The sequence below is a fragment of the Euleptes europaea genome, chromosome 1, assembly GCF_029931775.1.
Source record: "Euleptes europaea isolate rEulEur1 chromosome 1, rEulEur1.hap1, whole genome shotgun sequence".
In the NCBI taxonomy this organism is placed as follows: Eukaryota; Metazoa; Chordata; class Lepidosauria; order Squamata; family Sphaerodactylidae; genus Euleptes; species Euleptes europaea.
The window spans coordinates 179,753,558-179,883,514 of NC_079312.1; the positions used below are offsets into that span (position 1 = coordinate 179,753,558).

Below are 129,957 nucleotides of genomic sequence, written 5' to 3' on the forward strand. Positions count from 1 at the left end.
GTGGAATCGGCTGCCAAGGGAGGTGGTGAGCCTCCCCCTTGCTGGCAGTCTTTAAGCAGAGGCTGGACAAGCACATGTCAGGGATGCTGTAGGCTGATCCTGCACTGAGCAGGGGGTGGGACTAGATGGCCTCTATGGCCCCTTCCAACTCTATGGTGCTATGAAACATGTATACGATAGGGTTGTCAATGCCAAGTTGGGAAATTCCTGGGGATTTGAGGGTGGAGCCTGAGAAGGGGAGGGACCTCCGTGGGGTTTAATGCCATAGAGTCTGCCCTTCAAATATGCCATTTTCTCTAGGGGAATGGATTTCTGTTGTCTGGGGATCAATTGAGATTCCGGGAGATCTCCAGGCCCCCAATAGGAGGTTGGCAACCCTATCAGAAACCCAAAGGTAGCCAGGCTGTCCGAAGGTCGACTTGGGAACTGCAAAATGAGCTAGAGCTTTCCGGCATGCAGTTTCCGCTCCGTCCCCATCTGCGCCACTTGACCTCTCTCCCTTTCTCCCCGCAGAGTGCACAGGCGGCTCATCCACCTCTTTGCCCGGGGCATCGAGCGGGCGGACTGCACGCCCTGGGAACCTCCGCGAGGAACTAACGGCTGAAGAGCAGCGCCGAAGCGTGAGCACTGCCTCAGGATCTGTGAGGCTACAGATGTTGGAGAGCTACTGCAGGAATAGTTCCCAGCCACCCCCCCCTGGCGCGGCCCTTCCTGGGGGCTATGGGCGACATCCCAGCTCCAAAGTAGAGTGTAGGAGAGGCCCAGCCACGCTCCACCCCCCAAAAAACACACCTGCTGTGCAGGTCACAAACCCGACCGTCACCCACGTGGCCCAGCTATGGTCATGCCACTTTGTGCCTCTTTCGCCACACTGAAGACCTGCTCCTTCCTGCTCCAAAGCGGACTGAGGACTCCTGAGGTTTACAAATACCCCTAAAATAAGAAAGTGTCAGAATGTGTCACTGGCCACCAAGATCAAGTTCATTCATGCCATCGTATTCCCTATTACTATGTGAGGTGTGAAAGCTGGATATTGAAGAAAGCCGATAGGAAGAAAGTAGATTCCTTTGAAATGTGGAGTTGGAGGAGAGTGTTACGGATACCCTGGACTGCCCAAAAAAACAAATCAGTGGGTTATAGATCAAATCAAGCCTGAACTGACCCTAGAAGCTAAAATGACTAAACTGAGGCTATCGTATTTTGGTCACATCATGAGAAGACAAGAGTCACTGGAAAAGACAGTCCTGCTAGGAAAAGTTGAGGGCAGCAGGAAAAGAGGAAGACCCAACAGGAGATGGATGGACTCCATAAAGGAAGCCACGGCCCTCAATTTGTAAGACCTGAGCAGGGCTGTTAAGGATAAGACGTTTTGGAGGACATTGATTGATAGGGTCGCCATGAGTCGGAAGTGACTGGACAGCACTTAAGACACACACGCAAAAGAAGAAAAGACGAGGACCACAGGCGCCTTCTAATAATCGTCTCAATTTACGGAAAAAGCTTCACAGACAAGCCCACAGAGCGGCCTGGACAGGAATGTAACAAGTTAACGCAGCAAAAGCAGAGCTAGTGCAATTGACAGAGCAGCATGTACAGGTGGGAGGGGACCCCCTCCTTCCCGGCAGCCTCTTCCTTGCGTAGCAAAAAAGGGGGCCGCACAGATACAAAATGGGGGCAAAAAGCAACGATTTGTGCGAGGGAAAAATGTCATAAATAAAGTACCCCTACGTGTTTCGCACGAGCTTCCTCGGGGGGATCTATTCTCTGCTCAAGCGTCCGAGCAGAGAATAGATCCCCCCCAGGAAGCTCGTGCGAAACACGTAGGGGTACTTCATTTATGACATTTTTCCTTCGGGCCAATTGTTGTTTTTTGTCTCCTTCTTCCTTGCACGGGCAAGGTCTACCCTCAGAGAGGTGCCGAGGCGGGAATAGGAAAACTGGAAACCATATTTGAGGGCAGCGCTGGATATGGAGCCTGATCTAAGGTGGTGGCAACTGCCACGCAAAGCCAACGGTGCGGGCCGTGGAGAAGCGGCCGCCTTGTCTCCTGGAGTCTAGGTACCACAGAAGGGGAGTGCACCAGTACCTACACCGAACAAAGCAACTGCGAGAGGCGCCCCCTCCCTACACTTCCTCTACGGTCTTCTGGGGAGGGGGGGAGGCGAAAGGGCTAGCGCAAGCCCCGCAGTCAGCCTGGCCAGCTCCGCGTCTGCAGGGAGGAGTGGTCCGGGCGCTCACAGCTTGTGAGGGTTGACCCAGCGGTAGGTGCCTTCATACTGGAAGCCGACCTTTTTCATCAGCTCATCCGCCTCGGGAGGGCCGCGGCTGGGAAAAAAAGAATCGAAAGTCAGAGCGGCTCCTCGGTGGAACAGGCTTCCTTGGGAGGTGGCGGGCTCTCCTTCCCTGGAGGTTTTGAAGCAGAGGCTAGATGGCCATCTGTCAGCAATGCTGATTCTGTGAACATAGGCAGATCACGAGAGGGAGGGCAGGAAGGGTTGCGTCAGTGTTTGGCTCTCATGGCCCTTTCTTAGTAATGCCAATTGCCACTTTGGGGTCAGGAAGCAATTTTCCCCCAGGCCAGATTGGTCAGGGATCGTGAAGGATTTTTTTTTTTTTTGGGCCATCTTCTGGGCATGTAGTGGGAGTCACTCGGGGTGTGGGGGTAGTTGTGATTTTCCTGCATTGTGCGGGGGGTTGGACTAGATGACCCTGGTGGTTTCTTCCAACTCATACCTATTCTTTTACAATCCTGTTTAAGATTGTAATTGCTTAGTTTGTTTTGGCAAAAGCTGAAAATAAATTATTCATTCCCTTCCAAATCTATGATTCTATGAAAGTCTCTGGCTTAGCGCTTCTGTGAGTTTAGGCCTAGGACAGGGGTCCCCAAACTTTCTGAGCGCAGGCATCTTGGGAATTTGGACGCAGTAAGGTGGGCGCAGACACAAAATGGCTTCCGCAGAAGGCAGAACTGGCCACAAAGCTATCGCTGCACTTGTCTTCAGGTACACAGTGAAGAGTTGTGTGCTGTGGTGGCAAACGCTGCCAAAGCAACATTTTTAAAAAAATCTGCCCAGCCAATCAAATCTCCAATGGCCACCCAGAAGCTATGCTGGGCTAAAGCCCCACTTGCCCCACCCCATTTTCTAAAAACACTTGGTGGGCACCAGGAAAGGTGTTGCTGGGGAACCCTGGCCTTGGACATAGCGAGAGTCTCTTACACAGATGGTTGCCTCTCTCTCTCTTAAGCAAGGCTGGTCCCTTCATGGTTGCTGCTGCCCTCTAACCCAGAGGTCTGCAGGTGTGTGGCAGATCTTCACCTGCTGAGTTACTAATATTGGGGGGGTTTACAAAGTGCTTGGTAAACTGCTTTGTGCAACAAGGAAAAGCGGTACAGAAAAAATAAAATAAATTAAAAGTTTACCATGCGGCTGTTTTCTTTTAAAACTTCCAATAAATTTGGAGACGATTATGTTCGACTTCAGCTAAGCTGCTACAGAGCAACCGGTTTGAAAGGGCAGGAAAAAGCAATCCCTACATAGTATTATAAGAGCCACGTGGCGCAGAGGGGTAAGCTGCAGTACTGCAGTCCAAGCTCTGCTCACGACCTGAGTTCGATCCTGATGGACGTTGGTTTCAGGTAGCCGGCTCAAGGTTGACTCAGCCTTCCATCCGAGGTCGGTAAAATGAGGACCCGGCTTGCTGGGGGTAAAGGAAGGCACTGGGGAAGGCACTGGCAAACCACTCAGTAAACAAAGTCTGCCTAGTAAACGTCGGGCTGTGATGTCACCCCATGGGTCAGGAATGACCCGGTGCTTGCACAGGGGACTACTTTTACCTTTTTTTTACATAGTATTAAGAACTCAAAACTGAATCCCAAGGGTTTGACTGCCCTGCTGGCTGGTTTTCATAGAGACTGTTCCTGAGCGTGCGTACACAGTACAAACCATGTCTGTGGATTTAAAAGAAAAAAACCCACTCACAAATGCTCTTCTTCCCAACTCACCTTCCGTAGCGATAGGGAATAGGCGGGGTCTTCTCAGCCTCGATCTTGTGGAGCAATGGAGTGAAGATACGCCAGGCCTCACGCAGTTCATCACTGCAGGGAAAAGGACAACATTAGCCTGGCTTGCAGAGAGGTCTGCTGGAACAAGCTCAGAGGTGGGCTGCTGAAATTTCAAATTATTTAATTGTGCATTTACGTTATTTATAGTCCGCCTGCCTCCCTGGGACTCAAGGCGGAATCACAAAAGTGATTCCAACTAGTTCTTTCCATGCCTCTTTCCCAGAAAGAGCAACTCCCAGTGCAGTCCTAAAGACACTTTCCTGTAATGTTTCAGAAACATTACAGAAGAAAATATTACAGCAGAAAAGAGCCAGAGTCCAGTAGCGCCTTAAAGACCTACAAAAATTCTGGCAGGGTGTGAGCTTTCTGACGAAGCGAGCTGTGAATCACGAAAGCTCATACACCCTGCCAGAAATTTTGTAGGTCTTTAAGCCGCTACTGGACTCGGGCACTTTTCTACTGCTGCAGACAGACTAACACGGCTACCCGTCGAGATATATTACAGTTGTGTGCAGCAAACAACAGAAGCCTTGCGGCAGAAGACTGTCGCCTACGTTATCAGATGAATGAAGTGTGTCCTTAGTTGGCAGATAAGATATACACTGGCGTTTCACTCACAACACACGGGGTTACCTCACTTGTATTCCCAGCGATGTATTAAGAGTTTGAAAATGTTATAAAAAATACTGTTCGCACTTTCTGTGTATTCCCACCGATGTATTAAGAGTTTGAAAACGTTATAAAAAATACTGTTTGCACTTTGTTTAGCCCCTTTAGCTGTGAAGACGTCTTCCAACCATTTATAAGCCGTGGTATCCAAAAACCATTTTAAAGCGATGTTTTTTTATAACATTTTCAAACTCTTAATATATCGCTGGGAATACAAAGTGCGGTAACCCCCACAGACACACACTCGTTCTTGTCAGTTCGTGCTCCGAGGTCCTGAGCCACGTACCTGCGAACAAAGTGCATTTGGCTCCCGCAGAAGACATCCAGGATGAGGCGCTCATAGGCATCTGGGAGCTTCACATCCTGCAGAGAGAAGGGAAAGAGAGCCATCAGGTGGGCTGTAGGCCTCCTTCGCAACCATCACTCGAAGGGAAGAACTTGGGTCAAAAATACACATGAAGCTGCCTTCTACTGAATCAGGCCCTCGGTCCATCAAAGTCAGTATTGTCTACCCAGACTGGCAGCGGGTCTCCAGGGTCTCAGGAAGAAGCCTTTCCCATCACCTACCTATTTAGTCCCTTTTAACTGGAGATTCCGGGGATTGAACCTGGGACCTGCTGCATGGCAAGCAGATGTTCTACCACTGAGCCACAGCCCCTCTCTGCAGTATAGGTCACTGCCTGGGATTGCATATAGGGAGTCAAGAATACCTGAGAGTCTAAGTTATCGTTCACATACATGCATGTCCTTTACTTGACGCGGACAAAAATGAGGCCAGGACTTTGCAAGCGTCAAGGTCTATCAGAAATCAAACGCTACAGACAGAACATCTGAAGTCAGTTCAGCAAAATGGGGCAAAGTAAGAGGGACATCTTTCACTACCCGTCTCTTTAAGCTTCTCATATTAGCCCCAAATGAAGAGGTCAGATTGAATCAGAAATGCAGCACCAGATGAGAGGGAATTAATCATTTCCAGCGTGGTGTAGTGGTCTAAGAGCGGTGGTTTGGAGTGGTGGACTCTAATCTGGAGACCCGGGCTTGATTCCCCACTCCTCCACATGAGCAGTAGGTGGGGCCGAGAGAGCTCTAAGAGAACTGTGACTAGCCCAAGATCACCCAGCTGGCTTCGTGTGTAGGAGCAGGGAAACAAATCCAGTTCACCAGATTAGCCTCCGCCGCTCATGTGGAAGAGTGGGGAATCCAACCCGGTTCTCCAGATCAGAGTCCACTGCTCCAAACCACCGCTCTTAACCACTATACCACGCTGGATCTTAGAGTGCTTTCACGCGTGCTGAATAATGCACTTTCCATCCACTTTCAATGCACTATAACGATTGTTTGCAAGTGGATCTTGCCATTTCACATAGTAAAATCCACCTGCAAAGCGCTTCGAAAGTGGACTGAAAGTGCATTATTCAGCATGTGCGAAAGTGCCCTTAGCCTGTTACGAGGGTGAGACTCCCTTAGCGCAGGGCCAACCGCTCCCTCGGGCAACGAGGGGAAGCCGTCTTCGCACCTTGTAGCGGTTGCCATAAGTGAGGTCAAGCTCCGACTCCTCCGGGTTGAAGAACATGCCAGGCTTCTTGGTCATCATCTTGGTGTAGACGGCCTCGTTGGGCTGCACACGGATCACCAGCTCGTTGCGCTTGCACTGCCGCTGGAAGATGTCGCCCGGCACATCCCGGAACTGCAACCGCACCTCCGCCTTGCGCTCGTTCAGGGCTTTGCCGCAGCGCAAGACAAACGGCACGCCTAGAAGAAGAAGAAGAGTTGGTTTTTATATGACGACTTTCTTTACCTTTTAAGGGAGAATCAAACCGGCTCACAATCGCCTTCCCTTCCCCTCCCCACAACAGACACCCTGTCAGATAGGTGGGGCTGAGAGAACTGTGACTAGCCCAAGGTCACCCAGCTAGCTTCGTGTGGAGGAGTGGGGAAAGAAATCCCGTTCACCAGATTAGCCTCCGCTGCTCATGTGGAGGAGTGGGGAATCGAACCCGGCTCTCCAGATCAGAGTCTACCGCTCCAAACCACCGCTCTTAACCACTACACCATGCTGGCTCTTGACCACTACGCTCTTAACCACTACACCACGCTGGCTCTCTAGATGCAGAGCAGGGATCAGAAAGAGAGAGACAGAGAAAGAGAGGGTCCCTCCCACCTCACCCACCACAGCAGCCATGCCTGGGTGTTGTTCTCCCCTCCCCCCTCTCGCAGTGCTCACCATCCCATCTTTCATTGTCCACATAGACCACAGCTGCGGCGAAGGTGGGGGTGGTGGAGCCGGGTGGGACTGTCGGGTCATCCAGGTAGCCCTTCCGAGCTTCCCCTTGGCCTGCTGGATCCCCCACGTATTGACCGAGCACCACGTTCTCAGGCTTTACCTCCGAGATACACTTGAGCACCTTTACCTGGGTGGGACAAGTGGACATAAGAACCTAAGGAAAGCCCTGCTGGATCAGACCCAGGCCCATCAAGTCCAGCAGTCTGTTCACACAGGGGCCAACCAGGTGCCTATAGGAAGCCCACAAACAAGACAACTGCAGCAGCATTATTCTGCCTGTGCTCCACATCACCTAATATAATAGGCATGCTCCTCTGATACTGGAGAGAATAGGCATGAACATAAGAAAAGCCCTGCTGGATCAGACCCAGGCCCATCAAGTCCAGTCGTCTGTTCACACAGGGGCCAACCAGGTGCCTCTAAGCTACTCGTTACCATTGCAGAGCTGGGAAATTCAGGATCCGAAGTGATCACTTGACTAAGAAATTTAGAAAAGATGTAGACAAGCTGGAACGTGTCCAGAGGAGGGGAACAAAGATGGTGTGGGGTCTGGAGACCAAGTCCTATGAGGAAAGGTTGAAGGAGCTGGGTATGTTTAGCCTGGAGAGGAGAAGACTGAGAGGGGATACAATCACCATCTTCAAGTACTTGAAGGGCTGTCATATGGAGGAGGGTGCCGAGTTGTTTTCTGTTGCCTCACGAGGTTGAACCAGAACCAACGGGTTGAAATTAAATCAAAAGAGTTTCCCTCTAGACATTAGGAAGAATTTTCTAACAGAGCGGTTCCTCAGTGGAACAGGCTTCCTTGGGAGGTGGTAAGCTCTTCTTCCCTGGAGGTTTTTAAGAAGAGGCTAGATGGCCATCTGTCAGCAATGCTGATTCTATGACCTTAGGCAGATCGTGAGAGGGAGGGAATCTTGGCCATCTTCTGGGCATGGAGTGGGAGTCACTGGGTGTGTGTGTGTGGGGGAGGTAGTGGTGAATTTCCTGCATTGTGCAGGGGGTTGGACTAGATGACCCTGGTGGTCCCTTCCAACTCTATGATTCTAAGCCAGTATTTGAACCCAGCTCTCCCAGGTCGGTGAGACACTGATCCAGAAACCACTCCTACCTTCTCATCTCGCACATCATCGGAGTTGGTCGAGGCTGGCTTCTCCATGGCCACCAAGCAGAGCATCTGAAGAAGGTGGTTTTGCATCACATCCCTGCAAAGAGACAGAATGGATCCTTGTCAGGCAAGGCAGCGAGACGCTAGTGATCGGTCATGTCAGCTCTTCTAGGCCGTCGCTGTCAGGAACCATCAGGTTCCACCTGGACTTTCTGCGGCCAGTGTAACACCTGTGCGGACAACCCTCTGTGCTGGTGGTATGGGATGTTGAGAATGGCTGGGTAGGAAAAATGCAGCTGGATTCAGGTGGGTAGAGAAAAGCACCTGGGAGAGGAAGAAAGGCCAAAGAAGCCACAGAAAACTGCTGCTGACTAAGGTTAATTTTGGGTCAGGTCGGTTTATATACTTGCCTGTTAAGTGCTATCGTAGCTCTTTAACCAGCTGTTTAAATCTGAACTATAAAGAAATACTGTTAAAACAGACCGATGGCCTCTCCTAAAATATAACTGCAGACAGTGTCAGAGAAGCATCAGGAAATGCACCGGGGGGGGGGGGCACCCTGGTTCCCACGTCGGTGATCCCTGCCCTAGCGTACAGGACCTTAAGAATCTCCTTAAAAAAGGCAACAACACGGAAACAAGAAGAAACACCGGAAATAGAAAGATGGCAGGAGAAAACGGCTGGCTATGCCGTGATGGCCAGACGGACAAATTTACTGAGCAAAATATCAAAGGAAGAGTTTGAAAGACAATGGAAATTCTATTATGATTATTGTGAATATGTAAAGCTTCTGTAGCCTTTTTCCTTTATTGAATCGTAGCAGGTGTAGTTGATAAGATCATGATCTGGAGAAATTGTATGTAATATGTTGACAGTGAGTTAATCATATACATCTTTAAGATAAATAATATTATAATAAGTAACGAGATAAACGTAATAATAATATTTAGAAGTAGTACCAATAGTAAAATACAGACGTTTACGATAGATATGAAACACTACGAAAGCTCCTTACATGATAAGAGAAATACAAATAGTATGAGTTAATGTTAATTGCATAATTAAGAAAATAGGAAACTAAGTTGAATAGATGGTAGAGATAATAATCTGACAGCTGACCCAGGTCAGAGCAAAGTACACAATGTAAAGTTTTATGTGTGTTATGTGTTTGGTAGAATATATGTGTTATGTTATGTCTCTCTAAACACAAGCTTAAAAAAGCAAGCTAAACGTCCAGCGGGAGGAAGGGGGGAAGAAGAAGCTGAAATAAAATGGCGGGTGCAACAAACCGAAACTAAGCAGAAATCTAAACAGCATTAACAGAACAATTCCACCTGGCAGAGCTGCAGGAGGGGAGTGTGTAGACCAAGCATCAGGGAAGTGGAGGAGTGGGATCTGTTGGGAGAGCCCCCGAAGCCCCTGAAAGTAACAGAAGGCAGCGGGAGCAGACCCCGCGGTAGAACGGCTATTTGAGTGTTAAGATACCAATGAGATTGGACAAACTTTTTGATTTAAACTATAAAGAAGTATGGGGGAAGATTGAAGAAGATCTACAAAGATGGAAAAGACTTCAAATCTCATGGTTGGGTCTAATAGCAGTATTGAAAATGAATGTTATGCCAGGACTCAACTTTCTTTTTAAACAATTCCAATTGACAAAAGCCCAATGGTAATGACTAAATGGCAGAGAAGAATGAATACATTTATTTGGAATGGTAAGAAACCTAGAGTAAGATTTGCAGTGCTGCAAGACGAGAAAAGTAGAGGAGGATTGAATCTACCAAATCTCAAATTATATCACCAAGTAACCACACTGGTTGCACTGTCAGACTGGATTATCCGCCCTGAAGACAGAATGATAAGATTAGAAAAAGCTGATCTTGGACATGGATTTCATCAACTACTTTGGACCAAAAAAGTTGTAACTAAACTCAAGAATGCAAACACAGAGAATTTACCAATACAGATGATGAAAGTATGGAATTTACTTAAAAGATTTCTGTCCCTCACCACCAGGAATGATGCCTCCTATTGAAGCATACACAGACTTTGCAAGCAGGATCAAAAATGGTTTACTCACTTATAACGACCTAGTTAAGAAAGATGGACAAATAAAATCATGGCAAGAACTTCAGGAAGAAAATGTAAAAATTTCTTGGTTTACATATTACCAAATAATTCACGCATTAAGAAAGGACTATCTACAAGGATCCAAGCAAAGAAAATTGACGGAATATGAAACTTTGATTACGAAAAACCAGGATCACCTTTTGTCAAATATATATAAAATATTGTTGGCTATAGACACCGCATCAGAACAAGTAAAGACATGTATGGTGAAGTGGATGCAAAACTCTGGGGGAGACGATTCCAATGCAAATTTGGGAAAAACTGTGGAAAACAGAAATTAAATTCTCAAGATCCTGGGCCAGTCATAGACACTAAGCCTAACCTACCTCACAGGGGTGTTGTGAAGCTAAAATGAATGAGTGCAGGAAGGGTAGGGTTACAAATAAATTGTGGGGGGGGGTGCAGGGAGAGAGCTCCTACAGTCTTTGGCCAATGAGCTCCCATGTTGTGGTCATGGGATAGAGGTGTTGGATGAGAACCGGACTAGAATTTTAATTCCCAATTTCTCCTGAAGTTAACCTCCTGTCTTTGGAGGTCTTTAATCAGAGGCTGGATGGCCATCTGTCAGGAGTGCTTTGATTGTGGGATCCTGCATGGTGGGGGGAGGTTTGGGGTCACTGGGCATGTGGGGGGGGGAGGTAGTTGTTAATTTCCTGCATTGGGCAGGGGGTTGGACTAGATGATCCTGGTGGTCCCTTCCAACTCTATGATTCTATGAAGATCACAAGCAGTAAGAGAGAATTGGTACAAAATGTTTTTTAGATGGCATTATGCTCCGAAAGACCTGCAGAAGATGTACAAAGCAAACCAGGTTAACTGTTGGAAGTGTTTAGAAACAGAAGGAACATATTTCCATCAATGGTGGACATGTAAAAAATTCAAACGTTTTGGAAAGTCATACACAAAGAAATACAAGAGATGCTGAAAACGAGCTTTCAGTTGGAAGCTAAATATTTTTTTATTGGGAATAATTCCAACTCAAATACCTGTAAAGTATAAAGAACTTTATCAATATGCAATGGCGACTACGAGACTGTTTAGCACAGAAATGGAAGGACAAGGAGACACCTGACATAAAGTTGAGGATTACAAAAATGCATGAATATGCAATGATGGCAAGACTTTCGGCCATATTGCATTATGAGATGACCGAAGAACACACGCAAAGGTGGCGGCCTTTTTATGAAATATACTGATGTTCAGAAATATGTTTATTAGACAGAGTTATTAAGAACAAGAATTGATGTAGTATAAGAAAATCGTATTAGATTTAGGAAATAAGGCCATTAATAGATTAGAGAGACCTTCTATGTAGATGATGAAACAGTCCGTGCGCCAGTGAAAAACAGCAAATGTAATTCTATTTTCCTTTCCCTAATTTCCCCCCTTTTTTTTGTATTTTGAAAAACATAATAAAAATTATTTTTAAAAAAGAAACTAAGTTGAATAGATGGTAGAGATAATAATCCGACAGCTGACCCAGGTCAGAGCAAAGTACACAATGTAAAGTTTTATGTGTGTTATGTGTTTGGTAGAATATATGTGTTATGTTTTATTTTGTTTGTTGTGTATATTTGTAAGTTTTAAGTCTAACACACACACACGGATTTCCTTAAAAAGGCAAGGGGGTGGCACACCTAAAAAAGGATATTACAGAGCTTGAGAAGGTGCAGAAAAGAGCAACCAAAATGATTAGGGGACTAGAGCAACTGTCCTATGGGGAGTGGTTAAGACGCTTAGGGCTGTTTAGCTTGGAAAGAAAGCAGCTGAGGGGAGACATGATAGAGGTCTATAAAATTATGCATGGTTTGGAGAGAGTGGACAGGGAGAAGTTTTTCTCCCTCTCCCATAATACTAGAACACGGGGTCATCTGCTAAAGCTCGAGAGATTCAAAACAGCTAAAAGGAAGTATTTTTTCACACAACACATAGTTAAATTGTGGAACTCCCTGCCCCAGGATGTAGTGATGGCTGCCAGCTTGGAGGGCTTTAAGAGGGGAGTGGACATATTCATGGAGGAGAGGGGTATTCATGGCTGTTAGTTAGAATGGATACTAGTCATGCTGCATACCTATTCTCTCTAGTATCAGAGGAGCATGCCCATTGTATCAGGTGCTGTGGAACACAGGCAGGACAATGCTGCTGCAGTCGTCTTGTTTGTGGGCTTCCTGGAGGCACCTGGTTGGCCACTGTGTGAACAGACTGCTGGACTTGATGGGCCTTGGTCTGATCCAGCAGGGCCTTTCTTATGTTCTTATGAGGAAGCAGGCACTTGGAACAGAGGTGCCACCAGTACCCCATTCTTAACGGCCATGTTTCCTGGCCTGTGTCCACTGGTACCCCAATCCCACAGCTATGGTTCCCGGCACTGGTAAAGCTCTAATGATTTTTACACCCTGCCCCCCAAGAAGCAGCCACTCTCCTCCCCCAGCCACCTCTCACCGGATAATGCCAAACTCATCGAAGTAGCCGCCACGGCCCTCTGTGCCAAACGGCTCTTTGAAGGTCAGTATGACACAGGCCACGTTGTCCCTATTCCAGACGGGGCCAAAGATCCGGTTCCCGAACCTGCAAAGGAAGCATGAAGGCCTGAGTCAGACACTGCAGGTGCGGTAACTGGAGAGTAAAACCAAAGGATCCCTGTTTTGTTTTCAATTGATCGTGCCCCACCCAACAATGCTCCTGCCAAGACTACGCCCTGTCCTGCACTCAATTGAAATGGACATGGACAGAATCAAGCAGGTATGGAGGAGAGTGATGAGGATGATCAAGGGCCTGGAGGCCAAGCCCTACAAGGAAAGGCTAAGGGAGTTGGGAATGTTTAGTCTAGAGAAGAGGTGGTTTGGGGGGACATGATTGCTCTTTTTAAGTATTTGAAGGGCTGTCAGAGGAGGGCAGGGAGCTGTTCCAGTTGGCAGCAGAGGAGAGGACTCGCAATAATGGGCTTCAATTGTGGGCGGAAAGGACCAGCTGGATATTAGGAAAATGTTTTTTACAGTAAGAGTTGTTCGACAGTTTAATCGGCTATCTAGGGAGGTGGTGAGCTCCTCCTCACTGGCAATCTTTAAGCAGAGGCCAGACAAGCAATTGTCAGGGATGCTCTAGGCTGATACTGTATTAAGCAGGGGGGTTGGCCCGGATGGCCTCTATGGCCCCTTCCAACTCTATGATTCTACGAAAGCGAGTCCTCTTGGCACTACCCAAGTTCCCCGTCATACCTGAGCACCATCAGGTTCTGCACCATCTCCTTGCCAAGGTAGTGGTCAATGCGGTAGATCTGGTCTTCTCTAAAAAGCGCCGAAATGTGGTCCGACAGCCTGTTGGAACTCTCCAAGTCCTTGCCAAAAGGCTTCTCCACGATGACACGATTCCAGCCGCTGGAGACAGGTCAGGGGGAGGGAGCAAGCATCAGTCTTTAAGTGGCCGTTACAATCCAGGGGACGCAAAGCCAAGCGAGAACTGCAGCCCTCTCACACACACATTCCGGACTCCAGGAAGTTAAACCGGGAGAAGCAGATTCTCTCAAGTTTACTTTACAAAGTTTATTCTGGTTCTCAAGGAACTACATAGGGCACTGAAACCCCACTCCCCAATCGCCATAAGCCTTGCTCAGTTCTTCTCTTCCTTCTACATTCACTAGGCATTGCTGGCAGGGTTTTAAGAAGAAGAGTTTGTTTTTACATACCGACTGTCTCTGCCACTTAAGGGAGACTCAAACCGGTTTACAATCTCCTTCCCTTCCCCTCCCCACAACAGACACCCTGTGAGGTAGGTGGGGCGGAGAGAGCTCTAAGAGAGTTGTGACTAGCCCAGGGTCACCCAGCTGGCTTCATGTGGAGGAGTGGGGGATCAAACCTGGTTCACCAGATTAGCCTCCACAGCTCATGTGGAGGCGTGGGGAATCAAACCTGGTTCTCTAGATCAGAGTCACAGCTCCAAACCACCGCTCTTAACCACTACACCGCACTCTTAACCATTACACCACACTTAAGAGACAAAGGAAAAACAAATGGTGCATCAGGAAGTCAGTTTTATTCCATTATGTTAATAACCCGCTACGCATTTCTCATTGAGCATCCTCAGGGGGATCTGTGAAATATACAAGCAGTGACCCACTGGTTCCCCTTGAGGAAGCTCAGTGCAAAACGCGTAGGGGTTATTAACATAATGGAATAAAATTGTCTTCCCACTGTGCCATGTTTTTTTCTTAAGTCTCTTTGTTCCATTTGGTTCGGCCCTTCATTCTGGCAGGTTTTTAGCCACAGGGGCTAATGCATACAAATAAATGCAGACTCCAAAAATCGCTGCAGGACAGTGGCAAAAATAAGACTGTGCCCTAAAACAGTGCATTCTAGACGATGAGGATGGGGATGATGATAATTATAATAATGATAATAATTATAATGATAATAACAAGCTTTTATTTTTACCCCAGCCAAGCCTGGCTCAGGGTGGCTACCAACATAATTATACATTGCTTGCTTAAAATGTAAAAAATTAAGAATTCTGACACATTTTAAAACACTTTAAAGCTTAATAAAACATTTTAACACGCTGTAGTTCCACAAAGAAGAAGAGTTGGTTTTTATATGCCGACTTGCTCTACCACTTAAGGGAGAATCAAACTGGCTTACAATTGCCTTCCCTTCCCCACAACAGACACCCTGTGACGTAGGTGGGGCTGAGAGAGCTGTGATTAGCCCAAGGTCACCCAGCTGGCTTCATGTGGAGGAGAGGGGAAACAAATTCAGTTCTCCAGATCAGAGTCCACCGCTCCAAACCACTGCTCTTAACCACTACACCATGCTGGCTCTCCAAGAGATGAACTCACATGGCCTGAAGCAAACAATACTAAACCCTCTAGCTGAGGCTAACACCATCCTAACTTACAGGGTTGGCTGCAAGATTTGCACCAGGATGAAGTATGTGAAGAACTTTGAATATTCTGAAGCACTATACCAATCCTATTTTCATATCAGGGAGATCCTCGGGAAGCTGAGTTCCATCCCAGATAACATCTCATATTTGCTCAATGCATACGATGGAAGACTCAGAGCTCACTCAGTCCCGCAGCCGCTACCCAAAGAGGCTTACTTGATTAATAAGCAGATCACGATGGGTAGCCGTGTTAGTCTGTCTGTAGCACTAGAAAAGAGACAGATCCAGTGGCACCTTAAAGACTAACAACATTTCTGGCAGGGTATCAGCTTTTGTGAGCCACAGCTCACTTCTTGATTAAAAGGTGTAAAAAGTTATGTCAATATCAACTCATTTTAGTGGGCTGTTGGTGTCAGCCAGTGTGCTGTGAGAGATGAAGAAGAAGATGGTTTTTATATGCCAACTATCTCTACCACTTAAGGGAGAATCAAACCAGCTTACAATCACCTTCCCCTCCCCACAACAGACACCCTGTGAAATAGGTGAGGCTGAGAGAGCTGTGACTAGCCCAAGGTCACCCAACTGGCCTTATGTGTAGGAGTGGGGAAACCAAACAGGTTCACCAGATTAGCGTCTGCCTCTCATGTGGAGAAGTGGGGAATCAAACCCGGTTCTCCAGATTAGAATCCACCACTACAAACCACCATAAAAACATAAGAAAGGCCCTGCTGGATCAGACCAAGGCCCATCCAGTCCAGCAGTCTGTTCACACAATGGCCAACCAGGGGCCTCTAAGAAGCCCACAAACAAGACGACTGCAGCAGCACCATCCTGCCTGTGTTCCACAGCACCTAATATAATAGGCATGCTCCTCTGATACTAGAGAGAATAGGTATGCAGCATGACCAGTATCCATTTTAACTAATAGCCATGAATACCCCTTTCCTCCATGAACATGTCCACTCCCCTCTTAAAGCCTTCCAAATTGGCAGCCATCACCACATCCTGGGGCAGGGAGTTCCACAATTTAGCTTCAACAGATGACCTCGCGTTCTAGAATTATGGGAGAGGGAGAAAAACGTCTCCCTGCCCACTCTCTCCAAACCATGCATAATTTTATAGACCTCTATCATGTCTCCCCTTAGCCACCTTCTTTCCAAGCTAAATAGCCCTAAGCGTCTTAACCGCTCCTCATAGGACAGTTGCTCTAGTCCCACTCTTAACCACTACGCCACGCTGGTGTAGTAGGTGCCCCCACCTTCCTCAAAGGACACCTCCACGAGCAAGACTCAATCTCAGAAACCACTGCTGCTACTTCAAGGAGTGAGCTTCTTCCATATTATACTGCTTGAGTGGACAGGTTACGTATTACTGGTTGATATAACAGTAGAAAAGAGTAAGAGTCCAGTAGCACCTTAAAGACTAAACATTTTGGACAGAGTAGGAGCTTTTGTGAGCCACAGCTCACTTCTTCAGAAGTGAGCTGTGACTCACAAAAGCTCGTACCCTGCAGAAATGTTGTTAGTCTTTAAGGTGCTACCTGACTCTTGCCCTTTTCTACTGCTACAGACAGACTGACACGGCTACCCATTGTGGTTGACGTAGGAAAGTAGAAGAACTGATCCATAATGTATGAATTGGCTCCAAGACACTCCACATCCAGAGAATGAGCCACCTGAGCCTGTTTTGAGTGTAATTAGCGCAAAAGGGGAAAGAAACAAAAAATAAGGAAGCTCAACTGGCACACACTTGCTATTGGCCCACGCCCAGGAGGAAAGCAGATTAAAAGGAAAAGGGAAGGAAATGAAGCCACGGAGACCCAGGGCCTGCTTAGGAAAGAATCGCAAGGCATTAAAAGAACAACTGCTTGCAGACAATCACCGCTGACTGATGCTCATGCAGCTAAGGCGGGATGCACTGACTGAAGCTGTGAAGAAATGGGACTTGGAGGTTTTAAAATGCTAGAAGGGGCTCCAGGAAGAAAGTTTCTGGAGGTTCCAGGAAAAACTAGGTTGACCTAGTCAGTGGGCGGAGACAGAAAAGGATTAAAACTGCTGAGAGGGAGCAGAGAGCGCTCTTTTGGCTGGGACACTCAGGGAAGACAGAGCTCATCTGAGGCCTGGAGGCAGCCATTTTTGACAATGTGCTGGCCCCAGGCACTGATGAAGACTTCTAGGTAATGGAATCTAGATAGAGATGTACAGTACCCTAAGCTTAAGAGCCTGTCCTATATTCCAACATCTGGTAGGGCATGTATAGAGAGAGGGACAGAGGAACTGCGTTTCTCCCAGTTCTTTTGAATCCCTTGCTCAATCTGTTGCTGTGCTAGCAGTATCCTTGGAAATGTTTTACTTTGAATAAATACTTTTAACTTTGAATGCTGACCATAGTTTCTCTGTACTACATAGTCCTCCACCAGCTTGGAACATGCTATTGGAAAACAGGGGGGCCCCTATTAGGGAGGAAGGCTGGCAGTTGGCAAGCAGCTATTTCTCCAGTGGCAACCCCAGGCAGTATCGTGTCTCCGTGGTGCCCAGAAGTGGGGCAAGAAGGAGACACCGAGGCCTCAGGGTTTGAGAGGGACGCCGGGGGGGGGATCCTGACCCCCACCCCAGTGGGCAAGTCCTACAACGGTCAGGTGGTGGCAGCAATTACCTGAAAGGAGAAAAAGGCAACCCCTCCCAGGGGGGGTTGAGAATCCCTGGGAGAGGGCAGGAGTGGAATAGGGCCTGAGAACCTGAGCCAGGCCTGTTCCGCCACAGAAGGTATGGCAGGAGGATTCACACACTAACTCCTGGACCAAACACAAACATAGCGGAGCCAGGAAAGACTCGCTCCTCTCCTTGTATGACCTCTCTGCACATCTTCATTAAGGCCCGCTTCATCCTCCAGCACTTCACACGTTACAGGGGGCAAGCCCGGGTTTTTGCTGCAGTACACGGTCAACCAGGGCCAACCCTGGTTCCCCGACAAGTATACTTGTTTGATAACAGCCTTTACAGACCTGCATGTACAATGTAGAACTAAGCATGGAACATGTGGCGGTGCTCTTGGCTTGCAGTAAAGACGAGGAGATGCACAGTGGAAGTAGAGGATTCCGGATGCATTAATGTCATCCGGCACAGGCAGAGGAAGGGGGAACAGGGAGAATTCCTGGACCTGCTTTAATTGATTTTGTAATTCCTTCACCTTTCTATTCCTTCTTACATACACTCCCCCTCCTTTTCTGTTTTTGCTGATTGGCTCAAGAGCACATGCCCAGTGAGATGACTGTGAGAGCAGGGGAAGACCTAGGCCCACGTTTCCCAAACTGTGGGTCGGGACCCAAAAGTGGGGAGGGGCCGTGGCACAGTGGTAGAGCATCGGCTTGGCACGCAGAAGGTCCCAGGTTCAATCCCCGGCATCTCCAGTTAAAGGGACTAGGCAGGTAGGTGATGTGAAAGACCTCTCTCTGCCTGAGACCCTGGAGAGACGCTGCCGGTCTGAGTAGACAATACTGACTTTGATGGACCGAGGGTCTGATTCAGTAGAAGGCAGTCTGAGAACCTGTTCATGTTTGGGGAGGGGCCACGGCTCAGTGGTAGAGCATCTGCTTGACAATTGAGTTCGACACCCTTGATGTATACGCTCCTTTGGCTCAGCACATGTATATGGACACTTACTGTTCACTGCCAATTCTCAAACATACCCTCCCCCCGACCCCACCCCCGAGCCAAACACTTACACTGTACTCATGCAGGTTTCCCGGATGTTCTGGGTGACGTCCTCGTAGACACTAGGTGGCAAAGCCAGGTAGAAGAGCCGGTTGGCTTTCTCGCCATTGTGCAGAGAGTTCAGGTGAGCGTTGAGCTGTTCGAAGGAGGCCCGGTCGTCGTACTTCCCTTGGACGTAGGAGTTGCGAGCAAAGAACGCATCCAGCTTCTTTTGTTCCTCGGGGGTGGCCTGGAACAGTTTTGGTATTTATTACCTTACAAGAGGAAGGCCTAGAGTCGGAAGGGACCACCAGGGCCATCTAGCCCAACCCCCTGCACAAGGCAGGAAATTCACAACTGCCTCCCCCTGCCACACCCCCTGTGACCCCTACTCCATGCCCAGAAGACGGCCAAGATGCATCTTCTTTTACCATCCTCTGCACGAGTATGCACATCTCCTGCTAAGACAGCAGTTGCTTTCTACCCCACCATCAGCCAGGCAGAGAGAATCAGCTGCGCTACCGGCTTCTTGTCGGGGGATACATTGCAGAAAGCTCAAGGGCCCTGAGCAGCGTCTACAGGTCACCATCAAGACAGAAGGACCATTTTGAACAGTTGCTACCTTTGCTTCGTCCATTTTGTCTCCCTTTTAGATGCAGCGTTCAGCAACTTTCCATTCATACACTGACTGCTTCTCTCACAACACCAGCTGCAGCCCTTACCATCAACAAGGCCTCGCTCATCAAGGTCACTCGCTCACACCACTCTTACTTAACTCAGAGAAAACATCTGTATGAGATGGGAGGGGTGAGATTGCTCCTTTCCCTGAGAACATTAATTCCGGTTCAATCCAGCCCGAAGCACCTCCCCAAAAGTCATCCTGATTGGGAGCTTATGGTCACCTATTCTTAGTTCACTTTCACATAAATTTGAGTAGGCCCAAATGCCACCGCTCCTTGTTCAACCTCACTTGTTAGCAGGTCGCTTTGTCACTCTGAATAATGCTTAGCTGAACAAGACCTATAGCTTTAACATCCAGCATTATGATGTTTTAACCTAGTAAGTATGAAGTTAGATAGACTTCTTTGTTTTATCTTGCAGTTGCCGCTGACTATGTAACTTGTAATCTTATACCTTTTTGTGAATACTTTTCTATCAATTAAGCTCTTTAAACTATTATTGTGAGTTTACAGAACTAACCCAGGACTGATCATAGGTTTGCCATTACAACTGATCTCCAGCTGATAGAGATCAGTTCCCCTGGAGAAAAGGGCCGCTTTGGCAATTGGACTCTATGGCACTTAAGTCCCTCCCCTCCCCAAACCCCGTCCTCCTCAGGCTCTGCCCCAAAAAGCTCCAGCCGGTGATGAAGAGGGACCTGGCAACCCTATCCGCTCACAATAGGTAGCCGTGTTAGTCTGTCACTAGCAGCAAAAAAGGTAGGAGTCCGGTAGCACCTTAAAAACTAAAAAAAATTCTGGCAGGGTATGAGCTTTCATGAGCCACAGCTCACTTCTGGCTCACGAAAGCTCATACCCTGCCAGAAATTTTGTTAGTCTTTAAGGTGCTACCGGACTCTTGCTCTTTTCTACTGCCAGGACTGCTCCGTTTATGTTACCAGCACGACGGCAGGGTCTCTGTCTTCAAAGTCATCATGAATTGGTCCCGGGTTATAAGTGAAGTCTCACCTTTAGGTATGGCTGGCTTTGCTTGCGGATGTCAGCGACCGTGAGCCGGGACCGGGCATAACCCACCACGTGGGTGTCATCTGGAAGCAGCCCATCTCGGAACAGCCACCTGCGCAGGAGATCAGAAGAAGAAGAAGAGCTGGTTTTTATATGCTGACTTTCTCTACCACTGAAGGAAGACTCAAACTGGCTTAAAATCACCTTCCCTACCCCGCCCAACAGGCACCCTGTGAGGTAGGTGGGGCTGAGAGTGTGTGACTGGCCCAAGGTCACACAGCTGGCTTCGTGTGTAGGAGTGGGGAAACAAATCAAGTTGACCAGATTAGCCTCCGCCGCTCATGTGGAGGAGTGAGGAATCAACCCGGTTCTCCAGATTAGAAGAAGAGTTGGTTTTTATATGCCGACTTTTCTCTACCACTTAAGGGAGACTCAAACTGGCTTACAATCACTTCCCCTTCCCCTTCCCACAACAGGAACCCTGTGAGGTAGGCAGGGCTAAGACAGCTCTAAGAGAACTGTGACTGGCCCAAGGTTATCCAGCAGGCTTTATGTGGAGGAGTGGGGAAACTAATCCAGTTCACCAGATTAGCCTCTGCCGCTCATGTGGAGGAGTGGGGAAACCAACCCAGTTCACCAGATTAGCCTCCGCCGCTCATGTGGAGGAGTAGGGAATCAAACCCGGTTCTCCAGATCAGGGTCCGCCGCTCCAAACCATCGCTCTTAACCACTTCACCATGCTACACCACAGACTGGCTGTGATGCGAGGAACAGGCAAAGGAGAGGGAGAGGGAATCCTCATGGACAGCAAAACAGGACTTACCAGGTGGTTGGATAGATCTTCTTCTTGGCTAGATCACCCTGAAATTGAGGAGGGGTGGGGAGAAGAAACATTCTATCACTGCTAGAAAAGAAAAATGAGAGGCAAAGGCTGGGCCCCGCATTTCATGGGGGCTGGAATTCAGATGACCCAAGACAGCAGTCCTGACATTCCTATGCCCACAAGACATAGGATTATCAGGATTACACTCAGAAGGGCTCAGGAGAGTGAAAAGAGCCTTCTGTTCCAGACCCAAATGCATTATCACAGGTCTAACAGAATTATATGATCATCTGCTGATCATGATAGTACTCAATTCAATTCAATCTATTTAGAGTCAAAGACCAGCAAAATCTGATATAATAAAATAAAAGGATTAAAACTATCAGATATTATTACTACAATAAAATGATAACTCCCTGATCTAAAATGATAAATCTCGGATCTAAATACATGGCTACTAAGTGCTACTCCAACATTACAGGCATAAACATATCCACATACATACCTACTTACCTACAAAAATACATATATATACACATACACACATATACTGGATATTAACAAAGATACATTTAAATACACATAAATCTCTATACAGGGAGTGCAATTAATAAAAAGATAAACGTAACCATTAATAATACTTAGGCTACCTTCTTCGGCCTTATTAGACATGCTAATGCACAAAATTTTGCCACCTTAAGGGTAGTTTCACTGAATCAGTCTGCAAGAAGGGCAGTGTAAAAAGAATTTGGTCTGTATAAAAAGCATAAGGCAGCTTCATGCGTTCCTGTGACTAGATGGGCCTTTGGTCTGATCCACTGTGGCTCTACTTGTGTTCTTAAGGTCTGGCCATGCTTTGCGCACCCAGACGTTTGGAGACCTTGGAGAAGATGTGAGACTTATACCAGTGTGCCAGTGTAGTGTAGTGGTTAAGAGTGCTGGACTGGGAGACCCAGGTGTGAATCCCCACTTGTGCCATGGAAGCTCACTGGGGGACCTGTGGCCAGTCACATTCGATCAGCCTAACCCTCCTCACAGGGTGGTTGTGAGAATAAAATGAAGGAGAGGAGAACACTGTAAGCCGCTCTGGGTCCCCATTGAGGAGAAAGGCAGGATACAAACAAATTCAATAAATAAAAATGCCGTACAAAAGTTCCGGCTGAGTTCTGCTCCCTCGTTCATGCAAATGAGACCTGTGTGTGTGTTAAGTGCCGTCAAGTCGCTTCCGACTCATGGCGACCCTATGAATCAACGTCCTCCAAAATGTCTTATCTTTGACAGCCTTGCTCAAATCTTGCAAATTGAGGGCTGTGGCTTCCTTTACAGAGTCAATCCATCTCTTGTTGGGTCTTCCTCTTTTCCTGCTGCCCTCGACTTTTCCTAGCATGATTGTCTTTTCTAGTGACTCTTGTCTTCTCATAATGTGACCATATACGATAGCCTCAGTTTTGTCATTTTAGCTTCTAGGGTCAGTTCAGGCTTGATTTGATCTAGAACTCACTGATTTGTGGTTTTTGGCAGTCCACGGTATCCGTAACACTCTCCTCCCAACACCACATTTCAAAGGAATCTACTTTCTTCCCATCAGCTTTCTTCAATGTCCAGCTTTCACACCCATACATAGTAATAGGGAATACGATGGCATGAATTAACTTGATCTTGGTGGCCAGCGACACATCCTTACACTTCAGGATCTTTTCTAGCTCCTTCATGGCTGCCCTTCCCAGTCTCAATCTCCTTCTGATTTCTGAGACCTAGGCCAAGTCAGTTTATTTGAACTGGAGAGGACCCTGCATTCTGCTGCCCAGCCCTTCTGTGACACAGCGCTTTTCTTCTCGCAACCGGTGCCAGGCAGTGCTATTCTTTGTACACTCGCCTGTTCCCCTTCCAAAGGGCAGCAGGCAGGAACTTTGCTACCACCCATGGCTACGCCTCAACGGCAAACACGCCTAGTCATGCTGCTTAAACTCAGCTGGCAGCCGCACCTGTGGGCTCCCGGCCCAGCCCTTCACACCACCGGGGCGAGCGACAGTCAGCCGCGGATCAGCTGCCTGGTTACTAAGCAGCAGGGCAGGCTGCATTGATCAGGAGGAGGAGGAGGAGGGAAACCCTGTCTGGCCCTGTTCTGACAGGGTCGAGTGAGGCCAAACACAACATTTCAAAGGAAGACACAGCCTTCACAAACATCATTTGGAAGGGGGGGGGGACTTCTGGGCTGGGGAGACAACGAAGAAAGAAGGGGGGAAATCATTTGAGATTTGAGCCCCAGAGAGCGTCTTGCCTTCTTAAAGATTGCTTACTGTCATTTCTCTATCACAGAACACTTGGTGTGCTGCTACATTACATTAAAACTTTATTACGGTCCACGACCAGCACAAAAACAAGTACAGTTAATGTTAAAGATTGCCATCTAACAGAGCGGTTCCTCAGTAGAACAGGCTCCCTCGGGAGGTGGTAAGGTCTCCTTCCCTGGAGGTTTTTAAGGTTAGATGGCCATCTGTCAGCAATGCTGATTCTATGACCTTAGGCAGACGATGAGAGGGAGGGCATCTTGGCCATCTTCTGGGCATGGAGTAGGGGCCACTGGGGGGAGGTAGTTGTGAATTTCCTGCCTTGTGCAGGGGGTTGGACTAGATGACCCTGGTGGTACCTTCCAACTCTGATTCTATGATCTCTCTCTCTCCCTTCTGCAAAGGCATTGCCTTAACCCTCTTAGGGTGTGACACGGGGTCTCCAGATTTATTTAAATTTCCTGGTATATACCCCCGAAGGACATTACAATTGTCTGACGAGAACTTGCTGGTGGCCCCGGGCCCTAAGACTGTGCGGCTGTCCTCAACGAGAGCCAGGGCCTTTTCGTCCCTGGCTCCGGCCTGGTGGAATGCTCTGCTTGGTAACATCAGGGCCCTGCGGGACCTTAAGGAGTACCGCAGGGCCTGTAAGACAGAGCCTACAACTGAGGATAGCTGCATGTGCCAACTTTACTGGCCTCCCTACCCTTCCCCCTTCCCATATGTGAAATGTGGCTCTCAGAGTTGAGAGCCATCTTTGGTTACGGGGCTTTAGGATGTAATTTTATTGTTGATTTCATTGTTGCCACCGTGTTGCGGTATGGTTTTAAAGATGTTACCTGCCCTGGGCCGGCTTTGCTGGGGAGGACGGGCCACAAATGTGAAAAACCAACCAACAAATAAATAAATATAAAAGCATCTGGGGTAAAGAAGAATATCAATCGGGGACACAATGCTAGGGCGGAGAGGGCTATTCCTTCCCCACCCCTGAGATAAGACTCCACCCCAAGCTGCTATTAGTGCGGGGAGGGAGCAGGGGGAGAAAGGCTGCCTGTCTTTGTGCTCTTGTGCCTCTACCAGAGCTGATGGCAGCCCAATTTCTTTTGGAGAATTAGGGTTGCCAACTCAGGACTGGGAAATTCCTGGAGATGGGAGAGGGGGATGCTTGCGGAAAGACTTCTATCCCTCCTAGACTCCATGGTATATCACAGAGTCCACCCTCCAAAGCTGCCATTTTCTCCAGAGAAAACTGATCTCTGTAGTCTGGAGATCAGTTAAACATATGATGCTGCCTTCTACTGAATCAGACCCTTGGCCCATCAAAGCCAGTATTGTCTACACAGACCGGCAGCGGCTCTCCAGGGTCTCAGGTAGAGGTCTTTCCCATGACCGACTTGCCTAGTGCCTTTAACATGAGATGCCAGGGATTGAACCTGGGGCCTTCTGCATGCCAAGCAGATGCTCTACCGCTGATTCATAGCCCCTCCCCAGTTGTAATTCCAGGAGATCTCCAGGCCCCACCTGGAGGTTGGCAATCCAACAGGAAAGTAATAACCACTCCTGTTCTGGCACTAAATGGCCTCAATCCCTGTGTAAGCGTCCACGTGCTCATACTCTAATGACTAAGCTACCATAATTTAATTGCTTATTTTTAAATATAGGGTCACCAGTGAACATGGCACTTTACAGAGCAGTAAAAACAAGACTGAGACCTGCCTTGAGATATTTACAGTCTGGATTGTTTTGGTTAACCTGGCAGGAAAGGTGGAGACAAGGGTAACAGCGGATGACTGTGAGCAATTACGGATGCTTAGGGTTTGCCGTGGCTGGGGACTAAAGGTTCAACTAGATGAGCTGCTGGCAGTCTATGACAATATGTCTTTAATTTTCTTTAAAAGCAGTCACCGGAGAGGGAGGGGGTTTCAATTCTTCAATTCACAGTTCTGGTTCTTACCTTTAAAGCCCTCTCCAACCCTGGAGACCCAAATATCTGGCACTCTGCCTCTCCCTATATGAACCCGCTTGTCATCTGTGTTGAGTGTTCATGGCGCCACCAAAAAGGAAAATGTGTTCCTCTTCAGAGCAGGCACGATAGCTCAAGCCCCTAACTTTCAAAACAAGGACATAAAACACTCTTGCTCTAACTGATATGCCTCTTACACAACCAACATCTTCATGAGGGGCTCTGGCATGACTCCTCAACATCCACCCATAAGGCAAGTATTAATCTTGGGAGGGAAAGCACTGGATTCCTCTACAGAAGTCCCGATTATTACCATGCTCTTGAACAGCTCCTGATCATTTTGAGGGGGTCATGCACTGGAGTGAACAGACCCCCCCCCCACAAGCCAGATCTGTCCTTGTCCGTCAGTCTTCCATTCTGCTGTACATAATGATTCCCAAAATCCATCATTTGGTGTGGCTATCTCACCTTCCATGAAGTACAGGTTGAGTATCCCTTATCCGGACTGCTTGGGACCTGAAGTGGTCCATATTTCAGTTCTTTCTGTATTTTGGAATATTTGTATACATGAGATACCTAGGGGATGGGACCCCAGTCTAAACATGAAATTCATTCATGTTTTATATATACTGGATGGTCCAGGCTAGCCTGATCTCGTCAGATCTCAGAAGCTAAGCAGGGTCAGCCCTGGTTAGTATTTGGATGGAAGACCTCCAAGGAATACCAGGGTTGCTGTGCAGAGGAAGGCACTGGCAAACCACCTCTGTTAGTCTCTTGCCATGAAAACCCGAAAAAGGGGGGTCGCCATAAGTCAGCTGCAACTTGACGGCACTTTACACACACACACACACACACACACACACTGAATGTAATTCTAAACAATATTTTTTAACAGTTTTGTGTACATTGAACCATCAGAAAGCAAACTGGCGTGCTGCTGAGGGCCTGTGAGTAACGCCTACATGCCGGCTCAAATGTTCTGGTTTTCGGGTAGGTCTGGATATCGGATATCGGGATAAGGGATACTCAACCTGTACTATCTTCCTTAGGTCAACCTCCGGAGCAGAAAGGGACTCTCAGAACACATCCAAAGAATAGCCTCCTGTTACCACGGTCAGACCTGAGGCACATAATTGGGAATTTGTAGACCACACGGAAAATCATCGCAGCGGTGCCCTGGTCGGCATCAACTACTGGTCAAAGCATCCCACACTACTGGATAGCAGGGATCTGAAGCGATGGAAAAGCCAGTCAGATGCCCAGTACTATAATGATCTGGTTGTGCCTTCAGGATTAACCTGTCCAGTGTTATCGAATCACAGAGTTGGAAGGGACCACCAGGGCCATCTAGTCCAACCCCCTGCCCAATGCAGGACATTCACAACTACCTCCTCCTCACACCCCCAATGACCCCTGCTCCATGCCCAGAAGATGGCCAAGATGCCCTCCCTCTCATAATCTGCTTAAGGTCACAGTGTCAGCATTGCTGACAGATGGCCATCTAGCCTCATCTTTAAAAAACTCCAGGGAAGGAGAGCTCACCACCTCCCGGGTAAGCCTGTTCTACTCAGGAACAGCTCTAACTGTTAGAAGGTTCTTCCTGATATCTAGACGGAAACTCTTTTGATTTAATTTCAACCCGTTGGTTATGGTCCGACCTTCTGGAGCAACAGAAAACAACTCGGCACCATCCTCCATATGAAAGCCCTTCAAGTACTTGAAGATGGTTATCATATCCCTTCTCAGTCTTCTACTCTCCAGGCTAAACATACTCGTCTCCTTCAACCTTTCCTCATAGGACTTGGTCTCCAGACCCCTCACCATCTTTGTTGCCCTCCTCTGGACAGGTTCCAGCTATGTCCGGCAACACCTGATCTTCTGGCTCTTGCAAGAGCTTTGCTTTATACTTTGCTTTATAGTATATACACACTTGGTGCCTTCCCTGCAGTTATAGCAGAAACTCTCCTTCAAAATGGCGAAAGTCTTCTGCCTAACATTCTGGCACATATAGCTGTGAATAATGCCTGAGAAACAGAGATTCCTGGCTTACTGTTCAGCCTTTCCTCTTCTTCCCCAACACAAAATCCCTTCCCTTCATGACCTATTTAACCTGCCTTTCTCAGCACAGACTACAGGCAGGATACAATGTCATTTACAATACAAACCAAAATACTCAAGAACCACAGGACGTTAAAAACGAATTCACACAGTCAAGAGATCATACACTTTATCTGTAAAAAGTACTGATCTGCCCCTGGCAATGGCACCAGAATGCCAACAACGTGGGTGCCTTCCTGATACAGTTTGGGTCCACGTGGTTTTTGCATTTGTCTACAAATAGCAACCGTGCCCTGCTGCCCTCATTGGAGGTGGAGTGACCTGTGGAAACTGCCAGCTCTCCAGCTCCCCGCCAGGGCTGGAAGCTTTTTATCTAATGCAAACATTGACAAATCAGGTACCCTGTAGTGAACTGGTCCAAAAAGGTGTGAAGCATCCAGGGCACATGAGGCTTGCAGCTGGATGAGGTGTGCATTCCTTTCTTTCTAGGTGCACTTGCTACCTACGCAGAAGATCAGGATCTCTAATTCCTTCACAGAGAATCTCACGGATAAACTCCAGCATCTGTGACATTGCTTCCAGGTTAAAAAATAAATAAAGGCTGTTCCTGAAATACAAGAGCTGATGACTAGGATTATAAGCTTTAATTGGTATAGTTTCTTTAATCAATTAACAGGGGCTACAAGCTGAGGGCAGACTGTTTGGGAGTGTTAAACTAGTTTGGTTATTATGAACCAGTGTGGCGTACGGTTAGAATGCTGGACCAGGGACCCCGGTTCAAATCCCTTCTCTGCCATGAAATCCACTGGACTAGTCACTCTCTGTCAGTCCGAACTACCTCACAGGGTTGTTGTGAGGAGTAAATGGAGGAAGGGCGAAAACCATGTATTTTGCCTTGAGCTCCTTGAAGGGTGGTTGGGACAAAAATGTATTAGGGATGGAAGTGCAGAAGAGGTGGGGGGGAACTTCCTGTCTCTTTCATTTCTATCCTTAATACGGGACTCTCTCTTTTCCTTGATATTTCAACCCCCCCACCCGCAAAAAATATCACACTCAGAGCTGGTGCGATGGTTAAATTGTCAGACTAGGATTTGGGAAATCCAGGTTCAAATCCCCACTCTGTCACTGAAGCTTGCTTGGGTGACCTTGGGCCAGTTTGGACTCGAACCTGACTGTCCTTGGGCCAGTCATACACTCTCAGCCTAACCCACCTCACAGGGTGTTGTGAGCATAACACGGAGGAGAAGAGAATGAAGTTAGCCACTTTGGGTCCTCATTGGGGAGAAAGATGGGGTATAAATAAAAAAGGTGCAAGCACCAGGTCACTACTGACCCATGGGGTGACGTCCCATCCTGACGTTTACTAGGCAGACTGTGTTTACGGGGTGGTTTGCCATTGCCTTCCCCGATCATCTACACTTTACCCCCAGCATTCTGGATCCTCATTTTACCGACTTCGGAAGGATGTTAGGCTGAGTCAACCTTGAGCCGGCTACCCGAAACTGACTTCCGTCGGGATCGAACTCAGGCCGTTGCTGCTTACCACTCTATTTATGCACTACAACCGAAAGCTGGAAACCTATTCATAAGCTAGGGATAAACAGAGGAAGGCTGGGTTTTTCCCTCCATCACCAGAACGCTCACTTCCCTCTTTTGCCAGAGAAGAGAACTACGCTTGTGACTCATCAAAAGCCGGCGCTGCCCTTTAGCTAAAGCACGAGCGCTCAGTAACCTCCTCCTTCTCCTATGAAAAGAGCCAGACTGCACATCAGGCGGTTCCATCCAGCCCTGGGCCACCTCACCTTACAGGAGACAGTCCCCAAGCAAAGACTGGATGCAAAAAAGCAATCAAGATCAAAGGAAACACAAGCCTCGGTTCTGACCGCATCGGGTGATTTGCCAACGTTTAAGGGACAACTCATAGAGGGAGGGGGAGGAATATCTTGCGGAAAGCTGGGCCTTTGCTCCAAAGACAAATTTCTATGGCACCACCATGAAGATGGTTTCAGAGGGTCACCTTGGTCTGCAGTAGAAGAACAAAATTCAAGTCCAATGGCATCTGACAGACCCCGTGAGATTTTCGGGGTGTGAGCTTTCGAGAGTCAAACCTCCCTTCAGTAGGAATGGATATCTCCAAGCCCTGACATCCCAGTCAGAAGACGCTCATTCTACCTTTGCAACCAGCCTCCAGGCTTCTGACGGGGATGTCAGATATCTGACATCGTTGTCAGATATCTGAGAAAGGGAGCTTTGACTCTCGAAAGCTCACACCCTGAAAATCTCATTAGTCTTCAAGGTGCTACTAGACTTGAATCTACCTGTTCTACTGCAGACCAACATGGGCTACCCTCTGAAGCTATCAAAAAAGAGAGAGATGCAGCAAATGACTCCAAGTACACCCTACAATGGCTTACTTTTTTGAATGTGCTAGGTTGTTGTTACTTTTGCTGAAATTGCTCTCCCACCCAAACAAAACACTTTACACTGAGTAAATTTTGCAACTACACGTAGGAGAAGCAGCAGAAAACAAACCTCCGCAAGGAGCCAGTGTCGTAGGCTAATCTTGACTGGCACCAGATTACCAACGGCATTGCTAAATCCAAGATTCACTGGGATTAGCCACTTTACCCTCCCCCTCGAGCATGCTCTCAAGCACTGCCACCCCCCACCAAGAGGGATGTTGATTACACACCATGCGGTCATCAGTGTGTTACACAACTGCACACCCCAGCTGAAGGGGAAAGCTTACACAAGTAGCAAGAACACAAGTCGCTGTCTGTTGCAGGGCAACCTGGCTGCTCCACCTGTCTTCGGTATTCGGGCCACGCAATCATCCCATCAGATCAGATTAATACGGCAAAGCCATTAAAATATTCATATCAATTACAGAGTAGAATTAAAAGATACAGTATCCAAAAGTATGGGGTATATAATTCTTAAATAAATAAATAAATTAGCTAAAAACCTCAGATTAATATAACACTTTCCATTTTAGGTTAAATTGCCACGCCCCTGCTTTGCCTGACAAATCTTGTATATTGAAGCACAGAATTTAGCTACTTGTTTCATCGTCTGGGCTGACCCTTCCCATAGGAGATTCCTCAACCTCCCTTTCTCAGAGCTGTCCTTTGTTAGATTAGGGAGAGGGGAAGGGGAGAGGGGAATTTAGCTTAAGTCCCATCATCCGACACAGATCTGTTATCGTCCCGAGCCCCACCACTGGGCGGAAGTTGCTAGGCAGGGCATCACGCTGAGGAAAGGGATGCTTGGGCAGGACAAAAGGGGTCTTGACAAAGGAACTGCAGTACCAAACGAACAACTTTTTGAGCTCAGTTCTAGTGTTATTAACTGCCACAGAGTTCAATCTCTGGAATTATAGGCTGGGTGAGCTATACGAAAAAGGAACGCTTGTCACTCCACTGCAAGTCCCCTGCAGTCATAATTTCCATCAGGACAGGAATGTTATGTAGGATACAGGAATGAGGCTGAAAAGAGCGCCTCGATGTCAGGGGCCGTGGCTCAGTGGAAGAGCCTCTGCTTGGCACGCAGAAGGTCCCAGGTTCAATCCCCGGCATCTTTGGTTAACCGTTAAAGGGACTAGGCAAGTAGGTGATGGGAAAGACCTCTGCCTGAGACCCTGGAGAGCCGCTGCCGGTCTGAGTAGACAATACTGACATTGATGGACCAAGGGCCTGATTCAGTATAACATAGCTTCATGTGTTAAGGTCTCCCCTCTCCTCCATAATATTTGCCTGTTATCACTGGATCGTCATGTATGCCAAGCCAACCCCGTTTCTTCACCATACAACATGATGATGTCACAATAGGAGGATGTTACAGGGGAATGACAGAGAAGTCAACATGGCGGCATATCGTGACCCTGAGTAGTTCTCAATTGCCTGCATAGTACGTCCAGCCCCTTCCTATAGCCAGAAGGAGCAAATAAGCTATTTATCCCAGTAATCATGTGTAAAACAGTTTTCGTTCCCATCTCTACAAGTAACAATTACAAAGCAAGCGAGACATGTCTGTTCGAAACACAGCGCGCAAACTTTCAGGGCATACAGAATTCCTCCCCAGGCTGGCTGACTAAGAGGTGTGGGGAGGAAAAAGCAGGAAGGCAGTACATGCCCTTACGTTCAGTCATTGTGATTTAATCGCTTGCATCCTGATTTTAAATGCTAGTTACTCTGTTGACATTTTCCGCAATTTTATCACTTTTATTATTATTTTTTAGGCAGGCAACTTTGTCTGCCCACCCCTTTCTAGAGTTATTGCACTGTTATTGTTGTTCCTTCATGAGTGCATATTGTTTTCATTTCTGACTTTATGGAATACAATTCACCATTAATGTTAGAAAAAGAAAAGAAGAAGGAAGGAAGGAAGAAGAGTTGGTTTTTACATGCCGACTTTCTCTACCACTGAAGGAGGAATCAAACCGGCTTACAATCACCTTCCCTTCCTCTCCCCACAACAGATACCCTGTGAGGCAAATGGGGCTGAGAGTGTGCTAAGAGAGCTGTGACTAGCCCAAGGTCACCCAGATGGCTTCATGTGGAGGAGTGGGGAAACAAATTCAGTTCACCAGATTGGCCTCTGCCGCTCATGTGGAGGAGTGGGGAATCAAACCCGGTTCTCCAGATTAGAGTCCACTGCTCCAAACCACCGCTCTTAACCACCACGCTGGCTCTCAAGAAGATGAACGACTAAAATCCAAATAATGTCACCTACCACCAAACCCCGCAGTCTTTTTTTTTGCCGTCTCACACAGAATGCCTGTACCTTCACCACCAGTCCTATAAGCATCCCCACCCCAAAGTATCCACTGCAATACCTCTCTGACATTCAAGCCCTCCCCCAGCTAGGTTAGGTGTGCCACTTTGAGAAACATCTTGTTTCGCTTAAGCTGGGTTTTATTATTATTGTTGCACAAAAAAGTCACATCTGGACACCCCCTATCTCCAGCCCAGGTTATCTATATCCCAGCCTGGCCTAGAGGGGGAAAAAAACTCACCGAAGCCCCTAAGATGATGAAGATGTGGGTATCTGACTGGAGAAAGTCATTCCCCTGGCACAGTTCTTGTCGTAGCATCCCACAGACGTCCTCAAGACTGAGCGCCTCCTGTACAAGGTGACGGCTCATCATGGCAGCGTTGTTCCCTGAGGCGAAAAGGAGTCTGTCAGGTGAGGCTATGTGGGCAGAAACCTGTCTCCTCCCCCCTCCTTTTGCCCTCCCCTCCCCGTAGCAAATGATGCCCGGGTTAGCAGCTCTTTCAATTCCTTCCATGGCACAAACCACGTCGGTAGGTACACTGGATTGATCCCTTGGACACAAGTCTGGGCTTGCTGCACAGTCGTTCAGCTCAGCTCACGCCACATAGTTCTGACAGCAAGTCCTGTCCGGTCTGCAGGATCTACTATGCAAGTATTGACAAATTATCTCCTAGAGCTCTCTGGAGTCAGGGCTGCCAGACTTCACTTACTCAGATTCTCTAATGCTAGATGGGTCCAAAACGATAGAAAAAGCAGGTTGAAGGTGAGGAACGCCTCAGTGAGAGAGAGAACCAAGAAAAGTGACCTTCTGTGTGTGTTTGTGGCTTACTGAAAACCTACTGCCAGACCTGGGGATCCCAGAGAACGGGGGAGTGTGTGGGGAGTTCACAGAATCCAGTCTCAGGGCCTGCAATTTAAACACGAAGACCAACACAGAAGAAGCGGGGAAATTAAACTTTGTGCTTTCATGTTGCTTTCCCATCAACAACTGCTGCTCTTACTTCCTGCTGTTACCCTGCAACAGCTCAGATAGAGAAAGTCAGCATATAAAAACCAACTCTTCTTCTTCTACCACTTAAGGAAGAATCAAACCGGCTTACAAATCATCATAGGCTGGGTTTGTGTGTGTGTGATCATGATAGGGTTGATTACAGCAGCAAATCAATACAAGAGAGGGAAAGTTTAACCCCCCCCCCCAATGCTGGTCTCCCTTCCCTTCTCCCCTTCTGTTCCTTTTCTTTAAACTTGTGAGTTTCTTGGTGGCTGTTGGTTCCCCTGTTTATCATCCTCGGACCAACCTCTTCTGTTACGGACAGCTTACCGATGTGAGCTGGTTCTGTAGTCCAGGGCACCTTCTTGCAATTTTAGAATAGGATTTATGGTTTTACATTTATATGTTTTAATGTTATAATGTTAATATTATATTGTATTTATTGTTGAGCCTGGCTATGCTGGGAGAGGGCTGGGTATAAGTCAACTAAACTAAAGCTGCATAAAAGGTAAAGGTAGTCCCCTGTGCAAGCACCGGGTCATTCCTGACCCATGGGGTAACGTCACATCCCGACGTTTACAAGGCAGAAGATGTTTACGGGGTGGTTTGCCAGTGCCTTCCCCAGTCATCTACACTTTACTCCCAGCAGACATCTTTTTTTGTGGGGGGGGGGGGAGTGGGGAAGAGATTTGTAGATTGCTATTTTATTTTTTGGTTTTAACTGAATGTTTTAAACTATTATTGCAAGCTGCCTTAAACCATGAGAAAAGGCAGGATATACTTGTTTTAATAAATACATACATAAATTGTGGGGGTGGGGGGGGTTGGGGGGGGGAAATTACAGGGTTACAAAGAAGCAAAACTGTCCTCAAAAGCGAAACCGGTATCTTTAATGGGGCAGTTCTGGGGGACATACAAAGTTCAAGCTACATGCCGTTCTTCTTAATGCACGGTGTGTGGCAAGAGAGAGAGAGAGAGAAGGAGTTGTCAAAGAGCAGCAAAATCTCACACAGTCAACTCCTCTGGAAAAGGGTCAGGCCAGCAAGCCATGTGTTGGGGGACGGACAAAGGCCCCTGGAACAAGGCAGCGTCTGCCCACATGGTCCCTGGAGCAGTCTGGCAGCTGAGCTGCCTTGAGCAGAGGAGGAAGCTCAGCCTAGTGGGCAGAACCAGGAAAGAAGTCAGGCTCTCCGTGGGAGGGCACAGCCACAACGGAGAAAGGGGGAGAAGAAAACAGAGACCTCCGTGCCCAGTCTCTGCTGCCTCCCTCCCTCTCCCGACTCTGGAAGCTCTGTGTGGCCCACCCCATGTCCTCCTCTGGACCACCACCCCCCAAGCCAGTCCTGAAAGTCTAGGTCTGTGTCAGTGGGAAGGGGGGGGACATACCTTAGTATTCAAGGGGTCGGAGGGAGGAACGAGGGCCACATTATAACCCCGTGATCTCAACTCTCAAAACCCTCACTACCCCCTAGACCCCTTTCCCTTTTGGCCCCCCAACAACCCCATCTTCCTTTTTTTCCCCCAACCCACAGGACACCCCACCTCCCCCCACCCCTTTCCTCAGCCCGCCCCACTCCACCTCACACATACCCCCTTCCTCCCAACATATAACCCCTTTCTCAGCCCCACTGACCCTGTCCCTGCCCCCCTTCCACCCCACACATACCCCCTTCCTCTGACCTACTCAGCCTGACCCTGGCCCCCCTTCCACCCCACACATACCCTTTCTCAGCCCCACTCACCCTCTCCCTGCCCCACTTACACCCAACATATGTCCCCTTTCTCAGCCTGACCCTGGCCCCACTTCCACCCCACACATGTCCCCCTCCTTGACCCACCCCCTTCCTCTGCCTCACTCAGCGTGTCCCTGCCCCCTTCCACCCCATACATACCCTTTCTCAGCCCCACTCAGCGTGCCCCATTCCACCTCACACATACCCCCTTCCTCCCCACATATACCCTCTTCCTCTGCCCCACTCAGCCTGACCCTGGCCCCCCTTACACCCCATACATACCCTTTCTCAGCCCCACTCACCATCACCCTGCCCCATTCCACCCCACACATACCACCCTTTCTCAGCCTGACCCAACCTCCACCCCACCTCCACTCTTTGACCCACCCCCCTTTCTCAGCCCCACTCAGCCTGACCCTGGCCCTCCTTCCACCCCACACATACCCCCTTTCTCAGCCCCACTCACCCTGGCCCTCCTTCCACCCCACACATACCCCCTTTCTCAGCCCCACTCACCCTGGCCCTCCTCCCACCCCACACATACCCCCTTTCTCAGCCTCAGCCGGACCCCCCTTCCACCCCACGCATACCCCTTTCCTCACCCCACTCAGCCTGCCCCACTTCTACCCCACACATTACCCCTCCTTGACCCACCCCCTTCCTCAGCCCCACTCCCCCTGCCCCACTTCCACCTCACACATCCCCCCTTCCTCCCCATAGACCCTCCCCCCTTCCCCAGCTCCACTCAGCCTGGCCCCGCACCCCCTCCCACCCCACAACCGATCCCCTCAGCGGCCCACCCGCGGCCCCCCTACCGGGCATGGCGCTCCCGCTCGCCTGGCTGCTCCCCGCGGCGCTCCTCCGCCGGCACTCCCGCCGCTCCCCCATCGGCCCCCGCGGCGCTGACAGCCGCCACGCCCCCCCCGCCGCCAGGCCAATCGCGGCGGCCGGAGAGGGCGGGGCAACGTGGAGCCAATGGGAGGCAGGCCAGGCCGCCTTTCCCCGCCCACCCCCCGGCGATGTTTTCAACCGCCGTTCCAGGCGAGCCGCCGCGAGGGAAGGCGGGAAAATCAAGAGCCGCGCAATAAACAAACAAACAAACAATCAGAGCCGTGATAACGAACAGATAAACACGCCTTTGTCACTCTCCCCCCCTGCATACCACATATCCCGCCTTTAAAAAGCATTCCACCCCCCCTCACATACACAGGCAGAGATTCAACGGGTGAAGCTCCCCCCCCCGTGGGGAAAAAAGCCACCCCTGTTGTGTAATGCCTGAAATCATTATATGCGATGGGATGATGGGAATTTTACCCTTGTTAGAGGAAATGGATCGTTGAATATTAATGGAATCAGTGGCAGAAGCTAATTAAGGTTGCACGCCCACAAAGAAAGTAATTTCTCTTAGTAAAAATCACCTTTACTTACTAACTTCAGGGAAGGGTAACTTGGATATAAAGTATTGGAAATGTATTATTTGATTTGAAATATATTCTTCGTACTCAATAAAGTACATCTGCACTCATGAACACGCCACGCTCAGCATATCAGAGGTGGCTTGTAGAGTTACACCAAGCCCTTGCACAGGTTACAGGCCTCAAGTATAAGAGGCCCACTGTTGCTCCTTAGTTAGAAGCTAATTAAAGACTCCATAGATGGCTTTAGTAGGCTTGATTAAGCTGGTTTTCCAGAGGTAAGAACCAGCTGGGAACCCTCTTAGTCAGCCTTGGCAGCGGCCAGGGTCCAAGATAAGAAGAACTGCAGCAATTTAGGATCAAATAGAAAAACACCTGATCGTGAGGGTCTTCACTGCTCATTAGTGAGAATGAGATCACCATTTCTATGTGATTCGCCTCCAAATCTCTAATAGGGTATTCAAATCCTTAAATATCTATTATTATTAAATATCTATTATTAAATATCTATTATTGGTTCTATGTATTGACGCCGTGCATTTCGTCTTTTGTACCTCCCATTACCAAAGATGATATCCGTGCTTGCACTCCTTTGATGTGTGTGTGAATTGTCCTGCGCATTTGGGGCAATTTTTCACCCGGTGTGTACATTGGGCCTAATAAACAAACTGCTTTGAACTCTCAGCCTCCTAGTGTGTTATTGTCATTGGGAATTGATACAATAATACAGGCATATCCGTTGGATTTCTGCCTGTCGCGCCCACGGCTTTCCGGGCCGCGGGTTCAAAGGCGAGTCCCGTGAAGCAACTCGCCCCCCTCTCTTTCCAAATAATAGACACAGGCGGAGGGCAAATGTCATCTAGGCTCCGCTTTGGGCCTGGAACCTGCGCGCCTCCCTGAGCCCAAATATGGCTCGGTGGGTGTCCAAAAGGAATATCCCCGCGCCTGATTTCCTGCCGGAAGCGACCGCCTGCTGAACCCAGGCCAAGTTACATAATGGCATTTAAAAAATAAATTAACAATTGCCCTGTAATGGTTGCAGCGCATAAAGGCGTGCATCTCGGATAACCATGAGGGAGCAACTGTTGCTGAACCGGGCGTGGGCGGAGGCCCAAACTTTTCATTTCCAAGCATAAAAATATGTGCAAACGTGCAAACGGAACAGAAGAAAACTACATGCAAGACTGAATGGGATGAATGACGCCACCCCCGTGACGGTCGTTCTCGTTGCAAACGCTGTCCTGATTGCAATAAAGTAAATTGAACCAAAAGAAAAAGCATCTTTAACTTTCTCAAAACCATTCCCCCCCCTTTTTTTTTTGTTATTTTCGAAAGATTAAACGAGTGAACGTAACAGAAAACAGATGGGGGAAATAATAATGCGTCTAAAATATTGCATCTACTATTCAATTATATAGAAGAAAAAGTATATACACTGTGGCTCAATGGTAGAGCATCTGCTTGGCATGCAGAAGATCCCAGGTTCAATCCCTGGCATCTCCAGTTAAAGGGACCAGGCAAGTAGGTGTTGGGAAAGACCTTTATCTGCCTGAGACCCTGGAGATCTACTGCCGGCCTGAGTAGACAATACTGACTGATGGACCAAGAGTCTGATTCAGTATAAGGCAGCTTCATGTGTTCATGGGTCAGAATATAGCTTTTATTTAGGGTTGCCAGCCTCCAGGCACTAGCTGGAGATCTCCTGCTATTACAACTGATCTCCAGCCGATAGAGATCAGTTCACCTGGAGAAAAGGGCCGCTTTGGCAATTGGACTCTATGGCATTGACGTCCCTCCCCTCCCTAAACCCCATTCTCCTCAGGCTCCGCCGTAAAAACTTCCTGCCAGTGGTGAAAAGGGACCTGGCAACCCTACTTTTATCACAATTTAACCTCTAACATTCCAAAATGTGATATATTTTTCTCTATTTCTATATATCTGTTATACTAAACAAAAATACCTTTAAAAACATATTTTAATATTATCCATATTGAACTGATAACATATGCTGTTTGCATATAAGCATAAGAAAGCCTCCAGTTTAGAAACAATTCTTTTCTAGGTCTTTTGTATCCTAAATTAGTTTCGCCATGACAGCATATTATTCCGCCAGTTTATGCTTCTATGTTGAGACCTTCCTCCGATTTCCATTTCAAAACCATTCTTGTGGCTTAGGACAGAGCAGTGACTTTCAATATTTTACTAACCTAATCGTGTTGCAGTAATCATATATAAAAGAGGCTTCAAACTTTTTTAAGGACTGGGGGAAGGAAGAAGGTGGGGGAAGGAGGGAGGGAAGTCTGAAAAGAGGATTAAGTTACCCGCTTGAGGAAATGTCCAGGAGAAAAGGCGATTTGCATGCAAAGCTGCACTGACCTGTTAAGATAAGAATCAAATCCTGCAGCTTCCTTGTCCCGCTGGGCTGAACTGAATTACTTCTCAAAAATGCAAAGACACATTCTGAGATTCAGAGTTTTTCAAGGCTGTGTTTACTTACTTTACTTTATTTACAGTCCACCTTTCTCCCCAGCGGGGACCCAAAGCGGGTTATGTTGTTCTCCTCTCCTCCGTTTTATCCTCACAATGACCCTGTGAGGTAGGCTAGGCTGAGAGTGTGCGACCCAGCCCAAGGTCACCCAGCAAGCCTCCATGGCAGTGAGGGGATTCGAACCAGGTTTTCCCAGATCCTAGTCTGAAACTATCCGGGGGAGTCAAACTCATTTGTTCGGGCCGGATAGGACATAAATGTCACTTGGTCGGGCTGGGCAATGCCTCACCAGCCCAGATCGAGAGTGGGGGGTGGCTGGCTGGCTCACGGGCTGAATTAGAGCTCTCAAGGGGCCGTATGTTTGACACCCCTGCTCTAACCACTACACCACACTCCACAGAGCTCCTTGCGGTTTCATTTTGGCCCGAACTCCAGAGCAGCAAAATTAGATTGGACTGTTTGTTACCAGATAAGAACTCTCAGACATCGAACCAAGTTGCCAGATTTTGCATTTTGATACGTAGGATCCGGAAAATTACAGTTGTGGCAGATTTTAAATGGGATATTTATTTTTGTAAGCCGCTCTGAGCCCAGTTTTGGCTCAGACCTTTGGTCCATCAAAGTCAGTATTGTCTACTCAGACCGGTAGCAGCTCTCCAGGGTCTCAGGCAGAGGTCTTTCCCATCACCTACTGCCTGATCCTTTTAACTGGAGATGCCGGGGATTGAACCTGGGACCTTCTGCATGCCAAGCAGATGCTCTGCCACGGAGTCATAGCCCCTCCCCTACTGAATCAGACCCTTAGTCCATCAAAGTCAGTATTGTCTACTCAGACCAGCAGCAGCCCTCCAGGGTCTCAGGCGGAGGTCTTTCCCATCACCTACTTGCCTGGTCCCTTTAACTGGAGGTGCCGGGGATTGAACCTGGGACCTTCTGCAAGCCAAGCAGATGCTCTGCCACTGAGCCACAGCCCCTCCCCTGGATACCATGTTGAGGACTCCTGCTCCGGCGCCCGCTGTTCCCAGCTCTCCTTTCCTCCTCCTCATATGATTCACCCATATATGATTCTCCCTCCGCTCATTGCTAAATAATGTCAGCTCTTTCGCAATTTGGAGAAGTAAAATCGGACTCATTTCCGACCGCATTCGGACTGCAGATATTGCATCTCACTGTACCTTGTGATCAGCAGCTAGGTTTACGGAGCCAGTTAACGCCCTTCTCATTGAAACCAATGGGCTTAGAAGGGCGTAACCATTTGGGATTGCACTGTAAGAGACCGATGCATAGATAGCTTCAGAGTGGGCAGTGGGGAGCAGCGACGGACCTATATTTTTGGGGCCCTGAGAGTTGGTTTTTATATGCCGGCTTTCTCTGCCACTTAAGGGAGACTCAAACCGGCTTATAATCACCTTCCCTTCCCCTCCCCACAACAGACACCCTGGGAGGTAGGTGGGGCTGAGAGAGCTCTAAGAGAGCTGTCACTTGCCCAAGGTCACCCAGCTGGCTTCATGTGGAGGAGTGGGGAAACCAACCCGGTTCACCAGATTAGCCTCCGCCGCTCCTGTGGAGGAGTGGGGAATCAAACCCAGTTGTCCAGATTAGTGTCCGCTGCTCACGTGGAGGAGTGGGGAATCAAACCCGGTTCTCCAGACCAGAGTCCACCGTTCCAAACCACCGCTCTTAACCACTAGACCACGCTGAAGCTTGAACTGTTTTCGGGGGCCCTTCGCAACCAGCAACGGGGTCTGGGTAACCACGGTTATCTTCTTCGGTGGGGTTGTTCCATGGCAGATGTATTGGTTCCTTTAATAGAGAGGCAGAAGGTCATCAGAGGGGGCGCGTTAGGATAAAGAGGTGAAAATCTGGTTTTTGGTGTTAAAATGCACAAGCGAGCGCAGCCTGAATCGAGAATTCAGATGTCTTTTTATGGTTCCGATTGCCTCTAGCCTAAGGGCTGACCTATAGAACTATTAAGCCGTAGATTAATGTGAGAGTACAAAGAGAACCCTTATTTTATTAGGAATTCCACAAAACAACATAGGTAAATATGACAGGGTTATCTGTCAATACAGTTTTGCCGCTGCAAGAATAGTAATAGCTAGAGTATGGAAGCAAGTGAATAAACCTTCAATTCGGGACTGGAGAAATTATGGATTTATACGAGGATGGCCAAACTGACGGAATTCCTACATGGAAAGGATTTGGAAGAATTTAAAAAAACCTGGAGTAAGGCCGCCACATATTGGGACAAACTGGCAGAAAATGGGTTTTACTATTTTACTTAGAGAGTTATAGAAACTAGATTTAATAATTTTATATTTTATAGTTAATAATATCTTTAAAACTGTTAAGACACGTCTACGGAAGTCGGGTGATGGGTCACTTTTTTAAGGTGGGTGGAGGGTCAAAGGGGTATCTTAGTTTTTCCAATTTTATATACTCTGTAATCGTAAATGTATTGATAAGTTTATACAGATACTCTTTTGTATTTTCTTTTTTTAATGTTTTGTATTATTATTATTGTGTTTGTTTTTATTTTATGTTATAAAAATAAAAAAATTATATATAAAAAAAGAACTATTAAGCCGTGCACCAATGAAGGATTCAAGGATCCAGCTGCCAAAATGTAGGCTATGAATAGATTCTGGCAAGGCCATACATCTGGGGGTTCAAGTGCTGCAACACCCAGAGAAAACTTTGAAACTAGACCAATTACAGGGACATTTCGAGGCAGTATGAAATGGGTATTAGAGCATATTCTAAGGTCAATATTAAGTACTCCAACCCATTGGCTTATCACTAAAATAGCCTTATTTTAATAACAAACACTTCTAAAAAAACTCCAATGAGTTTTGTTTAAAAATTCACTCATTATAGAAAAAAAAGTTGCTTCTGGGCCCCTCCGGGATTAGGGGCCCCTGCAGTTTAAGCTTCATAAATTTCATAGCAGATCCACCACTGGTGGGGAGAGCGAATTTGAGAAGAAACCACATTATATATCAGCTAGATTCGAACGCAGGAGCCCTAACCCTTAGAGACCAACAGGGAGTATCTGACCAAGGGAGCTTTGACTCTCCAAAGCTGATACCCCCCCGCCCTGCAAACCCTGTTGGTCTGTAAAATGCTACTGGACTCAAATCTGGCTGTTCTACTGCAAACCAGTATGGCCACCCTCTGACCCAGGAGTCCCCACAAAATGACACAAAATGAGGTGGGTGGGGCTGAGAGAGTTCGGAGACAGCTGTGACTAGCCCTAGGTCACCCAGCAGGCTTCATGCGTAGGAGTGGGGGAAACCAACCCAGTTCACCAGATTAGCCTCCGCTGCTCATGGGGAGGAGTGGGGAATCGAACCCGGATCTCCACATTAAGTCCACCACTCCAAAACCGCCGTTCTTAAGCACTGCACCACGCCGGTTGTTGGCAGGCACCCCATTGTGGGATCCCTGCTCTGACACCTTATTTATATATCATTGGTATGTATAAAGGCCATTAAGCAAGCCTTTTGCACACATTGCCTGGTATGTGGACTAACAAGCAGGCAGCAGCTCTCGGGTCCCTCTCTGTTCCCTTTCACAACTATCTGGACAATCTTGTCGAACCGCCTCTTCGTCTTTCCCCGTTTGGAACGGGGCTTGAGCCCTGAGCAGAGAAAGGCAAGTCGTCCTGCAACTCCGATTGATTTTCGTGGAGGTTTGCCCCAGGAAACCTACCTCACAGGGTGTTTGTTGTGGGGAGGAGAAGGGAAGGCGATTGTAAGCCGGTCTGATTCTTCCTTAAGCAGTAGAGAAAGTCGGCATATAAAAAACCAACTCTTCTTCTTCTGTTGTGATTGTTACGTAAAGAGCATGGGGGTAAGGGTTATACAGGGAACTTCCTTTAGATCAGTGGTTCCCAACCTTTTTTTGACCAGGGACCACTAGGACTTTTTTGTTCGGTGCAGGGACCCCATGGTTCAAAATAAAAATTCAGAGAATTTGAAAATAAACTTTAATCGTAACTGTTAGTGAATCATTAAACTTAGAATAATATTTGAATATATATATTTATAATAGAGAACTTTTATTTGAAAATATTAATTTATTATGGGTTCATAACTTTGTTTCGCGGACCTTAATTTAGTTCTCGCGGACCTTAATTTAGTTCTCGCGGACCCCTGGGGGTCCACGGACCCCTGGTTGGGAACCAGTGCTTTAGATCACTGGTTCCCAACCGGGGGTCCGCGGACCCCCAGGGGTCCGTGAGAACTAAATTAAGGTCCGTAAAACAAAGTTATAAACCCATAATAAATTAATATTTTCAATTAAAAGTTCTCTATTATAAAAATATATTCAAATATTATTCTAAGTTTAATGTTTAACTAACAGTTACGACTAAAGTTTATTTTCAAATTCTCGGAATTTTTATTTTGAACCTTGGGGTCCCTGCACCGAACAAAAAAGTCCTAGTGGTCCCTGGTCAAAAAAAGGTTGGGAACCAGTGCTTTAGATGGTGGTGTATTCTTCAAATGCGAAGTACAGATGGGACATTCAGCAAGTGGGCTTTACTCCGTCGCCTAGGGTTGCCAGCTTTGGGTTGGGAAATAGCTGGAGATTTTGGGGGGCGGAGCCTGTGGAGGGCGGGATTTGGGGAGGGACTTCAGTGCCATAGAGTCCAATTGCCAAGATGCCCATTTTCTCCAGGGGAACTGATCGCTATTGGCTGGAGATCAGTTGTAATAGCCGGAGATCTCCAGCCGCCACCTGGAGGTTGGCAACCCCACAGTCACCCCAAAACAGTGCCACACCAGGTTCTTTCACATCCTGCACTCTGCAATTTCCTTCTTTGGTTTGTGATCGCCGCCTTTGTATCTGCTGAGAAAATTCAGCCTCAGTCTTGCAAACCGCAGGCGACCGGTTTTGATGTGCTTGCTGTGTTTCAGCGGGCTGGGCTTGGGTAGTAGGGCTGCCGACTCTGGGTTGGGAAATTCCTGACGATTTGGGGTGGAGCCTGGGGAGGGCCAGGTTTGGGGAGAGGAGGGGACCTCAGTAGGGTATAATGCCATAGAGTCCACCCTCCAGAGAAGAAATCTCTGCCGTTTGGAGATCAGTTGTAATTTGGGATATCTCCAGGCCCACCTGGAGGTTGGCAAGCCAGAGTGGTGTAGTGGTGAAGAGTGGTGGTCTGGAGTGGTGGACTCTGATATGGAGAACCGGGTTGGATTCCCCACTCCTCCACATGAGTGGCGGAGGCTAATCTGGTGAGCTGGATTTATTTCCCCATTCCTCCATGTGAAGCCAGCTTGTTTGCAGGCACTAAAAATAACCATAATACACCAATAAGAAGAGGGCACCTTTGGTCTTTGGGATCCTATCAACAGGGGAAGTACTAGGGAATCCAAAAGCAGAACTTTTTTTTTCTTGCTGTCAAGACTTATAGTAGTCAAAAAGGGCAAGAGTCCAGTAGCAAAGACTAACAAAAATATTTGCTGGTAGGGTATGAGCTTTCGTGAGCCACAGCTCACTTCTTCAGATACAGCTAGAATGTGAATCTGAAGAAGTGAGCTGTGGCTCACGAAAGCTCATACCCTACCAGCAAAGACTTATAGTGACTCTGTAGGGTTTTCAGGGCAAGAGGCATTCAGAGGCGGTTTTGCCACTGCCTTCTTCTGCGACCCTGGACTTCCTGGGTGGTCTCCCATCCAAATAGTAACCAGGGCCGATCCTCCTTAGCAGCCAAGATCTGACGAGATCAGGCTAACCTGGGCTACCCAGGTCAGGGCAGAACAAATTTATCAGCGCTCCAAAGTGAAAAGACACCCTCCACCACATCTGGAAACAACCCCACCCCAGCCGAGAGCTCTTCTTCTCTCCTCAAATGAGATTTGGCTCACATCGTTCTCCTCCCTTTGAACCTCACAACAACCCTGTGAAGTAGGTTAGGCTGAGAGAGGCCACCCAGCAAGCTTCCATGACACAAGTGGGGAATTGAACCTGGGACTTCCAGATTCTTGTCTGGAATGGCTTGCAAAGGCTTCTGGCAAGAGAAGAAATAAACTCATCAATTAAACTGCTGTGGGAAGAGACGGTTGCCAATTCTGAGCTGGAAAATTCCTGGAGATTTGGGGGTGGAGCCTGAGGGAGGGGAGGTGTTTGGGGAGGGAATAAGGTTGCCAACCTCCAGGTGGTGGCTGGAGATCTCCCGCTATTACAACTGATCTCCATGTGAAAGGGATCCGTTCTCCTGGAGAAACATGGCAGCTTGGGCAATTGGGCTCTATGGCATTGAAGTCCCTCCCCTCCGCAAACCCCACCCTCCTCAGGCTCCACCCCCAAAATCTCCAGGCATTTCCCAACCTGGAGCTGGCAGCCTCAGAAGGGAAGGAACCTCAGTGGGGTATAATGTCTCAAGAGCCCATCCTCCAAAGCTGCATTTTCTCCAGGGGAACAGATCTCCAGAGATCAACTGTAACTCCAGGAGGCCTCCAGGCCCCACCTGGAGGTTGGCAACCCCACCCTGAGAGAGTGCTCCCCAGTCCTCCTGCAAGGAGGCCCGCCCCTCTGATGGCGGGGAGGGCTGCGGCTGCTTGGCATGCAGAAGACCCCCAACTTCGACCCAGCCCTTCGTCTGAATGCAGAATTGGTGCGCCCTGCGGACACGCGGTTGCTTTTTCTGCCAGTTTACGGGAAACTGCAAATCGAAGCGGAAGCCGGAGCTATTGCATATTGCTCCAGCCGTTTCCCCCCCTACCTCTAGATCCAGAGCCGGGGTTTCTCTTCCTATTGCTGCGGTGGAGGCAATGACGCCTTAGACCCACACAGCTCCTTTGCGCGCAGACCAGATTTCCTGGTTATTTTTGACACCGCTTTCCATTCGTACTCTCTCAGCCTAACCTACTTCACAGGGTTGTCGTGAGGATCAAGTCGAGGAGAATGGTGTAAGCCGCTTTGGGTTTTCATTGGGGGAAAAAGAGGGGTATACATGAATTAATTTTTTTTTTCAAAAGGACGACTTGCAAAGGGTATAAATGAATTAAATAAAACTCATTCCGGACGATTTGCAAAGAGGTGTAATTGACTTAAATAAAAACGGCTCGCAAAGGGTATAAACGAATGAAATAAAACACATTCTGGACGATTTGTGAAGGGGTAGAAATGAATTAAATAAAAACGGCTCGCAAAGTGTATAAACGAATTAAACAAAACACATTCTGGACGATTTGCAAAGGGGTATAAATGAATTAAATAAAGACGGCTTGCAAAGTATAAACGAATGAAATAAAACACATTCCGGACTGTTGCAAAGAGGTATAAATGAATTAAATAAAAACGGCTTGCAAATGGTATAAATGAATGAAATAAAACACATTCCGGACGATGTGCGAAGGGGTATAAATGAATGAAATGAAAAATGCAGGACGTTTTGGAAGGGGTATACATGAATTCAATTTTTGAAAACTCAGGACGCTTCGCAAGCTGCTTCTCCCACCCCCCTAAAAAGACCAGCGCCGGCAAAGACCTTCCACGCTTTTCCAAACTCAGGTGCCGTTTTCTGGCGTGTAAAAAGGATGATTATTTAGATTTTTCCCCCCATCAAAAGCTCTGGGGGGAATAAGATCGCCCCCACCACCCACCCGCAGGAGACGGCGGCTGGGAGATAATCCAGGTTGGGCAAAGCCCCCGCAGTAGGGAACCCTCCTCTTGCAAGCAGAGATGCAAAAGGGCAGGCGGAGAAAGGAAGCCCTGCAATGCAAACCAGCGCAGACAGGAGAGTGTCCCTGAACCGTGCACGACACCCCTGCAAAGTAGGCCACCCCCAGGTCTCTTCTCCCCCGCAAGCAGAGGAGCAAAAAAGGGCAGGCGGAGAAAGGAAGCCGCGCAATGCAAACCAGCGCAGACAGGAGAGTGTCTCTGAACTGTGCACGACACCCCTGCAAAATAGGCCACCCCCAGGTCTCTTCTCCCCCGCAAGCAGAGGAGCAAAATGGGCAGGCGGAGAAAGGAAGCCGCGCAATGCAAACCCCCCCCCCTTTGCAATGCGACCCAGCGCAGACAGGAGAGTCTCTCTGAACCGTGCACGACACCCCTGCAAGGTAGGCCACCCCCAGGTCTCTTCTTCCCTGCAAGCAGAGGAGCAAAAAGGGCAGGCGGAGAAAGGAAGCCGCGCAATGCAAAACCCCCCCCCTTTGCAATGCGACCCAGCACAGACAGGAGAGTCTCTCTGAACCGTGCACGACACCCCTGCAAAGTAGGCCACCCCCAGGTCTCTTCTCCCCCGCAAGCAGAGGAGCAAAAAAGGGCAGGCGGAGAAAGGAAGCCGCGCAATGCAACCCCCCCCCCCACACCCTTTGCAATGCGACCCAGCGCAGACAGGAGAGTCTCTCTGAATTGTGCACGACACCCCTGCAAAGTAGGCCACCCCCAGGTCTCTTCTCCCCCGCAAGCGGAGGAGCAAAAAGGGCAGGCGGAGAAAGGAAGCCGCGCAATGCAACCCCCCGCCCCTTTGCAATGCGACCCAGCGCAGACAGGACCGTGCACGACACCCCTGCAAGGTAGGAACCCCCCTGGCGCCCTTCTCCTCCCCCGCACCCACGACTCTTGCCGTCACATCCGCTCCTTTCGTTTCCCCCCCCCCCAGTCGCTTTCTCTTTCTGGATGTCATTTCCGGATCGCACCAAAACAACCAACGAGGAAGGAGGAAGGAGGCGAAAAGGTGACTTGATCCCCCCTTTCCCTGCTTGCAATCTTAAGGTTCTGCGTGTTTTTTTTTTTGGGGGGGTTTGTTGTTTTAGGGATGGGACCCAGGCGTCCGACCCTCCCCCGCTGTCCGGCACGTGTGCATCCCTCCAGCCCCCCCACCCCTTTGCAATAAGACCCGGGCATTCCTCTTTCCCCCGCAGCGGGCTTTGGTACGAAAGAAGAGCCCTGCAAGGTAGACCAGCAGACCCCCCATTGGAGCAGGGCGCGTGCGCAATAGCCCTTCTCCCACCCACCCCCCACTTCTCCTTTCCCCAATTCCTGGTATCTTCCCAACTCAAAGTAGCAAATAACTTATCCTGCAAACTTTTTAAATAGGTGGCTCCCTTTTCTAGAATAGGGGGAGGGGGCATCACGACATCAACGGGGTCCACAAAACTATGGCACGATTTGGGTTTATTAAATTCCGATTTGGGTTTATTCAGTTTTCTGTAAAAAGCGCCGATGGATAATATCAGAACAAAGGGTAATATTGGAACGTATTTCGGAACCAGGTGTTGAAATAGGCCTGGACCGTACAATGATGCTTAACGTACTGATGTTGTGTTTTTATTCTTCTTGTTGTCATTAGAAACTGAACTCAAAACAAAGAGTTTAAAAAAAAAGATCTTGGTCCGAGACCCTGGAGAGCTGCTGCCAATCAAACCTTGACGGACCAAGGCTGACCCTGATAGATCAGTGCTCACCTGTAAGGCTGCCAGCCTCCAGGTGGAACCTGGAGATCCCCCCTCCCCCACCGGGGATTACAAGTGATCTCCAGGTGACAGAGATCAGTTCAAAATACGGTCAGAGTTCATTGGTTCTTGTACGTTATCTGGGCTGTGTAACCGTGGTCTTGGAAGTTCCCTTGGAGGAAATGTTTGCTTTGGAGGGTGGGCGCTGTGGCGTCCCCTCTTGGCTGAACTCTTGCCCCCTCCCCAAACTCCCAAGCGCTCCCCCCCAAAAAAAATATATATATATATATCCAGGAATTTCTTAGGACAGAGTTGGCAATAGTTTGAGCATACTGCCTTTGACCACGGAGGTTCCATTCCCCTCCTAAGAACTGCTTTGAGAGATGAGACCAAAGGTTGGTCTAGTCCCATAAAGGCCAACCGGATGCTTCTGGGCGTAGCGGTTAAGAGCCGTGGACTCTAATCTGCTGAGCCGGGTTCGATTCCCCGCTCCTCCCCTTGAAGCCAGCTGGGGTGGTCTTGGGTTAGTCACAGTTCTCTCAGCCCCACCTCCCTCACAGGGTGTCCGTTGTGGGGAGGGGAAGGGGATTGTAAGCCGGTTTGATTCTCCCTGAAGTGGCAGAGAAAGTCGGCATATAAAAACCAACTCTTCTTCGTCGGGGAAGCTCACAGGCAAGCCATGGAGACAGACAACAATTCTCTTTTGCTTCTCTCCACTCCCTGCATATTCAGTGGTATGTTGCTGCCGAACCAGGAGGTTCTATTTAGCAAAATACCTGCAGGTTTGGGGGCAGAGGCTGAGGAGGACGGGGTTTGGGGACTTCAATGCTATAGAGTCCAATTGGCAAAGTGGCCATTTTTCTCCAGGGGAACTGATCTCTATCAGCTGGAGATCAGTTGTAATAGCAGATCTCCTTCTACCACACTAGACTCTAGAGGTTGCCCACCCTATTGATCTCCCTCTAGGTTTAGCTGTTCTTGTGGAGGATGGGGCTAGCCGTGGCTACAAGTCCAAATGGATACTAGTCATGATGCACCCCTATTCTCTCCAGGATCCGAGGAGCATGCCTGTTATATTAGGTGCTGCAGAGGAACCCAGGCAGAATGGTGCTGCTGGAGTCGTCTTGCTTGTGGGCTTCCTGGAGGCACCTGGCTGGCCACTGTGTGAACAGACGGCTGGACTTGATAGGCCTGGGTCTGATCCAGCAGGGCTTTCCTTATGTTCTCTGCTGTGCTGTAACATTTCAGAGACCAGGTAGAGGCACACATGGTAGAATCCTCCTCCATTCAACAGCAAAATATCCACACACTTAGAAATCTAGTAACTCAGGGAGAAGGCTTCCACACCTTGGCTTTCTTCCCAAAATGTTTCCCATGTGCCAGGGATTTTTTTTTTTTAGACTTTGAGATATGTAAGTCTCCACTGGCGGTATGTAGTGGGCATGTGAATGCACGATTGAATGGATTTGTTTGTGGGTTTTTCAGCGTGGTGTAGCGTTTAAGAGCTGTGGTTTGGAGCAGTGGACTCTCTTCTGGAGAACCGGGTTCGATTCCCCCACTCCCCCCCACGAGCGGCGGAGGCTAATCCGGTGAACTGGATTTGTTTCCCCGCTCCTCCACATGAAGCCAGCTGGGGTGACCTTGGGGTAGTCACAGCTCTCTCAGCCCCACCTACCTCACAGGGTGTCTGTTGTAAGGAGGGGAAGGGAAAGTGATTGTAACCCCTTTTGATTGTTCCTTCAGTGGTAGAGAAAGTCGGCATATAAAAACGAACTCTTCTCCTTCTTCCTCCTTTTTCTATTCCCAGGGCCTGGCTAGATGCTGGCAGCTCCGAAGGGCTGGAGCAGCAACATGGTGCAACCAGGAAGCAGCGATTGTAGCATGATGGGGGAAGATTCTTCTCTGGGCAGAGGGGCCACCCCTCAGCTGCCGCCTGAGCTGGCAGGACAAGAGGTGATTCAGCACTTCTTGGCTGAGAACAGGGACCTCAAAGGTGAGTGGGTTACGGAGCGAAGCCCTGGGCCGTGGCTCAGTGGTAGAGCATCTGCTTGGCATGCAGAAGGTGCCAGGTTCAATCCCCGGCATCTCCAGCTTAAAGGACAAAGAAGCAGGTGATGAGAAAGACCTTTGTCTTTCTGATTGCCTCGTACTGGAAAAAAATTAAAGATGCCTTCTACTGGGCAGTGGTATGAGGAGGTGTGGAAGCTTTTAAATTCAGACAAGGTATCTTCACAACTCAAAGTAGCAAATAACTTACCTTATTCTACAAACTTTTTAAATAGATGGCTCCCTTTTCTAGAATATGTGGAGGGGGCGGGGGCATCACGACAAAAACGGTGTCCACAAAACTATTGTATGATTTGGATTTATTAAGTTCTGCTGAGTGGTATGTTTTCTGTAAAAAGCACTGATGTATAATATCAGAACAAAGTGTAATATTGGAACATATTTTGGAACCAAGTGTTGAAGTATGTCTTGACTGTACAATGATGTTTAACGTACTGATGTTGTATTTTTATTCTTGTTGTTGTCATTATAAACTAAACTCAAAACAAAGAGTTTAAAAAAAGATCTTTGTCTGAGACCCTGGAGAGCTGCTGCCAGTCAAACCTTGATGGACCAAGGCTGACCCTGATAGATCAATGGTCTGACTCAGTAGAAGGGGCTGTGGCTCAGTGGCAGAGCATCTGCTTGGCATGCAGAAGGTCCCAGGTTCAATCCCCGGCGTCTCCAGCTGAAAGGACCAGGCGGTCGGTGATGTGGAAGACCTCAGACTGGGACTGTAGATGATACGGACCTTGATGGACTGATGGTCTGACTCCGTTTAAGGCAGCTTATGTTTGGCAAACGGCCGTGGCTCAGTTAAAAGAATCCGGCAGTAGGTGATGGGGAAAGATACCTCCCCGGGATCCTAGAAAGCTACTGCCAATCTGGGGGCACCGCTGGAATTCTGACACCATGCAGTGGGCACAAACCACAAAATGCCGTCCGCGGGAGGTGGGGCCAGTCACAATATGGCTGCCACAACTCACCTTCAGTCAGACCGTGAAGAGCCTTAGGCTGATCCCAAAGCAATAAAAAAAAATACCTGCAAAGCCAATCAAATCTCTCAGAAGCCTTACCATGAAAAGCCCCCCGCCCAGCCCATTTTTTAAAAGCACTTGGTGGGCAACAGAAAAGGTGTTGGTGGGTGCCCCTGCAATAAAACATTATCAAGAACTAGAGCAGTAGGAAACGGCAGTAAAAGATAGCGAGACAGCAACGATCAACGTGTAAACTCTAAAAAAAAAGAACGGCAGATAAAAAAACCAGTTTTAGCAGCCCTCTGGCATAGATAAAGTCTTTCATTTTCTCTTTTTATCACTCTCAGGGCAACAGTTTGCAGAGCTAATGGAAAGTGGGCCCAGCACCCTCCCCTGTCTAAATTATAATGGTTCAGAGAGGTTATAATTCAAGGCTTAGTTGGTCTGCATAGCTTGTTCTCTTCTGCGCCCTGCTTGCGGGAGGGGCCAGTGGATTATGGAATTGTTATGGACTAGCAGGCGCCTCCTTTTGCGATTCAAATAATTTGAGCCTAGGCCTGTTTTCCTTTTGCTAGACATCAGTGGGATTCAGTTCTCAGTAAGCGCACGTAGGATTGCGGCCTCCTGTAAGGAAGACTAATTTTATTTATCTAGCTGCATTTCTTCCTCACAGAGCTCTCCAGGCGGCTTACAATATAAATAAATGACATAAAATAAAGTACATCAAAAATACAGCCTTACCCAAGGTTTGAAAACATCTTGTGTCAAGTTGCTGTTCACAACGTTGTTGATCTGTAGTTCTTCAAGCAGTATTGCATCAGCCCAGTCGAAGTACAGTTGTAGAATTACCTAAATAAAACTACATTGTGTCTGGTTGAAGTGAGAGCCAGTGTGGTGTAGTGGTTAAGAGCGGTGGTTTGGAGCGGTGGACTCTGATCTGGAGAACCGGGTTTGATTCCCCACTCCTCCGCGTGAGCGGCAGACGCTAATCTGGTGAACTGGGTTGATTTCCACACTCCTCCACATGATCAGCTGGGTGACCTTGGGCTAGTCACACTCTCTCAGACCCACCTACATCACAGGGTGTTTGTGGTGGGGAGGGGGAGGGAAAGTGATTGTAAGCTGGTTAGATTCTTCCTTAAGTGGTGGAGAAAGTCGGCAGATAAAAACCAACTCCTTCTACTCCTTCTACCAGCATTCCCTTTTTTTTCTGCTGTAGAGACTTGTGTGTAGCAGCTCATCACTTGTAAAAATATTTTTAACAATAAATATCTCCTCTTCCATCCCAAATAAAATTAAAAAACAAATAAAACCAAAAAAATTAAAATTGCAAGAAGCAATTAATAGGTGAATAATAATGAAGAAGAAGAAGAGTTGGTTCTTATATGCCAACTTTCTCTCCCACTTAAGGGTGAATCAAACCGGCTTCCAATCACCTTCTCTTCCCCTCCCACAACAGACACCCTGTGAGGGAGGTGGGGCTGAGAGAACTGTGACTAGCCCAAGGTCACCCAGCTGGCTTCATTTGGAGGAGTGGGGAAAACTGTGTATATGACGAATTAATAATATATATTAAAATAATTTATTATTTATAATAAGTGAATAATAAGTTATTTTGCCTCTTGGAGAAATAGATTCTCAAAGCAGGATGGTGCAATCTTCTTGCAGAGTAAAGAGAGGATTTGGCTAGGTATTGTTACGTGGGTGTTCATGCTGGCTCATAAAGCAATGGCACGTGAGGACTCTTGTCTTCTGTGGAGACCCAGGCCCATTGCTCGACACCCCCCCTCCCGAATCTGTTCTCTGGGTAGAAGCCATCCGGCAGAGTAACCACATGCTACGGGAGCGCTACCGGGAGTTCCTACAGTTCCATGATTCCCACAAGGAGGAGAAGGACTTCCTCATGCGCAAGTTCCAGGAGGCCCGGGCCGTTGTGGCAAGCCTGCAGTTGGAACGGGAAGAACTGAGAAGGCGGCTGGAGCAGGCAGTTGGAGAGCTGAAGCCACTGAAGAGCCAACAGGTGACCAGGCGGAAGCTGCCCTGCAGTTCTCCTCTCCCTTACTCCTAGGGTCGCCCATCTCCAGGTACTAGCTGGAGATCTCCCGCTATTACGACTGGTCTCCAGCCGATAGAGATCCGTTCCCCTGGAAAAAATGGCCACTTTGGCCATTGGACTCTATGGCATTGAAGTCCCTCCCCAAACCCTGCCCTCTTCAGGCTCCGCCCCCAAAACCTCCCGCTGGTGGCGAAGAAGGACCTGGCAACCCTACTTACTCCTCCGTAGGTGTTAAAGACCTCTCCCCCTTGAACAAAGGGGTTATGTCTTGGAATCAAGAACATGGGGCTATCAGAGAATGATTGGCGTGTGTTGTTTTGCTTTCCTTTGAGAGCCAGCGTGGTGTAGAGGTTAAGAGCAGTGGTTTGGAGCGGTAGACTCTAATCTGGAGAACCGGGTTTGATTCCCCACTCCTCCGCATGAGCGGTGGAGGCTAATCTGGTGAACTGGGTTGGTTTCCCCACTCTTACACACAAAGCCAGCTGGGTGACCTTGAGCAAGTCACATTCTCTCAGCCCATGTACTTCTTAGGGTGTCTGTTGTGGGGAGAGGAAGGGAAGGTGGTTGTAAGCCGGTTTGAGTCTTCCTTAAGTGGTAGAGGAAGTTGGCATTAAACACCAACTCTTCTTCCTTCTTCTTCCTTCCTGTCCGCAGGCTGCTTCTCCGCCATCTTCTCCAGAGAAGGGGACCTCTGGAGCACAGGAAGAGCCAGATGCTGTGACCCTTACTCAAGAAGAGGCCATACTTGTCAAGGTAAGACTTTGTGTCTCCATCTAGTGGATAAGTAAAATGTGAGTCTCATGTAGGCCTGGGGGAATAGCTCAGACTGCCACCTTCCCCAGGGAGCCATTCAGATTTGGGTGCAGTTGAGGTTCAGATTCATTGGTACATTTGGATTCTCTGGTCTGGTTCAGCCACTCATTTTTTTAAAACCCGGTTCGGAAACCTGCTTCAAAAACTCATCCATTTATTTGAAATAGATCAACGGGGGACTTTCATGGTTATGGTCCCAATTAGAGCTCTGAAAAGAAAAAATATCAGTATTTTTTGGAGAAGGCCCGCAGCACAGATCTACATTAATTCCACACCACCCCGATTCTCTGGAGCCCAGGTAATGGGGGGTGGCGTGAAATTGCTTTAGATTTGTGCTGCGGGTCTTCCCCGGGCCCGAGAAAGCATGTAGCACAGATCTACAGTAATTCCATGCCGCTCCAGAGTCAAGGCGGCATGAAATTGATTCAGAGGCAGGTAAGTAAGAGGAGAGGTGGGGGGCAGAAATGGCGGCGGGGCCAAAGTGGATGCTCTTGCCTGTTTCTGTAGGGATGCAGGCCGTTCCATACCGCTCAGGAGCGGGCGGTTATTGAAACGCTTATTTTGAACCCAGCGCTATTGCAGACAGAATTCAGTTCAAGTTAAGTTGCAGGACAACCTGAGAAAGTTTAGGACTCCGTTCTGGTTAACGGACGAGCCCTCTGTCTGAACTGGATTCCGATTCCATTTGATTCCCCGGTTCTCAAAGTCGCCATCTGTCACAAATTCTGGTTCTGACGTTTTAAAATGAGTTCCCAAATTGCAAGTGCTGGTCAGAGGGGGTTAGACGTTGAGATCCAGTGAGGTTTTCTTGTTCTAAACCTGCTGCCCCCAGTTACGCACTTTCTTTTCCCCTTCCTTGCGCCTCGCCAGGTCCCTGAAATACCAACCCAGCAGAAAGAGGGGCTGAAGGGAGATCTGAAGGCGCTCCAAGAAGCCAACGAGGCCCTGGAGAAGGAGAAGCTGGCCTTGCAAGCTGTGATCTGCACACTGCAACAAGCGGCAAAGGGCTCAAGGCCCTCAGAAGAGTCTCAAGTGAAGATTAAAGTAAGAGTTTGGGGCAGAACTTGGCGCGGAGTGGTCAGCTGCAGAACTGCAGTCAAAAGCTCTGCTCGCGACCTGAGTTCGATCCCGACGGAAGTTGGGTTCAGGTAGCCGCCTCGAGGTTGACTTAGTTTTCCATCCGTCCGAGGTTGGTAAAATGAGTACCCAGCTTGTTGGGGGTAAAGGGAAGATGACCGGGGAAGGCGATGGTAAACCACCCCGTAAACATAGTCTGCCTAGTAAACATCATGATGTGACGTCACCCCATGGGTCAGTAATGACCTGGTGCTTGCACAGGGGACGACCTTTACCTTTGGGACAGAAGGGGAGCAGTGCAGGCTGGGTCAAGGATTAGCGATAGGGATGAAACTTTGATGGAGTTCTGGAAAGTCCTCTAGTTAAGGGTGAGAGCAGCTGGAGCCGGGAGGGAGGAGCTGATGATGTTGTACAACTTCCTTGCCAGGAGAACGGTCTTCCGGCAGAGCGCCCTCTGGAGATGGAGTCTTTCCAGGGTTCGGGGGGTGACAGGTAAGGTCAAGCCAGGCTTACGTGTGTTTATAAGCCTGCTGTTGTGAGAATGTCTCATTGTTCAGTCCAGGGTGCTTTTAGGTATGCATTACTTATGCATTACTGTTACATAAAATAATAACTCAGTGCAGAGGACAGGAATAAGTCTAGCCCAGGAGAGCCAGCGTGGTGTAGTGGTTAAGAGCTGTGGTTTGGAGCGGTGGACTCTGATCCGGAGAACCGGGTTTGATTCCCCACTCCACCACATGAGCGGTGGAAGCACTGTTTTAAATTTTTTTTGTAAAAGTCTTGGTGATCTAGGGGAGAAGGGGTGGTCTTTTCTGGGGGATTAGGGAAGGGGAAACCTGCCTTGGGGAAGCCCCGTTGCCGCTGGCTATACCCGCAGCCAAGTCGGCAACAGGAAGACCCAACAAAATCCCATCCCCGTGTGGAAGCCGCCTTAATGTCGTTGAAATGTTTTGTAAATGTATCCCCTATGAATAGTTAACCTGGAAAAAGGAAGTTAAAACTATTCACTTTGGTGTTGTAGCCATATGTTCTGCTACCAGTTATTTATTACAAAACAATTCATTTTTGCAAATGGAGTTATTGGACCGGGGCAGGAGTTGGTAGTGGAATTTGTCGGGCGCGGTGGTGGTGGTGGTTAGGCTGCCTTACTAAGATAGATAGATTATTTATTTACGGCCTTAGCCAGATAAAACAAGATAAAACAGAAAACATGGACTAATAAATTCTTGCAAACAAAGAATTACAGTCCGAGTCTTATAACACTTAAAAAGAAAATTACAGCTGGGACACATCTGTCAATTGCGCTAAGAGGCTATTCTATGGCGTAGAATTTTCATTGCTGCCATGCAAAATTTCACAACCTGAAGAGTGATTGAAGGATTATCCCCTTGTAGGAGCATCTCAGTCCTTTCTCCTGCCCTGTCAGGTCCCATTCTCGATAAGCGGGGCTCAATAAACTTTGAACGGGGTAATGTATAAAAATTGCAGTTCAGGAGGGCATGCTCAACAGTTTCTAAGTCCCCTGATTTGCAAGGGCAGAATCTCTCCTCCCAGGGTGTCTTCTTAAATTTCTCCTCTAGCGTAGCAGAAGGTAAGGCTGCATATCTGGCCAGGGTAAAGGCCCTTCTATAATTATTTATCTCTAAATAGTGGAGATAGGCTGCTGGTGCTAGGATGTATTTAGAATGGAGGGGTGCCACGAATAGAGGCGCCCTTGCTAAATCTTACTAAGTATCAAAACAAGACCTGGCCTACAGGTTTTTCAGTTGCTGGAGGCAGAGGCAGGAGTGGGAACCGCAAAGCAGATTGTAGGAAATTTTACACGGCCGCAATTCGTTTTCTCTTTGCAGGAGGGGTTCTGGTGGGGAACGGGCAGAGCAGCTGGGACAGAAGCTGAAGGAGTCGGAGGAGGAGTAAGTTGGTACTAATAGGCCCCCTGCTAGGCCTCGTAGAGTGTACTCTGCCTTATTTGGGGGGGGTGCGTCCCTCGACAGTTCCACCTTATTTTTGCCAACGGGCCACGAGACCTGGAGGAAGGGCTGAGGGACTTGGGAATGTTCTGTTTGGAGAAGAGGAGGTTCGGGGGGGGGGGACACAATTGCCAGCGTGACGTCGGGGTTAAGAATGGTGGATGCCAGCGGTGGAGCTGGAGAACCAGGTTTGATTCCCCGCTCTTCCACATGAGCGGCGGGCTCTAACCTGGTGAACCAGATGTGACCCAGCAGGTTAGTAATCGGCCTGGTTTGGGTGTCGTGATTGGCTAGTAGAGCTTGTAGCGGGCATGTCGTCATTTGCCGCTGACACTCGTTCCATAACTACAGGAAAGCAGCTCTTCGCCAACAGCTGGCTTTGGCCCAGGAGGAGTCGACCCGCTTAGCGGCCCGGCAGCAAGAGACCCAGCAGCAGTTGCAGGTAAACGCTGCGGCCGCTCCCCCGAGTCCGGGAAGCGAAAAGAGGCAGGGCTTCTGTCCGTTCCCCGCCTCAGAGCCAGCGTGGTGTCGGGAGCTAGTGTGGTGTAGTGGTTAAGAGCAGCGGTTTGGAGCAGTGGGTTCTGATCTGGAGAACTGGGGTCGATTCCCCACTCCTCTACATGAGCAGTGGACTCTGATCTGGAGAACAGGGATTGATTCCCCCACTCCTCTACATGACCGGCAGAGGCTAATCTGGTGAACTGGGTTGGTTTCTCCACTCCTACACGTGAAGCCAGCTGGGTGACCTTGGGCAAGTCACTCTCTCTCAGCCCCACCTACCTCACCGGGTGTGGAAGGGAAGGTGATTGTAAGCCGGTTTGAGTCTCCCTTAAAGGTAAAGGTCCCCTGTGCAATCACCTGGTCATTCCTGACCCGTGGCGTGACGTCACATCCCGATGTTTACGAGGCAGACTTTTGTTTACGGGGTGGTTTGCCAGTGCCTTCCCCCGTCATCTTCCCTTTACCCCCAGCAGCAAGCTGGGTGCTCATTTTACCGACCTCGGAAGGATGGAAGGCTGAGTCAACCTTGAGCCGGCTACCTGAAACCGACTGCCGTCGGGATCGAACTCAGGTCGTGAGCAGAGCTTGGACTGCAGGACTGCAGCTTTACCACTCTGTGCCATAGGGCTCCTTGGGTCTCCCTTCAGTGGTAGAGAAAGTCGGCATATAAAACCCAACTCTTCTTCTTCTGACCTGTGACGCTTTCCCCTTCCACAGCAGGTTGGGGAGGACAAGGTCTCCTTGAAAGCCCAGGTCACCTCGCTGCTGGGGGAACTGCGGGAGAGCCAGAGCCGGCTGGAGACCAGCATGCAGGAGAAGAAGGAGCTGGAGGAAAGGTGAGGGGCCCGGCCGGAGGCTCGTGGGGGTTTGGCTCTCGCGTATGCTGGCCCCTGGCTGGCAGGCCCTCCCTGCCTGCCCAGTGATGTAGCCGTGAGGGCACAATGCCTTGGCACTGCCCCACAGCCTTTCCCCTCTGGGCACACTGGCCCCAGAGGCCGCGCGATAATCCCAGGCAGCTGCAGGCCCGGCCCCGGGAGACCGAAGCAGAGTGGCTCAGTCGCCTCGTGGTGCAGAAGTAGAAGGCCGCCTCGAATGCCGACAGCTCTCTTGGACCTTGTCGGCAGAATCTGTCGTCTGGCAAGAGGAGAAACAGGCTTGGCCCCTCATCGGAGAGCAGGGCTCTCCGATTCTCCCCGCGGCGCTGAAGAAAAGATCCTTAGCTGTGGATCGGGGATGACCGGCAGTCCTTTTAGGAGTTCCACAAAAGCGCCGCCAGAAGAATAGCAGGAAAATGCTGAGCAGTTGCAGATTGATCTTTGGTATTTCCCTCCGTCACTTGTGGCGCTGAAGGGGCCAGCAGGTTTCCTCTTCAAGGCAGCCGTCATGATGGACAGGTTCAAGAAACCGCTGCTCGTAAACTGGGCCTCGAAAGCGGCCTACTTCTCCCACCAAGCCCCGGAAGGGGTCCACCGCTTCCAACTCTATGGCAGAGACGACTATCGAAGGTGCATAGAAAACTTGTCCCAACTCAGCAGCGTCCCTCTTTATTTACCTCTAAAGCAGACGTCCCCAGGTGTTTTTAGAAAGCGTGTGGGGCTTTTGCGTAGCACGGCTTCTGAAAGTCTGACCCGCTGTGCTGGTTTTTAAAAGTTGCTTTGGCAATAGCTGCCCCCGCAGCACAACAATCTTTGCTGCATGACCGAAGGTGTATACAAGAAAATATTTTTAAACAATATCTTCATTTTAAAAGACAGTCCTGTTAAACAGAACTTCTCCCAGAAGCGCTGGAGAGTTACTGTCAGATGTAATCTCACTCCCTGACATTTTGTGGTTTCTGCCTCTCGTACCGGTAGTCCCCTGTGCGAGCACCGGGTCATTCCTGACCTACAGGGTGACGTCACATCCCGACGTTTCCTAGGCAGACAATGTTGGCAGGGTGGTTTGCCACTGCCTTCCCCAGTACTTCCTCGGAGTTCTCCTGTCAAAGTACTAACCAAGCCTGACCCTGCCTAGCTTCGGAGATCGGGCTGGCCTGGGCCAATCAAGATCAGGGCAAGCATCCCTTAGTTGGCAGGTAGAGTTCTGTTACCTTTGTTTCCTTCAGGGTCTGTGGGGCCGGCGAGCAGCTGCAGCACCTGGAAAAGGAGGCGGAGGCCCGCACCAAGCAGCACAGCGTTCAGGTAGACCAACTGCGGCTGAAAGTGCAGGACCTGGAGAGCGCCCTGCGGGTGGAGAGGCAGAGCGCCACGGAGGAGAAGTGAGTACTTTTAGAGGCCAGGCGGAAGGGCAGACAGCGTGGTGTAGGGGAGGGTCCCTGGCTCAACGGCAGAGCATCTGCTTGGCATGCAGAAGGTCCCAGGTTCAATCCCCAGCATCTCCAGTTAAAGGGACCAGGCAGGCAGGTTATGGGAAAGACCCCTGCCTGAGACCCTGGAGAGCTGCTGCCAGTCTGAGCAGACAGTACTGACCTTGATGGACCAAGGGTCTGATTCAGGACAAGGCAGCTTTGTGTGTTCATGTGTAGTGGTTAAGAGCAGCGGACTCTAATCTGGAGGTTCGATTCCTCAGTCCTCCACATGAAGCCTGCTGGGTGACCCTGGGCCAGTCACAGTTCTCTCTGAACTCTCAGCCCCACTTACCTCGCAAGAAGTCTGTTGTGGGGAGAGGAAGGGAAGGCAATTGTATGCCGGTTTGATTAAGAACATAAGAAAAGCCCTGCTGGATCAGATCAAGGTCCAGCAAGTCCACAGTCTGTTCACACAGTGGCCAACCAGGTGCCTCTAGGAAGCCCACAAGCAAGACGGCTGCAGCAGCACCATCCTGCCTGTGCTCCACAGCACCTAATATAACAGGCAGGCACCTCTGATCATGGAGAGAATAGGTATGCATCATGACTAGTAGCCATGGATACCCCTCTCCTCCATGAACGTGTCCACTCTTAAAGCCTTCCAAGTTGGCAGCCATCGCCAAATCCTGGGGCAGGGAGTTCCACAATTTAACTATGCGTTGTGTGAAGAAGTACTTTGATCTGTTTTGAATTTCTCACCCTCCAGCATCAGCAGAAGAACCTGTGTTCTGGTATTATGAGAGAGGGAGAAAAGCTTCTCCCTGCCCACTCTCTCCATACCATGCATAATTTATAGATCTCCATCATGTCTCCCCTTAATCACCTTCTTTCCAGGCTAAACAGCCTTAAGCTCTTTAACCGCTCCTCATAGGGCAGTTGCTCTAGCCCCTGATAGTTTTGGTTGCTCTTTTCTTCACCTTCTCCTTAAAAGGTAGAGAAAAAAGGCACATAAAAACCAACGCTACTACTTCTTCCAAGCATTGTCCACTCTGAACTGTGTGGTGAGTTGCCATCATCCGGTGCTTTCTGTCTTCCCTGTACAGGAAAAAACTTGCCCAGCTCCAGGGGGCTTATCACCAACTCTTCCAGGAGTACGATACCCACATCAAAGCCAGCATGGAGAACGAGAAGCGAATCAAGGTGGGAGAAAGCCCGCGAGCTGCAAAGGAAGAGCTTGGGTGGTGCGGGAGGGATCGTGGCAATCTGGCCCTCTCTTGCGTTCCTTTCAGTTGAGGTAGACAAGAGTAGAAACAGATTAAGGCCAAAAGGAAGGGGCAAACTGGCCGTCCACATGGGGCAGGGAAGGAGGCAGTGGGGACTGGCTGGGAAGAGTGGTGTAGCATGGTGAAGTGGTTAAGAGCCATGGACTCTAATCTGGAGATCCACACGAAGCCAGCTGGGTGACCTTGGGCCAGTCTCAGTTCTCTCCGAACTCTCTCAGCCCCACCTACCTCACAGGGTGTCTGTTGTGGGGAGGGGAAGGGAAGGTGATTGTAAGCCAGCTTGAGACTCCTTTAAAAAAAAAGAGAAAATTGGGACCAGCGTGGTGTAGTGTTTAAGAGCTGTGGACTCGAATCTGGTGAACTGGGTTGGTTTCCCCACTCCTACACATGAATCCGGCTGGGTGACCTTGGGCTAGTCTCAGCTCTTTTAGAGCTCTCTCAGCCCCACCTACCCCACAGGGTGCCTGTTGTGAACTGGGTTGGTTTCCCCGCTCCTCCACACTAAGCCAGCTGGGTGACTTTGGGCTAGTCACAGCTTTCTTAGAGCTCTCTCAGCCCTACCTTCCTCACAGGGTGCCTGTTGTGGAGAGAGAAAGGGGATTGTAAGCCAGTTTGATTCTTCCTTAAGTGGTAGAGAAAGCTGGCATATAAAAACCCACTCCTCTTCTTCTTCTCACGGTGGGGTGGGAGGCTTTTCCCTCCAGGTCTGCCCCCCGGGAACAAGAGCACGGTCCACACATATCTCAGACTCCCGCTACTCACTGCTGTCTCCGTCCCCCTTTCTCAGGTCTTGGACCAGCAGGTTGCCGAGCTGTCTGACCAGCTGCAGCAAGCAGAGGAGGCCCTGGTGGCCAAGCAGGAGCTGATCGACAAGCTGAAGGAGGAGGCCGAGCAGCACAAAACAATCATGGAAACGGTGCCAGTGCTCAAGGCACAGGTGAGACTAAGGTGGTGGTGGGGGGGGGGTCCCGAAGCCTTGCTGGGCGAAAACCAGACTGGTGGCCAGTCGGAAGCCTTGCTGGGGGAAACCCCTCCTACTTTCTAAAAAAAAACATTTGGCAGGCACCAGGAAAGGTGTCATAGTGCCAATTGGTGATCCCGGGTTTAGGGGGTGAAGCGGGGCTGAAAATGGATGGTGGAGGGGAGGAGGGGTCAACCTCTAAGCCAGCGGTTCCCAAACTGTGCTCCACGGAGCACTTGGTGCTCCGCAAAACATCTCCTAGCGCTCCGTGAAGAGATTGGAAAGAAAAATATCTACTGTCGTTGGTTTAGTATATAGGCACTAGGTGAAAATTAGTGCTCCATGAAGAATTCCTTTCTTGAAAAGCGTTCCATGACTCAAAGGCTGTTTATGCTTGGTAATTAGCAGGTCGTTCCAGGCTGAAGTGCCCCGCATATATATTTTTTATTTCTTCACTGAGAAGCCGGCGCATTCCTGCTTCGCATTTCTTAAGAGCCCCTTTAACACTCCACCCCCTTTATTTGCTCCGCCCCCGCATCAAAGCATTTACTGAAGGAACCATGAAAAATCACAGCCACGGCTTAGCTATGCAAATGACCATTGCTAAAGGCTATACAAATAAAGGAGAAGGCAAGTGGGTGGTGGTGGAATTTGTTTGACTTCCTCTTTCATCGGGACTGTGAAAAGTCATTTTAAGGGTCGGATTTCAAAAATCAGCATTGAGCGAGGAGCAGAATTGACCCTGCATAAATGGCCAAAAGGTTTGGGACCCGCTGCTCTAAACAAAGCACGTGAGCAGCACAGCCTGCAGAGTGAAGTAACAGACACCCCCCCTTCTACATTCAGGCGGATATCTACAAGACTGACTTCCTGGCGGAGCGTCACGCTCGGGAGAAGCTCCACGAACAGCGAGAGGCCCTGCTGGAGCAGCTGGCACAGCTGCAGAGGGACTGCGAGAAGCTGAAAGCCGACTCGGAGGGGGCCAGCCGGTGAGTGGGTAAAATGCCGAGGGCCGTTGTTGAGACTGGCATCTTGAGCGCGAGATTTTTTTTGCTTCAGTCACATTGAATTCGATACCACCCTATAGCAGATGGTGGCAGCTTTCTTTCTTTTTAAATCCGCTGTTGTGGCATTTGTTAGAGGAAGAGGCGTTGGTTGCACCCCCTAGCCGTGCAAGGTTAAACTTTTACCCACCCCACCCCCCGCTTGCGGCATGCATCTCCGAACAAGAACGCAAGCAGCCACTAATGGCTAAAATCACTGTTGGACATGTTCTTGGAGGAGAGGGCTATCCATGGCTACTAGTAAAAATGAATACTAGTCATGATGCACACCTATTCTCTCCAGTCTCAGAGAAGCAGGCCTGTTATATTAGGTGCCGTGGAGCGCAGGCAGGATAATGCTGCAGTCGTCTTGTTTGTGGGCTTGCTAGAGGCACTTTGTTGGCCACTGTGTGAACAGACTGCTGGACTCGATGGGCCTTGGTCTGATCCAGCTGGGCTTTTCTTATGTTCTTATGGAGGATGCATGGTTTGGAGAGTGCACAGGGAGAAGCTTTTCTCCCTCTCATGATACCAGAATGCGGGGTCATCTGCTGAAGCTGGAGGGTGAGAGATTCAAAACAGATAAAAGCAAGTATTTCTTCACACAACGCATAGTTAAACAGTGGAACTCCCTGCCCCAGGATGTGGGGATGGCTGCCAACTTGGAAGGCTTCTAGAGGGGAGTGGACATGTTCATGGAGCAGAGGACTATCCATGGCTACTAGTCCAAATGGATACTAGTCATGATGAATACCTATTCTCACCTGTCTTAGAGGAGCATGGCTATTATACGAGGTGCTTCCTAGAGGCACTTCATTGGCCACGGTGTGAACAGGCTGCTGGACTCAGTGGGCCTTGATCTGATCCGGCATGGCTTTTCTTAAGTCATTGCCGAAGTCCGCTAGGGTCATTTTTTTTAAGTTAATGTCATTGTTTCCCAAAACACAGTATTTGACTGGCTGTACGGTAGTTTGCAGCGCCAGCGTGTTGCCTCTGCCAAATGGAACACAACACACTAACATCACTTATAGGGAAGGAGCATTCAGGCTGACGCTCGGTGTTTTCTCTTCTCCCCGTAGGGCTCTGATGGAGGAGATGAGGAATCGCCATGCGGAGATGCGCCCCCCGCCTTCTCAGACACGTGAGTACTGGAACGCCCTTCATATGACCTCTCTCTCTCTCTGTGTGTGTGTGTGTGAGAGAGAGAGAGAGAGAGACATACAATACCTAACAGAAGTAAAATCAAATTGTACAGGCAAAAACTGACTTACAAAGCAGGCTGTGACCCATGAAAGCTCCTATTGAAATAAATGTTGCAAGGCTTTACAACAGGCTAAACCTGCTGCCCCCTTTGGGAAATTGGGGACTCAAACCCTGGGGCTATGGTCTCAATGCTCCTCACCCCCCATGCCACGAGGGTTGAAGCTCTTGTCAGGGCGCCAGCATGGATCGAGACTGACTGCAGGAAGCTGAAGTCGCTCAGCCGTACCTGGGTTGTGGAAGCCTCGGGACCCAGGCAGCAAGTACCGCGGAGTGCTGAAACGATCGATGCATCAGCCTCTTTCAGAGCACGGGGCGTTAGGAACGCTTCTGCCATTGCCTGACTAGGGGTCCCCAAACTTTTTTGAGCCCACGGGCACCTTTGGAATGCTGCCCTAGCGCGGTGGGCGCAACCACAAAACGGCTGCTGTGGCTTTAGTCACATAGTGGAGATCCTTGTGTTTTGGTAGTGGTTGCCAAAGCTAGTTTTTAACCATCTGCATAGCCAAATCTCCAATGACAAATCAGAAGCCTTGCTGGGGAAAAGTCCCACCTGGCCCCACCCACTTTTGGAAACCACCTGGCGAGCCACAAGCACCATTTTGGGGATGCCTGGCCTAGTTGAAATATTTTTTTGGGGGGGGTACTTCGAGTTCAGCATATATTCAGTGTGTTGTAGTGGCTAAGAGCAGCAGACTCTAAATCTGGAGGACCGGGTTCGATTCCCCACTTCTACACACGAACAGTGGCCTCTGATCTGGAGAACCGGGTTTGATCTCCCCACTCCTCCACATGAGCGGCGGAGGCTAGTCTGGTGAACTGGATTTGTTTCCCCACTCCTACACATGAAGCCAGCTGGGTGACCGTGGGCTAGTCACAGTTCTCTCCAAACTCTCTCAGCCCCGCTTACCTCACCGTGGTGCCTGGGGGGTGGGGGAGGGAAGGCGATTGTAAGCCGCTTTGAGACTCCTTAAAGGTAGAGGGGAAAAAGCAGGGTCTAAAAACCAACTCCTTCATTCTCGCCCTTCCAGCTTACATGATGGGCGCCGCCCAGTTCCACCCCCAGCTGACCACGGGGCCAAGGCACAGCATGGCCGAAGAGCAGCCGGATTACTGCTGCCCCAAATGCCAGTACCAGGCTCCGGACATGGACACGCTACAAATCCACATCATGGACTGCATCCTGTGATGGCGAGGAAGGGAGTGTTCCAGCCCACGACACGTGCTTCTTCTTGCTGCGTTGCCTTAATCGGAGCCCAGCAGTTCGGCTGCTACAAGTTGACCTTGGACGATTCGCTCCTCTCCCCCAAACTGCCCCCCTTTTACAAATTTAACTTTTTTTCCTTCTCCTTCAAGTGTGGCCGAGCCTGCTGCTGTCTTTAGGGGCTCCGCTGCACTAGCAGCCACGGGGAGAAGGGGTTTTTTGCACTGCTCCACGGATTGTTCTGAACAATGTTGTGGTCTGCTGTATAGGCCAGGCCAAGGGCCCCTGGAGGGCAAGAACAAGCGGGGGCTGGGCTCATTCAGGGTAAACAAGCACAGGTAAGTGCTCTCATTCTGGGTTTGCTAAAAGATGTCCCGGTGTACTTTCTTGCCTCCCGAGTCCCTTCCCGGCCACGTGAACCACCTTCTAGGCTGACCCTGTAGTGCCTTCAACATTTCCTCAGCCCGACTGACGAGGTGGAAAATGATAGAAAACCATATGGGGGGGGACACACACAGAGACATTTTCCTCTGGTTTCTGCAGCCATTGGAGAGCACCACTATATAACTCTTGCCTAACGTTAATTAAAGCAACAAAATTCAAGATTTCTTATTTCTGCCAGCCGTTCTTTTGTGCTAAGGCTCAATCCTTCCAGCAAAACTGACCTAGCAGTAGAAATGACTAAACTGAGGCTGTTGTACTTTGGTCCCATTATGAGAAGACCAGAATCGCTGGAAAAGGCAATCATGCTAGGAAAAGTTGAGGGCAGCAGGAAAAGAGGAAGACCCAACAAGAGATTGTTTTTATAAAGGAAGCCACAGCCCTCAGTTTGCAAGATCTGAGCAAGGCTAAGGATAGAACGTTCTGGAGGCCATTGATTAATCGGGTCGCCATGAGTCGGAAGTGACTTGACGGCACTTAACACACATACAGCACCTAAAAGTCTCCCTAGAAGTGAAAATGACTAAACTCAGGCTGTCGTACTTTGGTCACATGAGAAGACAAGAGTCATTGGAAAAGACATGCTATGAGAAGACAAGAGTCGCTGGAAAAGACAATCATGCTAGGAAAAGTGGAAGGCAGCAGGAAAAGAGGAAGACCCAACAGATGTAGAAAAGCGTAGGAGTCCAGTAGCACCTTAAAGACTAGCAAAATTTCTGGCAGAGTATGAGCTTTCATCAGCCACAGCTCACTTCTTCAGAAGATCTGGGAAGGGTGGGGTTTGGGGAGGGACCAAAGTGGGGTATAATGCCATAGAATGCACCCTCCCAAGCAAAAAGATATGAAGAAGTGAGCTGTGGCTCACGAAAGCTCCTACCCTGCCAGAAATTTTGTTAGTCTTTAAGGTGTTACTGGACTCCTCTTTTCTACTGCTAGTGACAGACTAACACAGCTACCCATTGTGATCTATCAACATGAGATGGGTTGACTCTATAAAGGAAGCCATGGCCCTCAATTCTGCAAGACCTGAGCAAGGCTGTTAAGGATAGAATGTTTTGGAACACATTGATTCATAAGGGTCATCATGAGTCGGAAGCGACTTGATGGCACTTAACACACACAGCAATATAAATCAACTTTTATTAACTCAAATCACCAATAATTTACAACCCAAAGAACAATCCATGACGCTGAGCTCAGGCGCTGCTCCTCTGCGGTTCCTCTGCTCCTCCGAGCCCAGGGCTGGGTTTTGAGGGAGGTGCTTCATCAAGAGAGGAGAGGCTGCTCGCCCAGCCAAATGGCTTTTATTTAGTCACCCGGCTTCCTTTTTTTGGACCAGCTGCTCAGTCTGACCCAAAAACCAGGAAAGCTTAACGGGCAGAGCCTATTCCAATAAATAATTCAAGTTACTATCCCCCCCCCCCATCAACGGGAATTTACCTGCTGGCAGGGAGCGGCTTCACAAAAACCAATTAACGTTTTATCGGGTAGCAGGAAGGATCCAGCCGCGTCCCCAGAGATCGCGATGCCGTAGGTGGTAACCGTACACTGACCGACAGCCCCCACTATGCTGCCCTTATCAGCTTCGAGCCAACAGCGGGTAGGAAGAAAACATTCTTCCCACTTCAGGAAGCGGCTTCAGGGCTGGCGTTGGAATTGTTATCCTGAGGGGAGGCGGTGGCCCCCCGGGGAGTCACCTCGATGATGCGGGGCTTGTCGATGATGCGGGCCGTCTGGTTGCCTTTCTCCACGATGCCGATGATCCATGCCTGGTGCCCCTCTCCGTATTTGGGGGATTTGATCTCCGCACAGAAGCGGGCGGCCTGCTCCCGGGGGAGACAGATCAGCAGCCCCCCTGCAAAGGAAACAGCGCAAGTTAAGGCGGCAGGCGAGTTTAGACCGTTGTCAGTCCCCTGTTGGAAGTCAGCCCTAGCCGCTTGTCTTACCGGACGTCTCTGGGGCTGTCCCCTGCAGGAGCCTAGACCGTGCGCCGCTGGCCTTGCTGACACCTGCCATCTTTGCGATGATGGGCAGGTTGTGGATGACGAAGGAGACGTCGCTGCGCTGCTGCTTGGCCAAGTTTTGCGCGTGGCCCAGAATCCCGAAGCCTGTAATGTCCGTAGCGGCATGAGCGTTGAAAGTGTGCATCAAACTGGCTGCTGCAAGAGGAGGAAGGTTACAGGCACAAGTCAGAATCATAGAATTAGAGTTGGAAGGGACCACCAGGGTCATCTAGTCCAACCCCCTGCACAATGCAGGAAATTCACAACTACCTCCCCCACACACACCCAGTGACCCCCTACTCCATGCCTAGAAGATGGCCAAGGTGCCCTCCCTCTCATCATCTGCCTACGGTTATAGAATCAGCATTGCTGACAGATGGCCATCTAGCCTCTGCTTAAAAACCTCCAGGGAAGGAGCACTCACCGCCTCCCGAGGAAGTCTGTTCCACTGAGGAACAGCTCTGTCAGAAAAATTTTCCTGGTGTCTAGACGGGAACTCTTGATTTAATTTCAAGTTATGACAGAGTAGCAACTACACTTGCGGGCAGACGGGTGGTGGCTAACCGCTGTCCAATATCTCACCCAAGTGGTGAGATGCAGCCAAAGCGTGAACTTCCCTCTGGGCCAGGAGGGAAGCTTCTACAAGATGGTGGCAGTAGCAGCAGTGGGTTGGAGCTTGCTGATCTGGTCTGCTAACAGAGGCTCTTCTTGTCAACAGAATAAGCCATCACTTCACGGAAGATGCCTGGCCCTTTATGGGAGGGACTCTGGCTGAGTGGGAGAACATCTGCTTGGCCTGCAGGTCCCAGGTTCAACCCCCAGCATCTTCATTTAAAAGGATCAAGTGGGAGGGGCTGTGGCTCAGTGGTAGAGCATCTTTGGCATGCAGTAAGTCCCAGGTTCAATCCCCAGCATCTCCAGTTAAAGGGACTAGGCAAGTGGGTGATGTGAAAGACCTCTGCCTGAGACCCTGGAGAGCAGCTGCCTGTCTGAGTAGACAACACTGAATTTGATGTACTAAGGGTCTAATTCAGTATAAGGCAGCTTTATGTCTTCAAGTGGTATGAAGGACCTCCACCTCAGACTCTGAAGAGTTCCTGCCAGTATGAGTAGACCATACTGACTTTGATGGACTGATGGTCTGATTCAGTATAAGGTAGCTTCATGTGGGTGGGTAGCCAGAGCCTCTGCTTGGCACGCAGAAGGTCCCAGATTCAATCCCCAGGATCTCCAGTTAAAAGGATCAGGTGGTATGAAGGACCTCCACCTCACGCCCCAGAGAGCCACTCCCAGTCTGAGTAGACACTGATGGACCTCGGGTGTGATTCAGCATGAGGCAAGTTCAGATGTTGAAGAAGAAAACATGTATTTTAAAGTACCAGGTTTCAAGAACTCAAAAACAAGAATCCAGAAAGCTCAACATGCACTAGAAATCTCAAAGAATTTCTTTTCAGGAGTGGACTGATGAACCACTCTGTCGCTTACTTTTTTCGGGCAGTACCAGCGTGTGGTCGTTTGGAGCAGTGGACTCTGATCTGGAGAACCAGGTTTGGTTCCCCACTTCTCCACATAGCCAGCTGGGTGACCTTGGGCTAGTCTCTTAAAGCTCTCTCAGCCTCACCTACCTCACAGGGTGTCTGTTGTGGGGAGGGGGAGGAAAGGGGATTGTAAGCAGGTTTGATTCTTCCTTAAGTGGCGGAGAAAGTCGGCATATAAAAACCAACTCTTCTTTGTCTCTATTTTTCTCAGGCAGTGCAGCGGTCTTAACAAAGACGGCTTCTGCAGCTGCAAGTTATCTCAGCACTGTTCCTTTCCTGCCAACCAGGCGCAGCAGTTCAAGGGTCAGGTGTCCCCTACCTGTTCTGTTCAGCATGGCCATACTGAACATGGCTTCCTGATAGGCTAGTTCCACATCTTCTTTGGAGACCACCAGCTTAATCTTATTCCACTTCTCTGGCTATAATAAAAAAAAAAGGCGTTGAAGAGGGGGGCTACATTACTCACTTCTAGTATTAGAGTCCTGTCATCTCGTGTCCGATAAGCAGAGTACAATCTAAGCTTCAAAGAAAACCCTCTGCTATTTCACACAATGTGGCTTAGCAGCTGCACCATAAAATCCCTGTACTTTCCCACCAACTTGCCACTCCAAACATTTAGGGCTGTTTAGGTTGGAAAGCAGGCGGTTAAGGGGAGACATAACAGAGGTCTATAGAATTATGCATGGTCTGGAGAGAGTGGACAGGGAGAAGCTTTTCTCCATTTCTCAATACTAGAACTCCCTGCCCCAGGATGTGGTGATGGCTGCCAACTTGGAAGGCTTGAAGAGGGGAGGGGACATGTTCATGGAGGAGAGAATATTCATGGCTACTAGTCCAAATGGATACTAGTCATGATGTGTACTTGTTCTCTCCAGAATCAGAGGAGCATGCCTATTATAGTAGGTGCTTTGGAACACAGCCAGGACAATGCTGCTGCAGTCTTGTTTGTGGGTTTCCTACAGGCAGCTGGTTGGCCCCTGTGTGAACAGACTGCTGGACTTGATAGTCTGATCCAGCAGGGATTTCTTATGTACTTATGGAGGATGGGGCTATCCATGGCTACTTGTCATGATGCATGCCTATTCTCTACATTCTCAGAGGAGCATGGCTGTTATATGAGGTGCTGTGGAACGTGGGCAGGATAATGCTGCTGCAGTTGCCTTGCTTGTGGGCTTCCTGGAGGCCCCTGTGTGAACAGACTGCTGGACTTGATAGACCTTGGTCTGATCCAGCAGGGCTTTCCTTATGTACTTATAGAGGATGGGGCTATCCATGGCTACTAGTCCAAATGGATACTCGTCATGATGCATGCCTATTCTCTACGGTATCAGAGGAGCAGGCCTATTATATGAGGCGCTGTGGAACACAGGCAGGAGAATGCTGCTGCAGTCATCTTGCTTGTGGGCTTCCTAGAGGCACCTGGTTGGCCTCTGTGTGAACAGACTGCTGGACTTGATGGGCCTTGGCCTGATCCAGCAGGGCCTTTCTTATGTTCCTTCACACATCACGCAGAAGGCATAGGTTACAGGATGACATTATTCTGCGTTTGCCTTAAGCCTAAACTCAGGCCCATGGCACTCACCTGATAATGTCTTCCCCTACTTCATAATCTCCCCTCCCTTACTGCCATATATTCTGCAAGAACAATACTTTCCCATAGATGGGCACTTACATTATCCAGCCACTGGTGAGCAGTCACAGCCATCTGCGTCCCCAGAGGCTTGGTCAGGACAAGGACATCCCCTGGAATCGCACTGTCTGGCCTGGAATCAAGAAAACCGGTCCAAAGGTCAGCGCCATACCCACCAGGCAGCTGACAGCTGTTCTCGCATTAGGCACCTTCAAAATGTTCTGAGTCACTACAGAAGAAGAAGAGCTGGTTTTTATACCCTGCTTTTCTCTACCGTAAGGCAGCTCCGGCTTACAACTGCCTTTCCCCGCACACCCAAGCGGCACCCTGTGAGGTAGGTGGGGCTGAGAGAGCTCTGAGAGCGCTGTGAATAGCCCAATATCACCCAGCAGGCTTCATGTGGAGAAGTGGGAAATCAAACCCAGTTCTCCAGCTCAGAGTCCACCGCTCATGTGGAAAAGTGGGGAAATCAACCCATTTCAGCAGATTAGAGTCCACTGCTCATGAGGAGCAGGGAATCAAACTGATTCTCCAGATAAGAGTCCGCTGCTCTTAACCACTATACCACGCAGGCCTCTCAAATGTTTGGTAACAGCTATGAAATGATATTGCATATAGGTGTTCTCACTTGTCGGGCTTGGAACAGAGATCATGATTCACTATCACCCATGTTTGCTCCGTATCTTGCAGCAATTACAGGAGCAATCTCTACCCCAACACAGTTCCACTAGTAAGTTGATTACTCACTTCTAGCTCAAAAAGAGCTGTGACTAACCCAAGGTCACCCAACTAGGTTCATGTGTAGGAGTGGGGAAACCAACCCAGTTCACCAGATTAGCATCTGCTGCTCATGTGAAGGAGTGGGGAATCGAACCCAGTTCTCCAGATCAGACTCCACAGCTCTTAACCACTACACCACTCTCCAGGCCACAATTTAAAAACTCCAATCAGGACTGCCAATAAATAAAAACTAAATCAGTCAAATGCAGTCCTAAAGAAAATGGTCTTCAACTGCCTCCTGAAGATTAACGGGGCCAGGCGCACCCCCCACACACACTCACACGGGGGAGGCTGTCCATAATCGTTGGGCTACAACCGAAAAGGCCCTCCCTCGTGTGCCCACCAGACAAGCTTCTTTGATTGGTGGAACAGTCAAGAGGGCCTCTCCCTGCAATCTGAATTCCCGGGCAGGAATTTAGGGAAGAAGATGGTCCTTCGGATATCCCGGCCCCAAGCTATGCTTTAAGCATGAACTCCTGTGCTTACATATGGAATCCTAACGTCCTCTTCCTCAAGTCAGCTCCCCACCCCTGCTAATAAGACCCTGATACTCACACAATGAACTCATTGGGTTGACACACCACGGTTGCGACTCCTCCAACAATGATCCAAGGATTCAAGACTGTCTGTCCACCAGTCACTGAGGTGCCCCCATCTTCTGCTGCAGCTCGGAAGCCTTTGATTATCAGCGGCATGATTTTGTCTCGCTCCTGGGTAAAGGGCACAATAAAGGATTCAGAAAACCACTATAGTTCTCAGGCCTCCTGCAGGAAGTGGAAAACTGGGTTTCGCATATTACCGGCAATTCCCTTCCTATGTCTTTCAAAGCAAGGGCTCCCCTTAAAGCACAGAGCTGTAAATTACGCTTGGCCACAGATGCTCAGTTTAGAAAACATACACCGTTTGCAACATGGCTTAAGGGTGGGGCCATGGCTCAATGGTAGAGCATCTTCTTGACATGCAGAAGGCCTCAGGTTCAATCCCCGCCATCTCCCGTTAAAAGGACCAGGTAATCGGTGACATGAAAGACCTCTGCCTGAGACTCCTAGAGAGCACGCTGCCGGTCTGAGTAGACAACACCGACCTTGACTGACCAATGGTCTGCTTCAGTATAAGGCAGTATAAGACGGCAAATGCGAACTAAAAATATGGTTTGAAGTGGGCTTGAAAACCATGGTTTGGACTACGTGAGAGCCGTTTTGACAAACCATAGCTGTTACCTTGATCCACCTCTGGAGGTCACTGAACCTAGAGACTGAAGTGCAGACAGATAACTAAAGTACACAAGCAGCTCTATGCTATGGCTTGCCCAATGATCTGGAAACTCAACCTATGATTTGGAATGACGTCTGAATTGAGCTGGCTGAGGAGTTATTTTTGGTGAAGCTAAGACCAACCAACCAAATCCTAGAGGGAAGCTACCCCAGACCATTTATATTACATATTTTTGCGTACATGCAGAGCTTTAACACAGCCCATCTTTGACATAATTTCATTTGAGAATGCCATTTAAACGGCATACATAAAATACTCATTTCCCAAAATTGTCAAGGGAAGAGTTTTGTTTAGAAGTTAAAATCATCCGGGGCACTTCTCACCTCCTCAGTCATTTTCTGGCTCACGCTCAGCAACATAAGCATATTGTCGCACTCTGTGATGCCCATGGCGTAGAGGTCGCTCAGCACGTTGGCACAGGCAATGCGGCCCTGAATCAGAGATACGCACAGCAACAGGCAATGAATCAGAAGGGGAAATGACACACAAGGCTTCATGAGCCTCACATTGGAATCACAGAGCTGGAAAGGACCACCAGGGTCATCTAGTCCAACCCCCTGCACAACGCAGGAAATTCACAACTACCTCCTCCCCCACAACCTCTAGTGACCTCCTACTCCATGCCCAGAAGATGGCCAAGATGCTCCCCTCTCATCATCTGCCTAAGGTCTTAGAATCAGCATTGCTGACAGATGGCCATCTAGCCTCTGCTTAAAAACCTCCAGGGAAGAAGAACTCACCACCTCCCGAGGAAGCCTGTCCCACTGAGGAACCGCTCTGACTGTTAGAAAATTCTTCCTAATGTCTAGACAGACTCTTTTGATTTAATTTCAATGTGTTGGTTCTAGTCCGACCTTCTGGGGCAACAGAAAACTCAGCACCCTCCTCTCTATGACAGCCCTTCAAGTACTTGATGATTATCATATACCCTATCACAGCTAAAACATTCAATGTGCCTGCAAGACACACTTCACTTCCTTTCGTCCAACTGAGTCCCATTTCCTCCGCTCACCATCATATAGGGATCCTCCACCAGTGGATAAAAGAAGTCTGTGGTCTGTATGAGTGAAAGACCCCCATGCCTCAAGGGGATAACACAGGAGTCCATTCCAATGCCTGTAGACAAGAGGCAGCACACGTTTTATATAACTACTTCATTTAATTTATTTATACCCTGCCTTTCTCCCCAACGAGGACCCAAAGTGGCTTACATCATTGTCCTCCATTTTACCCTCACAACAACCCTGTGAGGAAGGTGAGGCGGAGTGGGCGTGACTAGCCCAAGGTTACCCAGTGAGTTCCATGCCATGAGTGTGGATTTGAACCTGGATCTCCCAGATACTAATCCAGCACTCTTAACCACTACACCACACTGGCTATAGCATTCCTACAACATATTTCTTCCCCACTTTAAGCGCTTGGCTCATTATAAAAGATCAGGCATGGCCTACACACATGACAGAGTGCAGAGGTAGCAAATGCAACAACAGCAAAATAAGGCAAAGGATCCCATTTTTAATCAACAAAATGTATACAACACTTTTAGAGATTTACATAATTATAATTACTGTTGCGTTGACTTTACTGTCAAGAGGATCAGTATTACCTACATAAGCAAATTGCAGGGAGGGAGGCAGGCTTAAAGTGGTTCGACTAATGCTACCCAGTCAGCTTGTAGAGGAAATTATATTCAAGCTGGGAGGCTACGATACAGCAATCAATCTTTTAGCCAAACCATAGTAATGTAATACTCTCCAAGGAGTTCCGAGCAGTAAGTTTAGAAAAAATGGATGTGCCCCCTGTTCAGAGACCTGCTCAAAGATTACAAAGAAAATACAATAAAATCATAACCTCAAAGTAAATAGAGTCCAGTAGCACCTTAAAGACTAACAAAAATATTTTCTGGTAGGGTATGAGCTTTTGTGAGCCACAGTTCACTTCTTCAGATACTTCAGAAGTGAGCCGTGGCTCACGAAAGCTCATACCCTACCAGAAAATATTTTTGTTAGTCTTTAAGGTGCTACTAGACTCTTGCCCTTTTCTACTACTGCAGACAGACTAACACGGCTACCCACTGTGAATTACCTCAATGTAAAAAGTACCAGTAACAAGCCAGGAGCATAAACCAACAGTCATCAGCCCCTTGCACTCGGAAAGGCTCCCCTTGAGCCCCCCCCCCGCCCCAGACACTTGGCCCCCTTCCCCTGCCAGCTCTAAGAATATAACGAAAGCCCTGCTGGATCAGACCAAGGCCCATCAAGTCCAGCAGTCTGTTCACACAGTGGCCAACCAGGTGCCTCTAGAAAGCCCACAAACAAGACTGCAGCAGCATAATCCTGCCTGTGTTCCACAGCACCCAATATAACAGGCATGCTTCTCTGATCCTGGAGAGAATAGGCATGCATCACGACCAGTATCCATTTGGACTAGTAGCCATGGATAGCCCCATCCTCCATAAGAACATAGGGAAATCCCTGCTGGATCAGACCAAGGCGCATCAAGTCCTGGCAAACTAGTCCCTCTTTTAACACCGTATTACCACTTTTAATGACGCACCCCTCCCTCCCCCAGGAGCAGAGTGCAAAAGCCTGTCTTCACACATAGCTGGCTTAAAAAGGGGGGCCATGCCCAATTTAAAATTAAATTGGGTGGCTCAGTTGTAAAACAAACAAACTCCTGCATGACTTGTGACCCACGTGCAACATTGCTGGCCCAGAGTGCAACATGGGGGCTCCATTTGATTTGGTGGCTCATTGGTTGCACAGGCTTGCTGGACAACAGCAGAGTTCCGACTTTCCGGACCTGGGACCCTGTTTTTGAGAACCAGCGTGGTGTAGGAGCGGTGGACTCTAATGTGGAGAACTAGGTTTGATTCCCCACTCTTCTACATGAGCAGCGGAGGCTAATCTGGGGAACCAAGCTTGATTCCCCACCTAATATAACAGGCATGCTCCTCTGATCCTGGAGAGAATAGGCATGCATCATGACTAGTATCCATTTTGACTAGTAGCCATGGATAGCCCTCTCCTCCATAAGAAAAGCCCTGCTGGATCAGACCAAGGCCCACCAAGTCGAGCAGTCTGTTCACACAGCGGCCACCCAGAGGCCTCTAGAAATCCCACAAGCAAGACGACCGCAGAAGCAGAATCCTGCCTGTGTTCCACAGCACCTGATATAATAGGCCTGCTCCTCTGATCCTGGAGAAAATAGGGATGCATCATGACTAGTATTTATTTTTACCAGTAGCCATGGATAGCCCTCTCCTCCATAAGAAAAGCCCTGCTGGATCAGACCAAGGCCCATCAAGTCCATCAGTATGTTCACACAGGGGCCAACCAGGTGCCTGTAGGAAGCCCCCAAGCAAGACGACTGCAGCAGCATTCTCCTGCCTGCGTCACACAGCACCTCATATAATGGGCATGCTCCTCTGATACTGGAGAGAATAGGCATGAACATAAGAACATAAGAAAGGCTCTGCTGAATCAGACCAAGGCCTATCAAGTCCAGCAGTCTGTTCACACAGGGGCCAACCAGGTGCCTCTAGGAAGCCCACAAACAAGACGACTGCAGCAGCACCATCCTGCCTATGTCCCACAGCACCTAATATAATAGGCCTGCTCCTCTGATCCTGGAGAGAATAGCCATGCATCATGACTGGTACTCATTTTGACTAGTAGCCATGGATAGCCCTCTCCTCCATGAACATGCCCACTCCCTTCTTAAAGCCTTCCAAGTTGGCAGCCATCGCCACCTCCTGGGGCAGGGAGTTCCACAGTTTAACTATGCGTTGTGTGGAGAAATGCTTCCTTTTTGTCAGTTTTGAGACTCTCGCCCTCCAGTTTCGGCCGCTGACTGGGCGCTCTGGCATTACGAGAGCGGGAGAAAAGCCCTGTCCGCTCTCTCCACGCCATGCATAACTTTACAGGCCTCCATCAGGCCTCCATCGGGCCTCCCCCCCCCTTAACCGCCTTTCTTTCCCAGCGAAAAGGCCCTAGGCGATTCCGCCCCCGCCCCTTTGCCCTCACCGAGGGTGGGCGCTGGGGGCCCGGCGGCGGCCTCCGGGTCTCCCTCCCCGGCCAGGACGGCGCGGGGCCCGGTGAGTCCCTCCAGGAGCCTGAGCAGCGTCTCCTGAGGGACTTTGCAGCCTCAGCCCCGCAGCTCGCCGAAGCCGGTGAGCCTCCAGCCCGGGCTGAGGCCCAGCGCCTCGGGCTCGAAGGGCCGGTAGCCGGGCGGGCCGGCCGCCGCCGGGGCCGGGCTGGCGGCGGCGTTGGGCAAGGGCGGGAGGGCGGCGGCGGGGGAACCGGCCAGCGCCGCCATGATGCCTCGACCGGACTGTTGACTGTTGACGGGAAAGATCGCGAGAGCTTGCGTGGCCCTCTGCCGTTCGTCGGCGGCGAGATCTCGCGAGAGCTTGCGGAGGGACCTGGAAAAGACCCCGCGGCTCTTCATCAGCTCCGAGGTCACGCGAGAGTTTGCGAAGAGCCCTGGGAAAAGGCCGGTTCCGCCTCGTCTTCTCCAAGGTCTCGCGAGAGTTTGCGAAGAGCCCTGGAAAAAGGCCGGTTCCGCTTCGTCTTCTCCAAGGTCTCGCGAGAGTTTGCGAAATGGCTTGGAAAAAGGCCGATTCCGCTTCATCCGCTCCGAGGTCTCGCGAGAATTTGCGAAGGAGCCTGGAAAAGGCCAGTTCCGCTTCATTTGATCCAAGGTCCCGCGACACTTTGCGAAGGAGCCTGGAAAAGGCCAGTTCCGCTTCAGTTGATCCAAGGTCTCGCGAGACTTTGCGAAGGCGCCTGAAAAAGGCTGGTCCGGCTACAGCGTCTCCAAAGTCTCGCGAGACGTAGGGTGGGTAGAAGCCGACGTGGACTTATTTTTTAAGTACTTGACAGGCAACCCATAGGGATGGAGGCGGGACTTCCTACTTAGGTTTTGGCGCCATTTTTTCCATCTCAAATGAGTAAAAGCTGCTTGTAGGAAGCAATACGGAATAACGTGGCTGGCCCTCAGCAGAAGCTAGTGTTTTCCCCTCACCAAAGAGTTTATGTTAAAAAAAATACTCTGCCAGTGCAAAATATCTGTGACGCAAGAAAAAAAAACCCTGTTTAGATATTTTTTTTAAAGCTGCACAGCAGGGGTCCCCCACGTGGTGCCATGGCCACCTTCGAGGCGCCTGCCACGTGTTATTCGAAAGTGGGCGGGGCCAGGTGGGGCTTCTGCCCGGCAAGCCTTCTGATTGGCCGGTGGAGGTCTCATTGGCTGCGCAGGTTTAAAAAACCAAACAATTATTTGGGCAGCAGCTGCCACCAGGGCACGAGGGCCTGGAAAGTAACCCACAGCCCTGCGGGCTCAAAGAAAGGGTTGCAGGGGTCCCCTGCTGTAGAGGTCCTGAGCCGCCGCCCGCCTGCTGTGGTCAAAGGGCCGAGAGTGAATAAACCGAAAATGAATTCCGATAAGATGGGAGGGGATGCTGGCTGGGAAGCCTGGCGGGTCTCAGATCGGGTTGCCAACCTCCCGGTGGTTTATTATTATTATTATTGGTTCTTGTAGGTTATCCGGGCTGTGTAACCGTGGTCTTGGAATTTTCTTTCCTGACGTTTCGCCAGCAACTGTGGCAGGCATCTTCAGAGTAGTAACACTGAAGGACAGTGTCTCTCAGTGTCAAGGGTGTAGGAAGAGTAATATATAGTCAGAAAGGGGTTGGGTTTGAGCTGAGTATTGTCCTGCAAAAGTATTGTCCTGTAAGTATCAAGATAATGTGCTAATGAGGGTATGGTATGTTAATATGGAACCATTGTATCCTGAAGTGATCTGTTAATGTGTGTAATCCAAAACTAATCTGTATGGCTATTGTTGAATGTTGTCTTTGTCTGGAGGTTTTTCAGGGCAGGAAGCCAAGCCTTATTCATTCTTAAACTCTCCTCTTTTCTGTTAAAGTTGTGCTGATGTTTATGAATTTCAATGGCTTCTCTGTGCAATCTGACAAAATAGTTGGTAGAATTGTCCAGTCTTTCAGTGTCTTGGAATAAGACCCTGTGTCCTGTTTGTGTCAGTCCATGTTCAGCCACTGCTGATTTCTCAGGTTGGCCAAGTCTGCAGTACCTTTCATGTTCTTTTATCCTTGTTTGTATGCTGCGTTTTGTGGTCCCAATGTAAACTTCTCCACAGCTGCAAGGTATACGATATACTCCTGCAGAGGTGAGGGGGTCTCTTTTGTCTTTTGCTGATCGTAGCATTTCTACCAACTATTTTGTCAGATTGCACAGAGAAGCCATTGAAATTCATAAACATCAGCACAACTTTAACAGAAAAGAGGAGAGTTTAAGAATGAATAAGGCTTGGCTTCCTGCCCTGAAAAACCTCCAGACAAAGACAACATTCAACAATAGCCATACAGATTAGTTTTGGATTACACACATTAACAGATCACTTCAGGATACAATGGTCCCATATTAACATACCATACCCTCATTAGCACATTATCTTGATACTTACAGGACAATACTTTTGCAGGACAATACTCAGCTCAAACCCAACCCCTTTCTGACTATATATTACTCTTCCTACACCCTTGACACTGAGAGACACTGTCCTTCAGTGTTACTACTCTGAAGATGCCTGCCACAGTTGCTGGCGAAACGTCAGGAAAGAAAATTCCAAGACCACGGTTACACAGCCCGGATAACCTACAAGAACCAATGAACTCTGACCGTGAAAGCCTTCGACAATATTATTATTATTATTTTATATTTTAAGGGGTACAAAAAGGAAAAAAGGGAAAAGTTAAATCATTGAATATATAAAAACATTGTTACAGTTTCAGTTAAAAAATAAGCTCAGTAGAGTACAAACAAAATATCAAATGAGTACTGTCCAGTTTATCTAATGAAATGGTACTTTAAAAGTGAAAAAATATCATTCATTTCCAAAGTATTATCGTTTTAAAAGAAATGCTGACTGGTCACTTACTTAACTAGACAACATATAAGTGTAAAATGACTCCCATTTTTCGTTGAATTGTTCCGTGGATTCATTGATCTTTGGATTCAGAATAAAAGTCATAAAAGTCAAATTACTGGCGTAATCTAAGAGCTTTTCTTTCCATTCTTCAATTTCGGGAATAAATGTTTGTTTCCAGTCCTTGCCAAAACCGTTCTTACTGCTATTGTGGCATATTTAAAAGTATCGTGAAGTTTCAGTCAACCCGGGCACCGAGATCCATGCCAGTGAATAGCAAGACTGTAATGCCCAGATATAAGGGCTGGTTTAGAACACTATGTACTCATACGCACACAAATGGAAACTTTGGGGAAGTTGGCATCCGGGAGCCATGAACCAACAAATCATGCTCTCTGTGCCTGGTACGGCCTCTCACCAGTAGAGAGCTCTGAATTACGTTCATCTTCAGGAATGTGGTTTCTGGTTACTGAGCTCACAAGATCAGGCACTCACTAAGTGACGCCTTCGGCCAATATAAGTTATGCTAATTAGAGTGAAGTAGACACTTAATTTGCATTGGTGCTTTTGTGTATCAATCTGCTTGTCAGCAGCCATGGGCCTGCCCCATGCGAATGCATAAATGATCCTGACTTGCCTTTGTTTTTCGGGTAACTGTATCTTATTTGTGGGTTATTTCACCCCCAGGTCTGTGTTTAGCTAAATAAAGAACTGTTGCTCTTTTTGACCTCCTCCTAGTTGTCTTCATTGGACTCTATAAGACAACCAGGGCACTTCAAGACTAGACTACAGTAATGTCCTCTGCGTGGGTCTTGCCTTGAAGTCAACGCGGATAGGTAAAGATACCAACTCTGTATTATAACAATAGAAATTAATAACACATCCAAGAATCTCCACACTTTCCATAGTACAACCATAACACAGTTCATGTAATATCTCTTGTTCTTTGTCTTCAGGAGAGTACTTGGCAGTCTCTGGAAGACGATTTTTTCTCGAGACTATTCCGTTCCGTATTTCTTCTTCAGTTCCATGTTTCATCTCTCCTCTATAGTCATTTTCACAATTTTAATAAACACGTTCCAATCACGTGTACTGCCTCTTACATTGTTCCCCAGCGGGATACTGGTATGCGCCTGACAGGTCTTGAATAGGGTTGCCAACCTCTGGGTGGTAGCTGGAGATCTCCCGCTATTACAACTTGTCTCCAGCCAACAGAGATCAGTCCTCCTGGGGAAAATGGCCGCTTTGGCCATTGGACTCTTTGGCATTGAAGTCCCTCCCCAAACCCCGCCCTCCTCAGGCTCTGCCCCAGAAATCTCCCACCGGTGGAGAAAAGGGATCTGGCAACCAAAGTCTCGAAGGACGTCACACCTCCCGTTTTCGATGTGATTCAGCTGATCCTTGCTGATGCGGTCAAGAGCCTTGGGGCTATACAGAACCCAACATTGCTACTGGAGAGAAGCAACACTTTCTTCCAACTCATTCTCAACAGAAGATGGCCCTTTACTTTGACTCAGTCAAACCGGGCACCGATATCCATGCCAGTGAACATTAAGACTATACTACTGCAATGCCCTCTGCACAGGTCTCCCCTTGAAGTCAACTCAGAGAACAGTGCAGCTTGGTTACGAAATGATGGGGAATTTTCTGCAAGTTCCAATGAAGGTTGCCACATTATGTACTCCCCCCCCCAAAAAAAAATCAAAGCTGTAAAAGCAATCCTTTATTAAAAGCTTGAGCTGAGAAATTCGCCTTTTCTAAATAGCAACTTGAAGATAAGGGAAGTTCTGCTAAGTTCTATGCATAGTTTCAATGACATTACAGTGTTACTAAGGAAGAAAAAAATTATATAATCCAATTAGACATAAGCAAGTATTGACATATACATGCAGCTTAGAAACTGTTATCTGGCTTCTTGAAACTGCTGGGAGGGTTAGTCAAATTTCTACTCTGGACACCCTTATCAGCACTCCAGGAGAGAAGCCTTGTCTTCCTTAGCAATTAATCTTTTTAGAAAAGGAAAGCCAGCAGAAACACTGTTGGCGTACAAAGATTCATTTTTAGCCAGAGAGGAACCCCATAGTAAATCAACATGGCTTCGCTTATGCTCACTTAAAATACACTCACACCCCCTACCTTGACTCATTCAATCTGGCCGCCCAGATCTATGCTTGTGAACATCAAGACTAGACTACTGTAATGCACTCTACATAGGTCTTCCCTTGAAGTCAACTCAGAGAACAGTGCAGCTTGGTTACCATCAGGAGCTAGGCAGAGTTTGCATTATCACACCCATTGTGCCATCACACCATTGGCTACCTACCAGTTACCAGGTTCAGTTCAAGGTGCTGGTTATCACTTACAAAGCCCTTCACAGCTTTGGACTAGGGTTGCCAGTCTCCAGGTGGGACCTGGAGATCGCCCAGAATTACAACTGGTCTCTCCAGTTTTCTAGGAGAGAATAGCTGCTTTGGAGGGTGGACTCTCTGATATTAAACCCCGCTGCAGTCCCTCCCTTTCCCAAACCCCACCGTCTCCAGGCTCCACTCCCAAAATACCCAGGAATTTTCCAACCCTGAGTTGGCAACCCTGCCCAAATGAGCCGTGCCATACAACTGATAAAGCACAAACCATACAGATATTTAGGAGACTAAAAATCTGTACATACTTACCTGGGAGTACGTCCCTCTGAAGTTCATAATCCAAGTTTCTCATCAGACCTTACAAGTGGGGTTGCCAACCTCCAGGTGGGGCCCAGAGATCTCCTGGAATTACCACTGATCTCCAAATGACAGAGATCAGTTCCCTTGGAGAAAATGACTGCTTTAGAGGGGGGACTCGATTGCGTTGTACCCTGCCAAGATCCCTCCTCTTTTGGAGAGATAGAAAGTTGTGTTGCATTTTATTCTTTACTCCCCCCCCCCCACAGAAAAAAATGTGTGAGGGCCTGAGATGGGAGTTGTACCTAACAGGACATATTACATTTTGCATATGACGTCCCTTTTGCAAACAGATTCAGTAGCTGAACTGGTGATCCAACTTGAAACCTAGAATTAAGTCTTGAAGATATGCATGAAATTCCATTCCAATATTCAACAGACTTCTCTCATCACAAACAAATTTACAAAGCAGAATTTACCTGCCACATTTTTATCCTCAGTAAGTACAACGGCGATTTTTAAAGAAATGAAAATTCACAAGTCATGCTATCCCAAAAAGCTTGAAAGCAATACTTTAACTTTATTGAGGGAACGGTAAGCTTATAAATATTGTAATAAATAACTAAATCTAGCATAAGCATTCCACTTTGTCTTTTGTCTCACAACAATCCTGTAATATAGATTAGGCTGAGCATGTGACTGGCCGAAGGACACCGATGTGGTTGCTTACTGGCTGCAAGAAAAACATAAAAAGGTAAAGGTCCCCTGTGCAAGCACCGACCCATTCCTGACCCATGGGGTGACGTCACATCCCAACGTTTCCTAGGCAGACTTTGTTTTACGGGGTGGTTTGCCAGCGCCTTCCCCGGTCATCTTCCCTTTACCCCCAGCAAGCTGGGTGCTCATTTCACCGACCTCGGAAGGATGGAAGGCTGAGTCAACCTTGAGCTGGCTACCTGAAACTAACTTCCATCGAAATCAAACTCAGGTCGTGAGCAGAGCTTGGACTGCAGGACTGCAGCTGACCACTCTGCGCCATGGGGCTCCTCAGAAGAAAAACATACTGTCCCTTTAAGAGAGTCTTAGTGGACTTACTCCTAGAACAGTGGTGGCGAACCTATGGCACGAGTGCCAGAGGTGGCACTCAGAGCCCTCTTTGTGGGCACGCGAGCCGTCGCCCCAGCACAGAGTTTGCCTGAGTTCATTCTCCCGGCTGAGGAGGCTGGGGACCAGCGGTTCCTTCCCAGCTCCTCTGGGAAGCGCCCGGCTCCTTCCCAGTGCCTTCTCTGCAGTCACCAGCTGCGCGCTCCTGAAGTGAAGACAACGACGAGCCTTCTGCCGAGGACTGGAAGAGGCGGAGCCGGGACAGGGCTGGACCGGGAGTGGGACACCTGGGCGGCCATCTGCGGCAGGCTGGTTGGTGACTGCAGGGCAGGGGGTTGGAAGTGAGGGCCAAACTGGAGCCCACCTGGCGTTTGTGCTGGAGGAGCCAAGCCCTTCGCTTAGCTCGGGTTTCCACTCTGCTCGTTCATGCAACCGAAGGTGCCTCTGAGCGCGTTCAGAGGGCTGTCCCCACCATCAGCCCCTCCCCGCATAACAGTCTTTTTTAATTCGTATGAAGATAACAGTTGGAAAAAGAGCCAAACTGAAGAGGTGGGGGCTATGCTCCAGCTGCTTTCCTTCCCCCGCTCGGCTGCCCATGCAGTGTTGCCAACCTCCAGGTAGTAGAAGGAGATCTGCTATTTCAGTTCACCTGGAGAAAATGGCCGCTTTGGCAATTGGACTCTGACATTGAAGTCCCTCCCCAAACCCCACCATCCTCAGGCTCCACCCCAAAAACCTCCCACAGGTGGCAAAGAGGGACCTGGCAACCCCTAGCCCCATGTGGACTTCTAGCTGTGTTGGCACTTCGCAATAAATAAATGGGTTTGGGGTTGCAGTTTGGGCACTCGGTCTCTAAAAGGTTCGCCATCACTGTCCTAGAATCATAGTTGGAAGGGACCAGCAGGGTCATCTAGTCCAACCCCCTCCCCAGTGCAGGAAATTCAGGGGGTTGGACTACAACTCACCAAGTGATGTTATTTACCCCCCTGCCGTGAAAAGCTTCTGCTGTCCAGTTCTTCACATTATTAAAGGGACAGGCCATTTTTCTCCAGGTCTGTTGGCAACCGTGGTCACCCAGCATGTTTCCATGGTGGTGGTGGGGGAGGGTGGATTTTGAAAAACCAAATGCTAGTCTCCCACTGGGGGAGAGGTAGTTGTGAATTTCCTGCATTGTGCAGGGGATTGGACTAGATGACCCTGGCGGTCCCTTCCAACTCTATGATTCTATGACCTGTGAGACCCAGGTTCGAATCCCCACCAGTGCCACGGAAGTCTGCCGGGGGGACCTTGGGTCAGCCGCACTCTCTCAGCCCTAACCCACCTCACAGGGTTGTCGTGAGGATAAAACGGAGGCGAGGAGAATGCTGTACGCCGCTTTGGGGAGGAAGGCAGGATAAGCAATGAAGTAAGTCAAGAAATAAAACACACCGCACCGGCTCTCTGTTATTGCTTATGTTGATTGTCATGCCTATGGCTGGTTTTAAATGTTGTTACCCGCCCTGAGCCAGGCTTCGGCTGGGGAGGACGAGATTAATATTAATAATTAATATTAATATTATTAATAATTAGCTTCATGTGTTGGGGAGGGGCTGTAGCTCAGCGGCAGGGCATCTGCTTGGCAGGCAGAAGGTCCCAGGTTCAATCCCTGGCATCTCCAGTTAAAGGGACTAGCCAAGTAGGTGATGTGAAAGACCTCTGCCTGAGACCCTGGCGAGCCGCTGCCGGTTTTTAATTATTATTATCATCATCATCATCATCATCAATAATAATAATAATAATAATCCACGATCATCATAATCATCATCAATAATAATAATCCTAATCCACGATCATCATAATCATCATCAATAATAATAATCCACGATCATCATAATCATCAATAATAATAATAATCCACGATCATCATCATCATTATCAATAATAATAATAATAATCCACGATCATCATCATCATTATCAATAATAATAATAATAATCACGATTTTAATTCCAAAGGCAACGCCCTCGCTTTTCAGTTTGGCACCGCCAGGCTCTTAACGCCTCCAGCAGCCGCGGGACAGGCAGAAATCCAACCGGTGAAGCTTCCCCAGCTGGTGGGGGGGGAAGCTGCACCTGTTGAACATCGGCCTGCCGGGCAGGGGCCGCCTAACGCCCTTTCCCCCACCGCGGGTAGGCAGCTCCTCGCCCAGCCAGAGCGAAAGCGAAAGCATCCCCGGGGCCAGGCTGCCCAGGCGGGGCTTCCCGGGTCCGCCCGCGGCCACTCCCCGGGGCGAGTTGGGACGCCGCGCCCCGCGCAGTCCCCGCAGCCACCGGAGCCGGGCAGGCAGGGTCTCCTCGCCTGCGGCGCCATGCACCGGCTCCGCCAAGACGAGGTGGAGGTAGGCGTTGTTTCCCGGTGCATGGAAGAACTGGGAGGGAGGGAGGGGATTTTGCAAAGTTTGGGGGCTTTACCCCGGGGGAGGGCCAGTTGGTACTTGCCTGGCCCCTTCAACTGGAGATGCCGGGGATTGAACTTGGGACCTTCTGCATGCCAAGCAGATGCTCTGCCACTGAGCCACAGCCCCTCCCCTACTGAATCAGACCCTCGGTCCATCAAAGTCAGGACTGTCTACTCAGACCAGCAGCAGCTCTGCAGGGTCTCAGGTAGAGATCTTTCACATCACCTGCTTGCCTGGTCCCTTTAACTGGAGATGGCGGGGATTGAACCTGGGACCTTCTGCATGCCAAGCAGAGGCTCTGCCACTGAGCCACGGCCCCTCTCCGAGGCTCTCCGGGGTCTCAGGCAGGGGTCTTTCACATCACCTGCTTGCCTGGTCCCTTTAACTGGAGATGGCGGGGATTGAACCTGGGACTTTCTGCATGCCAAGCAGAGGCTCTGCCACTGACCCACTGCCCCTCTCCGAGGCTCTCCGGGGTCTCAGGCAGGGGTCTTTCACATCACCTACTTGCCTAGTCCCTTTACCTGGAGATGCTGGTGATCGAGTCTGGGACCTTCTGCATGCCAAGCAGATGCTCTGCCACTTAGCCACAGCCCCTCCCCTACCTGGTGCAAAAGGTCCTCCCATCATAAGAGCGTCCAAACAGCCCCAGCTGGATCAGACCCACTCTCGGGTTCCTGCAGCGAGCAGGCATACGTCTCCGGGAACCCGACCAGCTCCCTCCCCCGCCGTCCCTCCCCTGCAGCTGACATTCGCAGCTATACTGCACCTGATCCTGGAGGTTCCATTCAACAAGCGTGGCTCAGAAATCTACTCATAAATGTGTCCAATCTGCCTTGCAAGCATTCTCGTCATGGGTGGAGGGGAGAGTTGCATCTGAGTGATAAGAGAGAAGCCGTTGGTATTTGCTATGGCAGGAGGGGTCAGAGCTTAAGATACCGAGAGGACAGAACTCTGCAAATGTTCTATTGTAATCTTTATTCCTCATGTTCTGGCCAGAGCACTGGCATTCGGGCTCTGGAGCCAACATGTGGCTCTGATTAAAGGCGGGAGGAGGCAGCGTTTCAGGGGCAGAGTAAGGGGTGGTGCGCTGGGGAAGCCCTCCCAAAGATCAGAGCAGGCAGACCGGAGACTCCGGTTGCTGGCCCCTTGGGGAAAATGCTGAATTGGATTTTAATCCAGGCGGGCACTTCTGGTGTTCTCAGCAAGAGTGTCACATGAACACATGAAGCTGCCTTGTACTGAACCAGACCCGTGGTCCATCAAAGTCAGTATTGTCTGCTCAGACCGGCAGCGGCTCTCCAGGGTCTCAGGTGAAGGTCTTTCACATCACCTACTTGCCTGGTCCCTTTAACTAGAGATGTCGGGGATTGAACCTGGGACCTTCTGCCTGCCAAGCAGATGCTCTGCCGCTGAGCTACAGCCCCTCCCCAACACATGAAGCTGGCTTATACTGAATCAGACCCATGGTCCATCAAAGTCAGTATTGTCTGCTCAGACCGGCAGCAGCTCTCCAGGGTCTCAGGCAGAGGTCTTTCACATGACCTACTTGCCTGGTCCCTTCAACTGGAGATGCCAGGGACTGAACCTGGGACCTTCTGCATGCCAAACAGATGCTCTACCACTGAGCCACTGCCCCTCCCCTACCTTGTGTCCTCACAAGGTCGTGACCCGACTATTCGGGGATCCAGCAGGCAGGGCTGCTTCTCTGGCTGAGCCACCCAAACGCTGGCTTGGGGTTGGCCCGGTGAAGAACGCGCCAAGGCACTGCTTGGTTGGCACAGGAGATGACTTACACTTTTTCCCGCAAGCTCCAAGCCTGTGGCCATCTGTGGACGTGGCCGGCAGCCGTTCAGGGCCCAGGGGGAGATGCGCATATCTTGCTTGCCGTGACAAGATGCCTTGAACTGTCTCGGCCAGCAGATGCACATGCTTTGTGAACCTCAGACTTCTTGCTGGACCTCTGGTAGTAATTCTGGTAGAAAAATCAAGAACGACCACGCACGACTCACCTTGGTCTGCTTCATGCTTGCGAAGGGTTTTGGGGACGGGGATATTTGCTGCGTGCCTCTGCGCTTTTTTGGAGAATGTTACAGAAGGGCATGGCATCTCGTCCAACACCCTCTTTCCAACTAAGAGCACCACAGGTGCTTCTGGGAAGCTCACAAACAGGACAGGAAGGGTACCACCCTCTCCCGCAGGTGGTATTCAGAGGGCTGCCTCTGTCCCTGGAGGTTCCATTGAGCCATCATGTCGGATAGCTGTTGGTAGATCGATCTTTCACTCTGTCGTCTTATCCTCGTTTAAAGCTGTCTTATCAGCGTACCATGTAGCAGTGAATTCCATGAGTTACTTATATGTTGTGGGAAGAAGAACTTCCCTTTGTTCTGCGTCTGGTTTTCTCCAACGAGTTCATTTGCTAGTGTTTGGAGACAAGGATGGGGGTGGGGGAATCTATCCCCTTACTCTATATCATGGCATAACTTTATAAACCCTTATCAGAACAACATAAGAAAAGCCTTGCTGGACCAGACCAAGGCCCATCAGGTCCAGCGGTCTGTTCGCACAGGGGGCAACCAGGGGCCAAGGGCTGGTCTCTATGCCGATAACAAAATCCACACAATGGGGCCAGCCACGTCTGCAATTTAGGGTTCTGCAAAGATTGGATAAACCCGTATAAGATCATTCTTTTTTTACCTGGGCCCCAAAATGTTAAAGAATGTACAAAATGTAGCGATCCAAAATAGCACCTGGAGGAGGAGGTAAAGGTGGAGGAGAAGAAGTGGAAAGAGGAAGTGGAACCAATGTGAGAAAAGGAAATCAGAGCCGGAAGTGGAGGGAAATCATGGGCCAGTCCTTGTGAGACCTGTCCCACTGCCCCATATAGTTCTGTTCTCAAAGTAACAATATTTTCAGCCAGGGAAAATGCTTTCTTCCTCTAGATAGCGAATTCTGACCACACAAATGATTCAAGTGTCCATCTGTGGCAGGAATACTTTGATGACTACATAATTAAATACTGCATAATTAAAAAGTAATCCTTATTTCATGATTAATAATCTTTGGACTATAATGTATCTTAAACAGAAAACTGTTTAAACTATCTTTTGGTAGATTTTCCCTCCAAAAGCATTTTATTTAAAAAATCCAATTCAAATAAAAAAACAATCTGATTTAAATTTAAAAATCCAATTTGTAAAGATTTTTTAAATCATTGATTTTTATCCGCCCTGTTTTCCAAGATCTGACACAAAGAAGAGTTGGTTTTTATATGCCGACTTTCTCTACCACTTAAGGGAGACTCAAACCGGCTTACAGTCACCTTCCCTTCCCCTCCCCACAACAGACACCATGTCGGGTAGGTGGGGCTGAGAGAGCTCTAAGAGAGCTGTGACTAGCCCAAGGTCACCCAGCTGGCTTCATGTGTAGATGTGGGGAAGCCAACCCGGTTCGCCAGATTAGCCTCCGCCGCTCATGTGGAGGAGTGGGGAATCAAACCTGGTTCTCTGATCAGAGTCCACCGCTCCAAACCACTGCTCTTAACCACTACACCACACTGGCTCCCCAGGCCATCCAGGTCAGGACAAGAGATGAGCAGAGGTGGTCTGCCGTTGCCTGCTCTACCTCTGCATTCAGCCAGGATCGAACGCACATTCGGTGAAACGCATGCGTTCGATCCTGACTTGAAACGGAATAAAGGAGGCTAAAGCGACCATGCGTTTTCGCCCTTTTGTGGCTACAAAAAAACCCAGAAAGACGGGCTGTTTTTCATGTTTGTTTGACTGCACCTGGTCACAAAGCACCCAACCAAGCTGGCAATTCAGCACAGTTTCCGGGTTTTGCATCAGAACTCCCCAAGGGATTCCCGCCCCCCATACCTTTGCTCTACCTCTACAGTTTGCTCGAGATAAACATAACCTTGAGCAGCTCCATGATATCACCCCAGCAAAGAAACAGAGGGAAATAAATAGCCAGTAGCTCCCTGAAACGGTCAGGTTATCAAATTGGCAACAGGTCCTGCTAAGAGAAACGGCAGGACCCATTCCTCTCGCTGCAGATCATTTTTCTGCACCCAAGGGACTTCTCTAGTCTGTCCTCTTTCACCGACGGCAGATGTTGCTTCTTTTGCCTCCCATAACGGAACCGGCAGCACAGAGGCAGAAGAGCAGCGCTGCCTATTTTGCATCGATAAATTTAAATGTGCATAGATTGGCAATTAGCGTGGGCATCATTTGTGCAGCAGGATACAGTTTTGTATTTAAGATACATTATAGTCCAAAGATTAGTCATCATGAAATAAGGATTTGTTTTTAATTATGTAACATGATGTCAGTTTTTCTGTTTATAAGATATTATCACAGATGCTTGGTTTTGCAGTTCTCAAAACTGTGAATTTGTGTCTACGGAGATAACATGCCTCTTCTTCACAGCAAAAATGTTATTTGTTTATTTTATTCAATTTATACCCCACTCTATTTCCCAGTCAGGAAATATGTTTATTATAAATTAAACTATATATTGATAAAAAGACCTGAATCCCATTGTTCCTTTGCAAATTTATGTACACAGAATCAACCCCTTACCTCTTAAGTGCTAAGTTTCAAGAAGTTCAATTAATAGAAGATTTTTGGAATGGAATAGATCTGTATAAGGAGCTAAGTGTGAGGAGGGAGGGACAAACAGTAAAAATCAAAGTGGAACCTTTTGAGCAGAATATCCCACAAGTCTTGGTATCTTTGTGGATATAGCCTGAGGTTTATCATATTATTTTCTCCCTGGAGGAGAAAACCTATACTGTTCTGGCAGCAGGTTGTAAAAGAGACCCATTTTGGGAATATTTTAAAGACGTTCCTCTATCTATGGGTAAGGCAGGCATGCGTGCAAAATGCAAACACGGCAACAAAGAAATGCAAGGCCTGGTGGCCCGAATGAAACAACATTATGAGAAGTGCTGTTTATGTAGAAAACCATGAATAAACCAAGTCTTAAATCAATTAGATTTAAATCAAATCCACCAGTCATTAGCACAACTTATCATCACGGCAGACTGTGCTTTGTATTTCCCATATATCTTGAACTCTCTGTCAGTGTCTTATTCAAAGGGGTTACCAGCAGTATAACAACCACGCTTACAGGTAACAAACAAATTATACAGTAAAGAACACTCTTCATTTAAGGGCCTTAAAACAGTAGCAGATGGTGTTCAAAAATATCTCTGGATTGTTTACAACCCAAACCATGTTTGAGCTTCCAAATATATAACAGCAAAAACCCGACTCAAAACTGCTTTTCTGGCCCTCCCAATCTTTTCAGCACTCCTGATTCTATGAAACAGCTATAATTATGATCTCTCAGTTTGGGCACCATGCCATACAATCATTAGTACAAACCACGGTTTGCAAATTCGCTTCAAACCATGGTTTCTGAATATTAGTTTCCCAGGTGGTCCTTTCAGGCAGCCCGATGAATTATACTTAGGTTCCCATAATGCAAACTCGCCAGAGACTTCAAACAGCTCCTGGAGGGACAGATATAAAAGGAAAAGATGAACAGGCCTCATTCAGCCAAATGAACGTTTGTGTTATTCTCAATCTGACTGACTGCAATCTCTCCATTCTGGCGCAGCTCGAAAAAAGTGTCCGCCGACTGCGGGAGAAGTTCTACGGGAAGGTGGCCATCGAGGATGCGGTGATTCTGATGCGGAAGTTCATCAATAATCATGATCTAGCCTGCAAGCGCATTATTCTTTGCAAAGATGAGATGGATGGTGAGTCAGGTCTCCATGCACGGTCAGGAGCACTGTGTGCATTGGATGGGAGAAGGGGGTGTCCACAGGTATTTATTAATTTATACCCCAACTTTCTCACCAATGGGGACACAAGGTGGCTTATGTACATGAACACATGGACAAGGATGCATGAAGTTGCCATCTACTGAATCCGACCCTTGGTCCATCAAAGTCAGCCTTGCCTACTCAGACCGGCAGCGGCTCTCCAGGGTCGCAGGCGGAGGTCTTTAACATCACCTTCTGTCTGGTCCTTTTTAGCTGAAGAGTGAACCTGGGACCTTCTGCATGCCAAGCGGATCTCTACCACTGAGCTGAGGTCTCAGGTCAAGGTCCTTACTATCAGCTGGTCCTTTTGGAGCAGTGGACTGGGAGAACCAGTTTGATTCCCCACTCCTCCACATGAGCGGTGGAGGCTAATCTGGTGAGCCGGGTTGGTTTCCCCACTCCTCCACATAAATCCAGCTGGGTGACCTTGGGCTAGTCACAGCTCTCTTGAGAGCTCTGCCAGCCCCACCTACCTCATGGGGTGTCTGTTGTGGAGACAGGAAGGTGATTGTAAGCCGGTTTGATTCTTCCTTAAGTGACAGAGAAAGTCGGCATATAAAAACCAACTCTTCTTCTTCTACTAACTGTAGTGCAAATTAGTAGGAAAAAATGTTAAAAAACCACAACAACCAGAACCAGTTGTTTTTCATAGTTTTTCTTTTCTTTTCCCAGCCATAATATTTAATTGGTTCTTGTAGGTTATCCGGGCTGTGTAACCGTGGTCTTGGAATTTTCTTTCCTGACGTTTCGCCAGCAGCTGTGGCAGGCATCTTCAGAGTAGTAACACTACTCAGTGTCAAGTGTGTAGGAAGAGTCAGAGAGGGGTTGGGTTTGAGCTGAGTACTGTCCTGCAGACGTAATGTGCTAATCATTGTCCTGTAAGTATCAAGATAATGTACTAATGAGAGTGTGGTATGTTAATATGGAAGCATTGTATCCTGAAATGATCTGGTAATGTGTGAAATCCAAAGCTAATCTGCATGGCTATTGTGGACTGACACAAAGGGTCTTATTCCAAGACACTGAAAGACTGGACAATTCTACCAACTATTTTGTCAGATTGCACAGAGAAGCCATTGAAATTCATAAACATCAGCACAACTTTAACAGAAAAGAAGAGAGTTTAAGAATGAATAAGGCTTGGCTTCCTGTCCTGAAAAACCTCCAGACTAACAAAGGCTACAGTCAACAATAGCCAAGCGGATTAGCTTTGGATTTCACACATTACCAGATCATTTCAGGATACAATGCTTCCATATTAACATACCACACTCTCATTAGTACATTATCTTGATACTTACAGGACAATGATTAGCACATTACGTCTGCAGGACAGTACTCAGCTCAAACCCAACCCCTCTCTGACTCTTCCTACACACTTGACACTGAGAGACACTGTCCTTCAGTGTTACTCCTCTGAAGATGCCTGCCACAGCTGCTGGCGAAACATCAGGAAAGAAAATTCCAAGACCACGGTCACACAGCCCGGATAACCTACAAGAACCAATGAACTCTGACCGTGAAAGCCTTCGACAATATCATAATATTTAACTTGGTTGCAGAATTCCAGACCTCTTGTGTACTAGTGGGATCACATTCAATCTGTTCTTTTTTCCCTCGTACAGATCCGGAAGACGACGGGAGCCTGGCTGACGATCCGGTCGCTTTGGTAATGCCCTATCCGTCTATCTTACGCAGAGGTTAAAAGCTGGAGAAGTTGGTGATTGAGCAGTGAGGAGCCCTTTCTGTCCCTCTTGCAAACGCAGCAGCCAGAATTGCCGTGTCGGTCTTCCCTTTCCCCTCCCATCCTGGGCAGCCCTACTCTCTTCCTCAGGATGAAAAATCCACTCGCCTAGAGCGGTCACTGCTTCGTCAGGCTGAGGAAATGGTCGGCGTGTCACCACATGGGAAAGGCAGGCAGAAGGTTGAAAGCGACCAGTAAATCCCTGCTGAGCAACTGGTCACTCATGCATGAGGTTTTGCCTGTCCCCAGAACACAATATATGCCCTGACCTGGATGGTCCAGGCTAGCCTGATCTCATTAGATCTCAGAAGCTAAGCAGGGTAGGCCCTGGTTAGGACTTGGATGGGTGACCACCAAGGAAGTCCAGCATTGCTACTCAGAGGCAGGCAGTAGCAAACCACCTGTTTGTCTCTACCCTGACCTGGATGGCCCAGGCTAGCCTGATCTCATCGGATCTCAGAAGCTAAGCAAGGTTGGCCCTAGTTAGTCCTTGGATGGGAGACCAACAATTAAGTCCATGGTTGCTATGCAGAGGCAGGCAATGGTAAACCATCTATGCTCATGGCTTGTCTTGAAAACTCCATGAACTTGTCTTGCTGACGTCTGTGTCTTCCAGGTATGCTTGAGTCCTGGCATCACCTTGATTAAAGACTGTCTGAAAGGAAACTAGCTGTGTGAGGTGCAGTTCATCATTGGGGAGGGGGCGTGGCTCAGTGGTAGAGCCTCTCCTTGGCATGCAGAAGGTCCCAGGTTCAGTCCTCGGCATCTCCAGCTAAAAGGATCAGGTGGTAAGACCTCTGCCTGAGACCCTGGAGAGCAGCTGCCAGTCTGAGTAGGCAATACTGACCTTGATGGACCATGGGTCTGATTTGGTATATGGTAGCTTCATGCATGTTAAACTGGGCTGGGATTCCCTCTCTCAGTGGCATGCTCATGACACCATGTGTGAGAGATGTCTCCATTCTGGCTTCCGGAAAATCTTGCTGGCATCCCAACATTTTGCAAGAAAATAAATTAAAAAATGCTGTGTAATATTCTCGTCTTCTCTATGGTGAATTGTTTGTTACTGAAAAACCAGCTGCCTGTCCAGTCATCCTGGTGGAGACTCTGTCGCTTGAAAGTTTGCATGTTTTTATTCTAGCAGCCCAGTAAAAATAGACAAGTCTCCTTGTCTATTCTGTATTTCTTATTTTATGGAGTCAATATGACCTCAACTGTATACTGCTCCTGCCTTTGGTTAATCCCTTCCAATCTTTTTTGCTCTTCTTACTAGAAAGTGATAGATAAACTGAAGAAAGAAGAGGAGCAGAAGAAACAGGTGATTGAAGGAAGAGATGGATAATGAGTCAGGGTTGCCAGCTGGCCGGGGGTTGGGGGGATGACCAGTCCCTTTGATGAAGACTTAGATGTGTAGAATTGGGCAGTAGAAACTTCTCATGGCACAGAAGTCAATAACGTCACCGGGTATTTGCTGCAGATCAGGCTGATACTAAAGGGACAGTAGAAAAGATCCAGAGTCCAGTAGCACCTTACAGACTAACCAAATTTCTGGCTGGGTATGAGCTTGCGCTTGTGAGCTGTGACTCATGGAAGCTCACACCCTGCCAGAAATCTGGTTAGTCTTTAAGGCGCTACGGGACTCTTGCTCTAAGGAAGTACTTTGACTTACAAAAGCTCCTACCCTGCCAGAAATTTTGTTAGTCTTTTAAGATGGCCGTGACTAACAAAACATCTGGCAGGGTAGGAGCCTTCATGAGCCACAGCTCACTTCTTCAGATACTTCTTCACGAAAGCTCCTACCCTGCCAGAAGTTTTGTTAGTCTTTAAGATGGCCGTGACTAACAAAACATCTGGCAGGGTAGGAGCCTTCATGAGCCACAGCTCACTTCTTCAGATACTTCTTCACGAAAGCTCCTACCCTGCCAGAAGTTTTGTTAGTCTTTAAGATGGCCGTGACTAACAAAACATCTGGCAGGGTAGGAGCCTTCATGAGCCACAGCTCACTTCTTCAGATACTTCTTCACGAAAGCTCCTACCCTGCCAGAAGTTTTGTTAGTCTTTAAGATGGCCGTGACTAACAAAACATCTGGCAGGGTAGGAGCCTTCATGAGCCACAGCTCACTTCTTCAGATACTTCTTCACGAAAGCTCCTACCCTGCCAGAAGTTTTGTTAGTCTTTAAGATGGCCGTGACTAACAAAACATCTGGCAGGGTAGGAGCCTTCATGAGCCACAGCTCACTTCTTCAGATACTTCTTCACGAAAGCTCCTACCCTGCCAGAAAATTTGTTAGTCTTTTAAGATGGCCGTGACTAACAAAACATCTGGCAGGGTAGGAGCCTTCATGAGCCACAGCTCACTTCTTCAGATACTTCTTCACGAAAGCTCCTACCCTGCCAGAAGTTTTGTTAGTCTTTAAGGCGCTACTGGACTCTGGCTCTTTTCTACTGCCAGTGACAGACTTAACACGGAGGCTACCCATCGTGATCTACCTCCACTAAAGGGACAGTTAGAGGGACCGATTTAAAAGTTAGCAACCCTAAGCGGGAGTCAGTGAAAATCAGTGAGGGGTGGGGAAAGTGGGAGAAGGTAAGGGGGGGGGATAGAGGTGGCACCAGGAGGAGGACCTGGTGGATTTGTGCCGTGTGTTAGATGGTGAAAGCAGGATGTGTGCCCAGACCACAGCTGCTGAGTCACCTGTCTCCCCTCCCATTGCCGCTCTGAAATTCTGGAATGCCTGCCGTGTCCATAAGGTGGTGCAAACAATGAATACAAGGGGGAATCAAGGTCCTAAAAACATCAAGTCTGCAAAAGCCCACGATAGTACCTCTTTATGAAAAATTACAACGAATCCAATTATAAGTTTATAAGCATCAATCTTTCAAATTAAGCGTACAGCCTACAGGTTGTCAGCTAACCAGGCAAAATGCAAAATGAACGAGTGCTTAATGGAAACTCCACAAAGTGTTCAGAGAAAAATAAATGTCTGGAGGTATTTGTCACATTTTCTCCCTTTCTGGGACGCCTTTTATGCAACGCTTGTAATGGCGCCTCCCTGTCATGTTCTGAGGTGCGTCACGGTGCCTCCTTGCCTTCCTTAGCGTTTCCGTCTCATTTTGGTTGCCGCCAGAAGCTCTCGCCTTAGATTTATTAGTTGGACGCTTAGTTGTGTAGAATGACAGAAATGGTCAGAGTGTGGGGGTAGCCCATTTATTTATTTTTTTACTCTAAATGAAACAGGGCTTTTCTCTTAAACATAGAGTTTGTGGTAGAATGGCAGAAGGATCACTGTGTAGAGGTGGCTCTAAGGTAAAGAGGGATCCTTCACTCTAAATAAAACTGGTTTTTTTTTTCCCACTTAGACGTAAGAGTTTATTTAGAAGTATAACAGTGTGACATGTGCTACGATGGGATGGCAGCTGTGCCGAGTGAGCAGAGTTGACTTGTTTGTGGAGAGTTTTGCTCCATGTGTGTGCGAAGAGAGTCGAATGAGGTGCTGTGGAGCGTGAGAAGTCTGTGTCCTTTGTGGAATTTATTTGCCTAAGTGGCCAGTGAGAAAAAAAGGGCCTTTGTGGCTAGGACTATTTAAGGATTTTTAGAAAAAGGAGAAGGTGCTACTGGGCTCGATTCTAGCTCTTCTACTGAAGACCAACACGGCTACCGCTCGGAAACTATCCTTTAGCCGATGTGCATGTCCTAATTTTATTTCTTCCCCTTGCAGAAACCAAAGAACGACCCTGAAAATGACCACAAAATCCAGGTGAGTGTGGAAATGTGGGTAGGCAGCTGAGAACAGGACAACGGCTTTTGTAGACCGGCCTAATCCGAATCATAGTTCTGTTTTTTGGCTTTTTTGCTGGGGGAGGGGGAGATCAGGGATGGGAAAACCAAACATTTATCATGGCCATGAAGTCCATTCATCTGGAAAAACTGCCATCTTCTAGTGTTATTCCTGCACAAACGTGGCCAATTAAGAAGAAGAGTTGGTTTTTATATGCCGACTTTCTCTACCACTTAAGGGAGACTCAAACCAGCTTACAATCACCTTCCCTTCCCCTCCCCACAACAGATACCCTGTGAGGTAGGAGGGGGCTGAGAGAGCTGTGACTAGCCCAAGGTCACCCAGCTGGCTTCCTGTGTAGGAGTGGGGAAACCAACCCGGTTCACCAGATTAGCCTCCGCCGCTCATGTGGAGGAGAGGGGAATTGAACCCGATTGTCCAGATCAGAGCACACTGCTCCAAACCACTGCTCTTAACCACTACACCACACTGGCGAAACCCCACGAGGCAAACCCACTTCTCGTTTGTTCTGCCCCAGGAGGTCGCTCGGCAACTGAAAGTTTTGCCCTTGACGGAGAGGAACGTGCGCATGTTCAACCATGCCCAAAACAACCTCATACCCCCATCTGACCACCAGTTTTCGTGCCTGCCCTGCGACAGCACGTGGTGGCGTCGCGTCCCAAAACGGAAACAGGTGCGTACGTGTCAAATTAAAGGTTTGCTCTTTTTATTTGTTTAGCAATTGGAAGCCTGTCCTACCTTTCTTCCGTCGGGGACAGCTTACATAAAATTGTCTGCTAGTCTCCCATCCAAATACTACTTTGACTTAGGACACCCCTTGATCTCCACCTAGGGTGGCCAATCCCCTGGTAATAGCAGAAGATCTCCTGCTATTACAACTGATCTCTAGCCGATAGAGATCTCTAGCCGATAGAGATCAGTTCACCTGGAGAAAATGGCTGCTTTGGCAATTGGACTCTATGGCATTGAAGTCCCGATAGCTACTCATAGGAACCCTCGGAGGTCTTAAGGAGAGGTGTTGTCGTACTCAGGCAGGAGTGTAGCGTGCAGGCAGTAACCAGGCTCAAGGCTTGGCCTCTGGTTTCAACAACAGCAATGGGAGTACTGCGTTGACCAGAGCCTGACGCAGGCTTTTCTCTTCCCGTGGACCGGGCTAGACCAAGGTAATTAGCAGGTAAAGGAGTAGAGGCACTTACCAGTCCAATCTCCTTGTCTCTCAGATCAGGCGTCAGCTTGCACGCCGGGGTTGACTTCGGTTGCTGGAGCTTCTTTCAGGCAGTGGCCTTCAACATGTGTTGAACCCACAAGAACTCTGGCAATCTGCCTGGCCTTTTATCAGCCTTGCGGTTCCAGCATTTTCCACTCCTCCCTGATTAGGCTTGATTGTCTTTGCTCTCTCTCTCAAGGCCCACCTGGCCTTTTGCCTTCGTTCCTTTAATTGAAGCCGGGCCCTGATTCTCTGCTTCTCAGCCGGCTTGGGAGAACTTGCAGGCGAGGAGTCCTGCTCTTCTTGCTGTTCTGTTTGCTGCCAGAATGAGCAGCCCTCATCCCCTGCCATGGGCCTTGGTGGCTCTGATTCCCATTCCTGCTGTTCCAGTGTAGTCCTTGGAGGAACGGGCCCAGGTTCCCACTCCTCCTCTTCCTCAGAGGAGGAGGGCAGCTCAGGTTGGCCTACGACAGGTGTGCATACACCTTAAAAATAAGAATTCTACTACCGGGTAATAAGCTGAGGAAAGCAATATGAAACGTGTTTGATATTCGGAGGACACGTCCTTATTACACCTGGTATCCTTCGGGATGAGGTTCATTTTTTTCAACATTTTGGATGAATTAGATAAGAGTTAGCAACCCCCGTGCTCGGGGACACAAAGTGCATTTAGCACTAGTACACATTTGTCTGCAATCCACAAAGGAAATTGACATGTGCGACTTGCAATTCATGAATGAATGAAACTGACAAGCTGTTACTGTTGTGGAATCTCCAGACGACTGATAAAAGGACAGACTGGAATATTTTGGGTTATATTTTTTTGATTTGATTTACATATATATGATATTGGAAGTGTGACATTAACACTGCTGTGTTGTGGTTTCATTGAAAAATAACATAAAAAACCAAAAAGATTTTTCCTTGTGTTTTGTTTTGCTTTGTTTCATGATTGGAAGTGTAATGTGAACACTGTTGTGCTTTGAACTTATTGACAAATAACAGACAAAGATTGTGGTTTGAAAAGATTTGTTTATTTTTTTTCTTGGAATAAGAGTTGAGCAAGTGTGCTGTATTACTTTTGAAACCCCCAGGTAATAGCAGAAGATCTCCTGCTATTATGACTGATCTCCAGCTGATAGAGATCAGTTCCCCTGGAGAAAATGGCTGCTTTGGCAATTGGACTCTATGGCATTGAAGTCCCTCCCCAAACCTCGCCCTCCTCTGGCTCCGCCCCAAAAACCTCCCATCGATGACAAAGAGGGACCTGGCAACCCTGTCTCTACCTGATCTGGCTATCGGGTGGAGTTGACAGAGATAACCATCTTCAGATAACCACCCCCAGAGATAACCATCTTCAGGCGCTTGAAGGGCTGTCATAGAGAGGATGGTGCAGAGTTGTTTTCTGTTGCCCCAGAAGGTCGGACCAGAACCAACGGGTTGAAATTAGATCAAAAGAGTTTCCGTCTAGACATTAGGAAGAACTGTCTAACAGTTAGAGCGGTTCCTCAGTGGAACAGGCTTCCTTGGGAGGTGGTGAGCTCTCCTTCCCTGGAGGTTTTTAAGCAGAGGCTAGATGGCCATCTGTCAGCAATGCTGATTCGGTGAACTTAGGCAGGTCATGAGAGGGAGGGTAGGAAGGGTTGCGTCAGTGTTTGGTTCTTGTGGCCCCTTCTTGCATGCCCAGGGTAATGCCAATCGCCACTTTGGGGTCAGGGAGCAATTTCCCTCCAGGTCGGATTGGCCAGGGATCCTGGAGGATTTTATTTTTGGCCATCTTCTGGGCATGGAGTAGAGGATCACTGGGAGTGTGGCGGGGGTAGGCAGTTATGAATTTCCTGCATTGTGCAGGGGGTTGGACTAGATGACCCTGGTGATCCCTTCCAACTCTGTGATTCTGAGTAGCACAATAAGAGGGGTGAAGCCAGCCATGATTCATGATGTAGGAACATTGTCCTGCTCTAGACCTCTAGAGCTATTCAGCTGGTGCTGAACATATTAAATTTCAGTACCAGCTTAAGACCTTATGGTTTGTCCTGTTTTGTTGTTGTCGAGTATTACAGAATTTATTCCCCATCTCCAATATATGTGGGGATTTGCAAGGATTCAGGTGGGGTCTGGGTGCATCAGGACTCCTCACTCGGTGTCCAGGCGGGCTAGATCAGCGGTGGGATTTTGAGGGCCCCGTTCAACCTCTCCTGTGATGTCTTCTGCAGGTTTCCCGTTGCCGGATGTGTGGGACCCGGTATGACCCAGTGCCAGCCGGTAAGATGTGGGGAACCGCCGAGTTTCACTGTTCTAACTGTGGACGGTCGTTCAGGTGAGAAGCGGGGATGGTGTGCCCTTGGAAGGAGGAGGCTGGGGTTTCCGTGTCCATTTTTGCCACTTTGGGGAGCCTGAATGCGCCCCGTTGGGTGCATCGCCCAAAGTGGTCCTCAGACTTTTTGAAGCAGGATCCACTTCTAAACAAGCATGTCCTGAAAAGCAGAGTAATAGTTTTCCTCCTCCCAGACATCAACCAAATGTCCAGGAATTTCTCAGTGCGGAGTTGGCAACAATGACCCAGTTTATATTTTCTTTTTCGTCTTTAATATTTAGAAACATGTAGTGTTGCCAAGAAATTTCAGGGTCGCTGTGCAGAGGCAGGCAATGGAAAACCACCTCTGAACAGGTTTTGCCTTGAGAGAGCCAGCGTGGTGTAGTGGTTAAGAGCGGTGGGTTGGAGCGGCGGACTCTGATCTGGAGAACTGGGTTCGATTCCCCACCCCTCCACATGAGCAGCGGAGGCTGATCTGGCGAACCGGGTTGGTTTCCCCACTCCTCCACATGAAGCCAGCTGGGTGACCTGGGACTAGTCACAGTTCTCTCAGCCCCACCAACCTCACAGGGTATCTGTTGTGGGGAGGGGAAGGTGATTGTAAGCCAGTCTGATTCTTCCTTAAGTGGTAGAGAAAGTCAGCATATAAAAACCAACTCTTCTTCAATCGCAAGGATCTCATGTAGGGTTGCCAACTTCTAGGTGGAGCCTGGAAATCTCCCAGAATTACTACTGATCTCCAGACAACAGAGATCAGCTGCCCTGGAGGAAATGGAAGAGAGACTATGTGACATTGTACCCTGCTGAGGTCCCGCCTCTCCCAAACCCTGCCCTCGCCAGGCTCCACCCCCAAATGTCCAGGAATTTCTCAATGAAGAGTTGGCAACGCTGTCCCAGTTCATATTTTCTATTTCATCTTTAGTATATAGAAACGTAGTGTTGCCAAAAAATACCAGGGTTGCTGCGGAGAGGCAGGCAATGGAAAACCACCTCTGGACAGCCACTGGCTGGCCCGTGTGAACAGACTGCTGGACTTGATGGGCCCCGGGTCTGATCCAGCAGGGCTTTTCTTATGTTCGTATGGAGGACGGGGCTATCCCCGGCTACTAGTCCAAATGGGTACTGGTCATGATGCTTACCTATTCTCTCCAGGATCAGAGGAGCAGGCCCATTCTATTAGGTGCTGTGGAACAGGGGCAAGATAGTTCTGCTGCAGTCATCTTGCTTGTGGGCTTCCTAGAGGCACCTGGTTGGCCACTGTGTGAACAGACTGCTGGACTTGATGGGCCTTGGTCTGATCCAGCAGGGCCTTTCTTATGTTATAAAATATAATAATAAATAAAATTGTGTTGCAGTCTAGGATGGTGGCGGGGGGAAGCTACCGAGGTTATGCTCAAGGAGTCATCTGCTTTTGTTTAGGAATCCACTTGCTTCCAACATATTCAGCTTCAGAGAGAGAGAGAGAGAGAGTTGGTTTTTATATGCCGACTTTCTCCATCACTTAAGGAATACTCAAACCGGCTTACAATCTCCTTCCCTTCCCCTCCCCACAACAGACACCCTGTGAGGCAGGTGAGGCTGAGAGAACTGTGACTGGCCCAAGGTCACCCAGCTGGCTTCATGTGTAGGAGCGGGGGAACAAATCCAGTTCACCAGATCAGCCTCCGCCATTCATGTGGACGAGTGGGGAATCTAACCCGGTTCTCCAGCTCAGAGTCCACCACTCCAAACCACCGCCCTTAACCACTACAACACGCTGGTGTGAGTTTAATAGTAAAATAAATGCATCAGAATGTAGAAGAGGAAAAAGCCCAAATAATATACTGGCAATTAACAGGTCTCTCTCTCTTGCTTCTCTGCAGGGGCTTAGCTCAGATGGGGACCCCGTCCCCCTGTTATATTTGCCGTACCCCCGTATTCCCGACATGCATCATCCCGCCTCGCAAGGCCCCGGGTCCACGCACCAGACAGCCCCATTCCTGCTTCGCCGAGGATTGCTACAACCGCAGAGGTGAGATTGAACGTGCCGTGAACGCGAGCTGCATAGGGGGTCGGCTCTGTGCAAAGCAGCCAATGCAAGGGTGGGATTCTTCAGATCTGTGGGCGAATGGCAGGACCTTCCTTTGGCGAAGGATAAACGCGCCACCGTTATCGGAATATGGATCTGCTGGATTTAACCCCGTGTGCCCAGAGAAGGTTGGCGGAAGGGTGCATGCAATCTTTTAGAGGTGCCGGGTCAAGCGGTTTGCGTAAAAAAGTGCGGGACTGAGGTCTTCAACCTTTTTGAGGTCGCAGGCACCGTTGGGATTTTGAGAAGGGGGCCAGTAAGCGCCACTCCAAAATGGTTGCCTTGGGAGGTGGAGCCAAACCCAAATTGGCTGCCTCAGGAGGCGGAGCCGAACAGAAGAGCCTACCAGAAGAGGAGGAGAAGAGTTGGCTTTTATATGCTGACTTTCTCTACCACTTACGGGAGAATCAAACCGGCTTACAATCCCCGTCCTTTCCCCTCCCCACAACTGACACCCTGTGAGGTAGGTGGGGCTGAGAGAGCTGTGACTAGCCCAAGGTCATCCAGCTGGCTTCATGTGTAGGAGTGGGGAAACAATTCCAGTTCACTAGGCTAGCCTCCGCCGCTCATGTGGAGGAGTGGGGAATCAAACCCGGTTCTCCAGATTTGAGCCCACTGCTCCAAACCACTGCTCTTCACCACTACACCACGCTGGCTCTCCTCCCTTTTCGCACCTCATGGGAAGCTGTGAAGGGGGGATGGAACCACACACCAAGGAAAGTCCAGCTGCTTACCGGTCCTCCTCATCCTCCATTGGAAAACTCTTTCATTTGACCGAGGGACACCAATAGCGAAAACTGCCTTACAATGGCCTTCGTTTTGTCTGGCGTGTCCCCAACTGTTACGCGCCCTACTTCTGCTGGTGTGCGTTCATGTGTTTCTAATTGAATTTATTTTATAATTTTAACTCTGTCTTTAAGTATGCACGAATGTTCTAATGTTTTTCACGTTCGCCGCCTTGTGGACTGTAACCAGGTGGAAAGGCGGTATAAAAACTTTCTCAATACATAAATAACAATAAATACGGTCAACCAGAACATTTGCCCAGTGCTGGCAAAACCGGGTCGCCCATGTCCCGTCACTGAAGCGTGGCTGGTGGAGAATCTGCTGGCTCGTTTTACCAGCTCTGCCCTACCCTCGGCGATCCTAGAAGGCAGATTTAGGAGATTACCAAGATCAGAATGGGGATGTCCCTGCAAGTCGGGTGAAGTTGAGTCTACTGCGCATGTCTTTTTCAGGTGCTCTTTCCGTCAGGAAGTCCCATACAAGCTAATTTCCCCTCTCCTTAATCTAATAAAGGACAGCTCCGAGGAAGGGAGACTGAGGAGTCTCCTACGGGAAGGATCAGACCGGAGGGTGAAGCAAGCAGCTAAATTCTGTGCCGCAATATATAAGATCCGTCAGACAAAACTGGGGCTCGGTAACTTAACTTAAAATGGAGAATGTTTTATTAATCCGAGGTCTGTTTAAATTATATGAACTGTCTACGAGTCGTATATCCTATAGTTTTAGTTACTGTATATTCTCCAGTTTTAATTCTGTAACTGATGGGAAGGTTTTTAATGGCATTTGCCGAATTAATAAATGAATCGTGTGTCCTTCCCTTTCCCCCCTTCCTAGAGCCCCACGTTCCAGGCACCCACTGCGTGCACCCTCGAAGCCGGGTGAGGAGGGGCCTGCCCAAAGTGATCCACCCCTGCCAAGCGCACGACAGCACGGGCTCCACCGTGGCGACCTGCATAAGCCAGGGTAGTTTGGCCCAATACGACATCGACGAGCTCATTCTGGAGGACCTGCAAGAGCTGGACGAGGACGGGGAGAGCAGCAATTAACCCCACCGCGCGACAGAGGCGCACCCCGGGTTACGGCTTGGCTTCGGCGGTTGGGGCGGGAGAGTGTCTGCTTGCCATTCGCCAAGCCGTGGTTGCAGTACTGGGCGCGAATCCTCCTCTCATTACCCCTCCCCATGGACCGTTCCTGGGGCTTCGACTGGCTTTGCACTATACTCTTTTCTGCCTCTCTGGCCTGTCCCTGCTTTTATGGTCCAGTTTTGATTTCTGCTCCGGGGAGCTCATCTCCTTGCCTCCGACTCCAAGGGTAACAGTCTCTTCTGAGAACAGCGGGGACCGTAGTTTGCTTGAGGTAGCTATGAGGTAGCTATGGATCTCCTAGAGAAGCCCTGGATCTAGGGTTGCCACCTCTCGCTTGGGAAATTCCTGGAAATTGGGGATTGGGGGGGAGCCTGGGGAAGGCAGGGTTTAGAGAGGAGAGGGACTGCAGGGGTGGTACAATGCCATAGGGCCCCCCCTCCAAAGCAGCTGGTATCTCCAGGGGAACAGATCTCTGTCCTCTGGAAATCATTTGTATTTCCAGGAGAACTCCAGGCCCCAGAAGGTGGCAACCTTACTCGGATCCCTTGTGAGCTGTCACCCACCACGAGTCTCTTGGGACCAAAGATTTGAAGCAGGGAAGTGGAAGGAAGCCTGTGACCAGTACTTTGCTCGATGCACAGTCCCTGCTCCGAGAGTCCTATTCCCTTACTCCTGACTGGCTTTATGCAACTCTTTCCAAAGAACCCCACATAGCGAGTGTTCAGTGCCGGCGTCGCTCTTGGGAAGCTTCATCGGAGACGGCCTTACGAGTGAAAATATTCCCTTGCATTGGTGAACTTCCGTGTCGTGTTAGAATCCGGCCCTCAGGTTTAAAGCTTTCGATTCCCCACAGTCTTCTTTTCCGGTCTCGTGCGTGGTGATGTGTTTTCGATCGATTGTGAATACGTTAGATAAGCTACTGACCTCAACCCCACCCCCCTCGGGTGCATTATGACAATTAAAATGAGTTTTTTTCTCACTATTGCTGTACGATGCATTGCATGATTTCAGTGGGGCTGAGGGCCGTCCGCCGGCGTGAGATTGTTTCATTTATTTCTTTCAACTATACCCCGCCGTCCTTTCCCAATGGTGACCCAAGGTGGCATCCTTCTCCTCTCCTCCGTTTTATCCTCACAACCACCCTGGGAGGTAGGCTAGGCCGAGAGTGTGTGGCTGGCCCAAGTGCACTCGGCAAGCTTCCATGGCTCAAGATTTTTGAGGTATCAGCTTTCGAGACTCAAAGCTCCCTGTGGTCTCTAAGGTGCTGCTGGACTCGAATCTAGCTCACCCAGCTGGGACTTTGCCACAGAAGCTAGCTCGTGCGCGTGGTTTGGCGTCTACCTGGATTTGAACTCGGCTCTGCAAATGTAGTTGGGAGGCTGGGTTTCTGTGCCCTGGAGTATCAGGAGGCCCCCTGCTAAGCAGTCAGGATGAAATATACAGACTCGGCAAATATGGATAAATTATACATTGGCATGCTTTATTTTGAGGGAGGCAGATTGTTTTGCTTGCCGGAGAATTTTGGGATGGTCAAAACCACCAACTAGCAAACTTATTCAGAGTCATGCAAAATAAATACATTTGCCTTCATTGCTTAATTGTATAATTTATTCTGGGTTCGGGATTCGATTTTCTCCAGAGCAGGCCTTTTTTTTTTATTGGGAGTGAGGAGAGGGGTGCAGGATACGAACGGTCTTAGCCGTTACAAAGATCTAGGAGACGAGGAAGACCTCTTTCCACGAACGGCCCCTTCAAAAGGAAAGCCTAAACATGCGGCCGATGCAATAGCGCACAGGTCCGCAACATGGCACCCCTGGGGGCCGTGGCACGCGCCGACACCTTTCCTGATGCCTGCCAAGTGTTTGGAAAAAGCAGGCTCAAAAAGGTCAGGGACCCCTGCAGTAAAGGCCATTTTTGCAGGGCTGTTTCCCTCGCGGTCACCCCACCGACTGCTCCGGTGCCTCATTTTGATTATGGATGCCTTTCCTGACCCTCAGAGGTCACCTCGCTCTCCCTGCGCATTTCTGGTTGGCCACTGTGTGAGACGGGATGCTGGACTAGATGGACCCTCACTGGTCTGATCCAGCAGGGCTCTTCTGAGGTTCTTATCAGGGGAAGACCTCAGCCTCTATACCCTCTCGTGGGACCTCCAGAGGAACTAGTTGGCCATTGTGTGAGCGAGGATGCTGGACTGGAAGGACCCTCACTGGTGTGGTCCAGCAGGGCCCTTCTTACGGATTTCACAAGACCCTGTCCATCACTGCTGGGCCCAACCAGGTCTAGACGTAAACTGGCAGAACTGGCTTTCCCCAAGATCTGTCCCAGAGAGGAGATGGTACATCTGATAACAGTGTGGTAAATGTGCCTCCAGAGCATGGTAGCTCCTGATCTCATGTATGTCTGCATTCTCCCTCAGCATGTGATTTCTTAGCGCCCCCCCCCAACTATGTGCCTGGCGTGGGTCGGATCATCATGACCACCGTGCGGAGCGAGTAGGCACCACCACGATACTCTGCCCAGTAGACGCCGTCCTGGTAGCGGCTTCGGTAGTGGCCCCCCTTGTACCAGACACCGTTCAGGTTGGAGTGGGCACACATGTTGTACCACCAGCCCCCTTTCTGGTAGTGGGCGCAGTTCCCTGTGAGAAGAGAAGAAGGGGCCAGAGAATGGATCGCCATTAGGGCCCAACTTGACAACCTGGGAAGTCTGAAAGGCTGCCTTCTACCCCGTGGTGACCTCTATACTGCTTCTGGTTGAATTCACTTTTGAGCTGGCAACAGTGCGATCCTAAGCGGAGTTACACCCTTCTAAGTTCCACTGATGTCCATGGGTGTAACTCTGTTAAGGATGGCGTTGCAATAGCGTTCTGCAAAGCAGGCTGTCGAAGAAGAGGAAGAAGAAGAGTTGGTTTTTATATGCCGATTTTCTCTACCTTTTAAAGAAAATCAAACCGGCTTACAATCCCCTTCCCCTCCCCCCACAACAGGCACCTTGTGAGGTAGGTGAGGCTGAGAGAGTTTGGAGAAAGCTGTGACTAGCTCAAGGTCGAAAATACTTTGGGGTGTTAAAAAGGGGAAGCATTAACAATGCTGATGGTGCATGTGCAACCGTGTCGGCATTTTGGATGGCTATGAAATGCGTCCCCTTACCGGAGTAAGCGTCGTGGTCACGATCAAGCGTGCTGAACTGCCGCCCATTGTGCCAGGAGAGAGAGTCGCCAGCGCTGCCCTGGTAGCGCCCCAGACGCAGCCGGTAGCAATCGTTCTCAGACGCCAGGGCAAAGGCGTCGTAGCTGGCCTGCGCCTGTCGCCCGTTCCAGTCTTCCAGGAGCACCCGCAGCACATAGGAGCCCTGGTGGGTCAGCCAGTGGATCGGATCCAGGCCCAGCCAATGTTCTCCTTCCAGATTCCCAAAGCCGTGCTAGAGAGACACAACAAGCAAGAAATTAGCTGGATGGCATTTGCTCTGGCATAAGTCCTGGAGGAGAAGAGCCGGTGACTGGTTCTTTGTCCTCCCTCAGTCAGCGAAGAAGGAGAAGGAGGAGGAGAAGAAGAGTTGTTTTTTACATGCCGACTTTTCCACCATCCTGGGGCAGGGAGTCCCACAATTTGACTATGGGCACTTTCACACAGCCCAAATAATGCACTTTCAATCCACTTTCAATGCACTTTGAAGGTGGATTTTACTGTGTGAACTGGCAAAATCCACTTGCAAACGATCGTTAAGGCGCACTGAAAGTGGATTGAAAGTGCATTATTTGGGATGTGTGAAAGTGCCCTATATGTTGTGTGAAGAATGACTTCCTTTTATCTGTTTTGAATCTCTCACCCTCCAGCTTCAGCTGATGAACCCGCGTTCTAGCATTATGGGAGAGGGAGAAAAGTTTCTCCCTGCCCACCCTTGGCAAACATAGTTTTGGTTCATCAAACTGCACAGGGAGGAAAGGGTTAACAGCCCCCCCTCAATACAATTTGGGTCCTTGCTCAGATTTTGTTTATATCTTTTAAGCGCTGGGGGATATGATCTGCCAGAGCGTGAGAAGGGATTTGGGAGACTGCTCATGAACTCTGTATTTAAACAACGTATAACACTGAGATTTGGCTTAGTTTTCTCCAGGGCTGATTTTAACATCCCAGTCGGACACACACACAACCCCGCCTCCTCTGACTGGCAGAAGCTCTCCGGCATCTCAGCTAGACATCCTCACTACTTTATCCTTTTAACTGGAGACGCCGGGGAATCGAACCTGGGATCTTCTGCACGTAAAGCAGATGTTCTGTCTCTGAGCCACGGCCCTTCTCCTGTATTCCTTGCTGATTCCACGGCGTGGTTTTGCCTTTATTCTACTAAGCAGGCAGCAGCACCATACTTGGGAGCAGGAGAAAAAATGACCACCATTGTGACGCTCTAGGAATTTCTCCATGTCTCTATGGTCTTTACCATACAGGTTAGGGGAAATTCCTAGAGTGCCGGCCAAAAGTGACGTTACATTCTCCACAAACTCCAACCTCCTCAGGCACCGCCTTTAAAATTACAGTTGAGGTACTGCTGGCATCCCTATTGACTAGGGTTGCCAACCTCCCGGAGATCTCCTGCTATTCCAACTGATCTCCAGCCGACAGAGATCAGTTCACCTGGGGAAAATGGTCGCTTTGGCCATTGGACTCTATGGCATTGAAGTCCCTCCCCTCCCCAAACCCAGCCTTCCTCAGGCGCCACCCCCAAAGTCTCCAGGTATTTCCCTACTACTGACCACTAGTTTTTCCTACCCCAAATTTGGGCACCTTTCCCCTCAGGACAGTCTCACACCTTGTAGTGCTGCCAGGTAGTGAAGAAGTTGACCGACCCGTCCTGCCGCCGCTGGATGACGGTCCATCCACCCTCGTCGTAATCCTGGTCGCACCAAGCCTGGAAGATGCCGTGGGAACCATCTGGCTCTAGCATGGTGATGCCCGTGGCCTGCCCATCATGCTGAGCTGCTTGACAGTCCCGCCAAGGCCCTGTGCCAGGAAACGAAAAAGGATCCATTAGGCAGGGGTCCCCAACTTTATTTTTTTTTAATAAATTTTTTACAAACAAACATCATCCATTCACATCCATTCTGTTACATGCAAAATAGATCTTTTTTCAGGGAGTTCATTTTCAGATAATCGCAAAACTCTTACAAGTCATTGATATGATCTAAATTTAGGTTAAATCCATTAGCTATAATCCCACTACTTTCCAAGCTTTCTTCCCATACAATGCTAAAGCTTAATGCTTAATGATTCTCAGACTGTCTGTCAAAGTAATACTGAAGCCAAACAGTTAATAAAAATCTTCTTACCCAACTGTACTTTGCTTTTATATTCTAAATTAGACTCACACAGGTCCCCAACTTTATTGTGGCCAGAGGCCCAGTTGGAATTTGGATACAGGCTGGTGAGAACAACCTAGGGTTGCCAGGTACCCCCTGGCAACGAGTGGGGGGCTTATCGGCAGTGGGGCGGCCCACCCTGGCATCTTAGCAATGTTGCCAGCAGACAATTGGTACAATTTATTCACTTATTTCATCCTATATTGTTTATTCTTGTATTTACCTGTGAATTTCTTCATTTTCTCCAAGTAATGATATGTTTCCTATTATATATTATGTTCACCATGTTATTTTAAAAGGAGTTTATTTGGCATGAGTCCTTTTAATTCATCTGTGGTAATCTCAATGCTGTTTTCTTTTATGTTCTGTTCTTATCAATATCATATAATAAAAAAATATATTAACAGCGACGCTGCTGGCGATGCAGAGGTGCTCCGGTATGTAGGCAAAAAGTCTACGGCAGAAGCCATTTTTACTATAGAGTTTTTGCCCGCACACCAGAGCATCCCGCTGCCTTGCCAGCGACGGGATTATATCACTTCTGGTGTGTGCCGGTCGAGTCCAGTAACACCTGTTGTGCCTGAGTAATCATACCTGCATCACTATGCAGACATTCACGCAAGCTACACGCATAAGCTGCTCACAAGCAAAACCATAGAAGCCGCTTCCCAGTGCCCCCCCACTTCCTTTAGCACCAAGCATGTAGGCCAGTGGTTCCCAACCTTTTTTTGACCAGGGACCACTAGGACTTTTTTGGGACCCCAAGGTTCAAAATAAAAATTCAGAGAATTTGAAAATAAACTTTAATCATAACTGTTAGTTAAACATTAAACTTAGAATAATATTTGAATATATATTTTTATAATAGAGAACTTTTAATTGAAAATATTAATTTATTATGGGTTTATAACTTTGTTTCGTGGACCTTAATTTAGTTCTCGTGGAGCCCTGGGGGTCCACGGACCCCCGGTTGGGAACCAGTGATGTAGGCACACACGCATTCCTCTGAACTGCTCAATAAGATAGGCTCCATTCATTAATGTAGCAAGGCTCAAGCAGGCGCTGTAGAAACTAATGACGTTGCGTTGACAAGCTAACATTGGATGTTAAGAAAATGTATCATTGTATGTTTCATTAAAAATTTAATAAAAATTTATTTAAAAAAAAGTATCATTGTTGTATTGGAATGTCAAATGTCTAAAAAACCTCTTGCATTTGCCCTGCCTCGGGGTGACAGGATTGCAGAGCTGTTTGTCTGGATCCTGGCTCACCCGGTTATGACTTCTTGGCCAATAAAGCAAGCTGTAATCAAACCAACCTCCTTGCCCTCATTGATCTCCATTGGACTCTACGAAAATGGGGGGGGGAGCACATCACACCTTAGAGCAGTGGCTGACTGGGCGTAAAAATATTGGTTGCCAGGAGACAAAGGAGGCCCGTCCACAACTGTGTGTGTGTGTGTGTGTGTGTGTGTTAAGTGCCGTCCAGTCGCTTCCGACTCATGGCAACCCTATGAATCAAAGTCCTCCAAAATGTCCTAACTTTGACAGCCTTGCTCAGCTCTTGCAAATTGAGGGCTGTGGCTTCCCACAACTATAAGGCTATCATTTAATTTTTATAAGAAATGAATAAAATTTTCAAAAAAAAATACATAAGTGGGAAAAAAGTACAATTAATATTTTTGCAAAATAAATGTATATATTTTTAGTAATTACAGTGTACATATATTGTACATATTACTGGCATTATACAGTAGATACTAAATGTAAATACAGATTGGTATAATTGAATTGTTTAAAAATTTTAAATAAATACTTTGAAATAAATCTATTATATTTTCAAATTACTAAAAGGTCATTAACATTTTTAACATGTTGTCTAATGTTTAAGGGGGCCCACTTGCCATCGGGCAAGTGGACCCCCCCTGGCCAGTCCGCCACTGCCTTACAGACCAACAAGATTTTCGGGGCATGCGCTTTCGAGAGGCAAAGCTCCCTCGGTCAGCTAGGGATGATCGCTCATTTTCGAGTCAAGGACTTCCCATATGAGAAGAAAGAATTTGGGAGGCCTGACTGAAGTCCCCGCCTTTGCTAAGGTTGCTGGATGGTCAGTTTGGTATCTGAGGAAGGGAGCTTTGACTCTCGAAAGCTCGCACCCCAAAAATCTTGTTCGTCTCCAAGATGCTACTGGACTTGAACCTACCTGTTCTGAAGAGCTGTTGAGGATTTTTGGTTTCTGCATGTGCTATGTTATGGTTTACTGTGCAATCCCCAATTTTGCCCAAACCTGTTTTTCTTTTCTTTCTTTTTTAATTAAAAATTTCCTCCAACATATTATAAAACATACAACAACATACAACAAAACCCAAACATACAAACCACAATACATAACAATTCTGCCTGTCAATACATCTCTGGGGCCACGGGGGGGGGGGGGGGTCCGCATTATGTATTCCCAGCGATGTATTAAGAGTTTGAAAATGTTATAAAAAATACTGTTCGCACTTTCTATGTATTCCCACCAATGTATTAAGAGTTTGAAACTGTTATAAAAAATACTGTTTGCACTTTATTTGGCCCCCTTTAGCTGTGAAGATGTCTTCCAGCCATTTTTTAGCTGTGGCATCATCCAAAAACCCTTTTAAAGCGAAGTTTTTTATAACATTTTCAAACTCTTAATACATCGCTGGGAATACATAATGCGGTAACCCCCTAGGACAAGTTATGGTTTATGAATAACTGGAATGGGGTTACAATCCTTCTAATCTAGACTAATAGAAAACTATTAAATGCTTACACAACATAATATTGATTCGTTAAAACTACATTGACCTGCTATATATTTATCTATATATTTTACTTTACTAAAAGATTATACTTTCATATCAATAAATAGTTAATAGAATTAAACTCAATTTGCTGATGTCAAAAGTTAGCTTATATGGAATTTAAAAAGCAGGTTTTTTAAAAAAAGATAACAAAATGCTTTCATATTTCATAACCTTATTTAGTTGTCCCATTAGTGTGTAATTATTCTGTATAGCCTCGATTACTGGTAAGAAAAGATAAGAAAAGAAAAGAGAATTGTCTCAGATTATGGCTTTCTACTTAGATCAATTACTTAGCAATGTATTCATAATATAGATTCCAAACCTGTTTTTCTATGAGTAGGGTTGCCAGGTCCCTCTTTGCCACTGGCGGGAGGTTTTGGGGGCAGAGACAGAGGAGGGTAAGGACTTCAGTGCCATAGAGTCCAGTTGCCAAAGTGGCCATTTTCTCCGGGGGAACTGATCTCTATCGGCTGGAGATCAGTTGTAATAGCAGGAGATCTCCAGCTACTACGTGGAGGTTGGCAACCCTATCTATGAGCCTGGTTGAGTTATTTGGGGGTGGGGAGGCAGGATCGAATTATTTTAATAAGCAGATAAATAATAGGGAACTGGCCTGCCTCTTACAAGCTACGTCTGAGAGGGTCTGCATTCTTGCTTTATGGTACAAAAGCTGGCCGATAAATCAAAAGCATTTTCCCTGTCTGTTGTTCCGCCAAATTTCTGCACCAGGTGGGAGTACGGCATGCTCCAAGATGAACGGGGTGCAGGGAGAGGGATTGTTTGCAGAGGATAAAGCATTTTTTATTTGGCTCTGGGCTGCCTCAGGGAAGGTGTGAGATCCCCGCACAGAGTACTTGGGGGAAGGATCACGATGGGTAGCCGTGCTAGTCTGTCCAAAGCAGTAGAAAAGAGCAAGAGTCCAGTAGAACCTTAAAGACTCACAAAATTTCTGGCAGGGGATGAGCTTTCGTGAGCCACAGAGGGAAGGAGACATGAATGCCAGTCTTGGAGGGAGGAGACATTATCACCTATATTGTACGAGGGTACCCGTGACCACATTTATAAAAAAAATACATCAGTTGCATTGGTTTTGGTAGGGGTGTTGAACCATGTTTGTAATGGTCAGGGATGAATGTTTAACCCTAATGTAGAAATGCACTCATGAAGACACATGATGCTGCCTTCTACTGAATCAGACCCTCGGTCCATCAAAGTCAGTATTGTCTGCTCAGACCGGCAGCAGCTCTCCAGGGTCTCAGGCAGAGGTCTTTCACATCACCTACTTGCTTAGTCCCTTTAACTGGAGATGCTGGGGATTGAACCTGGGACCTTCTGCATGCCAAGCAGATGCTCTACCACTGAGCCACGTCCCCTCCCCAAAAGAAGAAGCTGCCCTATACAAAGACCCATCCATCATTAACTCTGTTCCTACATGAAACGTCAAACCTTCTCAGCACCAGGAAACATGGAACATATTGTGGTTTTATATAAACTGAACAAGGGCTGGATCACGGGACACTTAACAAGATAGTTGGGCGTGACATTTTCTCATGATCTTATGCATCGCCCTGCCAAAGAAGTCTTGAATCCACTTCAAAATATACATTTCCGTACAGCTCAGAAAGCCGACGGGCACAGATGTTACAATGCCGTAACCTTATCATGCAAAATCTCACATACGCTTCTCCCAAATGTGAACATTCTCAAAGTTTGCAAAACTGCATATGTGCTTAAAAGAGGGGAGGGACGGGGATTCCGTTAGTTAATCTTGTTTACGGGAGGAGATAACTGAGCTGGCTGAACATACTTTGGGTTTGTTTATAAGACTCAAAGTTCACCACAATGCTAGAGCTAGCAGCTCAGCTCGGAAAAGAATAACCACGGGCTTTTGTTCCACCTCGAAAAGCAAATTTGAAAAGCACACCGCATCACCATTTTGGGGAGTGCATCAGGTCAGAACATTTGCTGTGGATGATCGCTCTGTTTATTTATTCATTAATTCATTTGTTTGTTTGGGGTTTTTTTTTAGAATCATAGAGTTGGAAGGGACCCCCAGGGTCATCTAGTCCAACCCCCTGCACAATGCTGGAAATTCATACTACCTCCCCGCCCCCACATCCCCAGTGACCCCCTACTCCTTGCCCAGAAGATGGCCAAGATGCCCTCCCTCTCATGATCTGCCTAAAGTCATAGAATCAGCATTGCTGGCAATGGCCATCTAGCCTCTGCTTAAAAACCCTCCAGAGAAGGAGAGCTCCCCACCTCCCGAGGAAGCCTGTTCCACTGAGGAACCGCTCTGACTGTTAGAAAACTCTTTCTAGTGTCTAGTCGCCGCTCACTCAAAGGGTCTCGCAGACACTTATGACATTAAAACAGGATAAATGCGTTAAAAATGACATAAAAGCAGATAACGTATATAAAATATTAACATTAAAATGTTAAACTGTTAAAATATAGGGCTAGCACCGTACCACTAACAAAACAACCCAAACATGTGGATTACACTCCATAGGCCAACCTAAACAATTCGGCTTTGCACGCCCTGTGAAAGCTAAACATGTCCAGCAAGGCATGGGTGTCATCAGTGAGTGCATTCCACAGGTCAGGGGCCACAACTGAAAAGGCCCTTCCCCTGGTGACAGCTAACCAAGCCATGAAAAGAAATTCCTGTACATCTAAAATGACCATGTTAGTACAGTTGCCAATTGACTGGGGGCGGGGAGGTGTCCTGTCCCTTTAATAGAAGCTTACTGGTATGTTATTTGTCAGGTGATGGGATTTACTTCAATGGCCATTTTTGCTCGGTAAATAGCAGCGCGTTCCAGGCTGAATTGCCCCGCATATTTTTTTTTGAATTTTGCACGTTGAACTGTCATCTGCTTTGCATTACAAAAGAGCCCATTTAACGCGACCTTTGGTGTTTGCTGCGAAGAATCCCCCTCAAGGAACAATGCAAAACAACAGAGGCGCGTTAGCTATGCATATACTAATAGCTATGCAAACAGGAACAAAGGAGCAGGCGAGTGGGGGGAGTGAAACGTCTCCTTTTGTGCCAGGACCGTGAAAGGGCATTTTTAAAGTCGTATTTTTAAAAAAGAGCTTTGAGTGAGCATCAAAATTGCCCATGCAAAAATGGCCAATGCCATGAAATTTTAAACTGCCAATTTCAGCACATGAAACCCTCCATTAAAAGAACATTTTTTCTCCAGGACTGTTGGCAACTCAGCGTGCACGGGAAAAAGCTAAGGTAAGCTAGAACTCTTCTTTCGGACATCTAGTTTTCCATAGGCAGGGGATATTTTGAAAAGGAGGATGACTGCCTCCCTAGATAGTTTGCTGCTTGCAGTTTAATGCGGATTTAAGGAACAGTTTCACCACCTCCGTCAAAACCAGTGCCGGTAGCTGGTGTGGGCACTTGCTAAGTGCCCTGCCCTGTCTCTACCCATGGCCGGGGTCTGTGCCCGCTCTCACCTGCGGTTCTGGTGGGCACGACGGCAGGGGGCGGGAGAGTCCCGGCAGGAACTGAAGAGCCGGGAGGCTGGGGCCGGTCCGGGGCTGTGTGAAGACTCTGGTCTCGCTGGATGTCATTCGTGGCGTCAAAACGAGCCCTGCTTTCGTTGGCGACACTCGCAGGGTTGTTGTAAGGCACCACTGGCACTAGTGGGGGCTGTAGAGAGAGAAGAGTCATGATTAGGGTTGCCAACCTCCAGGTGGTGGCTGGATATCTCCCGCTATTACAACTGATCTCCCACCGATAGAGATCGGTTCCCCTGGAGAAAATGGCCACTTTGGCCATTGGACTCTATGGCATTAGACCCCATTGAAGTCCCTCAAAGAATGCAAACTGGAAGCTTCATGGAGTGGCAGGGCCTATGAAAGCACAAAAGCGATGCCTGAGAGCCTCCCAAGACAGAAGCAGTATATCTGGGAGAGCTATTCACCCTTTGTACAAGGGGGAGACTGGGACGCGCATTTCCAGACACATCGCTCTCCCAGATATACTGCTTCTGTCTTGGGAGGCTCTCAGGCATAGCTTTTGTGCTTTCATAGGCCCTGCCACTCCATGAAGCTTCCAGTTTGCACTCTTCCCTACTGAGGCTTATCTTAAGGTGGGGGAGAGCAAGAGCACTTGAGTCAGATCAGACCTCCCCTCCCCCAGCCCCACCCTCCTCAGGCTCCACCCCCCAAATCTCCAGGTATTTCCCAGCCCTGAACTGGCAGCCCTATTCCCAATGTGATTGCTTGACTAAGGTTGCCAACCTCCAGGTAATAAGCATCACCCTTTTAGGGACAAAATAGAAACGATCTGTATTTTTTTGCTTATCTATTCCAGCATCAGGATATCCATTGAAACAAGGTTGCACAGACAAATGTACAGTTTCCACGTTCCCAAGTGGGATACAAGTTGTCCCTAAAAGGGTGATGCTTAAAAGTCTATGAGAATTTTGAAGCTACAGAAGCTTATATTGAAATGAGTACATTTTGAAATCAATATATAAACGGGACTGAGGAAGAATTGAAACCATCCTATCCCTTTCTACCCTTCTTCACTTGAAGACATCGACCTCGGATTGATTGTTACTGTACCAGGACTGAGAAATACTTTGTTGTACATATACAATTGACTTGGTAGCACATTGTTATACACCCAGAACCGGGAAATACTTTGTTGTATATATGCAATTGGCTTGGTAGCACATTGTTACATTCAATATACTTTTGTCATTACATATTGTTATCAGCCTGTTTCTGTACTAATTTTCTAACCTCCAGGTAATAGCAGACGATCTCCTGCTATTACGACCGATCTCCAGCCGACAGAGGACAGTTCCCCTGGAGAAAATGGCCACTTTGGCCATTGGACTCTATGGCATTGAAGCCCCTCCCCTCCGCAAACCCCACCCTCCTCAGGCTCCACCCCAAAAACCTCCCGCCGGTGGCGAAGAGGGACCTGGCAACCCTATGCGTGTCCTGTCTGGCCCCTCTCCAGGGGAACGGATCTCAATTGGCTGGAGACCAGTTGTAATAGCAGGAGATCTCCAGCCACCACCTGGAGGTTAGGAAATCAGTACAGGGGCGACAAAAATGTACAATAACAATTACTGTTAAGTGTAACCAATGTTTATCCTATGGTGTCTAAATACAACTATACATATAAACATACAGTGTTATGTACAAGCATACAAAAATTACAAGCACAACCAAACAAGTCCACATGGATGGTGACACAGACACTAACAAAATTCACAAAAATGCAAGGTCTTTGGCAAGGTGCTGCATTCTTCTATAAGTCCCATGCAGGTAAGTGTGCAAATCTAGCAGAAATACCAATTTTAGAGGAGTAACTTGATGGAGGATACGGCCGTTTCAAATTCTTATGGGTAGAATTCTTCATCAGTCCTTCATATAGATTCCTCTAATATTGCACATCTTAAAGATTAAATTTCAAAATACTGGATGCATGTTAGTTCCTTAATGATAACTACCCTTCGTGGGAACTAACATGCATCCAGTATTTTGAAATTTAATCTTTAAGATGTGCAATATTAGAGGAATCTATATGAAGGACTGATGAAGAATTCTACCCATAAGAATTTGAAACGGCCGTATCCTCCATCAAGTTACTCCTCTAAAATTGGTATTTCTGCTAGATTTGCACACTTACCTGCATGGGACTTATAGAAGAATGCAGCACCTTGCCAAAGACCTTGCATTTTTGTGAATTTTGTTAGTGTCTGTGTCACCATCCATGTGGACTTGTTTGGTTGTGCTTGTTATTTTTGTATGCTTGTACATAACACTGTATGTTTATATGTATAGTTGTATTTAGACACCATAGGATAAACATTGGTTACACTTAACAGTAATTGTTATTGTACATTTTTGTCGCCCCTGTACTGATTTCCTAATCTCCTGATAGTAGTACAGTGGTGTCTTTTTTTCCTACCACCTGGAGGTTGGCAGCCCTACTCCCAGCCCCCTCCACCGTTACCTGCGGGCGCGTCCTGCCGCTGTTCCCTTGCTGGCAGTCCCTCTCCAGCCGGCTGATGAGGGCGCTCTGGTTGTTGACCAGGGCTGCCAGGGCCTGGTACTTGCCCTCCAGTTGGCGGTAGTTGGCGGCCACCCGCAGGGCCTCCGCGGAGGCGTTGGCCACCTGGCCTTCCAGCTGCGAGGCTTGTGCCGGCCGCTCTCGGCGCTGGACGATCTCGTGGAGGAGCTGGGTGTACAGCTGGGTGACCCGGGCGTTGACGTTGCGGCTCTCCTTCCGCAGGGCCTTCACCTCGCTCACCACCGCCCCGTCCACCTCCACCAGCCGGCGCAGCTCGTCCATCTGGGCCTGCTGCCGGCTGAGCAGGTAGCGCAGCTCCTCCACTTCGCTGCGGTTGGGGCCGGGCGGCTCGGGGGGAGGGCGCGCGCTGCTCCAGCACACGGCGCCCGTGAACTTCTGCTGGGGCAAGACGAAGGTGTACGTGCACCGCGGGCCGGTCAGGGGTTCGGGCCCCGGCAGGACGGGACTGGCCAGGGTCAGCAGCAGCAGGAGCCGAAACGCCATGATATTGCGAGGACGGGCGGCAGCAATGTGGACTCCCCCGAGGACCTGCGGGGAAGAAGAGACTGCTTCAGTGGCTACGTTTGCCACGTTTGGGGCTAAACTTTCCTCTGCTCTAAGGAAGCTAAGAGAGCCAGCGTGGTGTCGTGGTTAAGAGGGGTGGTTTGGAGCGGTGGACTCTGATCTGGAGAACGGGGTTCGATTCCCTGCTCCTCCACATGAGTGGCGGAGGCTAATCTGGTGAACCGGGGTGGTTTTCCCGCTCCTACACACGAAGCCAGCTGGGTGACCTTGGGCTAGTCACACACTCTCAGCCCCACCTACCTCACAGGGTGTCTATTGTGGGGAGGGGAAGGTGATTGTAAGCTGGTTTGAGTCTCCCTTAAGTGGTAGAGTCGGCATATAAAAACCACTTCTTCTTCCTCTTCCTCCTCCTCCTCCAACATGCATAGATCACGATGGGTAGCCGTGTTAGTCTGTCTTGTAGCAGTGGAAAAGAGCAAGAGTCCAGTAGCACCTTCAAGACTAGCAGGGTAGCTTTTGTGAGTCACATGAACACATGAAGTTGCCTTCTACTGAATCAGACCCTTCTACTGACCCTTATACCGAATTAGCTGCCTTCTACTGAACCAGACCCTCGGTCCATCCAAGTCAGAATTGTCTACTCAGACCGGCAGCAGCCTTTCACATCACCTACCCATTCAAGGGGATAACACGTATACACGCTTAGAGTGCTGTAGTGCCCCTCGATGTCCAGGCATGCTGAGTCGCACACTCCAAAACACCCTTCCCACCTTCAGACTGGTATATAAGGACGCAGAGATCTCCATTTCAACTTGCATCTGACGAAGGGAACTTTGACTCTCGAAAGCTCCTACCCTGTTGGTCTCTAAGGTGCTACTGGGCTCGAATTTGGAAAACAAGGTGGGCTAGAACCTTTCTCCCTGATCATAGCTCTTAGGCAAGTGTTTTTAAATAGCAGGAACGTTCAAAGGTGGCATTCTCGTCACATGCAAAACAGAAATGGTTGAGTCCACCCTTCCCTTCTCACGTGAAGAAGAAGAAGAGTTGGTTTTTATATGCCGACTTTCTCTACCACTTAAGGCAGAATCAAACCGGCTTACAATCTCCTTCCCTTCCCCTCCCCGCAACAGACACCCTATAAGGCAGGTGGGGCTGAGAGAGCTGTGACTAGCCCGACGTCACCCAGCAGGCTTCATGTGGAGGAGTGGGGGAATCAAACCCAGTTCTCCAGATCAGTCCACTGACCCAAACCACTACTCTTAACCACTACACCACGCTGGCTCTCCAGTAGACATAATCTACTGAAACATTCTCCTGTGGTTGCCAACTCCAGGTGAGGAAATATCTGGAGATTCTGGCAGTGGAGCTTGGGGTAGATGGGGTTTAGGGAGGGGAGAGACCTGAGTAGGCTATAATCCTATAGAGTCTACCCTCCAAAGCAGCCATTTCCCCCACTCCCATCGAACGGATCTCTTTAGTCTGGAGATCAGTTGTAATGCCGGGGGATCGCCAGGCCCCACGTTGAGGTTGGCAACCCTATGGATCCAGTATCAAGAGGGGCCCTGAACTCTTTCCCTACAGCTGTCCTTCTCTGGCATAATGCTCAGCTTGCTGCCTGTCTCCCCTCTCTGCTCCAGGCCAGCCAGCCAGCAAAACAGAGAACACAAAACCATATATCATTCGGTGCGAGGAGGTTGCTTTTGGATCGCAGTCAAATCTCCAATTGTGAGGGGGAAGAAGAAACCCAGATTTCTTCCTTGAAGAAGAAAAAGGGTTGGTTTTTAAATGTTGACTTTCTCTACCACTTAAGGAAGTATCAAACCGGCTTTCAATCACCTTCCCTTCCCCTCCATTGGACACCCTGTGAGGTAGGTGGGGCTGAGAGAGCTCTAAGAGACCTGTGACTAGCCCAAGGTCACCCAGCCGGCTTCAGGTGGAGGAGTGGGGTAACCAACCCTGTTCTCCAGATTAGAGTCCGCCACTCATGTGGAGGGAGTGGGGAGTCGAACCCAGTTCTCCAGATTAGAGTCCACCGCTCATGTGGAGGGAGTGGGGGATCAAACCCGGTTCTCCAGATTAGAGTCTACTACACCAAATCTTTTTTCATTTTGGATTGTCTCATCATAGGGCTGTCAAAGATAGGACATTTTGGAGGACTTTCATTCATAGGGTCGCCATGAGTCGGAAGCGACTTGACGGCACTTAACACACACACACACACACCAAATCACCGCTCTTAACCACTACACCACGCTTGTCTCCTCTTTCCATCTTCAGCCAGCTGTGCCCCCACCCCCCAAATTTCAAGCTTGAAAGTGGATCCAGAGTTTTCACAATTTGGGTGCTGGAGCGCCGCTCTCGATTTACAAGACCGAAGGTCCAAGGGCCAGCTCTGGTTTTCCGACCGCCAGCAATGCCCTGACAATATGTACTGGGAAATGATTCCAATTTGGCTCAAGGGGGGTCGTTAAAGCCCCCCCCCCCACTGAAACACTTATACCCCCTCTGCTTCAGGAGGCTGAAGTTGGTTCCTTATTCCCAGTTCGTTCTCCATTCCCAGTTCCTTAATCTGAATAAGGAACTGGGAATAGGGAACGAACTGGGAATAAGGAACCAACTTCAGCCTCCCCTCTGCTTCTGGGTTGCTTCCCCGCGGCTCCCCTTAATGAAAGCAGAATTCCACAGCCGGGATGGGCGGAAGGCAGAGGCGCTTTGGCGAGAAACAGATGACAGGTTTTGTTTTCAAATGTCTGTAGAGATTCCATTCCGTGCGTAAAGGCACGGCTCTTTTGCTCCGCCATCGCTTCGAGCAAGCCTGGCAGGGTTCAGAAACCTGCAAATCCCTGTTCACCTGGGAGGAAAGTAGGAGAGGAGCGCACACCGCATGCATTGAACGCACTGAAAAACAAAAACGGTTATCAGGTACGCTTGGAATCTCTGTGCAAACACAGCATCAAAATCGGGGGAATAACCCCCCCACCCATAGGATTGCTAGGTCCCTCTTCAACACCGGCGGGAGGTTTTGGCGGTGGAGCCCGAGGATGGAGGGGTTTGTTGAGGGGAGGAGCTTCAATGCCATAGAGTCCAATGGCCAAAGCGGCCATTTCCTCCAGGGGAACTGATCTCTGTCGTCTGGAGATTAGTTGTAATAACGGGAGATCTCCAGCTATTACCTGGAGGTTGACTGGCTGAGGTAAAGATAGTACAGGCTCTCAAGTAAATGCAAAAAACATGTATTGACAAGTACAGAAGTGCAGGTGCTAAAAATGTAGCAAAGGAAACTTATCAACTCTAAGAACGGACTCAATACGAAAAGGTAGCAGAGGCTACTTCAGAGACAACAATTATATAAATATGCACACTTTCATATGCCAACTGTGGTGAAGAACAATTCGTATATTCCAAATCAGAGTCAAGTAACTCTGTATAAAAGTCTCTTATTTCATAACGGGAGGCAGAAGAGGGAGATTGAAGTCGGAACGCCGTCCGGATGCTGTGCGTTTTCGCCGCCACCGGGGGCGGCTTCTTCAGCTCTCCGTGTGCAAGGAGGCGAGACTCCTTAATTGTCAAAGCAATTGCTTAAGGTCTGGAAAATAAACGCGATTCTCAGCTTGTCACTAGTTGCTCCCAAAGGGTTGCTCTGTGTTCTGTCTGGAGATTAGTTGTAATAACGGGAGATCTCCAGCTATTACCTGGAGGTTGGCAACCCTAGGCATTATATCCTGCTGAAGGCCTTCCCTTCCCCAAACCCTGCCTTCCCCAGGTTCCACCTCCCAAATCTTCAGGCATTTCCCTACTTGAGTTGGCAGCCCTAAGAGGTACTGAGAATAACCCCCCAAAAAGGGAACAGATCCAAAATTAGTCCCTCAGCCCTCAGGTAGGACGTGTTTATTTGTTATATGCATTATCCCTCCCAACCTTCCTTTCGAATGGCTCAACGTTGTGTTAGTCCCCTCACAACAACCCCGTGAGGAAGGCCAAAGAGGAGGGATTTGGCCCGTCTCCTTTGTAGGAAAAAGGGAATTTATTTCTAACCTCCAAACCAATGTAAAACTGCTAAAATAACCTTGGCAGATGCATGCCTGACTGACCCTTCTCGGAGCCTGAGGAGGGCGGGGTTTAGGAAGGGGAGGGACTTCATTGCCATAGAGTCCAACTGCCAATGCGGCCATTTTCTCCAGGTGAACTGATCTCTATCGGCTGAAGATCAGTTGTAATAGCGGGAGATCTCCAGCTAGTGCCTGGAGGCTGGCAACCCTAGTCGGCTTTGAGTCATGGAGCGTGACTCTCAGCAACAAAGCATGCATGCGCACTTTTGGAAAAATGCACGGGCGTGTGGTGGTGGTGCACGCCATGCACATGAATTACAATCGGCACAGCACAGATCCAAATCAAACCTACACAGGAGGCAATAAAGGCCATAGATTTGCATTGGAAGACCACGGTAAGGAATGCATCACGTGTGAAAGCTTCCTTGGCCTCGGTCACTGTCCACAGGCCCGGAAGGGAGTTCTGTGAGAAGCGAATGCATTTAACGGAGAGGTGCTTGGTCTTGAAATCTCCAGACACGGCCAGGCCCTGTGATCTGGGGCTCCCAGTTCTTGTGTAAACAGAGTCTATTTCCCAGGCCCCCTGGGCAGGGCCATGTGGGAATTATCTAGCATTACTTCTGTAAAGCCCTGACCCCTAACAACGTTCCCACGCTGGCTCACAGAAGGAGGGACCGAAGGGGGGGCGGTGATGATGGTGAAATGCAAGAAGACAGAAATGGGTCTCTTTTAGGGGAACTTATTTCTTCTTCTAGGGTTGAACACATGAAGCTGCCTTATACTGAATCAGACCCTTGGTCCGTCAAAGTCAGTATTGTCTACTCAAACCAGCAACGGCTCTCCAGGGTCTCGGGCTGAGGTCTTTCCCATCACCTGCTTGCCTAGTCCCTTTAACTGGAGATGCCAGGGATTGACCTGGGACCTTTGGCATGCCAAGCAGATGCTCTTCCACTGAGCCACGGCCCCTCCCCTGCCACCAGCAGGAGATGGGAAGTAGGGTTGCCAGATCCAGGTTGGGAAACTCCTGGAGACTTAGGATGGAGCCAGGGGAGGACAGGGACTTCAGTGGGGTACCATGCCATGGAGCCCACCCTCCTAAGCATCCCTTTTCTCCAGGGGAACTGATCTCTGTAGTTTGGAGATCAGCTGTAATTCCAGGGGATCCCCAGTTCCCACCTGGAGGCTGGCATCTCTATTCGACGTGTAGCTGTATTAGGACTGCCAACCTCCAGGTGGTGGCTGGAGATCTCCTAGGATTACAACAGATCTCCTGCTGACAGAGATCAGTTCACCTGGAGCAAATGGCCGCTTTGGAAGGTGGAAAGGCCGTGCTTCAGTGGTAGAGCATCTGCATGGCATGCAGAAGGTCCCAGGTTCAATCCCCGCCATCTCCAGTTAAAGGGACCAGGCAGGTAGGTGATGGGAAAGACCCTGGAGACCCGCTGTCTGAGTAGACAATACTGACTTTGATGGACCGAGGGTCTGAATCAGTATAAGGCAGCTTCATGGGACTCTATGGCATTACACCCCACTGAGGTCCCTCCCCTCCCTAATTCTGGGGGATCTCCAGGCCCCACCTGGAGGTTGGCAGCCCTGGCCTCTGCTCCTCCCTACCCACCCCACTCTCTTCCCAATCCCAATTTATGAACAGAGGCCAAGGGTGGGTCCTAAGGTACATCAGCACACGCACACAACTCTCTTTCTTTCTTTCTTTCTTTCTTTCTTTCTTTCTTTCTTTCTTTCTTTCTTTCTTTCTTTCTTTCTTTCTTTCTTTCTTTCTTTCTTTCTTTCTTGTCACACACAACCAAACAGAAGGAAAAAGGAATAAAAATAGCCGCCTTAATAACAGCATTTGTTCTATATATAGAAAAGTGCTGGCAGCTTCCCCAAAGGCTTCTGTGTTACTTGGAACTGAGTATCTGCTCAGCGCAGTCAAATATCTCCCCAGCCTTACCTGTCTACGGCCTCCGGTCGCTCCAAGGAGCGCCCGGTCCCTCTCTCCGGTCAACCCACTCGAACCCGCTTCCTTCCCCGAGCCAGGGTGGAAGAAAGCCCCCCGGCCGGGGCTCCCAACCTCTCCGTCTGGCTCTCTAGACCCTCTCTCTGCCTCTTTCGCATCAGGCATCCATCCAGTGCCAGGAAAAAGAAGTGTTAAATTCTTTGAGCTGCATGCTCCAGCCACATCGGGAGATGATTTCCGACTTCCTCCGAAGGCAGCTTTTAGAGCTGTTTATAATGAAAAGAATTAACGGCATTCGACGGGATCTCTTCTCCCACTGCACGTCTCTCAGGCCCACATGTGGGATTGAGAAGGCCTCAGTCACATGGCTTCGAATATCTGTTCTCTGCATCCTTTCCCCTGAAAATAAGGGTTTATTTATATACGTAGGGTTCTAGATCAAATCAAGCCCGAGGTGTCCCTAAAAGCTAAAAGCTAAACTAAACTGAGGCTATCGTACTTTGATCACATTATGAGAAGACAAGAGTCTTCTAGCAAAAGTTGAAGACAGCAAGAAAAGAGGAAGAAGAAGAGCTGGTGTTTATATGCCGACTTTCTCTGCCACTGAAGGGAGAATCAAACCGGCTTACAATCACCTTCCCTTCCCCTCCCCACAACAGATACCCTGTGAGGTAGGAGGGGGCTGAGAGAGCTGTGACTAGCCCAAGGTCACCCAGCTGGCTTCATGTGTAGGAGTGGGGAAACAAATCCAGTTCACCAGATTAGCCTCCGCTGCTCATGTGGGGGAGTGGGGAATCAAACCTGGTTCTCCAGATCAGAGTCCTCCACTCCAAACCACCGTTCTTAACCACTACAAGAAGAAGAAGAAGAAGAAGAAGAAGAAGAAGAAGAAGAAGAAGAAGAAGAAGAAGAAGAAGAAGAGTTGGATTTATATTCTGACTTTCTCTACCACTTAAGGGAGACTCAACCCGGCTTACAATCACCTTCCCTTCCCTTCCTAGGAAGGGAAGGTTAGGAAGACCTAACATTAAATCGATTGAACCTATAAAGCACTGGTTCCCAACCAGGGGTCCGTGGACCCCCAGGGATCCGCAAGAACTAAATTAAGGTCCACGAAACAAAGTTATAAAACCATAATAAATTAATATTTTCAATTAAAAGTTCTCTATTATAAAAATATATATTCAAATGTTATTCTAAGTTTAATGTTTAACTAACAGTTATGATTAAAGTTTATTTTCAAATTCTCAGAATTTTTATTTTGAACCTTGGGGTCCCTGCACCGAACAAAAAAGTCCTAGTGGTCCCTGGTCAAAAAAAGGTTGGGAACCACTGAAGCCATAACCTTCAGTTTGCAGGACCTGAGCAACTAGGGTTACCAACCTCCTAGGTACTAGCTGGAGACCTCCTGCTACTACAACTGATCTCCAGCCAATAGAGATCAGTTCACCTGGAGAAAATGGCCGCTTTGCAAAATTGGACTCTATGGCATTGAAGTCCCTCCCCTCCCCAAACACCACCCTCCTCAGGCTCCGCCCCAAAAACCTCCCACTGGTGGCGAAGAGGGTCATGGCAATCCTATGAGCAAGCTGTTAAGGATAAGATGTTTGGGAGGACATTGATTCTTGGGGTCGCCATGAGTTAGAGACTTGACAGCACTTAACACATGCTCAGGACTAGAAGGCAGGGTTTCTTGGTGTGGCTTCTGGGCATGTGCAAAATCCTTCTGTGCAGGCACCGAGCCCGTTTCCCCTTCCAACAGCTACCTCAGGATTCCATGGGTGGCAGCCAGCCCCAGCATCGCCTTTTCCAGCTTTACATGCGCACACCTGCCCTGGAGAGACAGGGAAAAAATGTGCAAAGCCCCAGAAGTTCCAAGGCGTTTATCGAATAGCTTGTAGCTACTCCAAAGTTTTGCAAAACAGTAGTAACCACAAAGGATCAAATAAATTGCAAAACATGTATTACAGTACACAAATAGTGAGCAAACGGAAAAAAGCAAGAGTGTTGATAATACAATCCAAAATCACACCAGTGAGAGGTTTGCTGGCTAGTATCCCGTTTCAATATCCTTCTTCGGACTGTAACTGTAGCTATCAGAAATAAAGTCATTATCCTTTATGTCACATAAACTGTTGTGGTTTTGTGTTACCAACACTTTTGCTTTTTGCGTTTGCTCACTATTTGTGTCCTGTAATACATGTTTTGCAATTTATTCGAACCATTGTTACCAGTTTTTTGTAAAACTTTGGAGTAGCTACAAGGTATTAGATAAACGCCTCGCAACCTCTGGTGCTTTGCACATTTTTTCCCCTGTCCTCTATTAGAGGGTTCTCCCCCTTCTTTGCCCCGGAGGGAGCCCCTGGTTGCCAACCTCCAGGCCTGGCCTGGATAATTACTTGTTTGCCAACCTCCAGGCCCGACCTGGAAAATTTCTTGCTTGCTAACTTCCATGCCAGGCCAGCAGTTGCCACCAAAGCACAAGGATCTTTACTGTGTGACCGAAGGTAAGCCATTATGTGGCAGGCTCCACCTCCTGCGGCAGTCATTTTGGGGCAGCCATCTTGTGGCTGTGTCCACTACGCCATGCCAAGTATTCCAAAAGTGCCCTTGCTATCACCTTACATGGGTTTTATACTATTTTAACTGCTCTGTCTCTCAAAGAATCATCGAATTCCTAGTTTGCGGAGAGATCCATACCTCCCCGACCGAACATCTATCCCTGGGACTTTCTGAAAAGAAGCAATGAGTGAAACCGATGTAGCGCATGATATTCTTGGAGTAAGACGCTTTGTCCAAGTGAATCAGAAGCCGTATCCAATTGAGGAAGGAAGATCTGGCGTTCACAGCACAGGGCTGGAACGGCCGACGGTGCTGGGAAATGAAAAATCCATCACCCAGCGACTTAATTTCCCAAATAGTTTTTCCACGCTCGTGCTAAATTTGTCCAGCCCCTGTGCCGGCCCCTTCCGAGGGCATGCCAAGATGACGCCGTTATTGTAGGGTTGCCAACCTCTAGGTAGTCTCTTTGTGGTCTCTTTGATTTCATGGACTTTGCAACAATGGAGAAATGTTTTCTGTGTATATAGAGATTTGATAAGATAAGATAGTATTCATACTGTGTGTTAAATTGTGATACCTATAAAGTAGGTTTTTTGTGAATTATATTGAGTTTGGGTGCTGTTTATTTCTGTATAACCTCTAGGTAGTAGCTGGAGATCTCCTGCTGTTACAGCTGATAGAGATCAGTTCCCCTGGAATCATTCTACATTTACATGACTTCCAGTCAAACAAATGATTGATATATACCGAATAGTACTAGAATGAGTTATAGGCAATGTTTTATCCATTATGTTTCAACCATTCGTCATGTAACTCCTGGGCTTTCAAACGGTATAATACACTGTTATGTAATAGTTAAACAATCAGATTGATTTTTATATTTTTACAATTACATAGTTAGATAGATTTGATTTGATTTGATTAATATTCATGCTTGTTATATGGTATTGTATTCGACTAAGTTTATTTTTCTGTTGATTCTGCTATATTGTTTTTGTATATCAAACGGTTTTTATCCTTCCCTTCTTTTCCCTTCTGTA

The 129,957-nt window shown here is 48.6% G+C and overlaps 6 protein-coding genes across 6 annotated transcripts in view; 3 read left to right on the forward strand and 3 right to left on the reverse strand.

Moving 5' to 3' along the window:
- The window catches only part of LOC130478294 (ceramide kinase-like), a 13,756-nt gene extending 13,152 nt beyond the window's left edge, over positions 1-604 (forward strand). Inside the window, exon 13 of the mRNA XM_056850447.1 lies at positions 514-604. Coding sequence (XP_056706425.1) covers positions 514-604 — 91 coding nt within the window. The remainder of the gene's footprint in view (positions 1-513) is intronic.
- Positions 605-2,234: 1,630 nt separating this feature from the next.
- On the reverse strand, positions 2,235-32,802 carry G6PD (glucose-6-phosphate dehydrogenase). The gene is made up of 12 exons (XM_056855317.1): positions 32,659-32,802; positions 21,333-21,370; positions 20,513-20,621; positions 18,857-19,074; positions 13,473-13,631; positions 12,697-12,822; positions 8,128-8,221; positions 6,957-7,143; positions 6,249-6,484; positions 5,019-5,095; positions 4,004-4,096; positions 2,235-2,325 (listed from the first exon to the last, which is right to left on the reverse strand). The coding sequence occupies exons 1-12, from the start codon at positions 32,788-32,790 to the stop codon at positions 2,235-2,237; spliced, it is 1,560 nt and encodes a 519-aa protein (XP_056711295.1). The 5' UTR covers positions 32,791-32,802.
- Positions 32,803-50,323: 17,521 nt separating this feature from the next.
- IKBKG (inhibitor of nuclear factor kappa B kinase regulatory subunit gamma) lies at positions 50,324-65,933 on the forward strand. Its single transcript, XM_056859728.1, has 14 exons — positions 50,324-50,444; positions 53,286-53,494; positions 54,185-54,283; positions 55,214-55,387; positions 55,848-55,912; positions 57,271-57,333; positions 57,742-57,832; positions 58,609-58,727; positions 59,996-60,148; positions 61,282-61,378; positions 62,249-62,398; positions 63,269-63,411; positions 64,545-64,606; positions 65,757-65,933. The coding sequence occupies exons 1-14, from the start codon at positions 50,333-50,335 to the stop codon at positions 65,912-65,914; spliced, it is 1,695 nt and encodes a 564-aa protein (XP_056715706.1). The 5' UTR covers positions 50,324-50,332; the 3' UTR covers positions 65,915-65,933.
- Positions 65,934-67,946: 2,013 nt separating this feature from the next.
- Positions 67,947-77,913, reverse strand: SEPHS2 (selenophosphate synthetase 2). Its single transcript, XM_056855547.1, has 8 exons — positions 77,622-77,913; positions 74,609-74,712; positions 73,920-74,027; positions 72,877-73,031; positions 71,584-71,674; positions 70,231-70,330; positions 68,317-68,529; positions 67,947-68,225 (listed from the first exon to the last, which is right to left on the reverse strand). The coding sequence occupies exons 1-8, from the start codon at positions 77,911-77,913 to the stop codon at positions 67,996-67,998; spliced, it is 1,293 nt and encodes a 430-aa protein (XP_056711525.1). The 3' UTR covers positions 67,947-67,995.
- Positions 77,914-86,655: 8,742 nt separating this feature from the next.
- Positions 86,656-105,547, forward strand: SHFL (shiftless antiviral inhibitor of ribosomal frameshifting). Its single transcript, XM_056850456.1, has 9 exons — positions 86,656-86,685; positions 92,371-92,512; positions 94,204-94,247; positions 95,596-95,640; positions 98,052-98,081; positions 98,641-98,796; positions 101,547-101,650; positions 103,510-103,658; positions 105,336-105,547. Exons 1-9 carry the CDS (start codon positions 86,656-86,658, stop codon positions 105,545-105,547), a joined length of 912 nt encoding a protein of 303 aa, XP_056706434.1.
- Positions 105,548-108,030: 2,483 nt separating this feature from the next.
- Positions 108,031-120,325, reverse strand: ANGPTL6 (angiopoietin like 6). Its single transcript, XM_056847691.1, has 5 exons — positions 119,765-120,325; positions 117,244-117,439; positions 110,396-110,586; positions 108,736-109,006; positions 108,031-108,224 (listed from the first exon to the last, which is right to left on the reverse strand). Exons 1-5 carry the CDS (start codon positions 120,323-120,325, stop codon positions 108,031-108,033), a joined length of 1,413 nt encoding a protein of 470 aa, XP_056703669.1.
- Between the last annotated feature and the right edge of the window lie 9,632 nt (positions 120,326-129,957).

Excerpts from the sequence above, each read along its gene's own strand:
- G6PD (XM_056855317.1), bottom strand. The coding sequence starts at position 32,790 with ATGATGAGCCGTCACCTTGTACAGGAGGCGCTCAGTCTTGAGGACGTC. Across the intron at positions 21,371-32,658 it reads TCATCATCTTAGGGGCTTCG|GGTGATCTAGCCAAGAAGAA; the intron begins GTGAGTTTTTTT and ends CCTCAATTTCAG. Across the intron at positions 5,096-6,248 it reads CTTATGGCAACCGCTACAAG|GATGTGAAGCTCCCAGATGC; the intron begins GTGCGAAGACGG and ends TTCTCTCTGCAG.
- IKBKG (XM_056859728.1), top strand. The coding sequence starts at position 50,333 with ATGATGGGGGAAGATTCTTCTCTGGGCAGAGGGGCCACCCCTCAGCTG. Across the intron at positions 60,149-61,281 it reads CAGAGCGCCACGGAGGAGAA|GAAAAAACTTGCCCAGCTCC; the intron begins GTGAGTACTTTT and ends TTCCCTGTACAG. Across the intron at positions 64,607-65,756 it reads CCCCCCGCCTTCTCAGACAC|CTTACATGATGGGCGCCGCC; the intron begins GTGAGTACTGGA and ends TCGCCCTTCCAG.
- SHFL (XM_056850456.1), top strand. The coding sequence starts at position 86,656 with ATGCACCGGCTCCGCCAAGACGAGGTGGAG. Across the intron at positions 92,513-94,203 it reads TTGCAAAGATGAGATGGATG|ATCCGGAAGACGACGGGAGC; the intron begins GTGAGTCAGGTC and ends TCCCTCGTACAG. Across the intron at positions 101,651-103,509 it reads AACTGTGGACGGTCGTTCAG|GGGCTTAGCTCAGATGGGGA; the intron begins GTGAGAAGCGGG and ends GCTTCTCTGCAG.
- ANGPTL6 (XM_056847691.1), bottom strand. The coding sequence starts at position 120,325 with ATGGCGTTTCGGCTCCTGCTGCTGCTGACCCTGGCCAGTCCCGTCCTG. Across the intron at positions 109,007-110,395 it reads CTACCTGGCAGCACTACAAG|CACGGCTTTGGGAATCTGGA; the intron begins GTGTGAGACTGT and ends GTGTCTCTCTAG. Across the intron at positions 108,225-108,735 it reads TGACCACGACGCTTACTCCG|GGAACTGCGCCCACTACCAG; the intron begins GTAAGGGGACGC and ends CTCTTCTCACAG.